Source organism: Oncorhynchus gorbuscha, linkage group LG05 (assembly GCF_021184085.1).
Source record: "Oncorhynchus gorbuscha isolate QuinsamMale2020 ecotype Even-year linkage group LG05, OgorEven_v1.0, whole genome shotgun sequence".
In the NCBI taxonomy this organism is placed as follows: domain Eukaryota; kingdom Metazoa; phylum Chordata; class Actinopteri; order Salmoniformes; family Salmonidae; genus Oncorhynchus; species Oncorhynchus gorbuscha.
In genome coordinates this window covers 45,444,958-45,589,136 of record NC_060177.1, presented here as the reverse complement: position 1 = coordinate 45,589,136, position 144,179 = coordinate 45,444,958, and the positions used below count along the sequence as shown (strand labels likewise).

Sequence of the window (144,179 nt, the reverse complement as noted above, 5' to 3'; positions counted from 1 at the left end):
TTCTTCCATTTAAGTATGTTGGAGGCTACCTTGGGGACCTTCAATGCTGCAGAAATCGTTTGGTTCACCTAACCCAGATCTATGCCTTGAGATGCACTATCAACTGTGGGACCTTATATAGACAGGTGTGTGCCTTTCCAAATCATGTCCAAATCATGCCTCCTTCTTTCCACTCCTCTCCTCTTTTGACCTCACCCTCTCACCTTCCCCCCCTACTCACAAGGCAGGCAATACGCTCGACCTCATCTTTACTAGATGCTGTTCTTCCACTAACCTCATTGCAACTCCCCTCCAAGTCTCCGACCACTGCCTTGTATCCTTTTCCCTCTCGCTCTCATCCAACACCTCCCACACTGCCCCTACTCGGATGGTATCGCGCCGTCCCAACCTTCGCTCTCTCTCCCCCGCTACTCTCTCCTCTTCCATCCTATCATCTCTTCCCTCCGCTCAAACCTTCTCCCACCTATCTCCTGATTCTGCCTCCTCAACCCTCCTCTCCTCCCTCTCTGCATCCCTTGACTCTCTATGTCCCCTATCCTCCAGGCCGGCTCGGTCCTCCCCTCCCGCTCCGTGGCTCGATGACTCATTGCGAGCTCACAGAACAGGGCTCCGGGCAGCCGAGCGGAAATGGAGGAAAACTCGCCTCCCTGCGGACCTGGCATCCTTTCACTCCCTCCTCTCTACATTTTCCTCCTCTGTCTCTGCTGCTAAAGCCACTTTCTACCACGCTAAATTCCAAGCATCTGCCTCTAACCCTAGGAAGCTCTTTGCCACCTTCTCCTCCCTCCTGAATCCTCCGCCCCCTCCCCCCCTCCTCCCTCTCTGCAGATGACTTCGTCAGCCATTTTGAAAAGAAGGTCGACGACATCCGATCCTCGTTTGCTAAGTCAAACGACACCGCTGGTTCTGCTCACACTGCCCTACCCTGTGCTCTGACCTCTTTCTCCCTCTCTCTCCAGATGAAATCTCGCGTCTTGTGACGGCCGGCCGCCCAACAACCTGCCCGCTTGACCCTATCCCCTCCTCTCTTCTCCAGACCATTTCCGGAGACCTTCTCCCTTACCTCACCTCGCTCATCAACTCATCCCTGACCGCTGGCTACGTCCCTTCCGTCTTCAAGAGAGCGAGAGTTGCACCCCTTCTGAAAAAACCTACACTCGATCCCTCCGATGTCAACAATTACAGACCAGTATCCCTTCTTTCTTTTCTCTCCAAAACTCTTGAACGTGCCGTCCTTGGCCAGCTCTCCCGCTATCTCTCTCTGAATGACCTTCTTGATCCAAATCAGTCAGGTTTCAAGACTAGTCATTCAACTGAGACTGCTCTCCTCTGTATCACGGAGGCGCTCCGCACTGCTAAAGCTAACTCTCTCTCCTCTGCTCTCATCCTTCTAGATCTATCGGCTGCCTTCGATACTGTGAACCATCAGATCCTCCTCTCCACCCTCTCCGAGTTGGGCATCTCCGGCGCGGCCCACGCTTGGATTGCGTCCTACCTGACAGGTCGCTCCTACCAGGTGGCGTGGTGAGAATCTGTCTCCTCACCACGCGCTCTCACCACTGGTGTCCCCCAGGGCTCTGTTCTTGGCCCTCTCCTATTCTCGCTATACACCAAGTCACTTGGCTCTGTCATAACCTCACATGGTCTCTCTTATCATTGCTATGCAGACGACACACAATTAATCTTCTCCTTTCCCCCTTCTGATGACCAGGTGGCGAATCGCATCTCTGCATGTCTGGCAGACATATCAGTGTGGATGACGGATCACCACCTCAAGCTGAACCTCGGCAAGACGGAGCTGCTCTTCCTCCCGGGGAAGGACTGCCCGTTCCATGATCTCGCCATCACGGTTGACAACTCCATTGTGTCCTCCTCCCAGAGCGCCAAGAACCTTGGCGTGATCCTGGACAACACCCTGTCGTTCTCAACTAACATCAAGGCGGTGGCCCGTTCCTGTAGGTTCATGCTCTACAACATCCGCAGAGTACGACCCTGCCTCACACAGGAAGCGGCGCAGGTCCTAATCCAGGCACTTGTCATCTCCCGTCTGGATTACTGCAACTCGCTGTTGGCTGGGCTCCCTGCCTGTGCCATTAAACCCCTTCAACTCATCCAGAACGCCGCAGCCCGTCTGGTGTTCAACCTTCCCAAGTTCTCTCACGTCACCCCGCTCCTCCGTTCTCTCCACTGGCTTCCAGTTGAAGCTCGCATCCGCTACAAGACCTTGGTGCTTGCCTACGGAGCTGTGAGGGGAACGGCACCTCAGTACCTCCAGGCTCTGATAAGGCCCTACACCCAAACAAGGGCACTGCGTTCATCCACCTCTGGCCTGCTCGCCTCCCTACCACTGAGGAAGTACAGCTCCCGCTCAGCCCAGTCAAAACTGTTCGCTGCCCTGGCCCCCCAATGGTGGAACAAACTCCCTCACGACGCCAGGACAGCGGAGTCAATCACCACCTTCCGGAGACACCTGAAACCCCACCTCTTTAAGGAATACCTAGGATAGGATAAGTAATCCCTCTCACCCCCCCCCCCCCCTAAGTTTTAGATGCACTATTGTTAAGTGACTGTCCCACTGGATGTCATAAGGTGAATGCACCAATTTGTAAGTCGCTCTGGATAAGAGCGTCTGCTAAATGACTTAAATGTAATGTAAATGTAATTGAATTTACCACAGGTGGACTCCAATAAAGTTGTAGAAACATCTCAGGGATGATCAATGGAAACAGGATGCATCTGAGCTCAATTTCGAGTCTCATAGCAAAGGGTCTGAATACTTATGTAAATAAGTTTTTATTTTTTATACATTTTCAAACATTTCTGAAAATCTGTTTTTGCTTTGTTATTATGGGGTTATCACCTCAGTCACTGTGAAGACAGCTGCTTGTCTCTGTTCCTCTGATTTGTTTGCGTGTCTTGAAAGTCCTGTAAATGACAACGTGTAAAAAAAAAACTCATAATAAACATTATAAATATATTTATGAACATCATATCAACTTTGCACAGCACTATAACAACTGTGTCAGTCCTATCAAAAGATGAGTACTCACATTTTGTGGCACAGTAAAGCCGATGTTTTATAATTCATTTACTGCATCCGAGGTCTGTCAAGGTTCTGGAAATTCTTCTAAAGAATAAATACGTTTGGCAGATTAGGATTGGGAGCATGTCTGTCCCAGAGAAAGCCACAATTGGCGATCTGTGTTCTGGGCTAACTGGGAGACAGAAACTAGCTAAGATTATCTACTAGATAGCTAAATCCTCAAGCCAGCTCGCCAGAAAATTAATTTGACTTAAACTAACGTTACCTCTAGAATTACAAGATAATGTATATGGCTTCGGTGTTTGGGGTCTTTGTCGATTTCCTGGGCCTTCTTTTCATACCGCCTGATATAAAGGTCCTGGTTGGCAGGGAGCTCGGCCCCAGTGATGTATTGGGCTTTCTGCACAACCCTCTGTAGCGCCATGTGATCGAGGGCAGTGCTGTTGCCATACCAAGCAGTGATGCAGCCAGTGAATATGCTCTCAATGGTACAGCTATAGAACCTTTTCAGGATTTGAGGGCCCATGGCAAACTTTTTCAATCTCCTGATGATGAAGAGGCATTGTCGCACCTTCTTCACAACTGAGCGTGTGTGTTAGGACTATTTTAAGTCTTGATTTGGACACCAAGGAACTGAAGCTGTCTACTTGCTCCACTGCCACCCCATCGATGTGGATGGAGGCATGCTCACCCTCCTGTAGTCCATGATCGAGCCTGTGGCACTCAGCCAGACCACTGACTCAAAGAGCCATCAAATAGGTCCCTCCCTGTTCTGTTTAATTCCTCGTTAATACACCCCTGCTGTGGGGTTTTCCTCAACCATGTGTGTGTCGGTCGGTCGTGCAACGGTCCAGACACGCATCACATCCGCTATTTTTCCTGTAGTCTCTTACATAGATCCGTATCTGCCTTGGAGCTGTTATCATAGTTTTGTTATCATAGTTTTGGTCTTGCTGACGTTGAGGGAGAGGTTGTTGCTCCAACATCACACTGCCAGGTCACTGACCTACTCCATGTAGGCTGACTCATTGTCGCCCGTGGTCAGGCCTACCACCATGGTGTAGTCAGCAAACTTGATAATGGTCTTGGTCGTGCATGGCCACACAGTCGTGGGTGAACAGGGAGTACAGGAGGAGACTAAGCACACACCCCTAAGGGGCCCCTGTGTTAAGGGTCAGCTTGGTGGTGGTGATGTTGCCCACCCCAGACCCCCAAAATGGGTCTAGGGTGGCTGGGAAGGTGGAGATAATGTGTGTCATAACCAGCATCTCAAAGCACTTCATGATTACAGAAATTAGTGCTACAGGATGGGAGTCATTGTAGCATGAAGCCTTAGAGTTCTTATAAACAGGAATGATTGTGGTCATCTTAAAACATGATGTGAACCACCCATACCCACATTTTATTTGGTATAGCACAAAAATAGGAGTTCCATTGCATGGATTGTGGTCTGTAGATGGAGTTTTATTGGATTTTTTAAAACTGTTGTCAATAGAAGGGGCGGAAAGTAGCCTAACAGGGTCAGAGTGTTGGGCCAGTAACCACTAGATTGCTGGATCAAACCCCCGAGAGGTTGGGTTAAATGTGGAAGACACATTCCAGTTGAATGAATTCAGTTGTACAACTGACTCGTTATCCCTCTTTCCCTTATGGTAGTCAAGCCTACACACTACAGTTATGCCAGGTTAAATGCCATTTAGGCTTAAACCAATCTCTTTCCCAATCTAACTCTATTAATGTCTTCTACCTTGTATTTGTTTCAGGCAACCGATTCCACCCAACAAGAAAAAGTTAAATCACTCGCCAGTGATAACAATGTCCAACCCCAGGCTTCCAAGCAGGACAAGAGGGCCTCTGTTCCACCCCCCAAAATGAGAAAAGTCAGACTCCTCAACGGACATAGATAACCTAACCCCCTTGCATCCAAAAGTAAGGCTCATTTAGGTTTTATTACTGCTACAAAAATTGCCCCTCTTGTGTTCAATGAACAGTAATTATTGGAATTTATTATTCACATGATATCCAGAAGTCAAAGGTGACAAAGAACACAGCTGAAGAGTTCCTAAAACAGTACCGGTCATCAGACAGCATAAAGCTCACGAACAAGTGGATGAATTGGAGCAGGAGATCTCCAAATTTACACAGGATAACTTTGAACTGAAACAGCAGAATGACACATGGAAGGAGATTGTTCTTCAATGTAATACTGAGCAATAGTCTTGATTCTTATCGGCTGATATAACGACACAAGGCGAGACACAGATGCAGATGGTTTGAGCTCTGATATTTATTATAATCCAAGGAGTGGGCAAAGGCAGGTTGGGGACAGGCAAGAGTTCATAAATCTTCTTAAGGATCGGCCCCTAATCCCCCCAATTTTCATCTAAAATTGCATACTCAAATCTAACTGCCTGTAGCTCTGGCCCTGAAGCAAGGATATGCATATTCTTGGTACCATTTATAAGGAAACACTGAAGTTCGTGGAAATGTGAAAGGAATGTAGGAGAACATAACACAATATATCTGGTAAAAGATAATACAAAGGAAAATAAATTTTCTTTTGTATTTTTTTGTACCATCATCTTTGCAATGTAAGAGAAAGGAAAAAATGTATTATTCCAGCTTTGATTTTGGCACTTGATGGCAGCAGCGAATGTGCAAAGTTTTAGCCTGATCCAATGAACCATTGCATTTCTGTTCAAAATGTTGTATCTAGATTTCCCAAATGTGCCTAATTTGTTTATTAATAACTTTATGTTAAAAATTGTGCACTCTCCTCAAACAATAGCATGATATTATTTCACTGTAAAGCTACTGTAAATTGGACAGTGCAGTTAGATTAACAAGAATAAGCTTTCTGCCAATAGCACATATGTCCTGGGAAATTCTCATGTTACTTACAACCTCATGCTAGTCGCATTGGGCTACATTAGCTCAACCGTCCCGTGGAAGGGACACCGATCCCGAAGAAGTCATAAGTCAGAGTCCAAAATGGTACAGGGCAGCAGGCAGGCTTGAGGTCAAGCAGAATGGTCAGGCAGGACAGGCAAGGGTCAGAACCAGGACAACGAGAAAAACAGAGACTGGGGAAAACTAGGCGCAAAAACCGCTGGTTGACTTGCCAAACAAGATGAACTGGCACAGACAGACAGAAAACACAGCTATAAATACACAGGGGATAATGGGGAAGATGGGCAATGTCCACATACGTTTGGTCATGTAGTGTACCTAATTACCATTTTGGGGGGGTAACTAAAACTATTTTGCTCATATCATAAATCTGGAAACACTGGGCAGTTACTTTAAACATGGCATCCATATAGTAGGCCTATTTCTCAATCTAACTGTGTTTTTGAAGGCACTATTCTACATTTGTGGAAATATTTCAGTTAAGGTTAAGGTTTTGCGGCCGGAGTCTGCACCTTTGGGGGGGGGGGGGGGTGGTACTGTCACGTTCTGACCTTTATTTCCTTTGTTTTGTCATTATTTAGTATGGTCAGGGCGTGAGTTGGTGTGGGCAGTCTGTTTGTTTCTCTATGATTTGGGGATTTCTATGTTTCGGCCTAGTATGGTTCTCAATCAGAGGAAGGTGTCATTAGTTGTCTCTGATTGAGAATCATACTTAGGTAGCCTGGGTTTCACTGTTTGTTTGTGGGTGATTGTCTATGTTAGTTGCTTGTGTCAGCACAGTTCTCATTATAGCTTCACGGTCATTATTCGTTTATTGTTTTGTATAGTTTGTATTCAGTGTTCAGTGCTTTCTTTTATTAAAAAATATCATCATGAACACATACCACACTGCATTTTGGTCCACTTCATACAACGATCATGACAAGACTATAGCACTCCTCATTTCACTAGCATAACTAATGACTAATAATAGTCAAGTTTATAATTGATACTATTTTTACTAAGTCCTACAATGTAGAATTATAGTGAAGAGATCAAAACTATGAAATACACACATGTGGCATCATGTAGTAACCAAAAAAGTGTTAAACAAATCAAAATACAGTATATTTTATATTTGAGATTCTTCAAATAGCCACCCTTTGCCTTGATGACAGCTTTGCACACTCTTGGCATTTTCTCAACCAGTTTCACCTGGAATGCTTTTCCAAATGTCTTGAAGGAGTTCCCACATACGTTGAGCACTTGATGGCTGCTTTTCCTTCGCTCTGCGGTCTGACTCATCCAAACCATCTCAATTTGGTTGAGGTCAGGGGGATTGTGGACTCCATCACTCTCCTTCTTGGTAAAATATCCCTTACACAGTCTGGAGGTGTCATTGTCCTGTTGAAAAAAAACTGACAGTCCCACGAAGCCAAAACCAGATGGGGATGGCGTATCGCTGCAGAATGTTGTGGTAGCCATGCTGGTTAAGTGTGCCTTGAATTTTAAATAAATCACAGACAGTGTCACCAGCAAAGCACCCCCACACCATAACACTTCCTCCTCCATGCTTTACGGTAGGAAATACAATAGCAGAGATCATCCGTTCACCCACACCGGTGTCCATTAGTAGTGGTTTCTTTGCAGCAATTAGACCATGAAGGCCTGATTCACACAGTCTCCTCTGAACAGTTGATGTTGAGATGTGTCTGTTACTTGAACTCTGTGAAGCATTTATTTGGGCTGCAATTTCTGAGGCTGGAAACTCTAATGAACCTATCCTCTGCAGCAGAGGTAACTCTGGGTCTTCCTTTCCTGTGGCGGTCCTCATGAGAGTCTGTTTCATCATAGCGCTTGATGGTTTTTGCGACTGCACTTGAAAAAACTTTAAAAGTTCCACAAATTTTACAGAATAACTGACCTTCATGTCTTAAAGTAATGTTGTTTGGACTGTCATTTCTTTTTGCATATTTGAACTGTTCTTGCCATAATATGGACTTGGTCTTTTACCAAATAGGGCAATCTTCTGTATACACCCCCCTTGTCACAACACAACTGATTTGATCAAACGCATTAAGAAGGAAAGAAATTCCACAAATTATATTTTAATAAGGCACACCTGTTAATTGAAATGCATTCCATGTTATTACCTCATGAAGCTGGTTGAGAGAATGCCAAGACTGAGCAAAGCTGTCATCAAGGCAGAGGGTGGTTATTTGCGGAATCTTAAATGTAAAATATATTTTGATTTGTTTAACAGTTTTTTGGTTACTACGTGATTCCATATGTGCTATTTAATAGTTTTGATGTCTTCACTATTATTCTAAAATGTAGAAAATAGTACAAATAAAGAAAAACCCTTGAACGAGTATGTGCTCATTATGGCGCACAGCTGTCACCATTGTTACACGCACCTGCGCGTCATCAGACTCACCTGGACTCCATCTCCATCTCCATCGTACCTGATAACTCTGCAGTGAGTTCGCCAGTATGATAAGGGAGTTTAAGCTAATTTTGACAATGGTTTCAACAGTGTGTTGTTATGCGCTTGACATTGTCGACGAGATTTCTTTAACAATTCCCAGCTGATTAAATGCATAGTAAGAAATTCAAGAACTTCTTTGAGGAAAAGATCATGATCATTAGAAAGCAAATTACGTACTCCTCTTTAAATATGCATATTCCTCCAAAGCTCAGTTGTCCTGAGTCTGCACAACTCTACCAGGACCTATAATCAAGGGAGACACTCAAGTGTTTTAGTACTATATCTCTTGACACAATGATGAAAATAATCATGGCCTCTAAACCTTCAAGCTGCATACTGGACCCTATTCCAAATCAAATGTATTTATATAGCCCTTCTTACATCAGCTGATATCTCAAAGTGCTGTACAGAAACCCAGCCTAAAACCCCAAACAGCAAGCAATGCAGGTGTAGAAGCACGGTAGCTAGGAAAAACTCCCTAGCAAGGCCAAACCTAGGACGAAACCGAGAGAGGAACCAGGCTATGAGGGGTGGCCAGTCCTCTTCTGGCTGTGCCAGGTGGAGATTATAACAGAACATGGCCAAGATGTTCAAATGTTCATAAATGACCAGCATGGTCAAATAATAATAATCACAGTAGCTGTCGAGGGTGCAGCAAGTCAGCACCTCAGGAGTAAATGTCAGTTGGCTTTTCATAGCCAATCATTAAGAGTATCTCTACCGCTCCTGCTGTCTCTAGAGAGTTGAAAACAGCAGGTCTGAGACAGGTAGCACATCCGGTGAACAGGTCAGGGTTCCATAGCCGCAGGCAGAACAGTTGAAACTGGAGCAGTAGCACGGCCAGGTGGACTGGGGACAGCAAGGAGTCATCATACCAGGTAGTCCTGAGGCATGGTCCTAGAGAGAGCATTCTTAAATTCACACAGGACACCGGATAAGACAGGAGAAGTACTCCAGATATAACAAACTAACGCTAGTGTCATGTTTTGTCTTAGATTGTCTTGTCATTTTGCTTTTCCCTCTGTTCATTTTCCCCCTGCTGGTCTTTTTAGGTTCGTTCCCCTTTTTCTCTCTCCCTTCCTCTCTCTCTTCTCTCTATCGTTCCGTTCCTGCTCCCAGCTGTTCCTATTCCCCTAATCAATCATTTAGTCTTCCCACACCTGTTCCCGATCCTTTTCCCTGATTAGAGTCCCTATTTCTCTCCTTGTTTTCCGTTCCTGCCCTGTCGGATCCTTGTCTATTGTTCACCGTGCTGTGTCTATGTATCGCCCTGTCGTGTCGTGTTTCCCTCAGATGCTGCGTGGTGAGCAGGTGTCTGAGTCTGCTACGTTCAAGTGCCTTCCCGAGGCAACCTGCAGTTCTTGATCAAGTCTCCAGTCTGTTCTCGTCATTACGAGTAGAATTATGCCTTTTGATTGTAAAGTTACTTTACTGGATTAAAGACTCTGTTTTCGCCAAGTCGCTTTTGGGTCCTCATTCACCTGCATAACAGCTAGCCCCCCGACACAAACTACTGCAGCATAAATACTGGAGGCTGAGACAGGAGGGGTCAGGAGACACTGTGGCCTCATCCAATGATACTATTGTTTTCACTATATATTTTACCTCTTGGGGATGTCATTCGAAAACATAATGTTAACTTTCACTGCTATGCGGAAGACACACAGCTGTACATTTCAATGAAACATGGTGAAGCCCCCAAATGGCCCTCTCCAGAAGCCTGTGTTTCAGACATAAGGAAGTGGATGGCTGCAAACGTTCTGCTTTTAAACTTGGACAAAACAGAGATGCTTGTTCTAGGTCCCAAGAAACAAAGAGATCTTCTGTTGAATCTGACAATTAATCTTGATGGTTGTACAGTCGTCTCAAATAAAACTGTGAAGGACCTCTGCGTTACTCTGGACCCTGATCTCATATCAAGACTGTTTCAAGGACAGCTTTTTTCCATCTACATAACATTGCAAAAATCAGAAACTTTCTGTCCAAAAATGATGCAGAATAATTAATCCATGCTTTTGTTACTTCTCGGTTAGACTACTGCAATGCTCTACTTTCCAGCTACCCGGATAAAGCACTAAATAAACTTCAGTTAGTGCTAACGGGCTAACGGACCCCAGGTGGTGACGGTAGGCAAGAGCATCCTGGCGGGCTGTATCACCGCCTGGTACGGCAACTGCTCCGCCCACAACCGGAAGGCTCTCCAGAGGGTAGTGAGGTCTGCACAACGCATCACCGGGGGCAAACTACCTGCCCTCCAGGACACCTACACCACCCGATGTCACAGGAAGGCCATAAAGATCATCAAGGACAACAACCACCCGAGCCACTGCCTGTTCACCCCGCTATCATCCAGAAGGCGAGGTCAGTACAGGTGCATCAAAGCTGGGACCGAGAGACTGAAAAACAGCTTCTATCTCAAGGCCATCAGACTGTTAAACAGCCACCACTAACATTGAGTGGCTGCTGCCAACAAACTGACTCAACTTCAGCCACATTAATAATGGGAATTGATGGGAAATTATGTAAAATATATCATCGGCTGACAACATGGTAACGACTGGACTGGAAACGACTACGAGTAATGAGAGCACAGCACAAGAGAACACCACAGCAACTGTCACAAGTTCTGCTGCAACAGTGGGCCATAAACAGATGCAGGTATGTGTCTGTGGTTGGAGGAAAGTTACATCACACCATGGGTTGAGGATCCACCAGGGGAAGAAGGGGTGTTTGGGTAAAGAGAGACAGAGAACTCGCATTGATTACTTTCTGCGAAAGCGATCAAATCAGTCGAATGAAGCACAGCAACTGGACGCAAACCATAGTTTGCAGTGCATCAGTACCACTGTCATGGAGGATGTAAACTCAAGCACCGAAGTAGCAACTGAGGTGGAACCAACAACAGGAGTGGAACTCACCCAGCCTCCCAGACCTGCAGTCGAGAGGAGACTACCAGGGCACAGACCGTATGTGAAGTGGCCTGGCGCCAGTGACAAGAAGTTGTGGGAAACAGTGAATACTGACCTTACCTTGACCCTCGAGAAACTTTGAGGCACAGTGGAGAAGAAGTTGGAGAGGATGGGGGACATCATCTATGAGTACGGGACAGAAAGATTTGGAGTGGAAGAGGCAAAAGGCGGGAGAAAGGTTCCAACCCCACCAGTTTCCAGAAGGCAACAAGAAATCAAGCGCCTCGTTCAAGAAAGGCGGCAGCTTAAGAAACAGTGGAAGAAGGCCTCGGAAGTGGAAAAGGAGGGCATAGAGGCACTTCAAGCTGACATCAAAACCCGGTTGGCATCCCTCCGTAGAGCAGAGAACCTACGGAAACGCAGAAGGAAAAAAGAACAAACTAGAACTCGATTCTATAAAGATCCCTTCAAGTTCCTTAAAAGTCTCTTCACAAAAGAAAAAAGTGGAGCTCTAAAAACAACAAAGAAAGACCTAGAGGAGCACCTGAGAATAACAAACGTTGACTCAAAGCGACATGAACATCTGGCCATCCCATCAGATATCCCACCCATTGAACCCCGGAACATCATATTGAGACCAGCCCTCCGACATGGAAAGAGGTGGAAGACACAGTTCGACGGGCAAGAACAGCATCAGGCCCGGGGCCAAATGGAGTCCCGTACAAAGTGTATAAGAACACACCAGACGTCCTGAGGTTCCTCTGGAGGCTTATGAGAACAGCTTGGCAGAAGAAGATAATACCCAAAGTGTGGCGTAGGGCAGGCGGGGTCCTGATCCCTAAGGAGAAGGATGCAGTGAACATCAGCCAATTCCGCCCAATCTCCTTACTGAATGTCGAGGGAAAAATCTTCTTTAGGGTCATTGCCCAGAGAATGGCCGAGTACCTACAAAGGAATACGTACGTCGATGCATCTGTACAGAAGGCAGGAATATCAGGGTTCTCTGGCTGCTTGGAACATTCCAGCATGATCTGGCATCAGATCCAAATGGCCAAGGTGGAGAAAAGGGACCTCCATGTAGTCTTCCTCGACCTCGCCAATGCATTTGGCTCTGTGCCCCATGAACTCCTGTGGTCTGCCTTCAGATTTTTCCACATACCGGACACCATCACAAACCTGGTGAAGTCGTACTTCCAGGATCTGCAGTTCTGCTTCACCACCTCAGAGTTCACCACCTCATGGCAGTGCCTGAATGTAGGTATAATGGCGGGATGTACCATTTCTCCGTTGGCATTCACAATGGCAATGGAGGTTATCATCAGATCCTCAAAATGGGTTGCTGGTGGACAGCGAGTCGACTCTGGTTTCCGCCTCCCTCCACTCAGAGCCTACATGGACGACATTACAACATTGACCACCACTGTCCCATGCACCAGGAGACTGCTCAGAAAACTTGAGGAGAACATCAGCTGGGCCCGTATGAAGATTAAACCATCCAAGTCACGCAGCATCTCGATTGTGAAGGGAGTACTCTCTGACCTGAAATTCTTCATCGGAGATGACCAAATCCCAACAGTGTCTGAGCAGCCGGTAAAAAGCCTTGGAAGGTGGTATGATGCAAGCCTGAAGGACAAAGACCAGGTGCAACAGCTGCGCAAAGACATCAGTAGTAGCCTACAGTCCATCGACAACACCCAGCTACCTGGAAAGTTAAAGGCCTGGTGTCTGCAGTTTGGTCTCCTACCCCGGGTGTTGTGGCCCTTAGCACTGTATGAGGTTCCAATCTCAACAGTGGAGAAGATGGAAAGAGGAGTCACAGGCTACTTAAAGAAGTGGCTTGGAGTTCCACGATGCCTTACCACCATAGGCCTCTATGGAGATGGTGTCCTCAAGCTGCCCCTCACCAGTCTAACAGAGGAATTCAAGTGTGCAAAAACCAGGCTCCAAATGACACTGAATGAATCTCGAGACCCAGTGGTGAGCAACAACGCGCCGACCTTGGCAACTGGGCGCAAATGGAGGCCAGGAAAAGCAGTCCAGGAGGCAACAGCAGCCCTCAGACATGCTGACATTGTGGGTCATGTTCAGCAAGGGAGAGGAGGCCTTGGGCTAACTAGCCGTGCTGCTTGGAGTAAGGCCACTGCACCAGAGCGGCGGAAGATGGTAGTGCAGGAAGTACGCCATCAGGAGGAGGCTGCAAGGTGGGCCAAGGCAGTCTCTCTTGCCAAACAGGGACAGTGGACTCGATGGGACAGTGTGGAGAAGAGGAAGATCAGCTGGAAGGATCTGTGGGCCATGGAAGCGAGGCGGTTGAGCTTTTCCATCAGAGCAACATATGACGTCCTTCCAACACCAGTTAATCTTCACCAATGGTATGGTGAAGATCCGGACTGTGCCCTCTGTTCCATGCCAGCCAACCTCAGGCACATTCTCACAGGCTGTAAAACAAGCCTCGCCCAAGGACGCTACACTTGGCGTCACAACCAAGTCCTTAAAAACCTTGCGTCCGCCCTGGAGGACAAGCGAGCTGCCACCAACTCCCTACCACCCACAGCAGCATCACACTCCTTACGGACAAACTTTGTCCGCGAAGGGGCTAAACCACCGAAGAGCGGCTCTACGCCATTAGAGCGAGACCAGCTGCGCTTGGCCCGCGACTGGAAAATGCTAGCTGACATTGGCCGGCAACTTGTGTTTCCTCCGGAGATCGCAACCACCACCCTAAGACCTGACATGGTGCTCTGGTCCCGTTCACTCAATAAGGTCTTCATCATTGAGCTCACAGTACCCTGGGAAAACTCAGTAGATGAGGCTTATGAGCGAAAACATCTGCGCTATGCTGATCTAGCTGCCGAAGCACGGCATCATGGCTGGAACACAGAAGTCCGACCAGTGGAGGTGGGCTGCAGAGGTTTTGTGGCAACATCTACAACCAGACTGCTTAGAGACCTGGGAATTAAGGGCCAGAGCCAGCGTTCGGCAATCAAAGCTGTATCAGAGGCGGCAGAAGGCAGCAGTCAGTGGCTCTGGATGAAGAGGAAAGACCCCAGCTGGGCCCCGAAGTGAGAGGGCCAGGAGGTATGCGGTCAACAATGATTGACTCAGGGAGGAGGACGCCCCTGCCATGCATAGTCCCATGGGATGTTTGCTATCAACAACAAGGCAACTCCTATGACTAATTGGGAATGGGACGCAAGCGTAGGATTGATCACCCTGTCGCTGGCCGCCTTTGAGGAGGGTGTATAGTGTGAAAGGCCGAAACACCCTAGGAACCAAAGGTACACTACTGACGATGCGCTCCCCAAATTTCACCACGCTCACTGTTCATTAACTCTTGGAAGTGCTTGCACAAAGGATAGTAACATCTCATCCTGTGTTCTTGGAATCTGAATATCTGGACTTGTCCAGTGACTGCTGAGAAAGATCAGCTGACAACAGGGGAAAGTCCTTGTGGCGGCACGGAGAGACGGCTGACAGGAGGGAATAGACCCCACTGGGACAGTCATGGGGTAGCTTCCCATTTCTGTAGTTTCCCATACTTCGCAGTATGTTGGAAACACCCGCTTTAGCTACAGAAAGTCAAAATACGAGAATACCCCTAGAGTCTGCGAGAGCGGGGGCGGAAGATGACTCATCGGCTGACAACATGGTAACGACTGGACTGGAAACGACTACGAGTAATGAGAGCACAGCACAAGAGAACACCACAGCAACTGTCACAAGTTCTGCTGCAACAGTGGGCCATAAACAGATGCAGGTATGTGTCTGTGGTTGGAGGAAAGTTACATCACACCATGGGTTGAGGATCCACCAGGGGAAGAAGGGGTGTTTGGGTAAAGAGAGACAGAGAACTCGCATTGATTACTTTCTGCGAAAGCGATCAAATCAGTCGAATGAAGCACAGCAACTGGACGCAAACCATAGTTTGCAGTGCATCAGTACCACTGTCATGGAGGACGTAAACTCAAGCACCGAAGTAGCAACTGAGGTGGAACCAACAACAGGAGTGGAACTCACCCAGCCTCCCAGACCTGCAGTCGAGAGGAGACTACCAGGGCACAGACCGTATGTGAAGTGGCCTGGCGCCAGTGACAAGAAGTTGTGGGAAACAGTGAATACTGACCTTACCTTGACCCTCGAGAAACTTCGAGGCACAGTGGAGAAGAAGTTGGAGAGGATGGGGGACATCATCTATGAGTACGGGACAGAAAGATTTGGAGTGGAAGAGGCAAAAGGCGGGAGAAAGGTTCCAACCCCACCAGTTTCCAGAAGGCAACAAGAAATCAAGCGCCTCGTTCAAGAAAGGCGGCAGCTTAAGAAACAGTGGAAGAAGGCCTCGGAAGTGGAAAAGGAGGGCATAGAGGCACTTCAAGCTGACATCAAAACCCGGTTGGCATCCCTCCGTAGAGCAGAGAACCTACGGAAACGCAGAAGGAAAAAAGAACAAACTAGAACTCGATTCTATAAAGATCCCTTCAAGTTCCTTAAAAGTCTCTTCACAAAAGAAAAAAGTGGAGCTCTAAAAACAACAAAGAAAGACCTAGAGGAGCACCTGAGAATAACAAACGTTGACTCAAAGCGACATGAACATCTGGCCATCCCATCAGATATCCCACCCATTGAACCCCGGAACATCATATTGAGACCAGCCCTCCGACATGGAAAGAGGTGGAAGACACAGTTCGACGGGCAAGAACAGCATCAGGCCCGGGGCCAAATGGAGTCCCGTACAAAGTGTATAAGAACACACCAGACGTCCTGAGGTTCCTCTGGAGGCTTATGAGAACAGCTTGGCAGAAGAAGATAATACCCAAAGTGTGGCGTAGGGCAGGCGGGGTCCTGATCCCTAAGGAGAAGGATGCAGTGAACATCAGCCAATTCCGCCCAATCTCCTTACTGAATGTCGAGGGAAAAATCTTCTTTAGGGTCATTGCCCAGAGAATGGCCGAGTACCTACAAAGGAATACGTACGTCGATGCATCTGTACAGAAGGCAGGAATATCAGGGTTCTCTGGCTGCTTGGAACATTCCAGCATGATCTGGCATCAGATCCAAATGGCCAAGGTGGAGAAAAGGGACCTCCATGTAGTCTTCCTCGACCTCGCCAATGCATTTGGCTCTGTGCCCCATGAACTCCTGTGGTCTGCCTTCAGATTTTTCCACATACCGGACACCATCACAAACCTGGTGAAGTCGTACTTCCAGGATCTGCAGTTCTGCTTCACCACCTCAGAGTTCACCACCTCATGGCAGTGCCTGAATGTAGGTATAATGGCGGGATGTACCATTTCTCCGTTGGCATTCACAATGGCAATGGAGGTTATCATCAGATCCTCAAAATGGGTTGCTGGTGGACAGCGAGTCGACTCTGGTTTCCGCCTCCCTCCACTCAGAGCCTACATGGACGACATTACAACATTGACCACCACTGTCCCATGCACCAGGAGACTGCTCAGAAAACTTGAGGAGAACATCAGCTGGGCCCGTATGAAGATTAAACCATCCAAGTCACGCAGCATCTCGATTGTGAAGGGAGTACTCTCTGACCTGAAATTCTTCATCGGAGATGACCAAATCCCAACAGTGTCTGAGCAGCCGGTAAAAAGCCTTGGAAGGTGGTATGATGCAAGCCTGAAGGACAAAGACCAGGTGCAACAGCTGCGCAAAGACATCAGTAGTAGCCTACAGTCCATCGACAACACCCAGCTACCTGGAAAGTTAAAGGCCTGGTGTCTGCAGTTTGGTCTCCTACCCCGGGTGTTGTGGCCCTTAGCACTGTATGAGGTTCCAATCTCAACAGTGGAGAAGATGGAAAGAGGAGTCACAGGCTACTTAAAGAAGTGGCTTGGAGTTCCACGATGCCTTACCACCATAGGCCTCTATGGAGATGGTGTCCTCAAGCTGCCCCTCACCAGTCTAACAGAGGAATTCAAGTGTGCAAAAACCAGGCTCCAAATGACACTGAATGAATCTCGAGACCCAGTGGTGAGCAACAACGCGCCGACCTTGGCAACTGGGCGCAAATGGAGGCCAGGAAAAGCAGTCCAGGAGGCAACAGCAGCCCTCAGACATGCTGACATTGTGGGTCATGTTCAGCAAGGGAGAGGAGGCCTTGGGCTAACTAGCCGTGCTGCTTGGAGTAAGGCCACTGCACCAGAGCGGCGGAAGATGGTAGTGCAGGAAGTACGCCATCAGGAGGAGGCTGCAAGGTGGGCCAAGGCAGTCTCTCTTGCCAAACAGGGACAGTGGACTCGATGGGACAGTGTGGAGAAGAGGAAGATCAGCTGGAAGGATCTGTGGGCCATGGAAGCGAGGCGGTTGAGCTTTTCCATCAGAGCAACATATGACGTCCTTCCAACACCAGTTAATCTTCACCAATGGTATGGTGAAGATCCGGACTGTGCCCTCTGTTCCATGCCAGCCAACCTCAGGCACATTCTCACAGGCTGTAAAACAAGCCTCGCCCAAGGACGCTACACTTGGCGTCACAACCAAGTCCTTAAAAACCTTGCGTCCGCCCTGGAGGACAAGCGAGCTGCCACCAACTCCCTACCACCCACAGCAGCATCACACTCCTTACGGACAAACTTTGTCCGCGAAGGGGCTAAACCACCGAAGAGCGGCTCTACACCATTAGAGCGAGACCAGCTGCGCTTGGCCCGCGACTGGAAAATGCTAGCTGACATTGGCCGGCAACTTGTGTTTCCTCCGGAGATCGCAACCACCACCCTAAGACCTGACATGGTGCTCTGGTCCCGTTCACTCAATAAGGTCTTCATCATTGAGCTCACAGTACCCTGGGAAAACTCAGTAGATGAGGCTTATGAGCGAAAACATCTGCGCTATGCTGATCTAGCTGCCGAAGCACGGCATCATGGCTGGAACACAGAAGTCCGACCAGTGGAGGTGGGCTGCAGAGGTTTTGTGGCAACATCTACAACCAGACTGCTTAGAGACCTGGGAATTAAGGGCCAGAGCCAGCGTTCGGCAATCAAAGCTGTATCAGAGGCGGCAGAAGGCAGCAGTCAGTGGCTCTGGATGAAGAGGAAAGACCCCAGCTGGGCCCCGAAGTGAGAGGGCCAGGAGGTATGCGGTCAACAATGATTGACTCAGGGAGGAGGACGCCCCTGCCATGCATAGTCCCATGGGATGTTTGCTATCAACAACAAGGCAACTCCTATGACTAATTGGGAATGGGACGCAAGCGTAGGATTGATCACCCTGTCGCTGGCCGCCTTTGAGGAGGGTGTATAGTGTGAAAGGCCGAAACACCCTAGGAACCAAAGGTACACTACTGACGATGCGCTCCCTAAATTTCACCACGCTCACTGTTCATTAACTCTTGGAAGTGCTTGCACAAAGGATAGTAACATCTCATCCTGTGTTCTTGGAATCTGAATATCTGGACTTGTCCAGTGACTGCTGAGAAAGATCAGCTGACAACAGGGGAAAGTCCTTGTGGCGGCACGGAGAGACGGCTGACAGGAGGGAATAGACCCCACTGGGACAGTCATGGGGTAGCTTCCCATTTCTGTAGTTTCCCATACTTCGCAGTATGTTGGAAACACCCGCTTTAGCTACAGAAAGTCAAAATACGAGAATACCCCTAGAGTCTGCGAGAGCGGGGCGGAAGATGACTCATCGGCTGACAACATGGTAACGACTGGACTGGAAACGACTACGAGTAATGAGAGCACAGCACAAGAGAACACCACAGCAACTGTCACAAGTTCTGCTGCAACAGTGGGCCATAAACAGATGCAGGTATGTGTCTGTGGTTGGAGGAAAGTTACATCACACCATGGGTTGAGGATCCACCAGGGGAAGAAGGGGTGTTTGGGTAAAGAGAGACAGAGAACTCGCATTGATTACTTTCTGCGAAAGCGATCAAATCAGTCGAATGAAGCACAGCAACTGGACGCAAACCATAGTTTGCAGTGCATCAGTACCACTGTCATGGAGGACGTAAACTCAAGCACCGAAGTAGCAACTGAGGTGGAACCAACAACAGGAGTGGAACTCACCCAGCCTCCCAGACCTGCAGTCGAGAGGAGACTACCAGGGCACAGACCGTATGTGAAGTGGCCTGGCGCCAGTGACAAGAAGTTGTGGGAAACAGTGAATACTGACCTTACCTTGACCCTCGAGAAACTTCGAGGCACAGTGGAGAAGAAGTTGGAGAGGATGGGGGACATCATCTATGAGTACGGGACAGAAAGATTTGGAGTGGAAGAGGCAAAAGGCGGGAGAAAGGTTCCAACCCCACCAGTTTCCAGAAGGCAACAAGAAATCAAGCGCCTCGTTCAAGAAAGGCGGCAGCTTAAGAAACAGTGGAAGAAGGCCTCGGAAGTGGAAAAGGAGGGCATAGAGGCACTTCAAGCTGACATCAAAACCCGGTTGGCATCCCTCCGTAGAGCAGAGAACCTACGGAAACGCAGAAGGAAAAAAGAACAAACTAGAACTCGATTCTATAAAGATCCCTTCAAGTTCCTTAAAAGTCTCTTCACAAAAGAAAAAAGTGGAGCTCTAAAAACAACAAAGAAAGACCTAGAGGAGCACCTGAGAATAACAAACGTTGACTCAAAGCGACATGAACATCTGGCCATCCCATCAGATATCCCACCCATTGAACCCCGGAACATCATATTGAGACCAGCCCTCCGACATGGAAAGAGGTGGAAGACACAGTTCGACGGGCAAGAACAGCATCAGGCCCGGGGCCAAATGGAGTCCCGTACAAAGTGTATAAGAACACACCAGACGTCCTGAGGTTCCTCTGGAGGCTTATGAGAACAGCTTGGCAGAAGAAGATAATACCCAAAGTGTGGCGTAGGGCAGGCGGGGTCCTGATCCCTAAGGAGAAGGATGCAGTGAACATCAGCCAATTCCGCCCAATCTCCTTACTGAATGTCGAGGGAAAAATCTTCTTTAGGGTCATTGCCCAGAGAATGGCCGAGTACCTACAAAGGAATACGTACGTCGATGCATCTGTACAGAAGGCAGGAATATCAGGGTTCTCTGGCTGCTTGGAACATTCCAGCATGATCTGGCATCAGATCCAAATGGCCAAGGTGGAGAAAAGGGACCTCCATGTAGTCTTCCTCGACCTCGCCAATGCATTTGGCTCTGTGCCCCATGAACTCCTGTGGTCTGCCTTCAGATTTTTCCACATACCGGACACCATCACAAACCTGGTGAAGTCGTACTTCCAGGATCTGCAGTTCTGCTTCACCACCTCAGAGTTCACCACCTCATGGCAGTGCCTGAATGTAGGTATAATGGCGGGATGTACCATTTCTCCGTTGGCATTCACAATGGCAATGGAGGTTATCATCAGATCCTCAAAATGGGTTGCTGGTGGACAGCGAGTCGACTCTGGTTTCCGCCTCCCTCCACTCAGAGCCTACATGGACGACATTACAACATTGACCACCACTGTCCCATGCACCAGGAGACTGCTCAGAAAACTTGAGGAGAACATCAGCTGGGCCCGTATGAAGATTAAACCATCCAAGTCACGCAGCATCTCGATTGTGAAGGGAGTACTCTCTGACCTGAAATTCTTCATCGGAGATGACCAAATCCCAACAGTGTCTGAGCAGCCGGTAAAAAGCCTTGGAAGGTGGTATGATGCAAGCCTGAAGGACAAAGACCAGGTGCAACAGCTGCGCAAAGACATCAGTAGTAGCCTACAGTCCATCGACAACACCCAGCTACCTGGAAAGTTAAAGGCCTGGTGTCTGCAGTTTGGTCTCCTACCCCGGGTGTTGTGGCCCTTAGCACTGTATGAGGTTCCAATCTCAACAGTGGAGAAGATGGAAAGAGGAGTCACAGGCTACTTAAAGAAGTGGCTTGGAGTTCCACGATGCCTTACCACCATAGGCCTCTATGGAGATGGTGTCCTCAAGCTGCCCCTCACCAGTCTAACAGAGGAATTCAAGTGTGCAAAAACCAGGCTCCAAATGACACTGAATGAATCTCGAGACCCAGTGGTGAGCAACAACGCGCCGACCTTGGCAACTGGGCGCAAATGGAGGCCAGGAAAAGCAGTCCAGGAGGCAACAGCAGCCCTCAGACATGCTGACATTGTGGGTCATGTTCAGCAAGGGAGAGGAGGCCTTGGGCTAACTAGCCGTGCTGCTTGGAGTAAGGCCACTGCACCAGAGCGGCGGAAGATGGTAGTGCAGGAAGTACGCCATCAGGAGGAGGCTGCAAGGTGGGCCAAGGCAGTCTCTCTTGCCAAACAGGGACAGTGGACTCGATGGGACAGTGTGGAGAAGAGGAAGATCAGCTGGAAGGATCTGTGGGCCATGGAAGCGAGGCGGTTGAGCTTTTCCATCAGAGCAACATATGACGTCCTTCCAACACCAGTTAATCTTCACCAATGGTATGGTGAAGATCCGGACTGTGCCCTCTGTTCCATGCCAGCCAACCTCAGGCACATTCTCACAGGCTGTAAAACAAGCCTCGCCCAAGGACGCTACACTTGGCGTCACAACCAAGTCCTTAAAAACCTTGCGTCCGCCCTGGAGGACAAGCGAGCTGCCACCAACTCCCTACCACCCACAGCAGCATCACACTCCTTACGGACAAACTTTGTCCGCGAAGGGGCTAAACCACCGAAGAGCGGCTCTACGCCATTAGAGCGAGACCAGCTGCGCTTGGCCCGCGACTGGAAAATGCTAGCTGACATTGGCCGGCAACTTGTGTTTCCTCCGGAGATCGCAACCACCACCCTAAGACCTGACATGGTGCTCTGGTCCCGTTCACTCAATAAGGTCTTCATCATTGAGCTCACAGTACCCTGGGAAAACTCAGTAGATGAGGCTTATGAGCGAAAACATCTGCGCTATGCTGATCTAGCTGCCGAAGCACGGCATCATGGCTGGAACACAGAAGTCCGACCAGTGGAGGTGGGCTGCAGAGGTTTTGTGGCAACATCTACAACCAGACTGCTTAGAGACCTGGGAATTAAGGGCCAGAGCCAGCGTTCGGCAATCAAAGCTGTATCAGAGGCGGCAGAAGGCAGCAGTCAGTGGCTCTGGATGAAGAGGAAAGACCCCAGCTGGGCCCCGAAGTGAGAGGGCCAGGAGGTATGCGGTCAACAATGATTGACTCAGGGAGGAGGACGCCCCTGCCATGCATAGTCCCATGGGATGTTTGCTATCAACACAACAAGGCAACTCCTATGACTAATTGGGAATGGGACGCAAGCGTAGGATTGATCACCCTGTCGCTGGCCGCCTTTGAGGAGGGTGTATAGTGTGAAAGGCCGAAACACCCTAGGAACCAAAGGTACACTACTGACGATGCGCTCCCTAAATTTCACCACGCTCACTGTTCATTAACTCTTGGAAGTGCTTGCACAAAGGATAGTAACATCTCATCCTGTGTTCTTGGAATCTGAATATCTGGACTTGTCCAGTGACTGCTGAGAAAGATCAGCTGACAACAGGGGAAAGTCCTTGTGGCGGCACGGAGAGACGGCTGACAGGAGGGAATAGACCCCACTGGGACAGTCATGGGGTAGCTTCCCATTTCTGTAGTTTCCCATACTTCGCAGTATGTTGGAAACACCCGCTTTAGCTACAGAAAGTCAAAATACGAGAATACCCCTAGAGTCTGCGAGAGCGGGGCGGAAGATGACTCATCGGCTGACAACATGGTAACGACTGGACTGGAAACGACTACGAGTAATGAGAGCACAGCACAAGAGAACACCACAGCAACTGTCACAAGTTCTGCTGCAACAGTGGGCCATAAACAGATGCAGGTATGTGTCTGTGGTTGGAGGAAAGTTACATCACACCATGGGTTGAGGATCCACCAGGGGAAGAAGGGGTGTTTGGGTAAAGAGAGACAGAGAACTCGCATTGATTACTTTCTGCGAAAGCGATCAAATCAGTCGAATGAAGCACAGCAACTGGACGCAAACCATAGTTTGCAGTGCATCAGTACCACTGTCATGGAGGACGTAAACTCAAGCACCGAAGTAGCAACTGAGGTGGAACCAACAACAGGAGTGGAACTCACCCAGCCTCCCAGACCTGCAGTCGAGAGGAGACTACCAGGGCACAGACCGTATGTGAAGTGGCCTGGCGCCAGTGACAAGAAGTTGTGGGAAACAGTGAATACTGACCTTACCTTGACCCTCGAGAAACTTCGAGGCACAGTGGAGAAGAAGTTGGAGAGGATGGGGGACATCATCTATGAGTACGGGACAGAAAGATTTGGAGTGGAAGAGGCAAAAGGCGGGAGAAAGGTTCCAACCCCACCAGTTTCCAGAAGGCAACAAGAAATCAAGCGCCTCGTTCAAGAAAGGCGGCAGCTTAAGAAACAGTGGAAGAAGGCCTCGGAAGTGGAAAAGGAGGGCATAGAGGCACTTCAAGCTGACATCAAAACCCGGTTGGCATCCCTCCGTAGAGCAGAGAACCTACGGAAACGCAGAAGGAAAAAAGAACAAACTAGAACTCGATTCTATAAAGATCCCTTCAAGTTCCTTAAAAGTCTCTTCACAAAAGAAAAAAGTGGAGCTCTAAAAACAACAAAGAAAGACCTAGAGGAGCACCTGAGAATAACAAACGTTGACTCAAAGCGACATGAACATCTGGCCATCCCATCAGATATCCCACCCATTGAACCCCGGAACATCATATTGAGACCAGCCCTCCGACATGGAAAGAGGTGGAAGACACAGTTCGACGGGCAAGAACAGCATCAGGCCCGGGGCCAAATGGAGTCCCGTACAAAGTGTATAAGAACACACCAGACGTCCTGAGGTTCCTCTGGAGGCTTATGAGAACAGCTTGGCAGAAGAAGATAATACCCAAAGTGTGGCGTAGGGCAGGCGGGGTCCTGATCCCTAAGGAGAAGGATGCAGTGAACATCAGCCAATTCCGCCCAATCTCCTTACTGAATGTCGAGGGAAAAATCTTCTTTAGGGTCATTGCCCAGAGAATGGCCGAGTACCTACAAAGGAATACGTACGTCGATGCATCTGTACAGAAGGCAGGAATATCAGGGTTCTCTGGCTGCTTGGAACATTCCAGCATGATCTGGCATCAGATCCAAATGGCCAAGGTGGAGAAAAGGGACCTCCATGTAGTCTTCCTCGACCTCGCCAATGCATTTGGCTCTGTGCCCCATGAACTCCTGTGGTCTGCCTTCAGATTTTTCCACATACCGGACACCATCACAAACCTGGTGAAGTCGTACTTCCAGGATCTGCAGTTCTGCTTCACCACCTCAGAGTTCACCACCTCATGGCAGTGCCTGAATGTAGGTATAATGGCGGGATGTACCATTTCTCCGTTGGCATTCACAATGGCAATGGAGGTTATCATCAGATCCTCAAAATGGGTTGCTGGTGGACAGCGAGTCGACTCTGGTTTCCGCCTCCCTCCACTCAGAGCCTACATGGACGACATTACAACATTGACCACCACTGTCCCATGCACCAGGAGACTGCTCAGAAAACTTGAGGAGAACATCAGCTGGGCCCGTATGAAGATTAAACCATCCAAGTCACGCAGCATCTCGATTGTGAAGGGAGTACTCTCTGACCTGAAATTCTTCATCGGAGATGACCAAATCCCAACAGTGTCTGAGCAGCCGGTAAAAAGCCTTGGAAGGTGGTATGATGCAAGCCTGAAGGACAAAGACCAGGTGCAACAGCTGCGCAAAGACATCAGTAGTAGCCTACAGTCCATCGACAACACCCAGCTACCTGGAAAGTTAAAGGCCTGGTGTCTGCAGTTTGGTCTCCTACCCGGGTGTTGTGGCCCTTAGCACTGTATGAGGTTCCAATCTCAACAGTGGAGAAGATGGAAAGAGGAGTCACAGGCTACTTAAAGAAGTGGCTTGGAGTTCCACGATGCCTTACCACCATAGGCCTCTATGGAGATGGTGTCCTCAAGCTGCCCCTCACCAGTCTAACAGAGGAATTCAAGTGTGCAAAAACCAGGCTCCAAATGACACTGAATGAATCTCGAGACCCAGTGGTGAGCAACAACGCGCCGACCTTGGCAACTGGGCGCAAATGGAGGCCAGGAAAAGCAGTCCAGGAGGCAACAGCAGCCCTCAGACATGCTGACATTGTGGGTCATGTTCAGCAAGGGAGAGGAGGCCTTGGGCTAACTAGCCGTGCTGCTTGGAGTAAGGCCACTGCACCAGAGCGGCGGAAGATGGTAGTGCAGGAAGTACGCCATCAGGAGGAGGCTGCAAGGTGGGCCAAGGCAGTCTCTCTTGCCAAACAGGGACAGTGGACTCGATGGGACAGTGTGGAGAAGAGGAAGATCAGCTGGAAGGATCTGTGGGCCATGGAAGCGAGGCGGTTGAGCTTTTCCATCAGAGCAACATATGACGTCCTTCCAACACCAGTTAATCTTCACCAATGGTATGGTGAAGATCCGGACTGTGCCCTCTGTTCCATGCCAGCCAACCTCAGGCACATTCTCACAGGCTGTAAAACAAGCCTCGCCCAAGGACGCTACACTTGGCGTCACAACCAAGTCCTTAAAAACCTTGCGTCCGCCCTGGAGGACAAGCGAGCTGCCACCAACTCCCTACCACCCACAGCAGCATCACACTCCTTACGGACAAACTTTGTCCGCGAAGGGGCTAAACCACCGAAGAGCGGCTCTACGCCATTAGAGCGAGACCAGCTGCGCGCGGCCCGCGACTGGAAAATGCTAGCTGACATTGGCCGGCAACTTGTGTTTCCTCCAGAGATCGCAACCACCACCCTAAGACCTGACATGGTGCTCTGGTCCCGTTCACTCAATAAGGTCTTCATCATTGAGCTCACAGTACCCTGGGAAAACTCAGTAGATGAGGCTTATGAGCGAAAACATCTGCGCTATGCTGATCTAGCTGCCGAAGCACGGCATCATGGCTGGAACACAGAAGTCCGACCAGTGGAGGTGGGCTGCAGAGGTTTTGTGGCAACATCTACAACCAGACTGCTTAGAGACCTGGGAATTAAGGGCCAGAGCCAGCGTTCGGCAATCAAAGCTGTATCAGAGGCGGCAGAAGGCAGCAGTCAGTGGCTCTGGATGAAGAGGAAAGACCCCAGCTGGGCCCCGAAGTGAGAGGGCCAGGAGGTATGCGGTCAACAATGATTGACTCAGGGAGGAGGACGCCCCTGCCATGCATAGTCCCATGGGATGTTTGCTATCAACAACAAGGCAACTCCTATGACTAATTGGGAATGGGACGCAAGCGTAGGATTGATCACCCTGTCGCTGGCCGCCTTTGAGGAGGGTGTATAGTGTGAAAGGCCGAAACACCCTAGGAACCAAAGGTACACTACTGACGATGCGCTCCCCAAATTTCACCACGCTCACTGTTCATTAACTCTTGGAAGTGCTTGCACAAAGGATAGTAACATCTCATCCTGTGTTCTTGGAATCTAGCCACTTTAAACAATGCTACCTAATATAATGTTTACATACCCTACATCATTCATCTCATATGTATACGTATATACTGTACTCTATATCATCTACTGGCCACTTTAACTATGCCACTTTGTTTACATACTCATCTCATATATATATACTGTACTCGATACCATCTACTGTATCTTGCCTATGCCGCTCTGTACCATCACTCATTCATATATCTTTATGTACATATTCTTTATCCCCTTACACTTGTGTCTATAAGGTAGTATTTTTGGAATTACTTGTTGGTTATTACTGCATTGTCGGAACTAGAAGCACAAGCATTTCGCTACACTCGTATTAACATCTGCTAACCATGTGTATGTGACAAATACATTTGATTTGATTTGAAATACGGCTGCTAGAAACCTGAATAGAACCAAAGAATTTGATCATATTACTCCAGTGCTATTCTCCCTACACTGGCTTCCTGTTAAGGCAAGGGCTGATTTCAAGGTTTTACTGCTAAACTACAAAGCAGTACACGGGCCTGCTCCTACCTATCCTTCCGATTTGGTCCTGCAGTACATACCTACAGATATGCTACAGTCACAAGACGCAGGCCTCCCAATTGTCCCTAGAATTTCTAAGCAAACAGCTGGAGGCAGGGCTTTCCCCTATAGAGCTCCATTTTTATGGAATGGTCTGCCTACCCATGTGAGAGACGCAGACTCGGTCTCAACCTTAATACAGTCTTTACTGAAGACTCATCTCTTCAGTAGGTCATATGATTGAGTGTAGTCTGGCCCAGGAGTGTGGAGGGGAACGGAAAGGCTCTGGAGCAACGAACCGACCTTGCTGTCTCTGCCTGGCCGGTTCCCCTCTCTCCACTGGGATTCTCTGCCTCTAAACCTATTACAGGGGCGGAGTCACTGGCTTACTGGTGCTCTTCCATGCCGTCCCTAGGAGGGGTGCGTCACTTGAGTGGCTTGAGTCGCTGGCGTGGTCTTCCTGTCTGGGTTGGCCCTCCCCCTTGGGTTGTGCCGTGGCGGAGATCTTTGTGGGCCTTCTCTCAGGATGGCCTTCTCTCAGGATGGTAAGTTGGTGGTTGAAGATATCACTCTAGTGGTGTAGGGGCTGCGTTTTGGCAAAGTGGGTGGGGTTATATCCTGCCTGTTTGGCCCTGTCCGGGGGTATCATCGGATGGGGCCATAGTGTCTCCGGACCCCTCCTGTCTCAGCCTCCAGTATTTTTGCCGCAGTCATATATGTGCTAGGGTCAGTCTGTTATATCTGGAGTATTTCTCCTGTCTTATCCGGTGTCCTGTTTGAATTTATGTATACTCTCTCTAATTCTCTCTCTCTTTCTCTCTTTCTTTCTTTCTCTCTCTCAGAGGACCTGAGCCCTGGGACTATGCCTCAGGACTACCTGGCATGATGACTCCTTGCTATCCCCAGTCCACCTGGCCGTGCTGCTGCTCCAGTTTCAACTGTTCTGCCTGCGGCTATGGAACCCTGACCTGTTCACCGGACGTGCTACCTGTCCCAGACCTGCTGTTTTCAACTCTCTAGAGACAGCAGGAGCAGTAGAGATACTCTCAATGATTGGCTATGAAAAGCCAACTGACATTTACTCCTGAGGTGCTGACTTGTTGCACCCTTGGCAACTACTGTGATTATTATTATTTGACCATGCTGGTCATTTATGAACATTTGAACATCTTGGCCATGTTCTGTTATAATCTCCACCCGGCACTGCCAGAAGAGGACTGGCCACCCCTCATAGCCTGGTTCCTCTCTCGGTTTCTTCCTACGTTTTGGCCTTTCTAGGCAGTTTTTCCTAGCCACCGTGCTTCTACACCTGCATTGCTTGCTGTTTGGGGTTTTAGGCTGGGTTTCTGTACAGCATTTTGATATATCAGCTGATGTAAGAAGGGCTATATAAATACATTTGATTTGTTAGGACTTCCAAAAGTACAATGGGGAGAGTGTCTGACTGGTAGTGTAAAGTCCCTAAATGAAAAAGGAGATGTTGTGTTGACAGGATTAAAACGCACAATAACTCCCCCTGTTTGTATCTGCAACTAAGGGAATGTGGATGTAGGAAACACCACTAAATTGCCTGTCTTACACAGGCCTAAAAACAGATACCAGTAGTTTTGATGTACTTGGATGGGCAACAATTGATAACTTGGGTAAATATGTCAAACATAGGTAAAGGCATGGAGACACCTCAGAATCTCTGGATCTGTTGGGGTAAATGGCTACATTTTCCTCCCCATGGGATGGAAAGGGTGTTATTATCTGGGGAAAACGGAACTGACAGTAGCAACATTACTTGCTGCTGAACAGTTCTTTACAAATTAGTTTCAGATTGAATGGCAGAGACAAAAGAGCAGTGTCTCAAAAATAATGAAGCCTATGGACATGTGCTGTCTCAGATAGAGATGGCAGCCCTAGTAATCTTTCCAGGTGTAGGAGTTGTAGTAAATGGTAAGGGGATTAAGAATTTGACATACTCCATGCAGGCCCTTACTAATTTGATAGTAGAGGTTTTACTCAGTTGTCACTAAATGTGCAGTATTTGAAGGCAGTAGTGACTGGAGAGAAAATGGCACATATTGGCTAAAGACAGAGGGGCCTACAGGTCCCTTGGAATAAATGATGAGGATTACATTACTGTGTCATGTTGCTTCCTGAGTCCTCTGACAACATGACAGCTATTATTAATGACCTGGCTAAATTAGGAGGTACTCTGTGAAAAGCTGACAACACCATTTTTGACCAAATTGGACACTGGTTTAATGGTGTATTTGGAAACTTGATGGATAAGTTAATGATTTCTAGGGTAAATGACTTGCAATTAAATAGACCGTGAACAGAACTACCGCAATGTTACTTTTATACTATTAATTAATGCTCTCGGTTCGAAATGTATGAAAATGAACTCTCCGTCAACATTGCAATGTTGCGCAACCACAATATTTTGTCTTACAATATTAATCGGACTAAAAGGGATCACATAATAGCTACATTAACCTTCATTTTCTCATATAATTTTATTGGGAATGTAGTTGGAGATGATTTTCACAAATTCCAATGACTAATCAGGTGTGCTCCCGCTCTCCTCGTGTCTTGATAGAAAAATGTATTTATTCTCTTCACAAACGGCAAACTCATCACGCTTAGCACATTTCCATGATTTGACATGATGTAACTATCCCCCAGAATCATAAAGGTATATATTTTTTGCCACTAACCTGTTGATAAAAGCTTATGTGAAAAGGTGATCCATCAAGTCAATTGATTAAGGCATAATTCTCATGATGACTTGAGCCCTTTGTATTGGTGTAGACTTGATGGACCAGACGGGACTCATTCCCTCCCAAACCAAAAGGAAAAATCGATATTTTCTCTGGTAGGCACAACCTACCTCTACAAACAATAACCTCAAGTCAAAACCGTTACCGTACTGCAAGTATAAACACCATGGGACCACGCAGCCGTCATACCGCTCAGGAAGGAGACGTGCTCTGTCTCCTAGAGATGAACGCACTTGCAAAAATAACCTGAAATGTAGCTCAGCAAGGAAGAAGCCACTGCTCCAAAACCACCATAAAAAAGCCAGACTACGATTTGCAACTGCACATGGGGACAAAGATTGTATTTTTCTGGTCTGATGAAACAAAAATAGAACTGTTTGGCCATAATGACCATCGTTGTGTTTGTAGAAAAAAGGTGAGGCTTGCAAGCCAAAGAACACCATCCCAACCGTGAAGCATGGCAGCATCATGTTGTGGGTGTGCTTTGCCGCTTGAGGGACTTGTGCACTTCACAAAATAGATGGCTCATGAGGTAGGAAAATTATGTGGATATATTGAAGCAGCATCTCAAGACATCAGGAAGTTACATCTTGGTCACAAATGGGTCATCCAAATGGACAATGACCCCAAGTATACTTCCAAAGTTGTGGCAAAATGGCTTAAGGACAACAAAGTCAAGGTATTGGAGTGAACATTACAAAGCCCTGACCTCAATCCTATAGAAAATGTGTGCTGAACTGAAAAAGCTTGTGTGAGCAAGAAGGCATTACTATCCTGACTCAATTACACCAGCTCGGTCAGGAGGAATGGGACAAAATTCACACAACTTATTGTGGGAAGCTTGTGGAAGACTAGCCAAAATGTTTGACCCAAGTTAGAGGCAATGCTATCAAATACTAATTGAGTGTATGTAAACTTCTGACACACTGGGAATGTGATGAAATAAATAAAAGTGGAAACAAATAATTATCTCTACTATTATTCTGACATTTTCACATTCTTAAATAAAGTGGTGATCCTAACTGACCTAAGACAGGGAATTTTCACTAGGATTAAATGTCAGGAATTGTGAAAAACTGAGTTTAAATGTATTTGGCTAAGGTGTATGTAAACTTCCGACTTCAACTGTAGATGGTATATAACTCTTTATATTAAAGCAGATTACTTAACAGTTCTCAAATCATCTCAGCCCAAATAAAGTACAATCTGAGCCATTGTAGAAAGCATTCCATGTCAAATGAATGTTGCCAGTATCCCAGTGCATTGCTGGATAATCCTCATTGCTATAACCATTACCATAATTATTTAAAAAAGACTGTTGAAAACATAAGCCTGGCCTACCCCACTCTTGGTGATTTTGGTCTTAATGTGAGCAATGGGTCTGGTCACCTCTCTTGGAAAGGGCATCAACGTCTGGTGTCATTTCTGAAGTAGAGATCCTCAGAACAGCTGACAAGTGGTTTGTTAAATTTAACCTGTGATGGGATTTGTTGTAGTTCATGACTGAGAAAGTTTGTTCGCACACATATGTGGACCCGAATAGAACCAGCATCCTCTGGGCATGCTTTTTCATGTTTGGAAACTGTGTTTCATACAGTGAGCCATAAAACTGGTATTTTGTGGCTGTGTTGTACTTCTCCTTCAAAGCAATGTCACACTGGATGTCGATGAGCACCAGTTGTGTGTCTGGTGGTGCTTTCTCGCTGTCAAGACGGGGCATGATACAACCTCCAACTCAGTCTCAATCTTGACAAAGTCTACTGTATGTCTCAGTGCAGCACTGCGATGTGGGCGCATTCAGTGCAGCAGGTGTCAAAAAATGAGCGAGCGGCACGCAAACCAAAGATCACCATGCGCAATGCCAAGAGTCGGCTGGAGTGATATTAAGCTCGCTGTCACTGGACTGATTAATCACGCTTTATCTTCTGGCAGTCCGACAGGCAAATCTGGGTTTGACGGATGCTAGGAGGATGCTACCTGCCCCAATGCATAGTGCCAAATGTAAGGTTTGGTGGAGGAGGAATAATGGTCTGAGCTTGTTTTTCGTGTTCGGGCTAGGCCCCTTAGTTCCAATGAAGGGAAATCTTAACACTACAGCATACAATAACATTCTAGAGAATTCTGTGCTTCCAACACTGTGGCAACAGTTTTGGGAAGGCCCTTTCCTGTTTCAGAATGACAATGCCCCTGTGCACAAAGCGAGGTCCATACAGAAATGGTTTGTTGAGATCGGTGTGGAAGAACTTGGCTGGCCTAAACAGAGCCCTGACCTCAACCCCATCGAATACTTTTGGGATAAATTGGAATGCCGACTGCGAGTCAGGCCTAATCACCCAACATCACTGCCGACCTCTCTAATGCTCTTGTGGCTATATACAAGCAAGTCAATGCAGCAATGATCCAACATCTAGTGGAAATCCTTCTTGGAAGAGTGGAGGCTGTTTATAGCAGCAGAGGGGGGAACTATTCCATATTAATGCCCATGATCTTGGAATGACATGTTTGACGAGCATGTAGTGTATATCCCAGCTCTACATGTAGTAGAGGGGAACAAAATGATGGTACACAGAATCATAGCTCATACAATTATATTTTGTTCTAGTCAATAACAATACATGTTACAAAGTAAATACCTGCATCAAATATACTGTATCTCATTGCATTGCATGCTAGCAGTACCAGTGCATTGGTAAAAGTCACTGGGGAAACCAAGCCGTCCCCGTGCCCCCGCCTTGCAAATGTGATATATAGGCCAAAAGGCAGAGACAATAAGAAGACATAGTGGCAGAATAAATTCAACCACACGTTTGTTAAATAACAAAACCGGATAGCAACCTCTGTCCATTGAAGTCCATAAAGCATATTGCATAGTAACAGACAGTTACATAACCTACAGCGTGGTCAAGCAAGTTCATGTTTCAGAAATTTTAGGACCTCTAAACATCTATCAATTTAGAACCACAGAGAGTTACTGCAAGTAGCAAAGAAAATAGGAGCTGCCTCCACTATTCCAGCATAAGTGAAGAAAATGGAGTCGGCAGCTTCTAGCTCCTAGGCAACTTTACACTATTTCGTTTTTTATGTGTTATTTCTTACATTATTAGTCCAGAAAAGGTTTTGTTTTATTACATGCAGCCAGGAAAAACTTTTGGATATCAGAGCGGCATTATCTCACCAGCATTACCAGCATTACAACCAGGAATATTACTTTCCAGAATTGGATTCTTCGTTCGTACCCCCCAGGGCAATTGAACTGATTTCAGAAGTTGATCCAAAACACCGCCAGCGGGGAAAAGGGTTCTCAGTTCATCGCACAGACAGGAATAAATATCTCTCCGGGAAGAAGAAAGTGGGGGTGTATGTTTCGTGATTAACTACTCATGGTGGGATTGTGATAACATACAGGAACTCAAGTCCTTTTATTCACCCGACCTAGAATACCTCACAATCAAATGCCTCCCAAGAGAATTCTCTTGGTTATAGTCACAGCCGTGTAAATTCCCCCTCAAGCCGATACCACGACGGCCCCTGAAGACCTTCACTGCCGGCCCAGACGTCATCCCTAGCCGCGTCCACAGAGCATGCGCAGACCAGCTGGCTGGAGTGTTTACGGACATATTCAATCTCTCCCTATCCCAGTCTCCTGTCCCCACGTGCTTCAAGATGTCCACCATTGTTATTGTACCCAAGAAAGCAAAAGTAACTGAACTAAATGACTATCGCTCGAAGCACTCACTTCTGTCATCATGAAGTGCTTTGATAGGCTAGTCAAGGATCATATCATCTCTACCTTACCTGACACCCTAGACCCACTTCAATTTGCTTACCGCCCCAATAGATCCATAGCTGATGCAATCGCCATGGCATTGCACACTACCCTATCCCATCTGGACAAGAGGAATACCTATGTAAGAGCGCTGTTCATTGATTATAGCTCAGCATTCAACGCCATAGTACCCTCCAAGCTCATCATTAAGCTCGGGGCCCTGGGTCTGAACCCCACCCTGTGCAACTGGGTACTGGACTTCCTGATGGGCCGTCCCCAGGTGGTGATGGTAGGAAACTACACCTAGACTTAGTCGATTCTTTAACACAGGGGCCCCACAAGGGTGCCTGCTCAGCCCCCTCCTGTACTCCCTGTTCACTCACGACTGCGTGGCCATGCATGTCTCCAACTCAATCATCAAGTTTGCAGACGACACAACAGTATTAGGCCTGATTACCAACAATGACGAGACAGCCTACAGGGAGGAGGTGAGGGCCCTGGGAGTGTGGTGCCAGGAAAATATCCTCTCACTCAACGTAAACAAAACAAAGTAGCTGATCGTGGACTTCAGGAAACAGCAGAGTGAGCACCCCCCTATCTACATCAACGGGACCGCAGTGGTAAACATGGAAAGCTTCAAGTTCCTCGGCGTACACATCACTGACAAACTGAAATGGTCCACCCACACAGTGTGGTGAAGAAGGCGCAACAGCTCCTCCAACCACAGGATGCTGAATAAATTTGCATTGGCACCTAAAACCCTCACAAATGTTTACAGATGCACAATTTAGAGCATCCTGTCGGGCTGTATCACCACCTGGTACAGCAGCTGCACCGCCCGCAACCGCAGGGCTCTCCAGAGGGTGGTGCGGGTTGCCCAACAAATCAAACTACCTGCCCTCCGTAACACCTACAACACCCGATGTCACAGGAAGGCCAAAAAGATCATCAAGGACAACAACCACCAGAGCCACTGTCTGTTCACGCCGCTATCATCCTGAAGGTGAGGTCAGTGCACGTTCGTCAAAGCTGAGACCGAGAGACAGCTTATATCTCAAGGCCATCAGACTGTTAAACAGCCATCAGTAGCACCTTGGAGGCTGCGCAGTGGTCTAAGGCACTGCATCACAGTGCAAGAGGTGTCATTACAGATCTTGGTTTGATCCTGGGCTGTATCACAATCGGCCGTTATCATGAGTCCCATAGTGTGGTGCACAATTAGCCTAGCTTTGTCTGGGTTAGGGGAGGGTTTTGCCGGGGTAGGCCGTCAACGTAAATATGAATTTGTTCTTAACTGACTCGCCTAGTTAAATAAAGTTTAATTTATTTTTATTTTCATGATTAATGAAAAAATACACTTGAAATCACTGGTCACTTTTAATAATGTAACACGAATCACTTTAAAAATGTTTACATATTTTGCATTGCTCATTTCATATGTACAGCATATACTGTATTCTATTCTACTTGTATCTTATTCTATGCCACTCCAACATTGCTCGTCCAAATATTTATATATTCTTAATTCCATTCCTTTACTTTAGATTTGTGTGTATTGTTGTGAAATTGTTAATTATTTGTTAGATATTAGTGCACTGTTGGAGCTAGAAACACAAGCATTTCACTACACCCGCATTAACATCTGCTAAACACATTTATGTGACCTATAAAATTTGATTTTTACTTGATTTCAACTTCAACATTTGAACATAATCAAATCACCTCTGCTTAGTCTAATACAGTGACATGTAAAATATACCAAAAACAATATGATGTGGCTGTCAATGGTTCTGATTTCTGTGTGCGTGTGTGTTCGTGCAAGTAGAAAAACATATTGACTCACCCAACTTGTAGAGAATCACTAATGCCATCTTCCTCTCTTTCATGTTGATGAAATGGTCAATCACTCTATCATACAGTATGCACTTTTATTTTTTTGTTGTCCTATGCTAATCGGCTTAAATGCTTGCTCGCTAGCCTAACTTACATTCATGGGCAATGTTAGATAGTTAACATTAGCCTTCTACATCTAGCAACATATTGAACTTCCCTCCTCTCAGGTCAGAGGCACAACAATGTATTAACTAATGGTTGGATCAGTACTGCTGTTAAAATCATTGGCCAGTAGGGAGAATTAAGTAAAACCTCAAGTCCAAATTCTTATCTTCATCCATGGCTAATTTAAGAAAGGGACAATTTTAGATAGCTAGCTAGCTAGCCACCAGAGGATCATAACACAATGAGATGCAACAATTCAATTTTTTCTGTCAATGACGTATGGTCTCAATGGGACTTGATAGGAGTGACACCAAATCCAAACTGGCTTCTGTTGACACTTTTCTTTTGGTCCACCAGGACCATTCACAGTAGAGCTCACTCAGTTTAGCTCCACGCTGATTGGCCCGACGCTCGCTGGCTTCCCTTGCCTTCAATGCTACGATTGGCAACAATGTCATACTTGTTTGGACCAGACAGTATGAGATAGGTGGTCTAAACTTAGAGAGGCAGAGGGGCGCTGTTTTGCTTGCTTGGATGCTTTACAGTGAGATACATTAAGCCTCTTGTGAATTGAAGGACAATTATGAAACACAGAGAGACAAAATAATTGTATTTATTTTTATTATTGGTCAATTTATTGGGGAAGCCTGGCTTCCCTTGGCATCCATGAATACATTCCACTGCATGCTAGTGCATGAAATCTCTAGTTGTATTTTTTTTTACATAGGAAAGGGAACTCACCCAACATCAAGCTTGTGAAGGGGGATTCACATGTATGATAGCTAGTGACCAAGGATGATAAACCCGGTGACCACTAGATTTACTCGTATACCCTTATTTAGATCGAATGCACTTTAATTTGTATTTGTTTCATGTGAGCTTGATTACATCCCCATCTTAAAGTGTAAGATGGCATTTGATATCACAAAGTATGCTGTATTTCCATTTCTCCTGGATTGCCATTTCTCATTTAGTTAGCCCCAACCCACCCCACCCCACCCCAGAAATGCAAATCAGTTGTCAAATCAGTTTACAGAGAAAATACATTAAATCAAATGAAACTGTATTAGTCACATGCGCCGATGACAACAGGTTCAGGCAGACCTTACAGTGAAATGCTTACTTACGAGCCCCTAACCAGCAATGCAGTAAAAAAAAGAGAATAATAATAAGAAATAAAAGTAACAAGTAATTAAAGAGCAGCAGTAAAATAACAATAGCGAGACTATATACAAGGGGGTACCGGTACAGAGTCAATGTGCGAGGGCACCGGTTAGTCGAGGTCATTTTTATTTATTTATTTTAATTTTAAGTTCACCAGTCCCTCCTGCAGCAAAGCAATCCCACACCATGATAATGCCACTCCCGTGCTTCACGACTGGAATGGTGTTCTTTGGCTTGCAAGCCTACCCCTTTTTCCTCCAAACATTACGATGGTGATTATGGCCAAACAGTTATATTTTTGTTTCATCAGACCAGAGGACATTTCTCCAAAAGTATGATCTTGTGTGCAGTTGCAAACCGTAGTCTGGCTTTTTTATGGTGGTTTTGGAGCAATGGCTTCTTCCTTGATGAGCTGCCTTTCAGGTTATGTCGATATAGGACTCGTTTTACTGTGGATATAGATACTTTTGTACCTGTTTCCTCCAGCATCTTCACAAGGTCCTTTGCTGTTGTTCTGGGATTGATTTGCACTTTTCGCAAAAAAAGTACATTCATCTCTAGGAGACAGAACACGTCTCCTTCCTGAGCAGTATGACGTCTGCGTGGTCCAATGGTGTTTATACTTGCGTACTATTGTTTGTACAGATGAATGTGATACCTTCAGGCGTTTGGAAATTGCTACCAAGGATGAACCAGACTTGTGGAGGTCTCCATTTTTTTTCTGAGGTCTTGGCGGATTTCTTTTGATTTTGAAGTTAGGTCTTGAAATACATCCACAGGTACACCAATTGATTCAAATTATGTCAATTAGCTCATCAGAAGCTTCTAAAGCCATTATATAATTTTCTGGAATTTTCCAAGCTGTAAAAGCACAGTCAACTTAGTATATGTAAACTTCTGACCCACTGCAATTGTGATAGTGAATTAATTATAAGTTAAATAATCTGTCTGTAAACAATTATTGGAAACATTGCTTGTGTCTTGCACAAAGTAGATGTCCTAACCGACTTTCCAAAACTACATTTTGTCAATAAGACATTTGTGGAGTGGTTGAAAAACGAGTTTTAATGACTCCAACCAAAGTGTATGAAAACGTATCACTTCAACTGTAGATGTAGGTAGAGTTATTAAATTGATTATGCATAGATGATAACAACAGAGAGTAGCAGCGGTGTAAAAGAGGAGAGGGGGGGCATAGACGTATGTATGTGTCTAAAATGTCCCAGATAATATACAAATCATGTTAAATAGTAGCAAGCTCTATCAAGTACTGTTGAAAGTCTATTTGATCTGTGGGTATATGACGACACCTAGTGTTCGTAAGGTTGATTTCTCCCTAACCTTATTTTTTATCTTCCCCTGGCTGTTCACTGTTTGTTGTGAGTGCTATATTACATAATGTTGCCCATGCGCAAAAGCGCCATGTTGGAGGAAATTGCTGGGAACGAGAAGCGCTGATACAAATCCGTGTTTTGTTATCCAATTTATCTGATGTTTATCTACGTTTATTTTGAAATTCAAATGATTTCCCTATGTTATTTTAAATAATCGAACAAAGAAGCACGGACGATCAGCACACTTCGAGCGCAAATGCAAGAGCAGAAATACCGCGTTTGCAGGGTATGTGGATGAGGCCGAGACGGGAGGCTAGCGTAGTTTGGGAAGCTAGTGCATGCAGCCTGCCTGCCTGCCTGCCAGCTAGCCAGCGAAATAGCTTAATTGACGGTCTTAAACAGCATTTGATTATTATCAGGCAAAATAACAGTGGATAGTTAGCTAACGTTAGCTAGTAGCAACAATAGCATCCTGTGACCGACTACCAGATAATGTTTTATTATTGTGCATTGGGTTACTTTAGTTACCGTAACTAGCTACTGTTGAAGTAGCTGACTAAACTCCACTCCGTGGCAGTTGATCAGAAGCATCCTTCACCGTGGAGTTTAGTCCGCTAATTTAGCTGTAATGTTAGACGTGATTTGACCCAAGTCGGCCACAATAGTAGTTTTGACCTATGTGATGCTAGACACAATAAGGATTAGTCACTGGAATTTGTAGTTGCCTTCAAAATACGTTCCCTCCATTTGAAGGTGATGCAAGTGGATACAAATAGTGGCATCGTTACACATTTGATCTAGATAATGTTAAACAAGTTTGAAATGTTCCCATATAAATTGAACAAAAGATAATTACATCATTTGACTTAGAAAAACGAATGTTGAAATCACACTGTGGCTATATTGGACATCAGAATTCCCTTACAAAAAAGATTGCACTTAGAGTATGAGTATACTCCGAGTATGTTGCAAATACTGCATCATAAATATAAAATAAAAAAATAATGCAGTAATTTGGATGTGTAACTGCAGTTACAGTTCAGTATAACTGCAATTACTGAGTCCAAAATACCACTGTCGGCTGCTGTTACTGCACTTTTACTGCAGTTTCAAAACTGCCATCTTTTTTGTAAGGGTTGAATTGGGGGCATACTTATATTTCACTGTACAGTACATTTTAATGACCAAAGACATGACATTTCTACCTTTTTAGATTTTGTGGCATAGAGAAAGTTGACATATCAGACAAGAGGAAGTGATATAAATAATAATCTGAGCAAATGATAATGTTTTGGGATTTTCACCCTCCAAACATCATTTCCTAAAGATCTTAGTGATGAAATGCCTATGTATGTTATGTTGTAAATGTGAACATGAATTAATGCCCCCATTTCTGATTACTCTTGTGTTTCTTGAGATGTCCTCATTGTGGTTTTACAGACGTGTTTAATACGTTTTATGTACACACCTTTTATTAGAATATTTATGAAATGCACATTGTTATATTTGGTAGCACTTTTTTTTCCTCTCGACTCGAACCTCATTCGATGCATTGGAACAGATGTGTGTGGAGCTATGTCTACATAAGGGTGCACATTTTAAACTCACAAAAGCTCTGAGGAAGGCCCTCGAGTCCGATAGTATCACTGCTCTTTAATAAGCTTTACCTATCGAGAGCGGTGTGTGGGGTTCTTCTTTTTTCTTATGCGATATTGGTCAAATACACTGAACAAAAATCTAAATGCAACATGCAAGAATTTAAAAGATGTTACTGAGTTACAGTTCAGATAAGGAAATCAGTCAATTGAAATAAATTCATTAGGCCCTGGGAATACAGATCTGTTGGTCACAAATACCCCAAATACATTTTTTTAAAGGTAGGGGTGTGGACACACTTTAAAAAAAAGTCAGTATCTGGTGTGACCACTCCTCTAATGGCAGCACGAAGTTGCTGGATATTGGCAGGAACTGGAACACGCTGTTGTACACGTCAGTTCAGACCATCCCAAACATGCTCAATGAGTTATATGTCTGGTGAGTATGCAGGCAATGGAAGAACTGGGACATTTTCAGCATCTTTGAATTGTGTACAGATCCTTGTGACATGGGGGCGTGCATTATCATCCCAAAACATGAGGTGATGGCGGCAGATGAATGGCATGACAATGGGCCTCAGGATCTCGTCACTATCTCTGTGCATTCAAATTGCAATCGATTAATATGCAATTGTATTCGTTGTCCTTAGCTTATGCCTGCCAATACCATAACCCCACCACCATGGGGCACTCTTATTCACAACGTTGGCGTCAGCAAACCGCTCGCCCACATGACTCGATACACGCTGCCTGCCATTTGCTCGGTACAGTTGAAGCCGGGATTAATCTGTCAAGAACACACTTCACCAGGGTGCCAGTGGCTATCTAAAGTGTTTGCCCACTGAACAAGTTACGACGCCAAACTGCAGTTAGGTCAAGCCCCTGGTGAGGACACTGAGCACACAGATGAGCTTCCCTGAGATGGTTTCTGACAGTTTGTGCAGAAATTCTTCAGTTGTGCAAACCCACAGTTTCATCAGCTGTCTGGGTGGCTGGTCTCAGACAATCCCGCATGTGAAGAAGCCGGACTTGGGGGTCATGAGCTGGCGAGGTTACACGTGGTCTGCGGTTGTGAGGCCTATTGGATGTACTGCCAAATTCTCTAAAAATATATTATATTATATATATTCCTGAATTCAGCATGCCAATTGCGCGCTCCCTCAATTGGAGAGATCTGTGGCATTGTGTTGTCAGAAAACTGCACATTTTAGACTGGCCTTTTATTGTCCCCAGCACAAGGTACACCTGTGTAATGACCATTCTGTTTAATCTGCTTCTTGATATGCCACACCTGTTAGGTGGCTGGATTATCTTGGCAAAGGAGAAAAGCTCACTAACAGGGATGTAACCAAATGTGTGTTCAAAATTTGAGAGAAATAAGCTTTTTGTGCATATGGAACGTTTCTGGGATCTTTTATTTCAGCTCATGTAAAGTGTTGGTTTCATGTTGCGTTAATATTTTTGTTCAGTGTATGTACAGTGCCGTAATAACCCACTCTTGTCCTCTTTTTCCCTTAATCCTAGCCCTTGAAGCGGTGGGTTTTGGGGGCACAGCAAGTGTGACTATCCATTTAATTTTGTTCTGGGATGACTTGGACAACTAGACAACCAGAGTGACAGTGGATGGAGGGGAAACAAACACCCTCTCATATCGAAATCTTTCTTATGCGTTGCTCCACACTATAAACAAGACAAAACAGCAACATTTATAGTTTGAACAAATTTATTTATTGCTTATACGGAGTAGTATACTCTAGTGGTCCTCAGGATGTCTATCACCAACATGCCTACGAGTAACGACGCTTGCCTGAGCATTGTACACAGCTTGATGTGTCATAGGCAAGGGGCAGAGAGTGAGACCTTTGCCAAGCGAGCAATAGAAAGTCTAGTGAAAAAGCTGAAGGAGAAGAAGGATGAACTGGACTCCCTTATCACAGCCATCACCACCAATGGAGCTCACCCCAGCAAGTGTGTCACCATCCAGCGGACTCTGGATGGCCGCCTGCAGGTAGGGAGTACACCACTATCTGGGGATCAAGGGTGTATTTACTAGTGCACACCGAAGCAAAACATGTAACAGAAAATGTTTTGCAACCAAAACGATCCTTTGTCATTGTTCAAGTTAGTCCCGTTTGCTTCTTTGGTTCTTAGTGAACCTAGTGAATACACCCCTGGGATAAGCGGCAAAGGTTAAAATGGCAAGATGAGATGGCATGAGTGGGGATCTTGTAAAGGTGAAAAGTATAGGGTATGAGACCTGTTAGCACTTTTGGGTGAAGAAGAATGTATTTATTTAGTTAAATCAATGGGTTTAATCTTATGTTCTCAGGTAGCAGGGCGTAAAGGGTTCCCCCACGTGATCTACACTCGGTTGTGGAGATGGCCTGATCTGCATAAAAATGAACTGAAGCATGTCAAATACTGCCAGTTTGCGTTTGACCTGAAGTGTGACAACGTCTGCGTGAACCCCTACCACTATGACCGGGTGGTGTCTCCGGGTATTGGTGAGTGCACTGATGCCTCTTGGGGTTAGTTTATTTTTTACTGTTTAACTCTTTTGAGTGATCTTTTTCATTTTATTTCACAGACCTATCAAGCTTGACTCTTACCAGCACAGGTAAGTTACCGGTACCTCCGTTTTGATAGTTGTATACTTTTTCAACAGAATTATCTTCCGTTAATGTATGTTTTGTTTGTTGTTGACTTCTATCATGACTGCTGCTCTCTATGTGCTCTTAGCTACCAGCCTGGGACTGATGGTTAAAGATGAGTACGACTTTGACGGCCAGCCCCAGCTGCCCCCCATGGACGGGGGTCACTCCCTCCAAACCATCCAGCATCCTCCCTCCAGCCGAGTTGGGCCCCCCACGGAGCCCTTCAGCACCGCTGGCCTGCTGCCCCTCGCTGATGCCCGCACCACCTCCGCCTTCCCCAGCATCTCTGTTGGATCTGGAAGTGAGGGCCTACTCCACCACCCTATCCACTTTATCTCCCCTAATTTTATGGCTCTTTGTATCCTCCTCACCCAAATCATTAGAGGTCATAAGCAAGGTTTGGGTGGTATATTTGGCTACAGCTTATCTACTTGTGGCTTGTTGACAGAAGAGGACAACACCCCTAAATTAGTCATCTCACAGTAATGTCAAACTCATTCTGCAATGTAATGGCTTAGGAAAAGGAACCTATTATGTTGCCCACCTGTGGTCACTTTCTCTTTTCCCGCTCATTGGCTATTATTTACACCCCGACTGTCCCAGACCCTCTTTGAAATGTATCGCAGCTTATTTACTAGCTGTATGAACAGTGTCGAAGTGTGGCTCTCCCTACAATTCTCATCTGGAAGAATCCACCTGTGCCCTTACAGATGCCACCTCCACCTGGACGAGAAACAGCAGCTTCATGCCCAACATGCCTCACCATCAGAATGGGCACCTGCAACACCACCCACCCATGCCTCATCCAGGGCACTACTGTGAGTCCATGCCACCATCAAGATTACTCTCTGTAGTAGTAGAACATGCATTTCAGCTCAGTTGGTAGAGCATGGCGCTTGTAACGCCAGGGTAGTGGGTTCGATCCCCGGGACCACCCATACATAGAATGTATGCACACATGACTGTAAGTCGCTTTGGATAAAAGCGTCTGCTAAAAAATGGCATATATAGAACATATAATGCCCGCAACTCAGAACTGGGTAGAAGGAGTTACGTTCCAAGATTTAACATTGCTGCTTTCATGTCACCTTCGTAGGGCCTGTGCACAACGAGCATGGCTTCCAGCCCCCCATATCCAACCATCCAGGTAAGTGAAGTACAACACCTATATTCACCCGACAAGATGTTCAGAGTGTCATAAGTGGGTCTGGAGAGGACTGAGTTTGGGGTGTTGTTGCTGCGGTCTGTTGCAGCGCCCGATTACTGGTGCTCCACCGCTTACTTTGAGATGGACGTGCAGGTGGGCGAGACCTTCAAGGTGCCCTCCACTTGTCCTGTCGTGACCGTGGATGGCTACGTGGACCCTTCGGGTGGAGACCGCTTCTGTCTGGGCCAGCTGAGCAACGTGCACCGGACAGAGGCCATTGAAAGAGCCAGGTACGGTGTCCCAGCCTACTTTACCCCCCCTTACCGTTTATCCTCTTCAGTCGGCCCTCTACTTTTTCGAACATTCTGTTAAAAATCGCGCAACATTTCAGCGCCCTGCTACTCATGCCAGGAATATAGTATATGCATATGATTAGTATGTGTGGATAGAAAACACTCAGACGTTTATAAAACTGGTTAAATCACGGCTGTGACTTTAATAGAACGTGCGTTTCATTGAAAAGTGCAGGAAAATCTGATCACTGAAAGTGGAAAAATATATCCATCCGCCGCTTCAACCCATTGTTATGGGCGAACGACATTAAATAGGGCTGAGGTTGCAGTACCTACAGCTTCCACACGATGTCAACAGTCTTGTCATTTGCCTAGGATTTGTTTCTTGGTCAAACGAACAAGAGACAGCCCATTTCTTCCGGTCTCCGACCGGATATTTTGGTTGAGAAATACACGGACAGTATTTCAAGACGGTCCCCTATAGAAAACACTTCGTCTCGTGATTAATTTGATCGCTTATTAACGTTTACTAATACCTAAAGTTGCATTACAAAAGTATTTCGAAGTGTTTTGTGAAAGTTTATCGTCGACTTTTTGAATTTTAAAAAATGACGTTACGTTATGAAACGCTATTTTTTTCCGTTTATCACACAGTCTTCATAGATCGATATCTAGGCTATATATGGACCAATTTAATCGGAAAAAAGACCCAATAGTGATTATGGGACATCTAGGAGTGCCAACAAAGAAGATGGTCAAAGGTAATGAATGTTTTATATTTTATTTGTGCGGTTTGTGTAGCGCCGACTATGCTAATTATTTTGTTTATGTCCCCTGCGGGTCTTTTGGGGTGTTACATGCTATCAGATAATAGCTTCTCATGCTTTCACCGAAAAGCATTTTAAAAATCTGACTTGTTGCCTGGATTCACAACGAGTGTAGCTTTAATTCAATACCCTGCATGTGTATTTTAATGAACGTTTGAGTTTTAACTAATACTATTAGCATTTAGCGTAGCGCATTTGCATTTCCAGAGCTCTAGATGGGACGCCTGCGTGCCAGGTAGGAGCAAGAGGTTAACTATGATGAGCTTCTAGCTCTGAATGGAGGTGAATTCATGACATTGCCAGAAGAGTATTTGGTCACCCCACTGATAATAAATGCAGTTTTTTTTTCACTTCAAGGCTCCACATCGGGAAGGGGATCCAGCTGGAGTGCAAAGGTGAAGGGGACGTGTGGGTTCGTTGCCATAGCGACCACGCAGTGTTTGTGCAGAGCTACTACCTGGACAGGGAAGCCGGCCGTGCCCCCGGCGACGCCGTGCACAAGATCTACCCCAGCGCCTACATCAAGGGAGGTCCCAACTCCTCTGTTTGCTTAGCTTTACCAATGTGTTCATTGTGTTGTTATCCACCCCCGGGTGTCCAAGCTGTGAATTGCATGTAGCTGGTAGTAAATGTACACTACATGACCAAAAGCTCGATTATCTCATTCCAAAATCATTGGTATTAATATGGAGTTGGTCCCCCTTTGCTGCTATAACAGCCTCCACTTTTCTGGGAAGGCTTTCCACTAATGTTGGAACATTGCTGCGCTTCCTTCAATTCAGTCACAAGAGCATTAGTGAGGTCAGGCACTGATGTTGGGTGATTATGCCTGGCTTGCAGTCGGCGTTCCAATTCATCCCAAAGGTGTTAGATGGGGTTGAGGTCAGGGCTCTGCAGGCCAGTCACGTTCTTCCACACCGATCTCAACAAACCATTTCTGTATGGACCTCGCTTTGTGCACGGGGGCATTGTCATGCTGAAACAGGAAAGGCCTTCCCCAAACTGTTGCCACAAAGTTGAAGCACAGAATATTCTAGAATGTTATTGTATGCTGTAGCGTTAAGATTTCCCTTCACTGGAACTAAGGGGCCTAGGTCGAACCATGAAAACCAGCCCCATACCATTATTCATCCTCCACCAAACTTTACAGTTTACTATGCATTGGGGCAGGTAGCGTTCTCCTGGCATCCACCAAACCCATATTCATCCGTCGGACTCCCAGATGGTGAAGCATAATTCATCACTCCAGAGAAAGCGTTTTCACTGCTTCTGAGTCCAATGGCAGCGAACTTTACACCACTGCATCGTGCATGGTGATCCTAGGCTTGTGTGCGACTTCTCAGCCATGGAAACCCATTTCATGAAGCTTCCGACTAACAGTTATAGTGCTGATATTGCTTCCAGAGGCAGTTTGAAACTCGGTTGAAACTTGTTGCAACCGAGGACAGACGATTTTTACACGCTATGCTCTTCAGCACTCAGCGCCCACATTCATTGAGCTTGTGTGGCCTACCACTTCTACGGCTGAGCGGTTGTGGTTCAGAGATGTTTCCACTTCACAATAACAGTACTCCCAGTTAATGGGGCAGCTCTACCATGGCAGAAATTTGACGAACTGACTTGTTGGAAAGGTGGCAATGTTTGTCTATGGAGATTGTATGGCTGTGTTCTCGATTTTATACACCTGTCAGCAACGGGTGTGGCTGAAGTAGTCTAATTCACTCATTTGAAGGGGTGTCCACATACACTATATATATGTTGGTTTTTGTTTGTTCCCCTTCCCAGGTGTTTGACCTGCATCAGTGCCACAGGCAAATGCAGCAGCAGGCAGCGACGGCGCAGGCGGCAGCTGCAGCTCAGGCTGCCTCTATTGCTGGGAACATCTCTGGGCCGGGCTCCGTGGGAGGCATCGCTCCCGCCATCAGTAAGCAGCACAACACTTCCCTCCTTTGAGCAACACGCACATACTCCCACAGACAGAACACTTGGCTGCTATTGACTCGCACACAACTTCAAACCTGTTACATCACTCACACCACTTTTCTAATAGATATATACAATGCTCACATAGCCCATTCTAAAGTAATTTACGAATTATCACATCAAAATGCAGCATCGGTCAGTCATTGATGATCCGTAGGAATCCATACCAGTTCTGTAGTTCAGATACTTCATCAGTGTGGATGTATACTGTTGAGACGGAGGGAGGAGGGGAGGATTATCAATGTAATGGAACCCAACTCGGGCTCACTCTCTCCTCACCCAGGCCTTTCGGCAGCAGCTGGCATCGGTGTGGACGACCTGAGGAGACTGTGCATCCTGCGCATGAGCTTTGTCAAGGGCTGGGGTCCCGATTACCCCCGGACGAGTATCAAGGAGACCCCCTGCTGGATTGAGATCCACCTACACCGCGCCCTCCAGCTACTGGACGAGGTGCTGCACACCATGCCCATCGCTGACCCCCAACCCTTGGACTGAACCACCAGACTGACCCCTCCCCTGTGACACTTCAGTATGAGAGAACTTGGAATAAGGCGGGGTAGGGGACAGTAGAGACGCCCTGTTTAGCTATACAAGTAAACAAGGACTTGTTTCTCTCTATAGGTCGTTCCTCTTCTTTTTGCCTTCATATTGTCAAGTAAGTCCAGGTCAGGACAGAGGCTCTGATGAAAAAAGGGGGCTACTCTTCTCAATCGCCCTGGTGCCCTTCACCAGTGATCCCATCTGGGTAACCTATGCAGTGTTTTCCATAAGCACATGGAGTATTCAGCCAAATAGAAAAAGTAGCCAGCCAGGCTCCCCTGGATTTTTTTTTTGCAGAACAAGCTCTATTTTGGTGGTCTCTGATACATTCTAATGCCTTGATTTCATACAAAATACACAGCAAAATGATTGCATACTTTGAGGTTACCTCCCAGATTGGAAAAGTATTTATAATTTAAATGACTGAATTTAAGTATTGTTAGTTGTTTAGGATATCGATCATATGATCAGGACTACTTTCTAAGTAAGAACATAAAACCTCTCAACATTTAACCTGCCTTCTCTTGAGCTTAAAGTATTTTACTGCAAGATATGAATTGCCACAATTGTTTGTTCTTCAGATTATATTTTATTAAAACAGAAAAATGAAGTAAATAGCCCATTTTGTTTTATAAATTTAAGGTTAAATGCCAAATTAAACAAATGTGTTGAGCACTTTTGTCAAATGACAAAATAGGTCTCTAAAATGAACAACACGCTCAATTAAGTTCTGGGTCCATAGGTGTTAAGAGAAGAGAGAGACAAGATAAGTTACTGAAAGAATTTCAACAAGTGTTCAACTATCTTTGTGAATTGCAGTATGTAATTTATAGTAAAACTCAGTTAACCTAATGTCAGCTTGTGACAAGATAAGCTAGTATAGTTTAGATAATCATTGTACCATCTAAACTGCTGTGAAATCTAATTTCCATGACCATAGATATTATTTCAGCTGTTCGAAAACTAATCTTAATGGGAACCATCTTCCACTTCTGAGACCTTTTTTAAATGTATCTTTTTTATAACCCCCCCCCCCCCCTCAGGGAAGATATCTTTTTTTTGTTTTTACAGGTTTTCTTCTACATTTACAGTGCTTTAAGAAAGTATTCAGACCCCTTGACTTTTCCCACATTTTGTTACATTACAGCCTTATTCTAAAATGGATAAAATAAAATAAATCAGCAATCTGCACACAATACCCCATAATGACAAAGCAAAACAGGTTTAGACATTATACCAATTGTATCAAAAAACCTAAATGCATTCACATAAGTATTCAGACTCTTTGCTATGAGACTAGAAATTGAGCTCAGATGCATCTTATTTCCATTGATCATCCTTGAAGTTTGAAAGGCACACACCTGACAGTGCATGTCAGTGCAAAAACCAAGCCATGAGGTCAAAGGAATTGTAGAGCTCAGAGAGGATTGTGTAGGGCGGCAAGCTGAGATCTACTGCTCAGATTTTCTTTTCGCATTAACCTCACACAAACAGTTTTGTAGGAATGAGGTTTGGGCAGTAAGCCTAATATATTATCACAGCATACTGGCTATATGATTGGCCGGCCAATATTGTTAATCAGACCATATTATATTTCAAAACTTGAGCTTTGTTAACAAAATAGATCAGTTGGTTTAGCACTTGTGAGGCACTGTGGAGCATGAATTGAAATAATTGGCTTTTTTATTTTACTGGACTGATGGAACCTGCATCTGATGGTCGTGGTCAAATCATAACGTCAGTGATCTTCAGGTAGAAAAGTCGGAGCTCTAGAAAGATGCCCAAGTTTCCGACTTGGAATTCGGAGTTGGATGACCGTACTGAACGATTTTTCCCAACTGCCTCTCGCTCCCTCTCCTCCGGTGAGACTGACCAGAGAGGGGGACACAGTCTTCCACCTGATGGCGAAACTCGAGTCGCATCGCATCTGCCTCATTCACAAATTCATGTTGTTCCTATGACCAGAGAAAGTAAAATTCCTTCAAATTAAAATCGACACGAGCTGCTAATAATAATAAGACGCAGGGCTATCGATGCTTGGCTACTCATTCATTGCAGCCCGAGCGAAGTACGGAGAAGTGCATTTTGTAAGTGTTGAATAAAAACAGTGACAGTGCTGAATATAAACTTAAACATGAACTCACTCATAAAAACAGCAGCTCTTTGCTGTATTCGTTGACAGTCTCTCTGTGTTCATGGTTTTAAAAGTTATTAAATCTTACGTAGGCTAGTAGCCTATTAAACTTGGCTGTAGCCAGGGTCATGGAAGCTCTGTAGCCACCGTGATTTGAGCTATCTGAATGGGCAGTGCAGTAGGTGCACTCGATTTAGTCACAGATTCGTCAGTCTGCAGAGTAGGCGGTGTGTGTCTCATGGGAACACTTTGCTTACCTGGTGCGCAGGACTTTTGAATCAAGTGCACCTATCTGTGAGCTGCTCTGACAGTGGGTGCTTAAAGATAGAGAGGGAGACATGAGTCACCAGCTTCAGTGATTTTTGCAATTCGTTCCAATCATTGGCAGCAGAGAACTGGAAGGAAAGGCGGCCAAAAGAGGAATTGGCTTTGGGGGGTGACCAGTGAAATACACCTGCTGGAGTGGGTGTTACGGGTGGGTGCTGCTATAGTGACCAGTGTGCTGAGATAAGGCGGGCTTTATAGATGACATGGAGCCAGTGGGTTTGGCGATGAATATGAAGCGAGGGCCAGCCAACGAGAGCAAACAGGTCGCAGTGGTGGGTAGTATATGGGGCTTTGGTGATCATTAAGCAAGGGGCTTTAACATCTTACGGATCCGCCCCTTTTTTCAATTTTCGCCTAAAATTACATTCCAAAATCTAACTGCCTGTAGCTCAGACCTTGAAGCAAGGATATGCATATTTTTAGTACCATTTGAAAGGAAAAACTTTGATGTTTGTGGAAATGTGAAAGGAATATAGGAGAATATAACACAATAGATCTGGGAAGAGATACAAAGAAAAAAACAACCGGTCTTTTGTATTATTTTTGTATCATCATCTTTGAAATGCTGCTTTGGCAGCAGCTAATGGGGATCCATAATAAATACAAATAGACTTCTCTCTTGCTACCGCATGGCAAGTGGTACCGGAGCGCCAAGTCTAGGGCCAAAAGGCTTCGACAGCTTTTACCCCCAAGCCATAAGACTCCTGAACAGGTAATAAAATGGCTACCCGGACTATTTGCATTGTGTCCCGTCACCCCCCCTTCCCCCAACAACCCCTCTTTTATGCTGCTGCTACTCTCTGTTTACCATCTATGCGTAGTCACTTTAACTATACCTACATTACCTTAATTAGCCCAACTAACCGGTGCCCCCCGCACATTAACTCTGTACCGGTACCACCTTGTTGGTTAGGGCTTGTAAGTAAGAATTTCACTGTAAGACATACACCTGTTGATTTTGGCGCACGTGACAAACTTTGATTTGATTTGAAACACCTATGAAGAAATTGCCTGTAATATCCAAGGGTTACCGTTAGACTGAAAAGTGGTCCTCTGTAGCTCAGTTGGTAGAACATTGCACTTGCAATGCCAGAATATTGGGTTTGATTTCCAAGACCACCCATATGTAAAATTTATGCATGCATTACTGTAAGTTGCTTTGGAAAAAAGTGTCTGCTACATGGCACATTATTATTATTATTATTATTATATGAAGTCAAGACATTTGAGAGCATCTCAACATGTCTATTATCTGCCAAGTTTCCATGCCAAATGTTCTTTGTCAAACTGATTTATTTGATTATTAGTTGAAAGGTTGCCCAATAGCCCAAATGTTTTGTTAAGTAATGGGCCATAGAGCCAAGATGTGCCACACCTATTGAAACTGAGTGCTCGTTCCCCTACAATTTGATCAATATTTATTATTAAACTTTACGATACAAATACAGAATTGATACCATTAGTGACCTCTTAAAACAATTGGTGCATGATGCCACTGCCTAGAGCCATATAAGCACTCTCATGTAGATGGGAAAGAGTAGAATGTCTTGAAATGCCTGCAGTATCTATGGTGTTATTAATTATACCCAGTGGGCAGAACTGGTTGCAACAACATCATTGACGTATTTTATGAAATCATGGTCAAGTTGAATACTAGTTGTATTAGAACTTTTTGTATCGCTGTTTAGCAACCAGAAACATGCATCTTTATATTGTTGTAAACTGGTTCTGACCAAATGAAAATATTATGGAATCCCGACAATGTCTTGATCTCATCATGAGAAAGACATCTTTACCTGCTTGTAACAGTGATCAGTTGGTTGTAAAGTGTGCCCACTGGGTATTTTGCTTCAGGTGGGATGTACAAGTGACAACGGGAAGAACTGACAAATCCACTGACTCTCAAACAGATGTGGCTCGAAAGAAAATATTTTCAATTTATTGGATTCAGAAAAAAACACTGTGCTCTTAAAGTTACATCAGAATGTGCATACTTCAGTGGTTCTTCCGGTGTAATCTCCTCTCCAACTTCAGTATATCCCGCTCTCCCGGTCTCTTTTCCACTCTGGCCAGAGTTTGTTGCACATTCTTGCAAGGCACCTCTGTTTTAGATCTATGCAAAAGGGAGAGAGAAACAAAAGACGGCAACATGTTCATACCATGTATAGCTAACTAATAACTCATTTTGAAAGAAGAAAAAAAAAATCAACTCATAGAATAGTTTGCTCTAATATATGAACACTTGTACTGTAAATCAGTTCTGGCCCCTTTTTTATTCCTCTTCAAGCATTACTGAATGTATCAGAATTAGAGGCTTAGAAATACATTCCATTTCAGTATTGGGTCAGTATTTCAGTCACATTGATGTTCGGGCCTTTCTTTTATTGAAATGGTATTAAATGTTATATTCAGAAAATACACTGCTCAAAAAAAAGGGAACACTAAAATAACACATCCTAGATCTGAATGAATGAAATATTCTTATTAAATACTTTTTTCTTTACATAGTTGAATGTGCTGACAACAAAATCACACAAATGATCAATGGAAATCAAATTTATCAACCCATGGAGGTCTGGATTTGGAGTCACACTCAAAATGAAAGTGGAAAACCACACTACAGGCTGATCCAACTTTGATGTAATGTCCTTAAAACAAGTTAAAATGAGGCTCAGTAGTGTGTGTGGCCTACACGTGCCTGTATGGCCTCCCTACAATGCCTGGGCATGCTCCTGACTCCGTCTCATGCTACCACTAAAGTGAAAGCACCGCCAGCATTCAAAAGTGACCAAAACATCAGTCAGGAAGCATAGGAACTGAGAAGTGGTCTTTGGTCACCACCTGCAGAACCACTCCTTTATTGGGGGTGTCTTGCTATAATTGCCTATAATTTCCACCTGTTGTCTATTCCATTTGCACAACAGCATGTGAAATTTATTGTCAATCAGTGTTGCTTCCTAAGTGGACAGTTTGATTTCCAACTTCAGTAATTTCCAACTTCAAGTCTCACTCCATTTTAAGCTCCTTCCCCAAACTCAGCCATCTCACGTTTGTGTGGTAGGGGATATCTGCATGACCCGACTGTCTCTTCCAACAGTGAGACAAACTGCCTGTAGTTTAAAGATTTTGCTCTTATGAAGTGTACCACTTTATTGACTGTATCCACTGTATCTGAGTTCAGCTCAGCTACTTGGTCTTGTAGCCTTTTCAAAAGGCCAATGTTCTCTCCTGACAAGTTTGGGCACCTATCAGTGTTCACACTGGATAACAGGCCCACATTAACATGGAGCGGGTCGAGAGTTTCAAGTTCCTTTTTGTCCACATCACCAACAAACTATCATGGTCCAAACACACCAAGATAGTCGTGAAAAGTGCACAACAACACCTTTTCCCCCTTAGGAGACTGAAAAGATTTGGCATGGGTCTCCAGATCCTCAAAAAGTTATATGGCTGCACCATCAAGAACATCTTGACCTGTGCGCACAGCCCAGTACATCACTGGGTCCAAGCTTACTGCTGTGATGGAAATTTTATGCATGTGCTTTTTCTTATAACTCATTTCTGTCTTCCATTCATGTGATGTTCTATAAACCAATTTCTGTGTTCACGCAAGTGACTGATTGAACGAATCCTCACTTATCAGTAGCTGCAATTTGGCAGTACGCCCAAACCTTGTTTTGAACGAAAGATCTGTTTCAAGGTCTATAGAGAGAAGAAGCCTCGTGAGGTATTGGTCTGTCACATGTTATGAACCAGTATTGGTCGGTGACATGAATGAAAAAAACCCGGTAAGGATGAATTCAATATGCTAAATCATGCAAATATATATTATCTGTGTATAGCTGTATTTAAGCAAGCAGAGCTTCTGACAGACAGAAGTTACATTTACATTACATTTAAGTCATTTAGCAGACGCTCTTATCCAGAGCGACTTACAAATTGGTGCATTCACCTTATGACATCCAGTGGAACAGCCACTTTACAATAGTGCATCTACATATTTTAAGGGGGGTGAGAAGGATTACTTTATCCTATCCTAGGTATTCCTTAAAGAGGTGGGGTTTCAGGTGTCTCCGGAAGGTGGTGATTGATTCCGCTGTCCTGGCGTCGTGAGGGAGTTTGTTCCACCATTGGGGAGCCAGAGCAGCGAACAGTTTTGACTGGGCTGAGCGGGAACTGTACTTCCTCAGTGGTAGGGAGGCGAGCAGGCCAGAGGTGGATGAACGCAGTGCCCTTATTTGGGTGTAGGGCCTGATCAGAGCCTGGAGGTACTGAGGTGCCGTTCCCCTCACAGCTCCGTAGGCAAGCACCATGGTCTTGTAGCGGATGCGAGCTTCAACTGGAAGCCAGTGGAGAGAGTGGAGGAGCGGGGTGACGTGAGAGAACTTGGGAAGGTTGAACACCAGACGGGCTGCGGCGTTCTGGATGAGTTGTAGGGGTTTAATGGCACAGTTCACATATGGTGCATTAAGTTTGTTGGAACCTCTCCAGTGAGCTGACAAATAAACAATGATTCATTTAAGATAGTCTTTGGGTGTCCCTGTGTAAGAATTTCCACAACACTGCCACCCAGGAATTATATACTAGACGGTGTCAGGGGAAGGCTCCAAAAATTGTCAGACTCCAGTCACCCAGACAGAAGTTATATAGACTGTTCTCTCTGCTACCGCACAGCAAGCGGTACTGTAGCACCAAGTCTAGGTCCAAAATGCCCCTTAACAGCTTCTACCCCCAAGCTATAAGACTGATGAAGAATTAACCAAATGGGCTATTTACATTGACCCCCCCCCCTTTTTTTTGTGTTATTTTTTGTTGTTGCTGCTACTCGCTGTTCATTATCTATGCATAGTCACTTTTGAAACATGATTGGTTCAGATTTGGTCAGGTACACTAATTATTAAAAAGTGTGACAACCAACCCCAGTCTCCCCTATGAATCTACAAATGGTATTAAAATATGTGTCTTATCCTTCCACTGTGTCCACATTATGGCTAGATCTCCCACATGACACCTTGACTTTGAAAAAAATATATTTTGGATACTGAACTACATACAGTAATTGAAGTGGATTTACACTCGATTACAGAGTTAAGGCAAAATAATTTGTTCATGTGTCCCTGATTTGTACTACATAGAAATGCATAATTATGGATACATATGTAATTATTTTCATGATGATGTATACTAAATTAGGTACACACAAAACTATGAAATAACATATGGAAATGTAGTAACCAAAAAGTGTTTAAACAATTCAAAATATATTTTATATTTTCACACTCATAAGCTAATTTATATAATTAGCTTGTAAATAATTGTCTAGTTGTAAGTTTATTTTCCTGTAATAATGAATGCAATTTTTTTCTCCCTTTATTTAACTAGGCAAGTCAGTTAAGAACAAATTCTTATTTTCAATGACAGCCTAGGAACAGTGGGTTAACTGCCTGTTCAGGAGCAGAACGACAGATTTGTAAAGCAAAGGATCTTGTGAAGATGCTGGAGGAAATCGGTACAAAAGTATCTTTATCCACAGTAAAATGAGTCCTATATCGACATAACCCGAAAGGCTGTACAGCAAGGAAGAAGCCACTGCTTCAAAACTGCCATAAAAAAATGCCAGACTGCGGTTTGAAACTGCACATGGGGACAAAGATTGTACTTTTTGGAGAAATGTCCTCTGGTCTGATGAAACAAAAATAATGACCATCGTTATGTTTGGAGATAAAAGGGGGAGGCTTGCAAGCCGAAGAACACCATCCCAACTGTGAAGCACGGGGATGGCAGCATCATGTTGTGGGGGTGGTTTGCTGCAGGAGGGACTGGTGCACTACACAAAATAGATGGCATCATGAGAATGAAAAGTTTGTGGATATATTGAAGCAACATCTCAAGACTTCAGTCAGGAAGTTAAAGCTTGCTCACAAATGGGTCTTCCAAATGAACAAAGTCAAGGTATTGGATTGACCATCAAAAAGCCCTGACCTCAATCCTATAGAAAATTTGTGGGCAGAACGGAAAAAGCGTGTGCGCGCATTGAGGCCTACAAACCTGAATCAGTTACACCAGCTCTGTCAGGAGGAATAGGCCAAAATTCACCCAACTTATTGTGGGAAGCTTGTGGAAGGCTACCGGAAACGTTTGACCCAAGTTAAACTATTTAAAGTTAGTGCTACCAAATACTAATTGAGTGTATGTAAACTTCTGACCCACTGGGAATGGGATGAAAGAAATAAAAGCTAAAATAAATTATTCTCTCAACTATTATTCTGACATTTCACATTCTTAAAATAAAGTTGTGATCTAACTGACCTAAGACAGGGAATTTTGTCAGGAATTGTGAAAAACAGAATTTAAATGTATTTGGCTAAGGTGTATGTAAACTTGTGACTTCAAATGTAACCCTGAACATCAAATCCCATTCAATCCCATTGATTTGCAACACCAGCACAGTATGAACACATTTTAGCACGGCACAGCTTAATGGATGAGCATTATCCAACAGACACAACAGCCAATGAGCAAAGCGTTCACTTTTATATCCGGAGCTCTCAACACAGACTTCAAATCCAACAAGACACACACAATTCAAACTCCACAATTCAGCCAACACCTCAAGCAGATTGAGCAATTGAAAGAGAAACCGCACTTCATTCCCCTCTCTCTACAGTGAGTAGCGCAAAGAGCAAATCAAACAGTCATAGAGCTACAATAGCGTCAGTCGCTTTGTCACTTGGAATATACAGGGGCTCCCGATAGGCCGCAGCGGTCTAAGTCACTGCATCTCAGCGCTAGAGGCGTCACCTCAGACCCTGGTTTGATTCCAGGCTGTATCACAACCGGCTGTGATTGGGAGTCCCATAAGGTGCCACACAATTGGCCCAGTGTCGTTAGGGTTTGGCCCAGGGTAGGCAGTCATTGTAAATAAGAATTTGTTCTTGACTGACTTGCCTAGTTAAATAAAGATCAAATAAAATAAAAAAAAGTAGAGTAGCAGCGCTTGTTTATCCTTGTTTGGATGAAGTCTTTACTTTTGATGTTTGATCTCGCTGAAACCATTCATCGGCGTTCCATCCAGCTGAAGTTTTTTTTACAAATAAAGGCAATTCGTAATCCAATTCCAAACTAACCTTGAGGCCACAGATATGTGATGCCTCCATCAGACATGATTCCAAAACAACCACAAAACAGGGAATCCAAAGCACCAATCGTGTAAAAAAAAAAAAAACTTTTATTTTCCAAACGAAGGTAATTTTGTATGCTATAATCCGTCAATGATGATCAAAGTGATCAAAGTCAAAGCGATCAGATTAAAACGGTAAACAAAAAGTGTAGACTAATAGCAGCTTTCTTAGTTCCAAGTATTTTTATTTTAGGGGTGGATCAGCTTAATATTGTGGAAAGATTGTTGCTTCCATCAATGTAATTGTCTGCATCATTTCCAATCCCCCATATATTTTTGGGGTAAATATATATCCATATACATACACGCATGCATACATATACATACATACCTATATAGATATATACTTTTTTAAGAATATACCTTTATTATTCCCACAAACCCTACTACCCTTCCCCCAATTGGAGTAAACTAATAAACACTTAGGCTTCTACCCTCAGTTTATACATCTAATATACATTTTACAGACAATCTATTTTACAATAGAAACAACAACAAACAATATTTAGTTTGTTTTTAGTCCTTCCTATTTCTGATGTCCATCAAGTTTGATTTCTGTTTGTAACTGTGCGATTACACAACATTTCTGAACCTATATACATTTTACAGACTCCGTATGTTTTACATTGGTTATCTTGTTATTAGTCCCACCCTTCAGCTCCATTCAACCCCTCCCATCTATCTCTCAACATCATCCATTTTGGATTTCTATTTGCCATATATTTTTCAACTGTGCTGTGATGCTTCACAAAAGTACTGAACCTTTCTATTCTCACACAGCTTCTACAGATTGTAAATTAAAAATAAACATTTTTGCTAAAATAATCATTATATTATTGATTGATTGACTATGGCTTTTCAAATCACCCAGCATTGCTATCTGCAGCGTTAGTTCAGGGCTAATGTTGCAATTCTTCAGCCATTCCTGGACCTGTGACCAAAAACGAGCCACATATGGACAATACCTAAATAAATTATCTAATGACTCTGCCTCCTCACAGCAGAATCTGCAGAGCTGGGAAGATTGTATCCCCCAAATATATAACATTCTATTGGTTGCAAGAATTTTGTACAGTAATTTAAATTGAAAAATTTGACATTTTGAATCCGGCGTAGTTTTGCGTAACAATTCATAAACCATGTAATGGGTACATCGAAAATCTCTTCCCAACTATTTTGCAATTTATATGGCACAGCTGTCAGTTTTTTGGTCAGTTAGTGCTGTCAGTTTTTTAATCACACCTTTCTTTAACCATTTAAGTTCTTTAATACAGGGCCGACATACAAGTTCCTTCCCCTTCTACTTGTCTCTTCCATTTTTGTGTAATACTGCAATTAATTAGTTGTAATTTTGGGTAGAGCAGACATTTTCATATGTCTTTGTTAGCTGCATGTGTGACATAACTCCACCAGTCCTATTTATGATATCATTCACAATAATTATACCTTTTTTTTTCTTCGAAAAATACATTTTTTTAAATCAATTAGTAGATTTCAGTTGAACCACAATATTTGTTGTATTATTTTTTCTGTCTTTTCAGGTGGATTAAACTGAAATTGCAACCAACTTTCTAAGACTTGTTTAAAAAAGAACGATATTTTGGAGATTATTTCCTTATTAAAACAACCAAAAGTGAGCAGGTGTAATCTGAATAAAGGGGAAAAGGCCATTATTGAACATAGGATGAGACATTCCTACCAATTTACTAGAGAACCAGTTTGGATATAAGTATAACTTTTGAATGACTTATGCCTTTAGTGAGAGGTCTAATGCTTTAAAATGTAATAATTTCTGCCCTCTAGTTCCAAGTCTTAGCGTAGCGGTAAAAAAAACTGTAAGGTATCACCATACCTGAGGCCTAGTTGACCCATTCTGCCAAAAACCTAAATAGGTGAAGGGAAGAGGGAAAAAGGAGCGAGACCAGGAAAGGCTCCCTAATGGTTTTAAATACCCATGGTAACCATAATAGAAAACCAAGTAACTAAAATTCATCAACCATACTTCTTAGTTCATAATGCAATATTTATACTTGTGTTCAATAATAGTTTTCTTCAAAAAAATACACGCACACGACCAAAAGTATGTGGACACTCGTCGACACACACCTTCCCCAAACTGTGGTAACAAAGTTGGAAGCACGTCTAGAATGTAGCATTAAGATGTCCTTTCATTTGAACTAAGGGGCATATCCCGAACCATAAAAACAGCCCCAGACCATTATTATTCCTCCTACACCAAACTTTACAGTTGGCACTATGCATTGGGGCATACCTGCGTTCTTCTGGCATCCGTCAAATCCAAATTCGTCCTTTGGATTTTCAGATGGTGAAGCGTGATTCATCACTCCAGAGAATGCATTTCCACTGCTCCAGAGTCCAATGCCTGCGAGCTTTACACCACTCCAGCCGACGCTTATCATTGCACATGGTGATCTAAGGCTTATGTGCGGTTGCTCAGACATGGAACCCCATTTCATGAAGCCCCAACGAAAAGTTATTGTGCTGAAGTTGCTTCCAGAGGCAGTTTGGAAATTGGTAGTGAATGTTGCCACTGGGGACAGACAATATTTACGCGCTACAACACTCTGCTGTCCCGTTTTTTGAGCTGGTATGCCCCAACACTTCGCAGCTGAGCCTTTGTTGCTCCTAGACATTTCCACTTCACAATAACAGCACTTATAGTTGACTGGGACAGCTCTAGCAGGGCAGAAATTGTTGGAAATGTGGTATCCTATGACAGTGCCACGTTGAAAGTCATTTAGCTCTTCAGTAAAGCAAGTCTACTGCCATTGTTTGTCTATGGATATTGCATGGCTGTGTGCTAGATTTTATACACCTATCAGCAACAGGTTTGGCTGAAATAGCTAAATCCACTAATTTGAAGGGGTGTCCACATACTTTTATATATACAGTGGGGCAAAAAAGTATTTAGTCAGAAACCAATTGTGCAAGTTCTCCCACTTCAAAAGATGAGAGAGGCCTGTAATTTTCATCATAGGTACACTTCAACTATGACAGACAAAATGAGCATTTGTTTTCCAGAAAATCACATTGTAGGATTTTTTGTTGTTGAATTTGACCCCTTTTTCTCCCCAATTTCGTGGTATCCAATTGTTTTTAGTAGCTACTATCTTGTCTCATCGCTACAACTCCTGTACGGGCTCAGGAGAGACGAAGGTTTGAAAGTTGTGCGTCCTCCAATACACAATGTGTCGGAGGAAACACTGTGCACCTGGCAACCTTGGTTAGCACGCACTGCGCCCGGCCCGCCACAGGAGTCGCTGGTGCACGATGAGACAAGGACATCGCTACCGGCCAAGCCCTCCCTAACCCGGATGACGCTAGGCCAATTGTGCGTCGCCCCACGGACCTCCCGGTCGCGGCTGGTTACGACAGAGCCTGGGCGTGAACCCAGAGTCTCTGATGGCACGGTTGGCGCTGCAGTACAGCGCCCTTAACCACTGCTCCACCCGGGAGGCTTTGTAGGATTTTCTATGAATTTATTTGCAAATTATGGTGGTAAATAAGTATTTGGTCAATAACAAAAGTTTCTCAATACTTTGTCATATACCCTTTGTTGGCAATGACAGAGGTCAAACGTTTTCTGTAAGTCTTCACAAGGTTTTCACACACTGTTGCTGGTATTTTGGCCCATTCCTCCATGCAGATCTCTTCTAGAGCAGTGATGTTTTGGGGCTGTTGCTGGGCAACAGACTTTCAACTCCCTCCAAAGATTTTCTATGGGGTTGAGATCTGGAGACTGGCTAGGCCACTCCAGGTCCTTGAAATGCTTCTTACGAAGCCACTCCTTCATTGCCCAGGCGGTGTGTTTGGGATCATTATCATACTGAAAGACCCAGCCACGTTTCATCTTCAATGCCCTTGCTGATGGAAGGAGGTTTTCACTCAAAATCTCACGATACATGGCCCCATTCATTCTTTCCTTTACATGGATCAGTCGTCCTGGTTCCTTTGCAGAAAAACAGCCCCAAAGCATGATGTTTCCACCCCCATGCTTCACAGTAGGTATGGTGTTCTTTGGATGCACCTCAGCATTCTTTGTCCTCCAAACACGACGAGTTGAATTTTTACCAAAAAGTTATATTTAGGTTTCATCTGACCATATGACATTCTCCCAATCTTCTTCTGGATCATCCCAATGCTCTCTAGCAAACTTCAGACGGGCCTGGACATGTACTGGATTAAGCAGGGGGACACGTCTGGCACTGCAGGATTTGAGTCCCTGGCGGCTTAGTGTGTTACTGATGGTAGGCTTTGTTACTTTGGTCCCAGCTCTCTGCAGGTCATTCACCCCGTGTGTTTCTGGGATTTTTGCTCACCGTTCTTGTGATCATTTTGACCCCACGGGGTGAGATCTTGCGTGGAGCCCCAGATCGAGGGAGATTATCAGCTGTCTTGTATGTCTTCCATTTCCTAATAATTGCTCCCACAGTTGATTTCTTCAAACTAACCTGCTTACCTGTTGCAGATTCAGTCTTCCCAGCCTGGTGCAGGTCTACAATTTTGTTTCTGGTTGTCCTTTGACAGCTCTTTGGTCTTGGCCATAGTGGAGTTTGGAGTGTGACTGTTTGAGGTTGTGGACAGGTGTCTTTTATACTGATAACTAGTTCAAACAGGTGCCATTAATACAGGTAACGAGTGGAGGACAGAGGAGCCTCTTCAAGAAGAAGTTACAGGTCTATGAGAGCCAGAACCAAATACTTATTTTCCACCATAATTTGCAATTAAATTCATTAAAAATCCTACAATGTGATTTTCTGGATGTTTTTTTTCTCATTTTGTCTCTCATAGTTGAAGTGTACCTGTGATGAAAATTACAGGCCTCTCATCTTTTTAGGTGGGAGAACTTGCACAACTGACTAAATACTTTTTTGCCCCACTATATATATATGTGTGTGTGTGTGTGTGTGTGTGTGTGTGTGTGTGTGTGTGTGTGTGTGTGTGTGTGTGTGTGTGTGTGTGTGTGTGTGTGTGTGTGTGTGTGTGTGTGTGTGTGTGTGTGTGTGTGTGTGTGTGTGTGTGTGTGTGTGTGTGTGTGTGTGTGTATATAGGGATTCTGTTCTTGTTTGCTGTGATTGATTATGTATCCTAGGCTAATGAACACTTACTTCTGGAGAAAGAGACTCTTCTGACCCGTCTACACACCTCAAATGTATGTTTCTCATACCACAGGTGACTATCAGCACAATACCTGTAGGACACCAAAGAGCAAGTCAATTATACTTGACACAGTCAATGAAACAACCATTTTCAAGTAGTTTGGGGTAGGGTTGCAAAACTCCTGGTAATTTACCAAAGTTACAATAACTTTCAGAACTGTTGGTAAATGAACAGGTCATTTTGGTAGTCTATGGAAACTTTAGATATTTAAATTAGAGAAATAAAAAATATAAAAGTTTATTCTTCATCTCTATACTGTACAGTATCTGTGTGCATGTTGTCCATGAGTTTCTAATAGATTGACCATATGTTTCATGCAGTGGAAGCTGCTGAGGGGAGGACGGCTCATAATAATGGCTGAAACGAAGTTAATGGAATGGCATAAAACACATGGAAACCATGTTTGATGTATTTGATACCATTCCACCGGTTTTGCTCCAGCCATTACCACGTCCCCCCCAATTAAGGTGTCACCAACCTCCTGTGGTTTCATGAGACAATTGCCTAATTAATGAAAGAAAACATCTAATCAACAATGACGTAATTTGCAATTAACTGCAACTCTTCCAACTATTCACTTATTTCACAACTGCCACCAGTTCAGCCCCAAAACTCTTACAGCAAAGAAATATTGACCAACTAAAACAAAAAAACTTGTCAAAAAGAGCAGAAACCCTCAGTGATTATATTTTTATGTTATGAAAATTACATAAAATCTTCGAAAGTAAGAAAATACTAGTAGTTTACTGGCAAATATATTAAGTTACCTGTTATATTCCACTTGCTTTTACACCTGCATTGTTTGCTGTTTGGGGTTTTAGGCTGGGTTTCTGTACAGGACTTTGAGATATCAGCTGATGTACGAAGGGCTATATAAATAAATTTGATTTGATTTGACTTTGCAACCCTAATTTTGGGGCACTCAAATTGAAGGGCATAACATAATGATTATCTCACCATCGGTGACAAAAGACAACAAATAATCTATATCTAACTGTGATTGTTAGAATATATTGGGTGCACCTTGTTCAATCAGCTTGTGAAAGTATATTGTAGTGTGGCTAAAGGGATCACTATACGATACCTCTTCATGTGAGTCTTGTAGCTGTAGGCGTGGCAGAGGCACTGGGAGAAGAACTTGCAGAGCTCGAGTACGCAGGGCTGTAGCTTGTGAGCACTCACAGTGGTGGTGGTGCTGCTAGTAATGGAGTTGTCACTCCGCTCTTCTATTTTGGTCAAGCCAGGCCTTCTCCATGGGCAGCCTGCCAAAAAGAGACATGGTTTCTAAAAGCAGTGAAGCAACACCTAGGAATGTAATAAAATAAAAATGCAATTTACCAACTTCTTACTTTTTTACCACAACATAAAGGAGATCAATTACTATGTCGATTTGTGAGTCAAGACATGAATGGAAATGGCAGTAGTGCAACACAGGACTTGCTGCAATTCATAATAATAAATTGAATAATAATATTAATGTAAGGGATTTCCTCCTCTTCTTCCGAAGAGGAGAGGCGAGAAGGATCGGAGGACCAATATGGGGCGTGGCAAGTGTCCATGGTTCTTTTAATAAGAAATACTACACATGAACATGACTGAAATACAAAACAATAAATGTGGAACGAATGAAACCCAAAACAGTCCCGTGTGGCACAAACACTGACACAGGAAACAAACACCCACAAACAAACAGTGAAAACCAGGCTACCTAAGTATGATTCTCAATCAGAGACAACTAATGACACCTGCCTCTGATTGAGAACCATAATAGGCCGAAACATAGAAATCCCCAAATCATAGAAAAACAAACATAGACTGCCCACCCCAACTCACGCCCTGACCATACTAAATAATGACAAAACAAAGGAAATAAAGGTCAGAACGTGACAATTAATCACAACTAAATGATTACAAGATGATTTTGATAAGGTGCTCTAGACTTTTTTTTACCCCTAGGCCTACAGTAGAAACATGAATTGCAAATCTGACTTAATTTTCCTACGATCTCTTCATAAAGGTAAATAGTTGAGATCTCTGTCCCGCTTAAACTTACTTATCCTGTTAGTCCTATAGGGGCAGTATTTCATTTTTGGATAAAAACACGTGCCCGTTTTAAGCGCAATATTTTGTCACGAAAAGATGCTCGACTATGCTTGGAATTGATAGTTTTGGAAAGAAGACACTCTGACGTTTCCAGAACTGCAAAGATTTTCACTGTGAGTGCCATAGAACTAAAGCTACAGGCAAAACCAAGATGTTTGAGCGACCAGGAAATGAACAGGATTTTTGAGGGTACGTTTTCCATGATCGCCTTATATGGCTGTGAATGCGACAGGAATGAACGGACACTTTCTAGCGTTTCCCCAAGGTGTCTGCAGCATTGTGACGTATTTGTAGGCATATCATTGGAAGATTGACCATAAGAGACTACATTTACCAGGGGTCCCGCACGGTGTCTGTGTGGAAATTGGTGCGCAAAAGTCACCTACCAGTATTTTTCCATCCGAATCAGAGAAGAATGCAGGCTTCTAGGACTGGCATTTCAATGAAGAGATATATGACAAAACACCTTGAGGATTGATTCAAACAACGTTTTCCATGTTTCAGTCGATATTATGGAGTTAATTCGGAAAAACGTTCGACGTGTAGGTGACTGAATTTTCGGTTAGTTTCGGTAGCCAAATGCATAGTAACAAAACGGAACGTTGTGTCCTACACAAGATTCTTTCAGGAAAAACTGGACATCTGCTATGTAACTGAGAGTCTCCTCATTGAAACATCTGAAGTTCTTCAAAGGTAAATTATTTTATTTGATCCCTTTGCTGGTTTTTGTGAATATGTTGCGTGCTAAATGCTAACGCTAAATGCTAAGCTAGCTATCACCACTCTTACACAAATTATTGATTTTCTCTGGTTCTAAAGCATATTTTGAAAATCTGAGACGACAGGATTGTTAAGAAAAGGATAAGCTTGAGAGCAGGCATATTTATTTCATTTCATTTGCGATTTTTAGAAATCGCTAATGTTGCGTTATGGTAATGAGCTTGAGGCTGTAGTCACGATCCCGCATGCGGGATGGGGCGGACTAAGAGGTTAAAAAGGGTTCATAAATGTGGCATAACTCTGTGACAAAATCACCTATGGCGAATGTGATATAAACATGTGCTTTATAAAGGGTGACATGTGCTGAAGGATGGCGTACGTTTTACATTTACATTTAAGTCATTTAGCAGACGCTCTTATCCAGAGCGACTTACAAATTGGTGCATTCACCTTATGACATCCAGTGGAACAGCCACTTTACAATAGTGCATCTAAATCTTTTAAGGGGGGGGGGTGAGAGGGATTACTTTATCCTATCCTAGGTATTCCTTAAAGAGGTGGGGTTTCAGATGTCTCCGGAAGGTGGTGATTGACTCCGCTGTCCTGGCGTCGTGAGGGAGTTTGTTCCACCATTGGGGGGCCAGAGCAGCGAATAGTTTTGACTGGGCTGAGCGGGAACTGTACTTCCTCAGTGGTAGGGAGGTGAGCAGGCCAGAGGTGGATGAACGCAGTGCCCTTGTTTGGGTGTAGGGCCTAATCAGAGCCTGGAGGTACTGAGGTGCCGTTCCCCTCACAGCTCCGTAGGCAAGCACCATGGTCTTGTAGCGGATGCGAGCTTCAACTGGAAGCCAGTGGAGAGAGCGGAGGAGCGGGGTGACGTGAGAGAACTTGGGAAGGTTGAACACCAGACGGGCTGCGGCGTTCTGGATGAGTTGTAGGGGTTTAATGGCACAGGCAGGGAGCCCAGCCAACAGCGAGTTGCAGTAATCCAGACGGGAGATGACAAGTGCCTGGATTAGGACCTGCGCCGCTTCCTGTGTGAGGCAGGGTCGTACTCTGCGGATGTTGTAGAGCATGAACCTACAGGAACGGGCCACCGCCTTGATGTTAGTTGAGAACGACAGGGTGTTGTCCAGGATCACGCCAAGGTTCTTAGCGCTCTGGGAGGAGGACACAATGGAGTTGTCAACCGTGATGGCGAGATCATGGAACAGGCAGTCCTTCCCCGGGAGGAAGAGCAGCTCCGTCTTGCCGAGGTTCAGCTTGAGGTGGTGATCCGTCATCCACACTGATATGTCTGCCAGACATGCAGAGATGCGATTCGCCACCTGGTCATCAGAAGGGGGAAAGGAGAAGATTAATTGTGTGTCGTCTGCATAGCAATGATAGGAGAGACCATGTGAGGTTATGACAGAGCCAAGTGACTTGGTGTATAGCGAGAATAGGAGAGGGCCTAGAACAGAGCCCTGGGGACACCAGTGGTGAGAGCGCGTGGTGAGGAGACAGATTCTCGCTACGCCACCTGGTAGGAGCGACCTGTCAGGTAGGACGCAATCCAAGCGTGGGCCGCGCCGGAGATGCCCAACTCGGAGAGGGTGGAGAGGAGGATCTGATGGTTCACAGTATCGAAGGCAGCCGATAGGTCTAGAAGGATGAGAGCAGAGGAGAGAGAGTTAGCTTTAGCAGTGCGGAGCGCCTCCGTGATACAGAGAAGAGCAGTCTCAGTTGAATGACTAGTCTTGAAACCTGACTGATTTGGATCAAGAAGGTCATTCTGAGAGAGATAGCGGGAGAGCTGGCCAAGGATGGCACGTTCAAGAGTTTTGGAGAGAAAAGAAAGAAGGGATACTGGTCTGTAGTTGTTGACGGAGGGATCGAGTGTAGGTTTTTTCAGAAGGGGTGCAACTCTCGCTCTCTTGAAGACGGAAGGGACGTAGCCAGCGGTCAGGGATGAGTTGATGAGCGAGGTGAGGTGAGGGAGAAGGTCTCCGGAAATGGTCTGGAGAAGAGAGGAGGGGATAGGGTCAAGCGGGCAGGTTGTTGGGCGGCCGGCCGTCACAAGACGTTTTAAAGTGATGTGTTGTGGAAAATTACATAATTAGCCATGCTATCCCATGTTTTACTTTTTAAAGAATTGTCTCTTGTTATATGCTATTGTTTTTTCTAACCTGATATAAACTTGTCTTTGTGGGACTTAGTCATAAGACTGGGCCTATAGCTTGGGTGTGGCCACAGCATGTAACATCCCGTGGGTTTAATATCTACAGAAAGGCACATGTATGAAAACTTGCAGAAAGGAGCACATTATAGTGTTTTGCTGTTGTGAATGTGCTAACTAATGACCTTTTACACACTATCTGCTGACTGCAATGTATACAGGAAGGGGTTGTATGTATTTTCCCTATAATTTGTTAAGCTTTCAACTCATTGCAACCAAGCAACCAACAATTTTTGGTGACGTTGATTGCTTCATTTTTGCAAATCTTATGATAAAGTGTTGTTTGAAAGACTCTGCAGTCTCTCTTGCCTTTGATTACATATTCCACGACAAATTGGTTACAGCGGTGGGATGCTAACACCATTTGCTGATTGCTCCCGGGAGACCGAGGGTAATTAAACTGTGTGCAGGGGCGCAACCCACAGGGCTCCACCCACCTCGGACCTGCCAGGAGTGTCTGTGAGTGGATACGTCATTTCTGACAGATAAGATACATTAAGGGTGAGACTGATTTTTCTTAAAAACAACCTCCAATTGGGGAAAGTGAACTTTTAGAAAGTCCTGTTCTAGGAACAGGTCACGCGTGTTATAGATACCAGGACAGAGTCCTAAAGTAATATACTATGAGTTACAATCATAATGCATGAGCTATGTTAAGAGATACCAGGACAGAGTCCTGATGAAAGTGCTCCAGGATATTATCCTGAAGAAATAAGAAAATAATCCTGCAGGTTACAAGAAAAAAAAAGAAAAATATACAAAATTAAATAAACATTGTAAAAGAAAATGTATTAGTCAGTGTACTGGTAAAGCATTTGGTTATGTTTGGAAAACCAGCTATAAATGTAAACCCTACACGGAAATGTGCAAATACAACATTTGAAATGACACAGAATAATTAAAAAATATTTTGGAGGGGAAATTACTCTTTTCCAATTATAAGAAAGACGTTCCAAATGTTAAGAAAATGTTGAACAATATTATAAAGTTATGACTTTTCAAATCAAGTTATACGCTATGTTGGCTGACAAATTTGTTGCTTACGCTATCCTTATGAACCTCATAGCATATAATTGCATCAAACTTGCTGTATATTAACTATATGTTATCCAACTACGCAACGTTTATTGACTTGATTATTCACGTCATTCTTAGCTTAGCTACACGGTATAGTCGTTGTGCATTCTCAATGGACATTTTTAGAGAGGGTTATTTGTAAATTCGCTCTGGCTATTTGTTTCTGATTTCAGAGCACTCTTGTCTGAATGTACCAGAGTGCAGAATAACTGATGAATTTACGAATGGTCAACACCTGTTGAATATGGCCGGTGTAAGTAAACGTTAGGGAAAGAACGTAATTAAATAGTTACCAGCAGCACAGTTAGTCACCAACGCTTTGAATAACACGAAAAAAAGCCTAATAAGCTCTGTTAGGGTGAGGAAATGGTCAAAGTGAGGATGTGTTCTCTTATTTGTGTCTGGAAGTAGCAAGCAAGCTAACCAACTTTAGCCAGTTGGCTTGGGTGCTTGACTGCCTTTGTGAGGTCAGAGAGCTTGGATCAACCCTTCCCCTTCGGGCAGTGTGTGCTCTAAACAGTCCAAATTGTTTTGTAAAATGTCTAACGAGTCATTTGTTAAGCTAACAAGTTAGCAAGAGGCTGCATAGTAACAGCATCAACTTCCAGGAGACATACAAAGCTCAACTGAAAGGTTACCATTTGTTTACAATACACTAAAATGAACTAATAGTATATAGTATGAAGTTGTCATGACTCTCCTGTGAAGATCTGAAGGATCAGGTTACAGTGGGTCCGCTCACTCTCTCTTTTAGAGTGGTGAAGTCGTAAATACCTGCTGAAATTAAAGTTGAGAATCACTTTGTTACCACAGAGAAAGACTTTGTGGTACGGTAACCTCAAAAGGTTGAATAATGTAACAATATTTCTGTATTCCAATCAGTTAGAATGGTCCGTGGTTATTTACACAATAATCATGTCCAACATTTACTGCGTGGTGATATAATTTAAGACGTTATAACGGAAACATTGTAACTTTAAGAGCTTTCACAATATATTTATCAGATTTACATCTAAATGTTGTGGAATTTATATGAATAAATATGAAACTATTTGTGAGAAGATGAAATGTGACTCTAGTCTTCTCAATGAGAAAATGTTTTTTTTTTACATAAAGTTTATCCAGTCAGTGGCCACGCCCTCATGGGCACAGACATTATACCCAAACGTCATGGAACGCCTGTGACATTGTGACAAAATGTACATACAGTCAAGAGAATGCAGGGACGAGGTCCCCACGTTGGAATGGCTACCACTCTATAGACCAGAAAACATATAAGCTGTTGCTCCATGTTGAAATGGTTGGCAGCTCTACTAAAGGACAAGACCAGAGAACATGGAGATCACTCCTACGTTGAAATGGCTAAGAAATCAAAAAACGAAAGAATAATTATTCAGGCTGCAGCTCTTTAAGTGCTTTAGTCTGGTAATGCAACCGGTTGAATGACCAAATAGTACGTCTGACGTATTCTTTACAACCGACACTATCCAGAGCCAGCTGACAAAACTAGAACCACGAAAGACCTTGGGACTTCTGGGGAATTCAACCAGAAACTCTCTCCAGCAGACGACTGGCGACCACAGAGAGAGAAAACAAAGCCATACACTCGGAAATATGTACATTTTAATTTATTTTAGAATGAGTGGCTGTTCATGTTCAGAGTATAGCCACCTGTATTTATCTGGGTCCACTCTGAGTTTCCCGCTCTTGAACTGTCCCCACATCTTTCCTTTGTCTACCAAGCCGTCATATTGGTTTTGTCCAATATGACCTATTGTGCGTGTGTTTATGTGATTCTGTGATTGATTAGTTAGTTCATAAATAAATAAGTAAGCCAATTTGTATATCACTGTTTCATGATTTATGATGCTATAGTTCGTGCAGATATCCAAGGGTTTGCGATATTCAGGAATGAGATTGATGAGGTAATAATGCATTAATTGTTTGACTGTAATAGATCTGAAAATAATCTGAAGAGTTGATTAGGGAAATAGAGACTATAAACATTTTCCCGTGGTGCCCCCGACTTCCTAGATGAAAGATGTTACATGTTTAGATTAATCACGTAAGGAATAATTACACAGAGAATTGATTTGAAAAAAAAGAGTCTTCAAATTTAATAACAGCAAACAATATGACAAAGTATATACTCATTAAGCATGTAGTATATAGTATATTAGTATGGGAATTAACACAGCTTGGGCATGTGAGAATATTGATAGAATGTGTACGTCTGCTTTGATGTTAGTTTAGAAACCTCTTATCAGCATGGATATTGTGGGGTTAGCAGAAAAATATCGAAGAATAGTGTGTGGGGCCATTGGTCCATCCAAAAGTGAGTGTAGGGGCATTGTTCATTTTATGACAGGAAAGTATGGGGAATTCACTTACCCTAACCAGTGAAACAATGAACACTTATGGGATTTTCTCGGTCCGGTTAATACATTTAAATAAAATAGCCCATACAGCTTGAAAGTTCGTTTTTTTGTGATGTAATGAAGAAATGTCATTATGTCGCAAGGGAAAATGTAATCTGCTTTTATTGACCTTGCCAGATCTGTTTCCAAATCAATGAATGTCGATTCAACTTTTTGACTGCTAAATCCCCTTTACAAATGTGAAATCTTTGCAAGAAACACTTGGATGAACTTTAAGTCTGTTTTCTGGTAATTGTGTTGTTATTATGTGCCAGATGTTAAGACTACAAACCCTTATAATTGTGTAAAAAAATCGATTTACTGGTCATTTCAATAGCATTGGGTCTATGTTACTGACTGAATTGTTGTGTTCAAAAATACTATTTTAACCCATCGAAATGTATATTGTATATTTTCCCTGATGTCATTTTGTGGATTTTGCGCATTACATGTTAATCTTATAATATAGGTTTAATAAGTGTGAAGCAGAAAGGGAATGTCCAGCAGTTGGTATTAAAAATATAGAGTAATGTTGTTTGGGTAGACTACAATGAAAACATTGTCTTCTAGTAAGGAGATAATAATCATGGTTTGGTTTCTTTTATTTTCTTAACCTTATTTACATTTACATTTAAGTCATTTAGCAGACGCTCTGATGGGTGACAGTGACAAAGTCATTGATAAGAAGGGTTGATGTAAACTTAATGAGTGTTAGACATTTGTGTTAGTTTTTTTCCATATGGTTTACCATACACGCACGCACACAATTGCCTGGTTATGAATATGAGTTAGTGCCAGGTATCTTAAAGGGGCACACACATGGAAGTCTTTATTTTCTGAGTTTTAATTAAATACGTGAATTCTTTTGATAAGAAATGCACTGGAGACATGGGATACCAAATATATGAAATGTTTGACTGTTTTTCATGAATTGGTCTAATATAGTAAGAAACACTTCTTTGAAGGGTTTGAATTACCTCTGTCCTGTCGTTTGATTTATATTTCATAGCCATATTTATGATTCGGACCAACAGGAAGAAGAGGGCATTGCCTTTGACTAAATGTAAACTGTTTAAGTCTATTTTCCTATGGCTGTATGGATACCATTTTTTAAATTTATTGAGTTATTATGGGTGGTGATTCTTATTCAATTTGTTTAAAAAAATCAGTAGTAGTGTTTTTTTCTCACATTACTCACATTGTGAGTCATGTAACAAAATGGGGGAGTTACCAGTCCTCTAAGGTTTTGGATTTAAGTTTAGACACCTTGAGTGATATGTAGGATTGTATCGAGTGCTTTATGAAGGACGGTATTGATGCGTTGTTTGTTTATTTTGTTTCGATTACAAATCTCATCAGATTGGGTTTGCTGGATGGATGGGGGTGTCTGCACACAGCAAAATGTATCGTTATTTAGACTAAGAATGCATTGAGATCCCGATCTTTCATAAACATGCCACTCATGACAGTTTAAGGCAGGGAAAAACGGGGGCTGTATTGATAAAAAAGTTAATACTGGTAATAAGTAGTACACGCTGTCTACATGATCCCGTTTGTAAATTTACATTCTAACTATTGGTCTGTGCTAAATTGAGGGTCTTGAATTTGAGTGATATACTGAACATTGAGCATTCAATTTGGGTCGTATAACATTGATAGTAGGGTAACGGAGGCGCTCCGCACTGCTAAAGCTAACTCTCTCTCCTCTGCTCTCATCCTTCTAGACCTATCGGCTGCCTTCGATACTGTGAACCATCAGATCCTCCTCTCCACCCTCTCCGAGTTGGGCATCTCCGGCGCGGCCCACGCTTGGATTGCGTCCTACCTGACAGGTCGCTCCTACCAGGTGGCGTGGCGAGAATCTGTCTCCTCACCACGCGCTCTCACCACTGGTGTCCCCCAGGGCTCTGTTCTAGGCCCTCTCCTATTCTCGCTATACACCAAGTCACTTGGCTCTGTCATAACCTCACATGGTCTCTCCTATCATTGCTATGCAGACGACACACAATTAATCTTCTCCTTTCCCCCTTCTGATGACCAGGTGGCGAATCGCATCTCTGCATGTCTGGCAGACATATCAGTGTGGATGACGGATCACCACCTCAAGCTGAACCTCGGCAAGACGGAGCTGCTCCCGTTCCATGATCTCGCCATCACGGTTGACAACTCCATTGTGTCCTCCTCCCAGAGCGCTAAGAACCTTGGCGTGATCCTGGACAACACCTTGTCGTTCTCAACTAACATCAAGGTGGTGGCCCGTTCCTGTAGGTTCAGGCTCTACAACATCCGCAGAGTACGACCCTGCCTCACACAGGAAGCGGCGCAGGTCCTAATCCAGGCACTTGTCATCTCCCGTCTGGATTACTGCAACTCGCTGTTGGCTGGGCTCCCTGCCTGTGCCATTAAACCCCTACAACTCACCCAGAACGCCGCAGCCCGTCTGGTGTTCAACCTTGCCAAGTTCTCTCACGTCACCCCGCTCCTCCGCTCTCTCCACTGGCTTCCAGTTGAAGCTCGCATCCGCTACAAGACCATGGTGCTTGCCTACGGAGCTGTGAGGGGAACGGCACCTCAGTAACTCCAGGCTCTGATCAGGCCCTACACCCAAACAAGGGCACTGCGTTCATCCACCTCTGGCCTGCTCGCCTCCCTACCACTGAGGAAGTACAGTTCCCGCTCAGCCCAGTCAAAACTATTCACTGCTCTGGCCCCCCAATGGTGGAACAAACTCCCTCACGACGCCAGGACAGCGGAGTCAATCACCACCTTCCGGAGACACCTGAAACCCCACCTCTTTAAGGAATACCTAGGATAGGATAAAGTAATCCCTCTCACCCCCCCCCTTAAAAGATTTAGATGCACTATTGTAAAGTGGCTGTTCCACTGGATGTCATAAGGTGAATGCACCAATTTGTAAGTCGCTCTGGATAAGAGCGTCTGCTAAATGACTTAAATGTAAATGTAAATGTAACTTTACTATAGTATTGGAACATCTGAAAGTGCTCAGTGGTGATTGGAATCTTGTATCATATGACACTGTGTGTACTATAAAGCCAGGCTGAACGTCATTTAAAGGGGAATGAGATGTCTGAATCATATTTCACCCCACTGCAAATGCAATAACATACAGTATCTAGGCTTTCATTAAAACAAATCCCACATTTTGTCACACCCTGATCTGTTTCAACTGTCTTGTGATTGTCTCTAACCCCCACTAGGTGTCTCCCATTACCTCATGTGTATTTATACCTTCGTTTTTTGTTTGTTGCCAGTTTGTCTTGTCCCGGCAAGTACTACCAGAGTGTTCCCGGGTTTCCTGTGCTCTAGTTTGAGCTTTTCCTAGTCTTCCCATTTCTGACCTATCTGCCTGTCCTGACCCTGATCCTGCCTGCTGTCCTGTACCTGCCTGACTCTGATTACTTTTTTTAAAGACTATTTTCCTGCCTTGACCTACCAATTGCCTGCCCCTTGTACTGTAATAAACTCAGAAACTAGTACTATCCGCCTCCTGTGTCTGCATTTGGGTCTTAGCCTGAGCCATGATAATACGAACTGGCCATGACTGACCCAGCAGACTCGGACCAGCTCTGCAATGTTGTCTCCTCCCAAGGAGCCACCATTTGGAACACACGAGGAGTTACTGTTACACCCTGATCCGTTTAACTTCTTAAGGTATAGGGGGCAGCCTTTTCACTTTTGGATAAATAGCGTGCCCAATTTCAACTTCCTTCTACTCATGCCAAGAATATAAGATATGCATATTATTAGTAGATTTGGATAGAAACCACTCTGAAGTTTCTAAAACTGTTTGAATCATGTCTGTGAGCATAACATAACTTATGTATCAGGCAAAACCCAGAGGACTAACTATTCAGATGTTTTTTTTAGGTCTCTGTCTGTTCATTGAGTTCATTGAGTTGTAATGCAACTTTAGGTATTACTAAACATTAATAAGCGATCAAATTGATCACGAGGCGATGTATATTCTATAGCTGTACGTCTGGAAATAATGTCCGGGTAAATCTCAACCAAAATATCCGGTCGGAGACCGGAAGAACTGCGCTGCCTTGTGTCTGTTTGACCAAGAAACAAATAGTAGGCAAATGACAAGACTGTTGACATCGTGTGGAAGCTGTAGGTATTGCAACCTCGGCCCCATTTAATGTGGTTCACGTTTAACAATTGGTTGAAGTGGCGCATGGATATATTTTCCCATTTTCAGTGATCAGATTTTCCTGCACTTTTCGATGAAACGCACGTTCTGTTATAGTCACAGCCGTGATTTAACCAGTTTTATAGACGTCTGAGTGTTTTCTATCCACACATACTAATCATATGCATATACTATATTCCTGGCATGAGTAGCAGGGTGGTGAAATGTTGCGCGATTTTTAACAGAATGTTCGAAAAAGTAGGGGGTAGGAGTAACAGGTTAACGTTTAAAAATACCTAAAGTTGTATTACAAAAGTAGTTTGAAATGTTTTGGCAAAGTTTACAGGTAACATTTGAGATATTTTGTAGTGACGTTGCACAAATTGGAACCTGTTTTTTTCTGGATCAAACGCGCCAAATAAATGGACATTTTGGATATATATTGACGGAATTAATCTAACAAAAGGACCAATTGTGATGTTTATGGGACATATTGGAGTGCCAACAAAAGAAGCTCGTCAAAGGTAAGGCATGATTTATATTTTATTTCTGCGTTTTGTGTAGTGCCTGCAGGGTTGAAATATGCTACTCTCTTTGTTTACTGTTGTGCTATCATCAGATAATAGCTTCTTATGCTTTCCCCGAAAAGCCTTTCAATCTAACATGTTCGCTGGATTCACAACGAGTGTAGCTTTAATTTAGTATCTTACATGTGTGATTTAATGACAGTTTGATTTTTATATAATTTTATTTGAATTTGCCGTGCTGCATTTTCCCTGGCTTTTGGCCAAGTGAGATGCTAGCGTCCCCTATCCTGGAGAGGTTAACGTGTCTTTTTGCTTGTCTCCACCCCCCTCCAAGTGTTGCCTGTTAGGCAGCCTACCATGACGGTAACCTCCTAGCCCCTCAGTAACCCGGCTGTTTGCAGCACCACCTCCCAGGCCACCCCAGTGGCTTCGATGGAGAGTCGGGCACCTGTCGGGTGTTTCTCGCTCAGTGTTCCCTCATCATTGAGCTGCAGCCCTCCACCTTCCCCTCGGACTGCTCTAAGATAGCAAATTGCATCACGCTGGTGTCCGGGAGGGCTCTCTCCTGGGCTACAGCCGTATTGGAACAGCAGTCGGCCGTATGCCTCAGTCTGGAGGAGTTTGTGGCAGAGGTGAAGAAAGTTTTCAATGCTCCATTGTACTTGAGAGAGGCTGCCTGAAAGTTACTTCAGCTTTGACAAGACTCCCACAGTGTGGCAGACTAAGCGATGGATTTCCACACGTTGGAGGCTGAGAGTGCCTGGAACCCGGAAGTGCTATTCATCATGTTCCTGGAATGGGCCCACTCTTCCAGGCTTGCCTGCCACCTGGGCTCCCGTCGGACCCTGACCTTTGTGCGACAACGTTTTTGGTGGCCCAACATGGTTCCTGATGTCTCTGCGTTCGTTGCCGCCTGCACTGCACTGAGAACAAGACTCCGTGGCAGGCTCTGGCTGGCCTCCATCAACCACTCACCGTTCCTCACCACCCCTGGTCCCATATCTCCTTGGACTTCGTCACGGGTCTCTCTCCATCAGATGGCAACACCACCATCCTTACGGTGGTGGATAGGTTTTCCAAAGCTGCCCATTTTATCCCACTTCCTAAGTTGCCATCAACTAAGGAGACGGCTCAGCTCATGGTGCAGCACGTCTTCTGGATCCATGGACCTCCGGTCGACATGGTCTCCGATCGCGGTCCTCAGTTCTCATCCCGGTTCTGGAAGGCGTTCTGCACCCTCATTGGGTCGTCGGCTAGCCTTGCTCCAACTGGCTATTTGCCTGACCCTTGTACTCCTGTGTCTGCATCTTTCTCTTAGCCTGAGCCGTGATACATTCATTGAATCTGGATGGGTCGACACATAAAAAAGTATGCATTCATGAAAAATATATAAAATATATTAGGGACTTTAAATAGGGACTTTAAAACATGTTTAATGAACTAAATGCTTAGATATGTTTCCTTTCTACGCATCCCTACAGACATTTCCATTTAAAACTTCTCACCTTGTAGCCGTGCTTCATGTAGGTTGCCTCTGATCTATTCAAATGCTCCCTCAATAGGAATCTCCTTTTCATCCTCAGTTGTGTAAGGATTAAATTCCCCTCTCATGAATCAAAGAGAAACCGATTCAATCTGATTATAATCAGTACATAATAGGTGCACCAGCCTCCAATTACCATATAAATATGAAGTTACTTCCAGAGAGCACGGGTACTTCCCTTTACACCCCAGTTAAACTGAGTGAAAAGACACTGAACATGTATGCAGTAACTGTAAAGTGTAGAGTTGATCTCCTTTTGTTTCAGTATGTAAGCCTCACAAGTTATTTTAGTTGTTTTACGTCACTATTCATTTCTGAGGGTGAAAAAGCCACTGTGTTGTCATTGAGTCTATCACAACCCCAAAAATAATAATAATTTAAAATAAAATCCAATGATGATACATTTTTTCCTGTTGGTCAGTGACAGATCAACTGCCATATGAAGTGTGATAAGGGTGGCTATAACTCAGTGAGCAGATGTTGCCGTCTAGTGCCTGTTTCAGTTTGGATCAGTTTGGAATTTTAGGTGACAATGAATGAGATTGCATGGACAGAGGGAACCTGATCCTAGATCATGTGAGGGAAAAATGACATATTTACCTGATTTATTTTATATTAATGGTTAACAATTAATATTTAACTAATAGTAAGACATTTCTGCCCTAATAGTGTCTGTGTTTTTATGGTCTCTTTTAGTTCCCTGCAGCTAATCTGGGCGTATGGTCACGAGAGATGGCTTGAGCTGACAAATGAGTTAAAGACTGCATTACATACTCTGCATTTGTGTAAAGGTTAGGTTACTCGGTCCAACACTCAAGCGTGTGGGGTCGACCAGCCTCATTGTTGCAATAATGAATCTATATTGAATAAAGATGATTGTTTGAAGAAATGACAAAGTCTCTCTCACTTGATTCGAATATTCCACGACAATATATGGCGACCCAGACGGGACACCAAACTCCATCTGCTGACGGCTCCTGAAGACCTGGGTTTAACCGTGCACGGGGCCTGCCTAAGATCTGAAGGAGGGTGTCAAGCGGGTGGTTACGGTGTTCCGAACAGAGACAGATAAAAAGGGTGAGACTGACATTTCTTGGAAACAATAAACAAATATTTAAAAAATGACAATGGAGTTCCGAGTGTAACGTCCGGGGTGTAGTGGGTGAGAAGTCAGGCGCAGGAAGCAGAGAGTTCAGGGTAGTGCTATACTTTTTAACTTGATATGGCTGCAATCCCGATAATGGGATAGATATGACAACTACCAGTGAAAATAGAGGGTGCCAAATTCAAACCACAGAAATCTCATAATTACAATTCCTAAAACATACATGTATGTGTCTTATATAATTTTAAATGTAATCTTGTTGTTAATCCCACCAAAGTGTCCAATTTCAAATATGCTTTTCAGCAAAAGCACTACAAACGATTATGTTAGGTCTCCACCAAACCACAATAAGCACAGCAATTTTCCAGCGAAATATAGCATTCACAAAAGCAGAAATAGAGATAAAATGTATCACTAACCTTGAATTATTTTCATCAGATGACACTCATAGGACTTCATGTTACACAATACATGCATGTTATTTTTGATAAAGCTCATATTTATATAAAAAATTGGAGTTTACATTGGCGTATTAGATTCAATAGTTACAAAAACATCAAGTGATTTTGCATAGCCACATCATTTCAACAGAAATACTCATTATAAATGTAGATAATAATACAAGTTATACACATGGAATTATAGATATACCTCTCCTTAATGAAACCGCCGTGTCAGATTTCAAAAAAAGTTTACGGAAAAAGCAACCCATGCAATAATCTGAGACGGAGCTCAGAACATTAGCCAAATTAGCCGCCATGTTGGAGTAAAATACATGATAAATGTTTCCTTATCTTTGATGAACTTCATCAGAATGCAGTCCTAGGAATCCCAGGTCCACGATAAATGCTTGATTTGTTCGAAAATGTCCGTTAGTTATGTCCAATTAGCTACTTTGGTTAGCGCGTTTGGTAAACAATTCCAAAGTCACAAAGTGCGTCCTCTATAACGTGACAAAATGTTCAAATGTGCTGTAACAGTCAGTAGAAACATGTCAAACGATGTACTGAATCAATCTTTAGAATGTTGTTGACATATATCTTGAATAACATTCCAACCGGGGAATTAGAATGACTTCAGATGACCGGTGGAACGCAGGTCCTTCCCCTGTGAATGCGCATAGTGAAAGCATGGTCAACTCGTGGCAGTGGTGACTATTTCCTGTCTCATTCGACCCCCCTTCACATTAGAGTCACCAGACAAAGTTCTATTGACTGTTGACATCTAGTGGAAGGTGTAGGAAGTGAAAACTCATCCATATCTCACTGTAATTTCAATGAGAGCTTGGTTGAAAATCTGCCACCCCCAGAAGAAATCCAAACCGGAAGTGGAATTTCTCAGGTTTTTGCCTGCAATATGAGTTCTGTTATACTCCCAGACATAATTCAAACAGTTTTAGAAACTTCAGTGGTTTCTATCCAAAACGAATAATCATATGCATATATTAGCAACTGAGACTGAGGAGCTGGCCGTTTACAATGGGCACCTTTTCATCCAAGCTACTCAATACTGCCCCTGCAGCCATAAAAAGTTAATGCACAAAAACGGTGAACATATGCCAACCCCACAAAACACAGAGCGCACACCAAAACATATGCCCCAAACACGGGGGACTTAAACAGTCCAGCAAAACCCAAGAAAATGGGAAAACAGTGACACAGAGACGTGTACACACGAACACCAAACAATCCCGCACAACCAGCAGGTGGGCCTAAAACAAACACAGGTGAAACCAATAAACAGAAAAGCGGAAAAGGGATCAGGGGCAGCTAGTAGGCCGGTGACGACGACCGCCGAGCGCCACCCGAACAGGAAGGGGAGCTACCTTCGGTAGGAGTCGTGACACTGAGGGAACTGCCATCTGACGTTAACATCCAAATCTGTGTATATCGGATAACGACTAGAACCAGTATGAACTAGTTAAGACTAATTAACGTGTGCATCCAAAACTGGTGGATGACATCCAAATCTGTGTGTACAGGATGTATAACTAGACCTTGTCGACTAGTTAAGGCCTAGAAGAGAAAGTCAAAAGCGCTATAGAAATATAGAAAATATTTCTGCATGTTAGAAAATACAATTTAAATAAATAAAAATAAAAACGTAAAAGCTGGCCTTAAGAGGGCCACAGCTGAGGTAACTAGCAGGATTGAGTTGAGTTGATAAGAGTGTTCTTAGTGAGGTAAACAGGTATGCCCTGGGTTACTATTGTTATGTGTTATTGTTAGGTGGTATTGAGTGTGGGATGTTATTTTAGAACAATAGCGGCAAGTCTATAATTTCTGAAAGTCTAAGGAACTGTTGAGGATAAGTGTGGAGCATTATTCCCATAGGGCAGCGGCCAGGAAACGAACGTTTTTGGGTTCTGCTGGGAGTGTATGGATGGAGAGTCGTTGGAAACACACATGGAGTAGTTAATTAATGTGAGTACCTAAGTTTTCCTAAGTTACATAATGATTATTTGAAGATATATGGGAAATATTTGCAATTGTATGTGTGTGTAATCGATTACTAGAGATTTGCTAAATATAATAATTTGACTGATATTCATATTCTAACTTGTGAACCCATATGTAGGTTCAGAGTGGTCTTTGTGGATCATTTGATAATGTTAAGGTTAAGCATTATATGACTGGGTAATAGTCTCAGAAAAAGATTGGCATATATTAAAACTTCAAGGAGAGAGGCGCAGAAATAAATTCATATAAGCGAACTATATCAAAGCCACAGAGGCACTAAATTCCGCTCAAATTTGGGAAAAATCTAATCATGGATAACATTCGGCAGCATTTCCCTTGCTGACAGGAGAATTACAATCTAATAGATAATTCAGGGATACAATTGTGACTTGGCACAATGACATAAAATAAAAATCATTAGCTCAATACACCAGTGTATTGATGTTAGTGTTGTATCAGGGTAATCGCACTAACTATTAAGTCATTTGAGTATGTCGTATGCTTATTGGTCTTAAGATACAAATTCTTTGTTTGAACTAATTATGACAAATTTGTTGGTTGAGTTATCCTTATTAACCGCATAGCATATCATTGTATCGAACTTGCTAGTATATTAACTATTCACATAATTCTTAGCTTTGCTAAATTGTATAGTCGTTGTGCAACAGACATTGTTAAATTAGGGACTTGGTAAATTCGCTCAGGCTATTGTTCGGATTTCAGAGCAGTTGTCTGAACGTACTAGAGCGCAGAATAACAGATGAATTTACGAATGCCCATGCCCGTTGAATATGGTCGGTGTATAATTGCCAGTATATATGGGTAAGAGCATGAATGATGTTGACAAATTGTCAAACTTTGTATCACGCCACTTAAAAAAAAAAAAAATCGCTAAAGGGTGTAGATTTGAGGGTTCTGTGTTGATACAAATGTAGTGAATTTTTTATTGCTGTAAAAAGACAAAAACTCCAAATGCCAAACATCACCACATTAGTAAACTATGTGGTAGAGCAGGGTCACAAGGCATCATATGGGAAAGTACAACCAGCGAAACAAGAGATATCATATTTGGGGGTTTTGAGAACAATGTGAATCAGGAAAGCCCTAGAGGTTTTAATCTTGTGAGACAATATTTTTCTAAAATTCTAAAATAGATTTATAGAATTGCCGAAAGGGAGGATTTGGTCATGAGTAATTAAAGTATAATTTCAAAAAATTGTTCACCTGGTATAATAACGTTAGATGGAAAGACAGAGGTAGCAGAAAGACATAATTCGATTATTTTAGATATTGTAGAGGGCTTTCTGAGTTTAAGGACACAAATGTAGACTAGTGAAGGTAACAATGGAAAGTAAGTCAATTGGAAAGTAAGAATTTCGAATTTGAATTGTTTGGATTGATTGAGAATTGGCTGATGTATTTTCGACATTTGGCGTATTACAAGTTCATCTTAAAATAATAGACATTTAATGAGTGTCCAGCTGAGGTTGGTATTAAAAATATAGAGTAAAATTGTTAGGGTAGACTACATGTAAACATTGCTTTCTAGTAAGGAGAGAATAATCATGGTTTGGTTTATTTTATTGATGTGTGTTTAAGTTGAGGGTTTAAAATGTTGAGTGATAGAACCAATGTGAATCACTGAGCAATGTCATTCCGGATTTTGGGTTGGATAATTAATTAGGTTTTTAATTATGATTTGGAAACTGAATGATTTCCGTGACCTATTCCCTATTCCTGACTACATCTCTGATGATGAGGACCCCAATTCTGAGCACAAGGACCCAGATGTGGAGCTCATGTTCTACACTGTGTGTACAAGGTGCCCAGAGAGGTACAAGGAGCCCAGGTCTCTGTCACTGGTGTAGGAAGGGTTCCAAATGGAGTGGACACTTTTATCATGCTGACCCTACCTATGTGTGTGGTGCCAACGTGATGACTGTCCTATCTGTTGTAATGAAGCTTATGTGTGATGTTAATTTTATGGGTTTTATTATGTTCCAAATTGACTGTGTTTTGATGAAGGTATTAAGCTCAGCAACCCAGAGGAAGGTTGTTTACCATGATGAAATGTCAGGCACCAGAGGGATGTATTTTGTTAGTTTAAATGTATACTTAACCATCTTGAATTTTTCTAGAAAACAAACAGTTTCTTGAGAGGGGAATGTGAGAGAAAATTATGTATTTACCTGATTTATTTGATATTAATGGTTAACAATTAATATGTAACTAATAGTAAGCCATTTTAGTTTCCTGCAGCTAATCTGAGCATATCGTGACCAGAGATGACTTGAGCTGACAAATTAGTTAACTTCTTATGGGGAGGTGGGATGGTAGCGTCCCACCTGGCCAACATCCGGTGAAATTGCAGAGCGCGAAAGTCAAACTACAGTATTATAAATATTTAACTTTCATAAAATCACAAGTGTAATAGATCAAAATAAATCTTAACTTCTTGTTAATCCAACCGCTGTGTAAGATTTTTGTGTTTTTATTTCACCTTTATTTAACCAGGTAGGCTAGTTGAGAACAAGTTCTCACTTACAACTGCGACCTGGCCAAGATAAAGCATAGCAGTGTGAACAGACAACAACACAGAGTTACACATGGAGTAAACAATAAACAAGTCAATAACACAGCAGAAAGAAAGAGTCTATATACATTGTGTGCAAAAGGCATGAGGAGGTAGGTGAATAATTACGATTTAGCAGATTAACACTGGAGTGATAAATGATCAGATGGTCATGTGCAGGTAGAGATACTGGTGTGCAAAAGAGCAGAAAAGTAAATAAATAAAAACAGTATGGGGATGAGGTAGGTAAATTGGGTGGGCTACTATGTACAGCTGCAGCGATCGGTTAGCTGCTCAGATAGCAGATGTTTAAAGTTGGTGAGGGAAATAAAAGTCTCCTACTTTTTGCAATTCGTTCCAGTCACAGGCAGCAGAGAACTGGAAGGAAAGGCGGCCGAATGAGGTGTTGGCTTTATGGATGATCAGTGAGATACACCTGCTGGAGCGGGTGCTACGGGTGGGTGTTGCCATCGTGACCAGTGAACTGAGATAAGGTGGAGCTTTACCTAGCATGGACTTGTAGATGACCTGGAGCCAGTGGGTCTGGTGATGAATATGTAGCGAGGACCAGCCGACTAGAGCATACAGGTCGCAGTGGTGGGTGGTATAAGGTGCTTTAGTAACAAAACGGATGGCACTGTGATAAACTTTATCCAGTTTGCTGAGTAGAGTATTGGAAGCTATTTTGTAGATGACATCACCGAAGTCGAGGATCGGTAGGATAGTCAGTTTGAAGTAGGATTCTTTTTTCCAGGACTGGAGGCTTTACGGCAAAAGCAAACCATGCAATTATCTGAGGACAGCGCCCCGCATACAAACACATGAAAAACATATTTCAACCAGGCAGGTGCGACACAAAAGTCAGAAATAGTGATGTAAAAAATGCCTTACCTTTGATGATCTTCTTCTGTTGGCACTCCAAAAGGTCTCAGTTACATCACAAATGGTCCTTTTGTTCGATAATGTCTTTCTTTATATCCATAAAAACTAAATTCTGCTGGCACGCTTCAGTCAATAATCCACCCAGTTTCCCTCCATCAAAATGCATACAAAATGAATCCCAAACGTTACTAATAAACTTTTCAAAACAAGTCAAACAAAGTTTATATTCAAACCTTAGGTACCCTAATATGTAAATAAATTATACAATTTAAGACGGATAATCATTGTTGTCTTTACCGGAGAAAAATACCAAAGAAAGTGCTTTCTTCCACGCGCTTGGAAACCCTACAGCCAAAATGGGAGCCACCTAGAAAAACTACCATTTCTGGCACATTTCTCTAAAAAACAGCCTGAAACTCTTTCTAAAGACTGTTGACATCTAGTGGAAGCCCAAGGAACTGCAATCTGGGAGGACCTGGCCTTATAATAAAACTAATGGCCATTAAAAATAGTGGTAGGCTGAATTCTTTTTTAAGGGGGATGGTTTGTCCTCAGGGTTTTGCCTGCCATATCAGTTCTGTTATACTCCCAGACAGTTTTAGAAATTTTAGAAACTTGAGTGTTTTCTATCCAAATATACCATGCATATCCTAGCTTCTGGGCCTGAGTAACAGGCAGTTTACTTTGGGCATGCTTTTCTTCCGGACGTCAAAATACTGCCCCCTACACAAGAGAGGTTAAAGACTGTATTACATAGACAAGCATGTGTTTTACTTGGGATAGCTTAAGAGTAGAACAATCCCTCATTGTCTCAAAATCATCCTTGCATCTGGGGAACTAAGCCAGTGTGGGGTTAAGATAACAACCCTGTGAAGATAACGACAAGATGAACCCAGAGTGGCTTATGATGCCCCAATCTGCATAGCATGGGTGGAACTAACAATGACTAAGCATTTTTAGTGTCAGTTATATATAGTACTCTGCATTTGTGTAAAGGTTAGGTTACTTGGTCCAACACTCAAGGGTGTGGGGTAGACCAGCCTCATTATTGTAATAATGAATCTATATTGATTAAAGATGATTGTTTGAAGAAATGACAAAGTCTCTCTCACTTGATTAGAATATGTCCCCCAATGTGACCTTTCATTGCACCTCTTGATCTGTCCATCACCTCCTTTGATCCAGTCCACCTGGGCCCAGGCCAATGGGCCTGTGGGGTGGGACAACTATAAAAGCATAGCTCTACCCTTATCGGTCTTTAGTGGTGATGGGCATTCCGGCTCTTTTCAGTGAGCTGGCTCATTCAGCTCAGCTCACCAAAAAGACCCGGCTCTTTAAAAAAAAATGATGTTTTGTATTTTTTCAAGTCAAACAGTTTGCGATGTTTTGACTATGATTGGTGTTAAAACAATTCTAATTAAATTATGAAATGAAATCATACTCTACCTTAACCACAATGTATTTAAAAATGCATTGGTTTGTTATGAAAAAGAATGCTATTAAACATTTGCATTTAAACTATAACTTTTTAATGTATATAAACAAAGTGCATATAAATCTAACCATTCAAAACGAATACAATCTGAACAGCATAATAGAATATTGCACCATATCAAAAATAAATAACAATTTGCAAAACTGCATCATCCCACAAATTGAAATAAATGCAAAAAAGAGGGATGCTATTACACATGTGCATTAAAGTATAACTTTTTTAATGTATAGAAACAAAGTACATATACATGTAACAATTCAAAACGAATACAATCTGAAAAACATAATAATAGAATATTGCACCATATCAAAGAAAAATAAGTAAAAACGTGCAAAACTGCAGCATTCCACTTAAAACATTAAACTGGTCCCTCTTTTCTCTCTTCTTTATTGCCATGTTATAACCAGCAGCACACAGCAATGCTTACCATATTTTGCTTTTATGAGAGATTTGCATTCAGAAATGCAAGCTGCCTCACTTTCGAGAGGCTGATGCGGTTTCTTCTCTCACTAATTATTTGTCCCGTTTTTGAGAAGACCCTCTCTGAGAGAAGCTGTGGGTAGACAGAGGCCTTGTTCTTCCACCAGCTCAGAGGATCTGCAGATCAGAGGGGCTCCTCCAAATAGGATCGGACCTCCATTATGGGATTCCTGAGGTATTCCTTCGTGCTGCATCCCCAGGTGCTCTCTCGTCAAACAGCATCCAAACAGCAGACGTTTGTGGCACTACTGCTGGTGCTTCTGCTCCATCTGCTCCCTCTTCTTCCTTTTGCTCTGGTGCCTGAGCCAGTTGACTGCTGGGGCTGTCCCTCCCTGCTGCTGAGGTTCTTCTTTAAAGAGCCCCATCAATCGTTCTGGCATCCCTGAAGGCTAACTTCTTAAACCTGGGGTCAAGTGCAGCAGTTTCTGATAGCACATGAGTATATTCCATTCGGAGGAACTTTCTGTCCATTGGTAAACATAGGGTGTCCATCAACTCTGTCACATGTCCTGTGGTTACATTTGCTTCTCTCTGGTGGATGGCTGTGATTTGCTGCAGACCCTTACACAGGAGTGTTATTTTTGAGTTTCACATAGCTGAAAAGAGAGAACAGTAACTTATTAGTTCAGGTTCATGTTTTGTCTACTGATACTACATACTCATCTACTGCTCATATACATTTATAATACTGGATTAAATAATTATGTAGTAATAACTGCTGACTGTACCTCTGTCCACTGATCTCCACAGTGACCTGCTCAAAGGGTTCCAGGATTCTGAACACCTCCTCCACCACCTCCCATTCCTCTTAGGTCAGAGCATCAACAGGTGCATTGACAATGGCCAGGGTAGAGATGATGTCATCCTTTGACTCAAGAATCCGCTTCAACATATAACATGTTGAATTCCACTTTGTAGTGCAGTCTTGTTTAAGCCTTAGCTTAGGCATCCCCATCTGGCATTGTGTAGACTTCAGTTTTTCAGCACCTACTGTACTCCTGTGGAAGTATTCCACAGCTGCATTCACTTTGTCCACAGTGGGCTTCATCACCTTAAGAGTATCTCTTACAATCACGTTTATTGTGTGGGCAAGACGGATGATGGGTCCCTTAAAACATTTTCATGGCTTTGGTTATGTTAGCTGCATTGTCGCTAAAACAACAGACCACTTTTCCATCTACTTGCCATTCTCTGGCCACTCTCAAATGTTCCTCTGCCAAGTTCTCTGAGGTGTGTCTGTCGCAGTCCAGAAGACAGCTAAACATTGACAATATCTTCAATGAAGTTACATGTAACCAACATGTAATAAGTGGTTACCCTTGATGTCCAGCAGTCAGTGATAAGGCAAACTGCAGTAGCTTTTTGGGCTCTTTCCCGCACTGAAGCCTGTGTGCTCTCGTACTGTTGATTTCGAAAGGGTTTTCCGGCTTGGAATTGTGTACATTGGGTTTAGACTATTGCTATAATTTCAAAAACCTCAGTCCTCCATGATCGAGAATGGCTGGAAATTGGTGGCAATCATTTTAGCAATGCAATATCAATTTGGCCTTATTTTGCTACAGACATAGACTTTGGCATAAACTGGTCCATAGAAGACTGTGTTGCTGTGGGTCGCAGAATAGGCCTACTTGACTGAGTGGATACATCTCCACGTGTGGAGGTGCTGGCTCCACCACTATCACTAGCAGGCCCGCTAGATTCTCGAAGCTCCGCTACAGCAAGCTTCACAGTTGGGTGTACAGTTCGCATATGCCGGTGTAGGTTGTGCATAGAACCGGCGTTATATGAGATTTTGTTTTGGCAAATTCCACACTGTGCTCTAACATTGTCTACATTATTAAAATGCATCCAAATGCTACTGTGCTTCCGACTCATTTTCCAGCTGTTGTTTTCACAAATGTCCTTCCTCTCTCTCGGCACTCCCTCACGCATCTGTGCCTCATTGGTTGACACTGCTTGTCTGACTGACAGGAACAACAGGTGAGGCTGTTAGTCTGAGCAGACAGTCAGAACGAATGTGTGTGCGCTTAAGCATTTAGGACAATATTATTTAAGAATTTTTTTTGCGGGGACAAAGATTGTCCTTTTTGGAGAAATGTCCTCTGTTCTGATGAAACAAAAATAGAACTGTTTGGTCACAACGACCATCGTTCGTTTGGAGGAAAAAGGGGGAGGCTTGCAAGCCAAAGAACACCATCCCAACCGTGAAGCACGGGGGAGGTAGCATCATGTTGTGGGGGTGCTTTGCTGCAGGAGGGACTGGTGCACTTCACAAAATAGATGGCATCATGAGGCAGGAAAATGATGTGGATATATTGAAGCAACATCTCAAGACATCAGTCAGGAAGTTAAAGCTTGGTCCCAAATGGACAATGACCCCAAGCATACTTCCAAAGTTGTGGAAAATGGCGAAAGGACAACAAAGTCAAAGTATTGGAGTGGCCATCACAACGCCCTGATCCCATCCTATAGGAAATTTGTGGGTAGAACTGAAAAAGAGTGTGCGAGCAAGGATGCCTACAAACCTGACTCAATTACACCAGCTCTGCCAAAATTTACCCAACTTATTGTGGGAAGCTTGTGGAAGGCTACCCTGAAACGTTTGACCCAAGTTAAACAATTTGAAGTTAATGCTATCAAATAATAATTTAGTGTATGTAAACTTCTGACCCACTGGGAATGTGATGAAATAAATAAAAGCTGAAATAAATCATTCTCTCTTCTATTATTCTGACATTTCACATTCTTAAAATAAAGTGGTGATCCTAACTGACCTATGACAGGGAATTCTTGCTGTGATTAAATGTTGGGAATTGCGAAAAAGTTTAAGGTGTATATTTGTATATTTGGCTCTTCTGATATGCAAGCTGGCTCCCGACGTTCACCTACAAGAGCCGGCTCTTAGAGCTGATTTGTTCGCGAACAAACCATCACTAAAGGAGATGTGGATACCTTTAATGAAGAATATTACACTGTAGCTGAAGAGTGCATACTAGACTACAAACTCTGGACACTTTTCCTAACATGGTGTGGTTCTAGTGTGTCAATACAAAGTAAGTGGCCTGTTCTAGCTTACCATTGTCATGCTTGAAGTGTGCATGTGTGTGTAATTAGCCAATATATTCGCTATTATACTGTCTTACAGTGTTGTCACAATGTTTTCATTGTGTTACAAATGCTTGCACTTTAAAAACGGAAACCGCTACCACAGGCCCTCTTGTGTGCTGTGCATATTGTTAGTGTGGTTCTGTTAGTTTCCCATTACTTTTCATGCTTTTAGAGTGTGAGTCATTCCATGTGGTACCCCCATAACATAGGATACTATGTGACCTAAGATGGCGGTTGTGTTTGTAGTCCCAAACAGCTAAAAGGCAACAAATATTCGGCACGGTTTCCAGCATTACTTATGGTTTCCGGTTTATGTCCTTTTTAACATGCTAGTGTCATTAGCATGCTAGAGTCGTTAGCATGGTTAGTAAGCTAACTCCCCATGGTAAATAGAGTGTTTAGTTTGCCTAACTAAACTGTTAGCATTGTAGTGCCGTTAACATAATTACTCCACATTGTGTGTATTGGTTGTTTATTTACTGTAGCCTTTGTGCGCCTCTGCTATTAGCCTAATGCTATGCCGTTTACAGTACTTTATGTGCTATTTACTGTTATTTATCTACTGGTTACTGCTAATATTGCACTGTTAATTCCAATGCTAATGTAGTCATCTGTATCCACTGACTATTAGCCATTTACCATTGCTTCGATGCTCGATTGCACTGCTCCTGCTGGCAACTTATGTACATCTATTAGCATAGTAAGTGGCCTAGGGGATCTGGGCAGCTCATCTCTAGTTTAAACCGCCACTTCTCAGAGTTCACTGACCATTAAATGGTGATCCTTCAGTACCTAGTACAATGGCTGAAGATGGAAGCAGAGTCACCTGGGTGCAGCCAGGGCCAATACCCAACAGGAGAAGCCTGCGGCCTTTCAGCAAAAAGGCTCCAATGACACCATGTACTATGGGGAACAAAGTCTCCTCCACAGGAACTAACACCTGCACAGCCCACAGCAGGGGCCAAGGCCAAGTCAAAGGCTTACTGCCCACTGTACGAAAACAGGGAAGAGGTGGAAGAGATTCACCTCAATGGCTGTCGAGCAAAATCTCAAGTGGCTGTAGGACAAAGGATACTGTTGCTTGTGACATATAGTGTGTATTGTTTGTTTATTTGCTATAGCCTTTCTGTGCTTCTTCTATTAGCCTGTTAGCCTAATGCTATGCAATTTACGGGACTTTGTATGCCAGTTATATGCCATTTACTGTTATTTATCTACTGGTTACTGCTAATATTGCACTGCTAATTCCATTGCTAATGTAGCCATTTTTAGCCACTAATTATGCTATGTTTAACTTATTAGCTGTTTACCATCAATGCAATGTTCTATGCCCTGCTCCTGCTAGCAGCTTATGTACCTATATTCAACTCTACTGATGGTCTTCTCACAAATAAAATTGCGTTATATAGTGAGAGTGCCCACTCCAGTATTGGCACATGCGTTCTAGCATGTTGGCTGTAGTGCACGTATAGCCTACATGATGAGATTATTATGGACAAAAGAGCAATTTTTTTGATCAAATGGCAGGCAAGCATCAATGATCATGTCATCAGATTAAGACCTTTAATATTTTTTGGAAAGAAGGATCAAGCTCATCACCTTGCACCAACCTGTGATGATCATCATCATTTATTTCATCTATAGTCTAATATCTACAACCCTACTCAAATACCTAGGTGTCTGGTTAGACTGTAAACTCTCCTTCCAGACTCACATTAAGCATCTCCAATCCAAAATTAAATCTAGAATCATCTTCCTATTTCACAACAAAGCCTCCTTCACTCATGCTGCCAAACATACCCTCGTAAAACTGACCATCCTACTGATCCTTGACTTTGGCGATGTAATTTACAAAATAGCCTCCAGCACTCTACTCAGCAAACTGGATGCAGTCTATCACAGTGCCATCCGTTTTGTCACCAAAGCCCAATATTCTACCCACCACTGCGACCTGTATGCTCTCGTTGGCTGGCCCACGCTACATAGTCATCGCCAAACCCACTGGCTCCAGGTCATCTATAAGTCTTTGCTAGGTAAAGCCCTGCCTTATCTCAGCTCACTGGTCACCATAGCAACACCCACCCGTAGCACGCACTCCAGCAGGTGTATTTCACTGGTCACCCCCAAAGCCAACACCTCGTTTTTCCGCCTTTCCTTCCAGTTCTCTGCTGCCAATGACTGGAACGAATTGCAAAAATCACTGAAGCTGGAGTCTTATATCTCCCTCTAACTTTAAGCATCTGCTGTCAGAGCAGCTTACCGATCATTGTACCTGTACACAGCCAATCTGTAAATAGCACACTCAACTACGTACCTCATCCCATATTGTTATTTATCCTTTTGCATCCCAGTATCTCTACTTGCACATCATCATCTGCACATCTATCACTCCAGTGTTAATGCTAAATTGTTATTATTTCGCTTCTATGGCCTATTTATTGCCTTACCTCCCTAATCTTCGACATTTGCACACAATTTACATTGATTTTTCTATTGTTTATTGACTTTATGTTTGTTTATGTGTAACTCTGTGTTGTTGTTTTTGTCGCACTGCTTTGCTTATCTTGGCCAGGTCGCAGTTGTAAATGAGAACTTGTTCTCAACTGGCCTACCAGGTTAAATAAAGGTGAAATAAATAAATAATAATAAACTGCATGCTTTCCCGACTAGTCGTAGTGGGAGGACCACACCACATGTCATCTCGTGACTCCACGTTTACATCGATATGATGCTTATTATATAAATATTGACACATAAAAGGGTTTCCACCGACATTCTCGACAAATTATTTTTACAGACACAAAAAGATCCCACCTTTAGCGTATTTTGTATTATCGACATTTTTTACGTTTTCCCGAAAAATGTTATGTTCCTATCTGGCCTGTCATGACATTTTTATCCGACTTGTACCTTGCTCGCATAAAAAGATTGGATGGATACCTGATTTCTGTCAAGCCAAAAAATGTTGGCATGACAATTCCATAAGGAGTTTGCAGCAAAGCAGAAACAGAATGGAACCCAGACTAAGTATTCATCCCTTGCATTAGTATACTTGATGACTTACCTGGTTTCTCTGTGATGGGTGCTTTGGTGATCACTCTGGTTGCGGTCGTGGTTACATTGGTAATGGTCCATGGGGCTGTGGTTGTAGTTAGTTGTGTTGTGGTTGTAGTTTGTTGGGCTGTGGGCAGTTGTTGTGTGGTTGTAATAGCTTGGCCTGTGGCTGGTGGGTCTGTGGTTGGTTGTGCTTTGGTTGCGGTTATCAGGATTGCGGTTATGGTCGATGGGGTTGTGGTCATTCGGAATCTGATTGTGGGTGTGGTTGGCCACAGCAAGGCTGTGGTTGGTTGGTCTGTGGTTGTGGTCAGTTGGGTTGTGGTTGTCGTCACTTGGACTGTGGTCAGTTGTGGTGTGGTTGTAGTCGGTTGAGCTGTTGTGGTCAGTTGGTCTGTGGTTGTGGATGATGGGACTTTGGTCGGTTGCACTGAGGTTGGAATTGGTTGAGCTGCAGTTGGCGTGGCTGTGGTCATGATTCGTAGGGCTGTAGTTGTGGTTGGTTGGGCTGTGGTTGTGGTGGGTAGGACTGTAGTTGTAGGCAGTAGGGCTGGGATTGGTAAAGCTGTAGTTGGTTGGGCTGTGGTTGGTAGGGCTGTAGATGTGGTTGGTCGGTCTGTGGTTGATTGGGTTGTGGTTAGTAGGGCTGTAGATCTACTTTGTTGGGCTGTGGTTGTGGACGGTGGGGCTATGGTTATGGTTGGTTGGGCTGTGATTGTGATCGGAAGGGCTGTAGTTGGGGTCATTAGGACTGTAGTTCTGCTTGTAGTGGTAGGAACTGATATTGAGGTCGGTCGACCTGTAGTTCTGGTTCTGGTCTTTGTAGTCGGTGAGGGTGTGGTTGTGGTGGGTTGAGCTCTTGTTGAGGTCAAGAAGGATGTGGTTCTGGTTCTACTGGTTGTGGTCGGTGGAGCTGTAGAGGTCATTTCTGAGGCTGTGGAAGATACTAGTCAAACATGGACAGATTTAAGGTCATTCATTGCTGCTGTACATTGCTTTTACAGAGCTTGTTACTGAAAATGTTACTCATCAGGAGGAGGCCAATAATACATACAGTTGAAGTCAGACGTTTACATACACTTAGGTTGGAGTCATTAAAACTCATTTTACAACCACTCCCCAAATTACTTGTAAACAAACTATAGTTTTGCAAGTTGGTTAGGACATCTACTTTATGCATGACACAAGTCATTTTTCCAACAATTGTTTACTGACAGATTATTTAACTTATAATTCACTGTATCATAATTCCAGTGGGTCAGAAGTTTACATATACTAAGTTGACTGTGCCTTTAAACAGCTTGGAAAATTCCAAAAAATTAGGTCATGGCATTAGAAGCTTCTGATAGGCTAATTGACATAATTTGAGTCAATTGGAGATGTACCTGTGGATGTATTTTAAGACCTACCTTCAAACTCAGTGCTTCTTTTCTTGACATCATGGGAAAATCAAAAGAAATCAGCCAAGACCTCCACAATGTAAAAATGTAGACCTCCACAAGTCTGGTTCATCCTTGGGAGCAATTTACAAATGCCTGAAAATACCACGTTCATCTGCACAAACAATAGTACAAGTATAAACACCATGGGACCACGCAGCCATCAAAACGCGTCTCCTTCCTTAGTGACTTAGACGTGTTATGTCTCCTAGAGATGAACGTACTTTGGAGCAAAAAGTGCAAATCAATCTCAGAACAACAGCAAAGGACCTTGTGAAGATGCTTGAGGAAACAAGTACATAAGTATCTACAGCCACAGTAAAACGTGTCCTATATCGACATAACATGAAAGCAATCTCAGCAAGGAAGAAGCCACTGCTCCAAAACCTCCATAACAAAGCTAGAATACAGTTTGCAATTGCACATGGGGACAAAGATTTGTAATTTTTGGAGAAATGTCCTCTGGTCTGATGAAACAAAAATAGAAAGGTTTGGCCATAAATGACCATTGTTATGTTTGGAGGAAAAAGGGGGAGGCTTGCAAGCCAAAGAACACCATCGCAAATGTGAAGCACGGGGGTGGCAGCCTCATGTTGTGGGGGAGCTTTGCTGCAAAAGGGACTGGTGCACTTCACAAAATAGATGGCATCATGAGGAAGGAAAATTATGTGTATATATTGAAGCAACATCTCATGACTTCAGCCAGGAAGTTAAAGCTTGGTCGCAAATGGGTCTTCCAAATGAACAATGACCCCAAGCATACTTCCAAAGTTGTGGCAAAATGGTGTAAGGACAACAAAGTCAAGGTATTGGAGTGGCCATCACGACACCCTGACCTCAATCCCATGGAATATTTGTGGGCAGAACTGAAAAAGAGTGTGTGAGCAAGGAGGCAAACAAGCCTGACTCAGTTACACTAGCTCTGTCAGGAGGAATGGGCCAACATTCACCCAACTTATTGTGGGAAGCTTGTGGAAGGCTACCCGAAACGTTTGACCTAAGTTAAACCATTTAAAGACAATGCTACCAAATAATAATTGAGTGTATGTAAACTTCTGACCCACTGGGAATGTAATGAAATAAATAAAATCTGAAATTAATCGTTATCTCTAATATTATTCTGACATTTCACATTCTTAAAATAAAGTGGTGATCCTAATTGACCACATTCCCTTTGAATTTTTACTAGGATTAAATGTCAGGAATTGTGAAAAACTGAGTACCGGTAAACGTATTTGGCTTAGGTGTATGTACACTTCTGACTTATGTCTCTGACAACTGTATGTTTTTAGTTCAGTAGCTGCAAGATCACGTTAAAGTTCTGTTTACGATTGTCAGCAATTTGCATGATTTACTATAATTGATTATAAAAAATGCATTCTGTATTCACTATGAATACAGAATTAACTTTGAGCACTAAGAGAATGTTTATTGTCAATGATCTGCATTCAAATGGAACAAACAGTGACCATTACCAGTACTATCATGACACAAGGCATTGGTAAATAAAAAGTTAATGGCATGTACAACTTACCATGTGCAGTGGAGTGGACTCTACTGGTTAGGGACGGATCAAAATTGACAGAATGGTTACCTGGAGGAAAATGGGGGAGGGTCATGTTTTTTCAATTTCAGTCAAGGGGAGGGTTTAGTATTTTTTAAATCTAATACAGGGGACTGTCATGGAATTTGTAATTGATAAAATGTCAATATTTCTCAGTGTTTTAGAAGGAGTTGCTTATCAGGCTATACACCGAGCATACAAAACTTTAGAAACACATGCTTTTTACATGACATAGACTGTTCAGGTGAATCAAGGTGAAAGGTATGATGCCTTTTTGATGTCACTTGTTAAATCTAAAATCAGTGCAGATGAAGGGGAGGAGACAGGTTAAAGGATTTTTAAGCCTTGAGGCAATTGAGGCATGGATTGTGTACTGTATGTGTGCCATTCAGAGGGTGAATGGGCAGGACAAAAGATTTAAGTGCCTTTGAACGGGGTATGTTAGTAGGTGCCAGGTGCACCAGTTTGAGTGTGTCAAGAACTTCAATGCTGTTGGGTTTTTCATGCTCATAAGTTTCCAGTGTGTATCAAGAATGGTCCACCACCCAAAGGACATCCAGCCAACTTGACAACTGTGAGAAGTATTTTTTGACACCTTGTAGTGTCCATGCCCTGACGAATTGAGGCTGTTCTGAGGAGAAATGGGGGTGCAACTCAATATTAGGAAACTCCTAATGTTTTGTACATTCAGTGCATATCGATGTGTGCCCGATGCCACCCTTCCTCTCTGATTCTTCGCTGTACGCACAATATGAATTGTGGATGTAGGCTATTTAATGTGGTCTCAATCAAAAAATTCATAAACTATAGGCTACAAAGTGCATGCTCAGAGAAGCTTCTGGGATGGTGTAAATAAAACTAGGCTGCATTACATACTGCAATGGATATTCCAAACCTGAGCACTGGCTGTACTGTGTAGGTCTAGAGAGTCAAAGTATTCTTCTGAAAATGATTTTTGATTAGGCTTTGTTAAAGAAAATGCATATTAGGTTACGCGTGGACTAGCCTATAGACCATAGACTATATATTCAGTTTGAGAAGGAGAGCGCGAAGATGAGAATGAGGACGGGAGTTCAACTTTGATAGCTTGCTACTATTATAATTGATTTGATTAAAAACTATATGTTTCTTGCCCACAAAATACTACTGACCTCAAAATACTACTGACCTCAAAATTAGCCAGATTCGAGTAACTGACATTGTGGTGCTGAAACTTTAAGCAGCAGCCGTGGCACAATCAATTGGACATGGACAGTTCATGCTCATGGTGTTAAAAGTAGGCAAATTCGCCTCCTGAGTGGTGCAGTGGTCTAAGGCACTGCATTATAGTTGCTAGCTGTGCCACTAGAGATCCTGGTTCGAGTCCAGGCTCTTTTGCAGCCGGCAGCGACCGGGAGACCCATGGGGTGGTGCACAATTGGCCCAGCATGGTCCGGTTTAGGGGAAGGTTTGGCCGGCAGGGATGTCCTTGTCCCATTGCGCTCTAGCGACTCCTGTGGTGGGCCATGCGCATGCATGCTGACACGGTCGCCAGGTGTACGGTGTTTCTTCCGACACATTGATGTGACTGGCTTCTGGGTTAAGTGGGCATTGAGTAAAGAAGCAGGACGGCTTGATTGGGTCGTGTTTCGGAGGACGCATGACTCTCGCCTTCACCTCTCCCGAGTCCACAAGGGAGTTGCAGCGATGAGACAAGTCCGTAACTACCAATTGGATACCACTAAATTTGGGAGAAAAAGGCGTGTAATTCATTTAAGTCGTCTTCATTTTAATTAGACTTTACTAACAACAAGTAGGCTTTATGTTGGAGCCTATTTAATAAATAACTGGTAGGTGTCACACCCTGATCTGTTTCACCTGTCTTGTGCTTGTCTCCACCCCCTTCCAGGTGTCGCCCATTTTCCCCATTATGCTCTGTGCTTTTATACCTGTGTTTTCTGGTTGTCCATTGCTAGTCTATCCTATCTCGTCAAGCCTACCAGCGTGATATTCCGTACTCGTCAGTCTGTTTTCTAGTTCTTCCGGTTTTGACCATTCTGCCTGCCCTGACCATTCTGCCTGCCCTGACCATTCTGCCTGCTCTGAGCCTGCTTGCTGTTCAGGACCTTTTGACACTGCCCTGGATTACTGACCTTTTCCTGCCCTTGACCTGTTGGTTGCCTGACCCCTGTTTTGTTAAGAAACTTCTGTGATTCGAACTGTCTGCATCTGGGTCTTATCCTGAGGTCTGATAGTAGGCCTACCTGTTTGACAGATGAAATTAAGCTATAGGCTGTAATATCCATAGATTTGTCATTCAATTCCTCCACCCACTATGCATTCATTAAATAGCCAACCTCCATGTCAGTGAAGGACTGTTAAGTTAAAACCAAGACTCAAGTTGATGGGATATGAGAGGGTATCTTAGGCCTACCTTTTCAATTTTGGGGCGACCTGACCAAATTCACTCAAAAATGTGAGTTACAGATATGTTATTCTTATTGAAAGCAAGTTAAGAGGTAGATATGTTCTATGTGAGCTATTTCTATGCTTACCTAAGTGTGTTTGTGACTTTTACTCTCGGTTTTGTACACCAGCTTCAAACACATGACAATACAATATTTTTTTGTTATGGAAAATACATTTCACAGCGGTTTAGATGGTACAATGATTTGCTACATTATACTTGCTTGTTTTGTCACATAAATTAGGCAAACTTTTTGAATTTCAGATGCGTAGTGCATCTTTACAGAAAATGGCAAAAAGCATGTTAGCTTAAGATTTTGAAGAAAATAAAATGGATCCAATTATATAAAGTGATCTATAACAGTGCTTTGGTCCGCAATGCTTTATGCTAGAAACAAGCTGTAACAAGCGTCAGAAACCAGCTGTAATAAGCGTCAGTATAGAGACAAAGTAGAATCGCAATTCAACGGCTCAGACACAAGAGGTATGTGGCAGGGTCTACAGTCAATCACGGATTACAAAAAGAAAACCAGCCCAGTCACGGAACAGGATGCCTTGCTCCCAGGCAGACTAAATAACTTTTTTGCCTGCTTTGAGGACAATACAGTGCCACTGACACGGCCCGCAACCAAAACATGTGGACTCTCCTTCACTGCAGCCGAGGTGAGTAAAACATTTTAACGTGTTAACCCTCGCAAGGCTGCAGGCCCAGACGGCATCCCCAGCCGCGCCCTCAGAGCATGCGCAGACCAGCTGGCTGGTGTGTTTACGGACATATTCAATCGATCCCTATCCCAGTCTGCTGTTCCCACATGCTTCAAGAGGGCCACCATTGTTCCTGTTCCCAAAAAAGCGAAGGTAACTGAGCTAAACGACTACCGCCCCGTAGCACTCACTGAAGTGCTTTGAGAGACTAGTCAAGGACCATATCACCTCCACCCTACCTGACACCCTAGACCCACTTCAATTTGCTTACCACCCAAATAGGTCCACAGACGATGCAATCTCAACCACACTGCACACTGACTTAACCCATCTGGACAAGAGGAATACCTATGTGAGAATGCTGTTCATCGACTACAGCTCAGCATTTAACACCATAGAACCCTCCAAACTCGTCATCAAGCTCGAGACCCTGGGTCTCGACCCCGCCCTGTGCAACTGGGTACTGGACTTCCTGATGGGCCGCCCCCAGGTGGTGAGGGTAGGTAACATCTCCACCCCGCTGATCCTCAACACTGGGGCCCCACAAGGGTGCACTCTGAGCCCTCTCCTGTACTCCCTGTTCACCCACGACTGCGTGGCCACACACGCCTCCAACTCAATCATCAAGTTTGCGGACGACACAACAGTGGTAGGCTTGATTACCAACAACGACGAGACGGCCTACAGGGAGGAGGTGAGGGCCCTCGGAGTGTGGTGTGAGGAAAATAACCTCACACTCAATGTCAACAAAACTAAGGAGATGATTGTGGACTTCAGGAAACAGCAGAGGGAACACCCCCCCTATCCACATCGATGGAGAGGAGAGGGTAGTGGAGAGGGTATTAAGTTTTATGTTCCTCGTCGTACACATCACAGACAAACTGAATTGGTCCACCCACACAGACAGCATCGTGAAGAAGGCGCAGCAGCGCCTCTTCAACCTCAGGAGGCTGAAGAAATTCGGCTTGTCACCAAAAGCACTCACAAACTTCTACAGATGCACAATCGAGAGCATCCTGGCGGGCTGTATCACCGCCTGGTACGGCAACTGCTCCGCCCACAACCGAAAGGCTCTCCAGAGGGTAGTGAGGTCTGCACAACGCATCACCGGGGGCAAACTACCTGCCCTACAGGACACCTACACCACCCGATGTCACAGGAAGGCCATAAAGATCATCAAGGACAACAACCACCTGAGCCACTGCCTGTTCACCCCGCTATCATCCAGAAGGCGAGGTCAGTACAGGTGCATCAAAGCTGGGACCGAGAGACTGAAAAACAGCTTCTATCTCAAGGCCATCAGACTGTTAAACAGCCACCACTAACATTGAGTGGCTGCTGCCAACACACTGACTCAACTCCAGCCACTTTAATAATGGGAATTGATAGGAATTTATGTAAAATATATCACTAGCCACTTTAAACAATGCTACTTAATATAATGTTTACATACCCTACATTATTTATCTCATATGTATACGTATATACTGTACTCTATATCATCTACTGCATCTTTATGTAATACATGTATCACTAGCCACTTTAAACTATGCCACTTTGTTTACATACTCATCTCATATGTATATACTGTACTCAATACCATCTACTGCATCTTACCTATGCCGCTCTGTACCATCACTCTGTACCATCACATCATATATCTTTATGTACATATTCTTTATCCCTTTACACTTGTGTGTATAAGGTAGTAGTTTTGGAATTGTTAGCTAGATTACTCGTTGGTTATTACTGCATTGTCGGAACTAGAAGCACAAGCATTTCGCTACACTCGCATTAACATCTGCTAACCATGTGTATGTGACAAATAAAATTTGATTTGATTTTAAAATACCCGGGAAAGATATGACTCCGATGCATATGGGGATAACAGTGTTTTGTTTCTTTGACATAACCTTTGAAAGTACCATGCTCAGATTCCTAATGATGTCTCAGATTGTATTGTTTGCAAACAGGGACAGTTTTGTTGCAAACAAGAGACACTGATTTGGCATTGGAGAAATATGATAAGATGAACACATAGGCCTATCTCACTGTAATTTTGGTAATTTGTGTGGTTTTGAAAATATATCTGCTAATTTATAAAATTATGTAGAATTGAATGACGTTTTTATAAAAGGCCATTTTTTTCTCGGACCTACAAATACGATGATTGATTTATGCAATGCTTTAAGCATAAAATACATCTTTCAATGCTACTTTTGTCCACGGTGGTCTGTGAACCCACAACCTTCTGGCCCCTCAGCCCTGTGTTCTATCAAAATTCCTGCGTTGCTATGTAATGATTAAAGGACGAAGAACAGTTTCTAAAACTGCATATCTAACATGCTGACCACACCACTTGTTGCACCCACAATGCTTGTGCGTGTCGACGATAGTCTGCGTAGCCAGGCGCTAAAGTAAAACTTGGTTTTATTTGTGACCCTTGACGTGCTGCAAGTCCTGCCTCTCCCGTTTCCTCATTGGTTTTTAGGAGCATATATCCACGTGCCATTTTTAGGAGTATTTACCCACGTGGGTGATTGAGGTTCACACTCCAGTCCAGTTGGTAGTAGTAAATGCACCTTGAAGTTGGTTACCAACTGCCATATAAAGTCCAAAGAAGACGAAGCCTGAAGGAGGAGAGATTGCTAGAAACAAACTCAGTTTTCCCTTTTATCTGTGGATTAGTTGTCAGAGTAGAGAACCTTGTGCATTTCAGGTAAAATAACAACCCAATGTTTATATCCTAGGACAAATTATCTACCAACAGCAAGCTAGCTAGCTAAATTGCCATAAATGTTTAATGCATTTCAACCTGTCCCCAAATTAATATAGTTGGCTCAGAGTTCGTTTTGATATTTCAACCTGTGTGTCCTGATCACGTCTGGTGTGGGTGGATAAAATCAACATGCGCACGATGAGCGGTCAGGTCAGCATGTAATGCTCTGGTCCATCAAAGAAGTGAGGTTAAACGGTAGACTATTCTCTGTGCTATCCACTTTGTTTTAATTATTATTTTGGGTTTAGGTCACTTGTTTTTTTTCAAGCATTCAACCATTTATATTTCAGAGAGGTCCGATTTTCTCCATGTAACTCTTGTTGTAAATAACGTCCACTCCCTTGGTATCACACTAAGGCCAGATGGAGAGATCTGTCTGGCATTGGGCAGCATTTATATTAATTTTTTATAAGAAATGGTAGTTTCTTAGAAATTGAAATAAGCTGACTCACCGATGGGTATCTTGTGAGTTGAGATATGACTACCTCCTTGAGAGAGAGATTTTCTCTCTTTAGGAACTGTCATCTTGAACTTAATTGTTGCTTTGGCGTTTAACTGCCTCGCACATTTACACAATAGAATAATTTAGCATAACTTCAAATTGGCAGCTGTGATGTCAGTGTAGTTTTGCTGCTCCACTTTATGGAGAATGTAGTCTTGTGTTGTGAGATATGTCACCCCACATAGAGATAACATGCAGTTCATTAAGTGTGTGTGTGCACTCTTGTATGTGTGCGTGCGTGTCTGTTTCTGTGTGCTTGCTTGTGTGTGTTTGTGCACATGTGGGTGCATGCCTGTGTTTGTATTAAGAGGGAAAAATACCTTTATGTGCGCTTTCTGTAATGGTCTGATTGAACAGAGGCATGATGGAGTCAACTTCCCAGAGTTGAGACAGGTATTTATCTGAAATAGTTAGACAAATATGTATACTCATGTATAAATGTCATCAATGAGCAAAAGCTATTCAAAATTATACAAAATATATAGCCAATATGAATCATCCAAACTTTAGATTTTACACACATACTTTAAATATGGAACATTTACAATACATTTCCATGTCAGTTTGGAAATCTGAATATTACAATAACTGGTTTAGAAAAGCCCCCACAACAATGACAGAAGACAATCACCATTTACCACAGAACGTCTAACCAATATGCTAAAAATGATCAACTTTACCTGATTTACCTGCCATTACACAGATGTATATGCAGTCAGAAATATTATTTTGGCTCACTGAAAGAAAGAAACAGGATGACATTCAAACTTTAGTCATGATCCCAATGATGACTTACAGTCATATACTGTACAGTATATTAAGGTGGCGCATGCAAGAGTCAAACCTACAGCCTGAACCACACATTCACAGTAGTCAACTCAAACTGTGTGTATTGGTTCTCTTTCAAATACTCCTTTAGATGTATAACAACGGGATTCACTGAAGGCAGATCACTAATAGGAAGTACCGATCACACAACGTCTTTCGGAGACAGACAGGTCAAGTGGCAAATAAAGTAAGCCCCTCCCTCTTTACAAGCCACTCATCCCGTCCTCTGGTCATCCTTGCTCTCTTCTTTGTGAAGATCACTATGCTCCTGAAGCTCTCTGATCCCTGTTTTAACTGTTCACATGCAAACCTTTTACGTTAATGATGCCAAATGTAGGACCTCAGCTCCTGTCGATAGTGTTGAGTACTGACTGAAAGGAACGTAGTATTCGTTTTCAACTTTTCAATCAGCGGTGGTAGCTAGCATCACATTGCTAGCTATCGAGACCTGGTTAGCCCACGCTGCTAAACATAAGCTAACTTGGCTAGCTCGCTGGACGGCAAGGTAACTACACTAGCATTCTACCTGCACAGATGGTACTATTGCTAGCTCCCTTCTCTCGTTTATTTGAACCTATGTTCACTCATTTGTGTTACCTAGACTGACCATTTTCCCAGTACAAGGGGGGCTGCTCTCACCCTCTTGGAGTTTTGGCTCTCTGCGGCCAAACATGGCATCAAGTGGCCGGCTCCCTTGGGGGGATAAGGATCCCATTAGGGACTTGTACGATGGTTAAAGACTCCTGTCCCGTATGGCTCCAGTTAATCAACTGCTTCCCAAACTTTCAGCTTGTCTCAGGGAGGTGAAGGGCTCATGGCAAAAGCCACTTACCAGCAAGAACCTTGTAAGGGGCTCCCCTAGCCTGGACATGCACAATATGGATGCATCCAGGTTTTGCAATGCGCCCCCATGGTGGCGCCATCACTGGCTGACCACCTCAACCCCCCTCAACCCCACGTACGTGTTACTAACACCGCCAGAGCCTCCCTCCCTGGAAAGATGGAAAGCTTTTCTGCCTCCATTTTTCAGAATACTCAGCCCAGTAAATCAGAGCACTCAATGCGACCTCTTAATTGATTGGTGTGGAAACGGCTGGATTCAGACACCATAAATCCAGATACTTGGGATTAGATTTGTATGATTACATACCTAAATCTCTGCACCTCCCATAATGCCATCCAAGGCTGTGGTCATACTATGAGCCTGGTGGTGGTGGGAGAGAGTTCACTTTGTTTAAACTTGTATAGGTTGACAGACAAAGAAAAAGTGGACCTCCTGGATGCCCATGTCACACCCAAGGAGTTGTTTGGGTCCACTGTTACCGCCATGTTGCAAAAGTGTGACATGCATATGAAAGAAGGCAAAGCCTTTAACTCCTTCCTGCCCCACAGTCACAGGCCCCGTGACAGCCTGTTGTTTCCTGCAACTATCTGATCCAGCCCCACAGCTGGGAGGGTGAATCAAGCTGGCTTTTGTTGGACCAAAATCCCTGAACACGCATCAAGCTGCCAATATCCTCCAGGTTAGACCCTCAAACCAAAGAAAAGAGCAAGAGGGTTCGGCAACCTAGGGTGCAGTCCTGGCCGTAGAGGAGGAGTGCTTGCAAAGCCTACATCTCACTACTACTCTCCCTCTCTCGGGTTTAACATAAGCAAACCCTCTCTGTGTCACGGGGTAGTAGAGAGGCACATTTGAGGGGAAAAAAAGATTCCCTGTGCAGCAGCTCACTTTTGTGTACTTGCTTACACAGGAAAATGGAGTAGCTGCACTTTACCCCCAAGTGCCCTCCTCCTCTAGACTCCCCCCATGGCACCTTTTCAGGTTCCAGCCAAGGGTGGAAGTCAACATGTCCGCTTTCCCTCCAGTCTCATCGGACAAACAGAGCAGGATGGCAGATTGCCAGTTGCCATTTATCATGGTCCTCTTCCTATGCCGTGCAGCATTTGCTTCAAAACTGTCTATCGCGCTAACACAGTAGAACACCACCAGACGGTGCAATCACTCTATTCGAGCATGGCAGGGAAATAAACGTGAAAATACTTCCCATTGCTCTCATGGAGTGCATCCCCGCAGCCTCCTGTTCTTGGTTTCCCAGGGGAACAGGCTTTCTTGGCTCACTATGAAACTTCCTTAGCCCACTTGTTGTTTTTTTTCTTCCAGCAGGCCAATGGCAACTCAGCTTAATTGTCAGAGAACCCTCTCCATCGAGCTAGAGAACAGTCAGTATTCATACTTTCCTGTTCAAAGTTTTAAAAAAGGGGGGTGGGGAATCAAATCAAATGTTCTTTGTCACATGCACTAGGTGTAGACCTTACAGTGAAATGCTTACTTACAAGCATACTTGAAATGCTTACTTACAAGCCCTTAACCAACAATGCAGTTTTAAGAAAATAAAAAAAGTAAGATATAAGAATGACACACAATTAAAGAGCAGCAGTAAATAACAATAGCGGGGCTATATACAGGGGGTACCGGTACAGAGTCAATGTCAATGTGTCGAGGTAATTGAGGTAATTATGCATATGTAGGTAGAGTTATTAAAGTGGCTATGTATAGATAATAAGAGTGTAGCAGCAGATGGAGGGAGGGGGCAATGCAAATAGTCTGGGTAGCCATTTGATGAGCTTTTCAGGAGTGTTATGGCTTGGGGGTGTAAACTGTTTAGAAGGCTCTGGGACCTAGACTTGGCACTCTGGTACCACTTGCCATGCGGTAGCAGAGAGAACAGTCTATGACTGGCGTGGCTGGAGGCTTTGACAATTTTAGGGGCCTTCCTCTGACTCCACCTGGTGCAGAGGTCCTGGATGGCATGAAGCTTGGTCCTGGTGATGTACTTGGCCGTACGCACTACCCTCTGTAGTACCTTACGGTCGTAGGCCAAGCAGTTGCCATACCAGGCAGTAATGCAACCCATCAGGATGCTCTCCATGGTGCAGCTGTAAAACCATTGAGGATCTGAGAACCATGCCAAATATTTTCAGTTTCCTGAGGGGAAATTGGTTTTGTCGTTCCCTCTTCACGACTGTCTTGGTGTGCTTGGACAATGTCAGTTTGTTGGTGATGTGGACGCAAAGGAACTTGAAGCTCTCAACTTTCTCCCCTAGTGCCCAGTTGATGAGAATGGGGGTGTTCTCGGTCATCCTTTTCCTGTAGTCCACAATCATCTCCTTTGTCTTGATCACGTTGAGGGAGAGGTTGTTGTCCTTGCACCACACGGTCAGGTCTCTGACCTCCTCCCTATAGGCTGTCTCATCGTTGTTGGTGATCAGGCCTACCACTGTTGTGTCATCAGCAAGCTTAATGATGGTGTTGGAGTCATGCCTGGCTGTGCAGTCATGAGTGGACTGGGAGTACAGGAGGGGTCTGAGCATGCACCCCTGAGGGGACCCCGTGTTGAGGATCAGAGTGGCATAATTCAGAACATGGGCCATTCTTACAGTATTACAACATTTATGCAGCAGCATACAAGACATTTTTGGACTCACCTTGTTGTGCTCACTTGAACAGGAAGGTGGTGCAACGGGCCTTGTGGGCACATTTTGTCATCAAAATTTGTTGTCAAAGTCTGGCATTCTCTGGATTTATGGTGCTTTCAAGACAACTGGGAACTCTGAAAATAACAAGGTTGAATCTTTGTCTTGTTATCACTGATGTCTGAGATTTCCCAGTTCCGAGTTTCCAGTTGTTTTAAAAGCGGCAGAAGTCATGCTGGATTAACATGGCCAAAGTATTCAAACTGTTCTGGGCCATTGTTTTGAATGTTTATCCTGTTAAGCTTGGAAAAGAGACCCTGAAAACCAGACTTGGACCACAAAGCCACTTCACTGAATAGCAGGCTAGTGATTGCTTTGCAATTCTTGTAGTTAGCCACTGATTCCTTCCAAACAACTCATTGTTGATTTCCAACTTGTTATGTAATGTTTATATCCAATGGCCAATGAGCACCGATAGGTTTTATCTACAATTTCTCTTCATATTACAAGGATTGAAAAGGATTTGCCAGTAGAATGTCGATGTGATTCATGATGATGACTGCTTGTCCAGCTTGCTAGCTAAGATTTTGAAAGGATGATGATGACATGATCAATCGAATCAAAGCTATGATTTTACTTCATTTTATCTCTGGCCAATGATCATGAGCCTTCTTGGATGGGCACGTCTAATGTAACTCTATTGCAGCACCCAAGGGGCTTGAATTTTCGAGCACTCCCCATAGATTTAGCTGTGACATAGTGTGTCCATGAGTGAAAGAACACTGAGCCAATCAAGGCGCAACTAGAGAACATGACCAACCCGTACGCTTGTATTTTCCGCTGGCTGCCCCACCACCACAGAAAGCAATGAGCTAGAAAGCTGCATTTTGGAGCTGACAAAAAAGAGAACATGTTTCTATGCAGCTTTATTAACAAAAAAATGTAATTGTTTGCAAACTGATATGTGACACGTATTAATGCCAAAATAACATTCAAAACATGCAACAACAAAAAATAAGCAGGTGAAGCTTGCCTAGAAGGAGTGTAGGGGGAAATGTATACATCGTCAAATGTATTTCTTAGTTAGGTTGGCTGTATCACAACTGGCCGTGATTGGTTGCAATTTCAGTTTAATCCACCAGAAAAGAGAGAATGAATAATCCAACAAATATTGTGGTTGAACTCAAATAGATAAGAAAACAAAATCCTTAATAAATTCAAATAGAAAACAACAAGAATTACCAGAGGGTGGGACGACTGGCTCTTGTAAAGAGGAAGTGGGTCACTTCATTTGCCATTCTACCTGTCTGTCTCAGGCAGACCTTGCGTGATTGGTCCTTCCTGTTAGTAATCCACTTCCAGCTCCCCAGTGGCACAGCAGTCTAAGGCATTGGATCTCAGTGCAAGAGGCATCACTACAGACCCTGGTTCAATTCCAGGCTGTATCACAACTGTATAACGAACAATTGGGTCATCCGGAGTAGGCCGTCATTGTAAATGATAATTTGTTCTGGCTTGCCTAGTTAAATTAAGGTTTAATAAAAAATACCATTGTTATACATCTCACTCATTATTAGAGAACTGGGGTTACGAAAGTAACCTTGAGTTTTTATATAGCAATTTTTTTTGATCCAAAGACAGTAAAATCTTCTCTCAATCCTTACCTGATAATATGGAGCTAGATTTGAATAGCTCTTGTAGATAGCTTGTGGAATTTCCCATAACATCCAACAATATGGCAGTGAAGTCTGATGGGAGACAAAAAGAAAACACAAAGATAATCTTGACATGTTTTATTTGTTTGTTTATCTACTGGTATTATTGCCTCAACAATGATGGTATTAAAGCAAAGCAAAGAACATCTTTAGAAGCTGTTCATACTTAATATTGTCATTCCACTGGAACCTCTAGTGCCAAAACTTTAAAAGCTACCAACACTAAAACAACTTTAAAACATGCAAGCTGACTGTTTTCAGGTTGCAAAAAAAGAAATATATACTACTAAACAACCACACTTGCATACAGTGAATTCCAAATGCATTTCAATGGCCATAGACTTGAATGGTAAAAGTTTGGACTGTAACTACGCTGTCATTGTATATAAGAATTTGTTATTACCTGACTTACCTAGTTAAATAAAGCTTAAATTAAATTTGAAAAAGTCTCCAACATTTTCAAAATAATGGCACATTTTGAAAATCTGTCTATGTTCCTAAACCCCTCTGACTTGTTGTTGGATTGTCTGTCAAAGTGTGCACCTCTCTAACTCAGGGAGAATGAGGTAGAGTTAGAGCTACATCACAGGGTTATACAGCCCCCCACTCACTGCAGCACTAGATAGAAGTTTGTGCAAAATAAAGACTTTATATAGAAGTCAAATTGATTGAGATGTATTTTCTGTGATTCGCGGGTTCACACTTTGTATTTTTTCTGAGATATCTGCCAAGCAAGGAGGAAACATAGAACAATACATGCTAGAGGGGGCTCCTCATAAACACAACACACCAGCAGTTTTCAAAATATCATACATCACACTTTAGCACATCACCAACACAACACGCCTTTTACTACTAGACCTCAGTAGTAGCTTATTTAATTTCTCTCTTTCAATGCTCTGGAAACCAAACAGAAAATGCTGTGCTCTAAAAGATGGCATCGTAGCCACACAAATAAATAGAAGGCAATTGTCGATCTGATCAGAAACACTGTGCTCAGAACCTTTATCACCTAAATGATGTCGCTGGTGTATTTTGTTTGAATGTTGGAATATATTGCGCAATAGGATATACGTTTTTTACAAGGCACGAGTCCATCCAGATTTGAGTCCCGTGTGCGAAACAACACACATAACGAGCTCGAGAAATGTATACTAAAGCAAAGGTTCACCCACATTTTAGATACGAAAATATCCTCCTCCCTTTCTTACAACCAGATAGATATCCAATTTTTTTGTGTATGGATATCCAAATAAAATAATATAATTCCAATCTCTTTTTGTCTTAAAAACTTTCACATAGCCTATTCCATGATATGGGGTAATCCAATGAGCAACACTGCATCTGTTGATTTCAGTGATCACCATTCATCACGCATCCATATATAATCAATACACGACTTTCAAGGAGTCGGGTATTTGATGCAAACAGTGTCTTCGAACAGTATTCAGACCAGTTGACTTTTCCCCAATTGTTTTAGGTTACAAACTTATTCTAAAATTGGTTAAATTGTTTTTTCCCCTCATCAATCTATACACAATACCCCATAATGACAAAGCAAAAACAGGGTTTTAGAAATGTTTGAGAATGTATTTAAAAAAAACTGATATCACATTTACATAAGTATTCAGACTCTTTACTCAGTATTTTGTTGAAGCACCTTTGGCAGTAATTGCAGACTTGAGTCTGGGTATGATGGGACAAGCTTGGCACACCTTTATTTGGGAAGTTTATCCCATTCTTCTCTGCAGATCCTCTCAAGCTCTGTCAGGTTGGATGGGGAGCGTTGCTGCACAGCTATTTTCAGGTCTCTCCAGAGATGTTCGATCAGGTTTTTTTCCGGGCTCTGGCTGGGCCACTCAAGGATATTCAGAGACTTGTCCCGAAGCCACTCCTGCGTTGTCTTGGTTGTGTACTTAGGGTCATTGTCCTGTAGGAAGGTGAACCTTTGACCCAGTCTAAGGTGCTGAGCACTCTGCAGCATGTTATCATCAAGGATCTCTCTATAGTTTGCTTCATTCATCTTTGCCCCGATCCTGACTGGTCTCCCAGTCCCTGCTGCTGAAAAACACCCCCACAGCACGATGCTGCCACCACCATGCTTCACCATAGGGATGGTGCCAGATTTCCTCCAGGCGTGTCACGGTTGGCATTCAGGCCTAAGAGTTGAATCTTGGTTTTGTCATGACTCTCTCTCTCTCCTTGGTGAGGATCAAAGGCACCAGATCAGCTCAGCACAGGGCTGACAGATAGCCAGACCTGACAGATAGCCAGAGTTTGGCCGGTTTTATGACTTAACACCGGTCATAAACTCTGTCTCTCTTGCCCTGCAGTATTAAACAAAGGAATGTGCTGTGTGTAGAGAGAGTCTCTTGCCTAAGAACTCTAAGATTGGATAAAATAACATTAGTTTTGAAATCCAAACATTTGGAATGGTTGGTGGGGATCCAAACAGTAATCATGCCATATCATTGATTATTTTGTGATGTCATTAAGGATGGTATAACAAGATAACTAGGATGTGTACACTTTCAGAGTTAGTTATCAGGATGGCATCTAAATGTTGTATAAAATAAATGATTAAGTATAAGAATACTTTTGTGAATATAGAAATGTGATTTGAACCTAAATGAGATAATGGCTGTTCATATAAACCTAGGCCCAGTCAGTAACCATGCCCACGTGAGCACAGACATTGTGTCAACATGGCGGAATGCCCTCCAATGCCAGAGTGCTTAAAAGGACTCGCTGAGAATTTAAATGCAAACCAGAGAACGTGAGGACGTGGTCCACACGTTGAAGACCAGAAAATGGTAAGACCCTCTGAAACTCTCGACAAGTGTAGAAGGTGAAGACTAGACCAAAACATGCACCGTCTGCAGCTCTGTATGTAAAGTAGTCTAGAACAATTGACCAAAGATGGGAGGGAAGAACAGATCCCTCTCACCACCATGTGGTACACCTCTGATGTATTCATTCTAATGAACACTCCAAAACAAAGAAGCATACAACTAAGGACATTGTGACCTCTGGTGGACAACCAGAGACTCACATCGAACTACTCGCCATAGACGGATCGAGTGGTTTCAACAGAGTGACGACAGAGTGAGACATCGACGTGTAAATATGTTCATTTCTAATCTGAATGAGCAATTGTTAGGGTGCTAAATATTCTGACTATGGTGAGCGTAGTTTCCAAATGAATGTACAAGAAGTTGACTCTTGACTCTCCCTCTCCTTACATATCCCTCCCCTTTCCATTGTGTAAGAAGCTGTCATATTGGGTTAGTCCACTAGGGACTGTTTTCATTACATTATGTTAGTAATTGTCACGCCTTGGTCATTGTATTTTGTGTTTTCATTATATTATTTGGTCAGGCCAGGGTGTCACATGGGTTTATGTTGTTGTATTTTGTATTGGGGTTTTGTATTATTGGGATTGCGGTTGAGTAGGGGTGTTGTATAGGCTTGGCTGCCTGAGGCGGTTCTCAATCAGAGTCAGGTGATTCTCGTTGTCTCTGATTGGGAACCGTATTTAGGTAGCCTGGGTTTCACTGTGTATTTCGTGGGTGATTGTTCCTGTCTCTGTGTAGTTTCATCCGTTTGTTGTTTTGCTTTAGTATAAGTTATTTTCATGTATCGCTCTTCATTCATTAAAGTCATGAGTAACCACCACGCTGCATTTCGGTCTCTCTTTCTACAAACGAAAAACGCCGTTTCAGAAATCAATAACCTTTACCGTGTTTGTGTGTGTTTGTTTATGTTTTTCTGTGTGATTATTTAGTTAGTTAGTAAATAAATAATTAATAAATAATTAAGCCAATTTGTGTATCGCTGATTCATCACTTAAATTAGGGTTCCTGCAGATTTACGATGTCAACGACGTTCAGAATGTGATTGAGGTAATAATTAATAATGGACTGTTACTAATGTAAGAGATATTATAAATATCTTTAGAGTTTAAGTCGGGCGATAGTAACTCGTTAAATAACTATTCCCGTAGTGCCCCAAATTCCTAATGAGTTAATTGTTACACGACTCATTTAATCAAGTAATAATTAAACGTAGTAGGTAATTATTCGATAAATAGCAGTCATCACATTAATGATAGTCACGTCACGACATATTGGTGCCCCGTGCGAGGAATCTAAGATGGAATGAGGCCTTCATGTTGAATTCAGCCGATATGAAATTGAGGTCATACACCCAGATTACGTTATACACCATTAGAGCTGTAGGCAGGAATCGTTGTTGTTGGGTAGAGGTTGTCTCCGGTGTTGTTTCTCCGACATAGTCTGTGTCATACTGTATGAGCCAGCCAATGTAGGTATTCGGAGGAATAGACTAGCTGGGCCAAACGTAGTACTATTTCTGTCTCTCGCTTTTCAGAAGCGGGGAGACTCGGTCATTATTAATTTCTTGAGCGAGGACATATGGGCCAGCTTGAATTTGAGTAGATATGATGTCCGAAGCAACTAATTATGTCTTGCGTTTCAGTAGTATTGGTAGAAAACGGTATATTTCTATCTTACATCGCGAAAAATAACTCCAAAAGGGTTTGAAAGTGAGACGTCACGAGTAAACCCATTCCCTTGTCGAAGGGGGACCCCTTTGCTTGGAAGAGATTCTGGTACAAGTGGGGCTAGGTTGCACTATATTTTTCCTTTGTTTAAGGTGAAATCCCACGCCATGCGGGAATCCCGTTTGACCTCAGCTTTCTGGGATCAGTGACCTTTGGGCGACAGAAGTTCCACCTCCTCGTCACTCCCATTTTCAATTAGTGACCCCTGGTACAAGTAAAAAAATAAATTATAATTCCATTGAGGCCCAAAGTTTTCTCACATTTGTAACAAGTGATTACATGTGGCTTCAGCCCTCAGGGATAAGTGACCCTGGTGGTGAAGGTATACTCACATTTGAACTACTGGTTACACTTATGATATCCAGACAATCTCAACTGATTTGATATTGTTGTCGCATTCAATTCAACAAGGTAGTTCAATTGCCTTCCGACCCTTTTCAGGTGGATCATTTGGATGAGATCCAAATTGATTTGTTTCCACCAATGTGACAGTTGAACCTTTTCCACATTAACCTAGTTACAGCAATGCTTCAAGTTATGTAAAGTTTAATACTGTCACAAACGTTGTTGTAAGAATCGGACCAAGGCGCAGCGTGCGTAGAGTTCCACATGTTTAATTAATGAAACTCACCAAAACAATACAGAACAAACTAAACGTGAAGTCAAATGCAGTGCTCACAGGCAACTACACACAAACAATATCCCACAACAAACAGGTGGGAAAAGGCTGCCTAAATATGATCCCCAATCAGAAACAACGATAGACAGCTGCCTCTGATTGGGAACAATACCAGGCCAATATAGAAATAACAAAACTAGAATGCCCACCCTAGTCACACCCCAACCTAACCAAAAATAGAGAATAAAGGATCTCTAAGGTCAGGGCGTGACAAATACCCAGATAGCCTATACAGGTATGATTGATCATTAACATTGATTAAAACCTCTTGAAACGAGCAATCCCGTATCCGGGATCGTAATTATAGCCTCAAACTCAAACTCATTACCATAACGCAACGTTAACTATTCATGAAAATCGCAAATTAAATTAAATAAATATATTGGCTCTCAAGCTTAGCCTTTTGTTAACAACACTGTCATCTCAGAATTTCAAAATATGCTTTTCAACCATAGCAAAACAAGCATTTGTGTAAGAGTATTGATAGCTAGCATAGCATTAAGCATAGCATTTAGCAGGCAACATTTTCACAAAAACAAGAAAAGCATTCAAATAAAATAATTTACCTTTGAAGAACTTCGGATGTTTTCAATGAGGAGACTCAGTTAGATAGCAAATGTTCAGTTTTTCCAAAAATATTATTTGTGTAGGAGAAATCACTCCGTTTTGTTCATTACGTTTGGCTAAGAAAAACCCCCGAAAATTCAGTCATCAAAACGCCGAACTTTTTTTCCAAATTAACTCCATAATATCGACAGAAACATGGCAAACGTTGTTTAGAATCAATCCTCAAGGTGTTTTTCACATATCCATTTGATGATATATCATTCGTGGAAGTTTGGTTTCTCCTCTGAATCACATGGAAAAATACATGCAGCTGGAGATTACGCACCAATTTCGACGGAGGACACCAGGCGGACACCTGGTAAATGTAGTCTCTTATGGTCAATCTTCCAATGATATGCCTACAAATACGTCACAATGCTGCAGACACCTTGGGGAAACGACAGAAAGTGTAGGCTTGTTCCTGGCGCATTCACAGCCATATAAGGAGACATTGGAACACAGCGCCTCAAAAATCTGGCTCACTTCCTGTTTGAAGTTTCATCTTGGTTTCGCCTGTAGCATTAGTTCTGTCACACTCACAGACAATATCTTTACAGTTTTGGAAACGTCAGAGTGTTTTCTTTCCATCCAAAAATGAAATACTGCCCCCAGAGTTTCAAGAGGTTATTAATCTCTCTGCAAGCGTCCCACCTCGACAACAGCCAGTGAAATTGTAGGGTGTCAAATTCAAAACAACAGAAATCTCATAATTAAAATTCCTCAAACATACAAGTATTTTACACCATTTTAAATATGCATTTTTTGTAAATCCAGCCACAGTGTCCGATTTCAAACAGGCTTTAAGGCGAAAGCTCACCAAACGATTATGTTAGGTCAGCACCTAGTCACAGACAACCATACAGCCATTTTCCAGCCAAGGCTAGGGCTCACAAAAGTCAGAAATAAAGATTAAATTAATCACTAACCTTTGATGATCTTCATCAGATGGCAATCACAGGTCTCCATGTTAGACAACAAATGTTCATTTTGTTCGATAAAGTTCATCTTTATGTCAAATACCTCCATTTTGTTGGTACGTTTAGTTCAGAAATCCAAAGGCACAATGAGCGCTCTCAACACCAAGACGAAGTTTTAAAAAGTACAATAAAAGATAGTAGAAACATGTCAAATGATGTTTAAAATCAATCCTCAGTTTGTTTTTGTCATAAATAATAAATAATATTTCAACTGGACAAAAGCTTCCTCAATGGAAAAGGTAAACAAGAAATGCGCACTCCCGATCGCGTGCTTGGTCCATGTCTGGAAATGTCCCACTGTCCTCTCATTGAAAACGGTGTATCTCCTTCATTTTTCAGAGTAAAAGCCTGAAAAGCCTGGGTTCTAAATCTTTGTATGGTGGATAGGCTTTCAATGGAAAAACAGCCTTTCAAGATAATAGTACTTTCTGGTTGGATTTTCCTCGGGTTTTCGCCTGCCATATCAGATCTGTTATTCTCTCAGACATTATTTTAACAGTTTTGGAAACTTTAGAGTGTTTTCTATCCAAATCTAATATATTATCATATGCATATCCTAGCTTATGGGCCTGAGTAGCAGGCAGTTTAATTTGGGCACACTGTTCATCCGGAGGTGAAAATACCACCCCCTGCCCAAGACAGGTTAATCAATTAAATTAGCTTTTGCAAATTCATTCACATCAAGTACCACAGTACTTATCCAGTATTGATGTTTCATCGTTTTTGCAGCTCCACATCAACTCAAAACCCACATTTTGAAAAAGGAATATATATATACAGCATATTTAATCATGTGCAAGCTACTGTATCAGAGTGGGTTGAAAACATTCTGCTAGTCGAGGAACTGCGTTTGAAAACTGAACAATTAAGGTAATTGCAAATACTTATGATGTTGAACGAGCACAAACTCTTCAACTAAATATTTTTTATACAGAAACAACTTGATTTAGCCAAAACTAAATACAATGAAGTCCAAGCAAAACTAGATACATCTTTTGAGTTATCTACAAACAGGAGCGCGCAACTTGATAACATGCATGCAGTTTTGATGAATATTACTCAAAGCAATAATGTTCTAGGGACCCATGCAGCAGAATACCACCCTTAGGTACCATCTGGAGGAATTTGAGAACAGTCACCTGCTACAGAGTGACTACCCAACCAAGCAACCGGAGCTCGGTACACAAAGGAGTGAAGAAGGTTTCAGACTTTGCCTCTCTCGGGTGTCCCTCAGTCTTCTCCTCTTGGCCATTTGGCACAGAGTAATATGACACCTCCTCGCCAACAAAGCTAAACCTTGGCTTCTCCTCTTGGCCTTTCGGACCCAATTTCCCCACAGGATGAAGCCAACCCTTTTCGCCTGACAAACTCGTCAAAACCTTCCGCCCCTTTGATCCCATTCCAGGTAAGCCAACAAAACTGAGACGTTCCTAGCAGACATAGAGGACGCCTTGGATGGCTACCCAAATGCTACGGGTTCTGACAGGCTTTATCTGTTGACGCGAATGAATAGACACATGACGAGGTTCATTCGTCTACAACAGCAACACGTGCAAAACGACTACGCTAAACTTGCCACAGCTTTGAAAATAGAATGTGAGTCGCAGAACCACTGAAAACACGACAGCTCACTGGTTAACACTGTCAAACAAGCTCAGAATGAACACCCACAAGCTCACTATCATAGGCTTTGTTCAGCTTACTTTGGCCAACTCACTGAAACAGCAATACAAGAACTGATACCATTCAAAATAATGCTTCTGTCGAACATGTAACCCAACTTCATTACCTTCTTGGTCCCTACAGCCCATGTTGGCTTGCCAATCTTACATCTCAGAGGGCCTGCAAGCACAGCTTTTGAAGCATCAAAAGTATGCGAAGCTAAGAGCCCTGACATCTCGGTTTTGATGTTTTACCAGGAGCACTCACTCCAATTAGAGGGGGCATTATCAGGTATTAGAGTGTTAGCAACAATGGTTTCTACCACGAAACCACGAGACCAATACCCACTGTGGTCGAAATAACTGTAAAGTATGTCACTATCGAAACAACTACCGTTACAATCGACCTAATCGCTTGACACAGAGCGTCAGAGCACAAGGCTAACAAAGGGTTCAAGGACGATCATAACATAGCCATATGTTCTCGAGACGTTCTACTAAAGCAAGTAAAATGTGAAAAAGATAAGTCAGTAGGGAAAAAGGTCAGTAGGACTAGACATGGAATTGCAAGACAACAGGTCCGCCGGAATTAACACCCATAGCAAGGACGTCAACTTCTTGGTGACAGAGGGCAGTAATTTTCACGTCCGGATGAAATGCATGCCCAAATTCAACTGCCTGCTACTCATCCCCAGAGGATAAGATATGCATATTATTAGTAGATTTGGATAGACAACACTCTGAAGTTTCTAAAACTGTTTGAATCATGTCTGTGAGTATAACACAACTTATTTAGCAGGCGAAACCCTGAGGACAAACCATCACCATCACTCTCTTTTCATTGGGATTTCATTGGGAATCCAGATTTCTAAGGGACCTTCTTGCAGTTCCTATCGCTTCCACTGGATGTCAACAGTCTTTAGAAATTGGTTGAGGTTATTCCTTTGTGTAATGAAGAAGTACGGCCATCTTGAACGAGGGTCACTTGAAGTGTACTGTTAGATAGAGGCGCATGACCAGAAAGCATGCTACAGTTTGTTTTCTTCCTGTATTGAACACAGATCATCTCGTCTTCAATTTTCTCGATTATTTACATTAAAAAATACCTAAAGTTGTATTACAAAAGTAGTTTGAAATGTTTTGACAAAGTTTACAGGTAACTTTTGAGATATTTTGTAGTCACATTGCACAAGTTGGAACCAGTGTTTTTCTGGATCTAAATGGACATTTTGGATATATATCGACGGAATTAATCGAACAAAAGGACCACATGTGATGTTTATGGGACATATTGGAGTGCCAATAAAAGAAGCTCATCAAAGGTAAGGCATTAATTATACTTTTATTTCTGCGTTTTACACCTGCAGGGTTGAAATTTCTCTCTTTGTTTACGGAGGTACTATCCTCAGATAGTAGCATCGTTTGCTTTCGGCGAAAAGCCTTTTCGAAATCTGACATGTTGGCTGAATTCACAACAAGTGTACCTTTCATTAAATCACACATGCAAGATAGTAAATTAAAGTTAGATTTTTATAGTAATTTAGTTGAATTTGGCGCTCTGAATGTCCCCTGGCTTTTGGGCAGGTGGGACGTCCCACATATCCCAGAGAGGTTAACTATCAAATAACTCCTGCTTTCACTCAAGACCCTATCCAGGGCCCGCTCGATCAAGAAACAAATTCACGAGATTTGTCTATAGACTGATAAAAAGGTTGCGAAGAAAAATATCAAAAACTTTGTAAGAGCCAATTCCACTCAAAACCCGATAAGTCGATCTGTTTTCACCATGAACAGAAATGACACATCACGTTGTTGCGAACATCTACTCCACTTTGTCGGGAATATGACCACTAAACACAACTCAGAGGCCATACCTGGAAACAGTCCTGGAGGACTGCTTAACCTGTCATGCACTAATTGATTCGAGCTCAACAATATCACTCATCTCTCAAATGTTGTTTAATGATCTCAAAAGGGCTTTGAAGCCGGCTAAACTTTAGTTAACCTCTTAAGTCGACCCTCTACTTTTTCGAACATTCTGTTAAAAATCGCGCAACATTTCAGAGCCCTGCTACTCAGGCCAGGAATATAGTATATGCATATGATTAGTATGTGTGGATAGAAAACACTCAGACATTTATAAAACTGGTTAAATCACGGCTGTGACTATAACAGAATGTGCGTTTCATCGAAAAGTGCAGGAAAATCTGATCACTGAAAATGGAAATAAATATCCTTGCGCTACTTCCAGGAATTGTTCAAAGTGAACCGAATTACATGAGGCCGAGGTTGCAGTGCCTACAGCTTCCACACGATGTCTAGAGTCTTGTCATTTGATTTGGCTTTGATTCTTGGTCAAACCGAATCAAGGGAACCGATTCCCTCCCTCGGATGTTTTGGTCGAGCTCTCTCCAGACATTTTTTCGAGACGGACAGCTATAGAATTTACATCGCCTCCTGATGAATTTTATCGCTTATTAACGTGTACTAATACCTAAAGTTGCATTACAAAAGTATTTCAAAGTGTTTTGTGAAAGTTTATCGTCGACTTTTTGAATTTTTAAAAATGACGTTACGTTATGAAACGCTATTTTTTCCGTTTATCACACAGTCTTCATAGATCAATATCTAGGCTATATATGGACCGATTTAATCGAAAAAAAGACCCAATAGTGATTATGGGACATCTAGGAGTGCCAACAAAGAATATGGTCAAAGGTAATGAATGTTTTATATTTTATTTGTGCGGTTTGTGTAGCGACGACTATGCTAATTATTTTGTTTACGTCCCCTGTGGGTCTTTTGGGGTGTTACATGCTATCAGATAATAGCTTCTCATGCTTTCGCCGAAAAGCATTTTAAAAATCTGACTTGTTGCCTGGATTCACAACGAGTGTACCTTTAATTCAATACCCTGCATGTGTATTTTAATGAACGTTTGAGTTTTAACTAATACTATTAGCATTTAGCGTAGCGCATTTGAATTTACAGAGCTCTAGCCTGCGTGCCAGGTAGGAGCAAGAGGTTAAAAACAGAACGATGCGACACCACACTTCGAGGTTTAACTCAGACTACATCGCCTCTCACATTGAGACTCATGCTGCAATTACACTTCCAGGACGTATCGCTTGTTCACCCTGTGCATGTTACCAGCCTCGAATCTGAACACCTGTTACTCGGAGCAGACTTGATGGATCGTTTACTCCCACTGATTGATTGGAAAACCAACCAAGTATGGTCACTGTGTCTCCAATGACCATACTGTCTTCTCCTAACGCTAGCTAAAACGCAGTCATCCACGAGGGGTATCTGTCGAAAGCACCCCTTGGGAAAAAGACGTTTCAAAACCTCTTGGTGCAGAATCTGACCCAAGGATATATTACAATATCTCGGCACATTCAATCAGCATAACTGATTGACCATTCTTTTCATGATTTTGAGGCAGCAGTCTCTGTGAATGAGCAACTTTCCTACTCCTGGGAGTCGTGCAATACTGTAGCTGAGATGAACTTTTCTTGTCTTTTAAACACTTCTGCAAGCACTGTGGCCGTCTCAACAATAATAGCACCGACGGGCAGAGTGTACTCTGCTTCCGATAACACATTTTCAGCTTTGTGGGGGACTGGTACCCTTTACAATGACACTAACGGGCGTCAGTTCCGCAACTGACCTGTTGACTCCCACTGGTGAAATGCTGTGCGATATCGCAGACAGATATCCTTCACTCAGTTCGCAGGTACTGGAGAGGTTGCCACACGTGGACGCTGTGGTGACTGACAGGCCTCGACAACCACTGAGCATTTTGAAGCACAAACACCATGAGATTTAGTTGAAAGGTTGCAGCCAATCTAATAACGCAGCTCCTGACAACTCATACTAATGGTCGAGCATAGCCTCCACTTCCTGGTTCACGGCCTTCCTTCGGGCCTCCGGAATCCTATATCGCCTCTTTCGTACCGTTTCCCCGGCTTCTCGGAGAACACCGCCATGTTCCGATTGACGAGCTCCCAGAGCTCTTTCTTCTGGACCGGGTCTAAGTCCTCATTGCTTGAGACCACCACTGGTACCGTTGACGTCCTGGGTCCTGACCATAACACGGCCAAGGCTGTCCTCTCGTGCCACAGCCATATGGCTGTCATCTGCTCCCTCATCATTTTTACATTTACATTTAAGTCATTTAGCAGACGCTCTTATCCAGAGCGACTTACAAATTGGTGCATTCACCTTATGACATCATCTCGACGTGCCCTACCACGCTGCGAAATGGGGTCAGTTGGGCTTGCCACACCTCCTTGGCGAGGTCCAGTAGGCCGCGTGGCCTCCTCCCGTAGAGGAGTTCGAAAAGGGGAAAACCCAGTGGAGGACTGGGGTACTCGGATTGAGAACATTAGGTGGGGTAGTAGCTGTTTCCAGTTCTTCCTGTCCTGCACGATGACCTTCCGCAGCATTTGTTTGAGCATTTTATTGAATCGCTCGACGAGCCCATCCATCTGCGGGTGAAAGATGGAGGTCCGGATCTGCTTGAGCTGCAGTGGAGCAGAAAACTCTTTCATTACGTGGGACATAAACTCAGCACCTTGGTCTGTCAGGATCTCGTTCGGGATGTCCACCCGGCTAAAAAAGGTGGAAAATTCCCCGGGCGATTCCCTTGGATACCGCCGCTCGTAGGGGAATGGCCTCGGGATACCGGGTGGCATAATCTACTATCACCAGGATGCACCAGTGTCCTCGAGCTGTTTTTACCAGGGGTCCCACTATATCAATGGCGATGCGTTCAAAGGGCACCCCGATGATTGGTAGGGAGACCAGTGGGTTTCGGAAGAGTGCTTTCGGGGCAGTGAGTTGACAGTAGTCTTCCAGGGCCCTCCTTATCCCGGCCAGTGGAACCGGGCGGATTTCCGTTCTTCTCCATTCCCAGGTGTGCCCACAACAGGTGGGTGTGGGCCAGCTGAAGAACGGTTCCCACATACCATCGGGGCAGCAACAATACCTCTCGATGTTCCCCCTGTTGGCGCGACACCTGTTACAAAAGGTTATTCTTGATTTGGAAATGGGGGTATCGGCAGTCACTCACCCCCAGAAGTAGCTGTCCGCTATCACTTGGGCTGCGGCGGCTTTCAAGTTCGGATCCTCCCACTGGGCCGTCCCAAATTGTCCCCTCAGTTGGCCTCCAGCGGGTGTCTGGACTGGCCCCTCGAAAGAGAGGAGGGGGAGGCTGGGCTCCTCTTCCAGTGGTTCTCCAGGGGGGTCGGGTTCTGGCGCCCCCTCTGACTCTGGACCCGTAGATACAGGTTGGTTGACTGGTTGCTTCTGGGCTGCACAGATGATGGGTAGTCCCCGCTCTCTTCTTTCAGCCGGCTCGTAACATTTTCTTCAACTCGTGCCACCATAGGGCCGCAGACAATTCCATCCCACTAGGAGAGGTACCGGCAACTCTGGTACTGCACCCATCTGGCAGCTCCCTTGTGGCGCATGATGTTGGTCCATACGGTTGGATACCGCTTTGTGTCACCTTGAACACAGGAAATTGACATCTCCCTACCCCTTTCGGTCTCCTGGTTCAGCAGACTCGTGGTTACGAGCGTAACCATACTTCCGGAGTCTATTATCGCTTCCGTGTTATGTCTGTCAACCTTCAAAGGGACCATGGGTGCAGTTTATTCGTGTTGCACCCAACAGGAGGTGACATAGTTCACGGCGTGACCCACCTCGCCTCCGAGGCTAGCTGATGGCATTGACTCCTCTCGAGCCGGGCAATTCCAGGCAATGTGCCCCCGGGCGCCTCACTCGGTTCGGGGTACACAGCGGTGGGGCTGTCCTTCCGTCCCCTCGAACGGGTCACCGACTCATCCTGATTCCCACTCAGCAGGGCCCGATGCGTCTCCACTGCTTCCAGGATGCCCTCCAAGGTCTAGGGCAGAGGTGGGCAAACTTTTTGACTCGCGGGCCACAATGGGTTCTAAAATTTGACAGAGGGGCCGGGCCAGGAGCATTTGGAGGGAGTGTTTGGGCCGGATATACTAAAGCATTAAATGTAGTGTGTGCAAACCTCATAGCACAGTAAGAACACTACAACCCAATTTATTAACTGTCTTTCAAATGTGAAAAATAGCCCTTATCAGTTAATAAATTTGTCTCAAGGAATATGCAAGATATGGCATTTACATACTATTTCGCAGATACTGGGAGGGGGAAATGTAAATAGATTAAAATAACATACGCACTGTGATTTATCAAGATTGTGTCTGTTTTTAATAAGTTTCAATCGAAGGTGCAAAGTTAAAGAAATCAACATTTATTGAAAAATGGAATCACTTTCAACATTCAAAACATATTATTACACAACGAAATACTCAAGCTCAATAATATCTACTTGTGTTAAACTCCGCAAAATCATGGATGGATTGTCCTCACCGCGCGCTCTACAAACTCGCCACGGACGCCCTCGCCTTCACGCGCAAACAGTACACGTGTATTGTTGCCAAGCACACAGACATAGGCTGTATTAAATATCCTACCTGCAGCTGAAAATTTAAATTTAAATTAAGAGCGATATGCGGCGTGTTAATTAAGCTACTGTACCGCTGCTGTGCGTAAATGCGCATTGCTCTTAATTAAAAGACGCACTTCCAAACTTTCCATATGCATTTTTTTATAACACAGCAGAAAAACTCACCATTTCAGTGGGAACAGTGTTGTTGGTCTCCCTTTTTTGCCAGTGCATCAAAGTCTGGAGTTAGTTTTGTTGTGGCAATTCTCAGGACAGATCTGAGGTGTTGGTCAGTTAACTTGGATCTGTGATGGGCTTTGTTGATTTTCATGACGCTAAACGTCTGCTCACACACGTAGGTCGAGCCAAACAACACCAGCATCTTCTGCGCCGTCCTCCGGAGGTTTGGAAACGCGGTCTCGTTAAGTGAAGCGTAAAAGTCATTCAGTTTAAGAGACTTGAACTTCTCCTTTGAGACGGAGTCAGACTGAAGATCGATCAGTTCCAATTGCAGCTCCTGCGGTGCTGATTCGGGGTCTTGTGACAGGGGACAGGACACCAGTTGAAGTGACTTGTCAATTTTTTCAAAATCACAGAACCGACGGCAAAATTCTCTGTGCAGATCGTCCAGTGATTTGCAGTATTTCTTCACATTTCGGGCGGCCTCGTTCTGCACGGCTAGTGTGGGGAAATGTGCGAAAGATTTGTTTGACATTTGCCTGGAGAATAAAACCAGCTTGGATTTGAAGGCTCTCACATTTGTGTACATGTCGTGCGCAAACTGATCTTTCCCCTGTAGCTTCACGTTCAGCTCAATCATGTGTGAAAATATGTCCACAGCAAACGCAAAGTCACAAAGCCAGTTTGTGTCGCTCAGCTCGGGGAATTCTTCGGATTTCCTCATTAAATTAAAAAATGAGCGAATCTCGTCTTTGAGCTCCCAGACTCGTTGAAACACTTTCCCCAAACTTAACCAGCGGACGCGAGAGTGGTAAAGTAGGTCCTGGTGATCCGCATTAGTTTCTTCCAGGAACGTAATGAACTGACGATGATTAAGTCCCCTTGCTCGTATGAAGTTAACAAGTTTTACAACTGGATCCACGACGTGATTAAGCTGCAATACAGACTTACACAGAGACTCCTGATGAATGATGCAGTGAAGTAAAATAACATCCTGGTCAGGGTTTTCTTCTTTCACTTTATCCTGGATTCTTTTCAGCAGCCCGATGTTTTTTCCAGTTAAATTTGGCGATCCATCCGTGGTGACATTGGCAAGTTTACTCCAAGGTAGCTTCATTCTCTCGATGACAGCAGACACCTGTTCATATAAGTCCTCTCCTCGTGTTTTCCCTTTCAGTGATTCCATGCTCAAAAGCTCCTCCGTTATCTCAAAACTGTCGTTAATCCCTCGGATAAAAATTAGGAGCTGAGCAGTGTCTTTTATGTCGTTACTTTCATCCAGTGCTAGTGAATACAACTTAAAGGACTCTTAAAGGCCTTTTTGTTTAACTCGCTGACTATATCTTCGTCAATCAGTTCCACGCGGCGAGTCACTGTCCTGCGTGCTAAACTGATTTTTACAAACTTGGCTTTGCTCTCCGGACACAAGAGACCTGCTGTCTCTACCATGCACTCTTTCAAAAACTCGCCTTCGGAGAAAGGCTTGCTAGCCTTTGCTAATTTGAATGCCAGCAAATAACTTGGTACTTGACTCTTGAATTGCAGTTTGTCGGTGAAAAAAGTTCTGTTGACTCTGTAAATTAGCTGCCAACCTCTGAGCAGTAGCCGCCCGTTCTTGTGTTGACTGCATGCTTCGTGGCAAAGTGACGGCTGATATTGTACTCTTTGAAAACCGCAACAGCTTCTTGGCATATCAGACATACAGCCGTTGATCGGACTTCAGTGAAGAAGTATTTTGTTGTCCACTCCTTATTAAACACTCGGCATTCGCTGTCCACTTTCCTTCTCTTTGGTCCGCTCATTTTCACAGAAGGGCTTAATGGTGATGTGAAACGAAGTGAAAATTAAAGTGAAATAAAGAGAAATACGCGCCACTCCAACAACGGTCAATGTGTTTTGAGTGCGCCATCTATTGGGGAAACGTGGGCATTGCAGGGAAAGGGGGAAAAAGGAGGTTTTTACTATAATTTGGACAAGTTCGGCGGGCCGGATTAAAAAGCCTAACGGGCCGTATGTGGCCCGCGGGCCGTAGTTTGCCCATGTCTGGTCTAGGGCATGCATAGACTCTCTGCCGTCTTCATGTCGTGGGGTAGTGCCCATAAGAAGCGATCCAGGACCACTTTGTCGAGGATGGAGAGGGTGGATACGTTGGTTAGGAGCCATGCCCTGGTGACGCGCAGTAGGTTGCTCATCTGGGCTCGGGGGGGATGCGTCGGGTACGAACCTCCAGTCGTGGAACAGTTGAGCCCGATGGGCCGTAAGCCTGAGTATCACCCGTTTGAGTCCGTCGTAGTTAGCCGCATGTTCGTCGTTCAGGTCCCAATAATTTTGGGCATTACAAAAGAGGAACGGGGCCAGCAGACTTGCCCACTTCAGTGCTGTCCGTTCAAACGTACAGAGATATGTTTCGATGTCATTGTCCTCCGTTAGCTTGATTAAAAACTGGTTCGGATGTGATTCGGGAAACGCTCCTCCTTGCAGCTTCCTGATTTCCTCAACGAGGCGGACGTTTTGTAGTTACTGTTCCTCCAGTGTTCGTTCCTGAACCGCCTGTTGTGCTTGTTGGGCCCGGACGAACTGAGCTATCAACTCGTCCATGCTGGTGCTGTGTAAACGTCTCACCCTGATCTGACCACGTTATCAGACTTATCAGACGCATTCTCCACCAATTGTGGCAGACCAGGGGGTTTGGTCAAGTCGTTTACACAGATCAGACACCGACAAAGTAGGATTAGCTCGGTTTCAAGGGTGTTTATTTAAATAATAAATCAAAAAGAAAAGGATAGGTCTCCCCCATGAGACCCTCTCTGGGATACCGTCTTCTGGGCTCCGGGTCTTGCTGTATCCCGTCGGGGACAAAAACTGAACTCCCTCCTGTTACCTCTGCAACCGTCCCCAACTATACGGGAGTCCTTTCTTCCCCCACTCTCCCTTCTGGCAGCTTTATGGGACTCACACAGCTGGTGAGCAATCAGCCCTTGATTCCTCACCAACTACCAATCAGCCCCAATTAGTCCTGGCCGGAGAGCCCGTCAATACCTGGCAAGTCCAGCAGATGGAGCTATCTGTGATGTATAATCCGTCTGTCACCAGGCCTCGACGAGTCTCCCCCTGGTGGCTGACCTGCTATACGCCACCCAGGATACTTGATTTTCTTTCCCTTGGCATGTGAGCCCGTGTAAGCATAAACCCACATGTACAACGGAACATTTAACAAGTATTTATCCTAGGATCACTTAAAGTTTAAAATGTACTCTGAGGCCTTTGACTCTACAGCTACCGTACTCACCAGTTTCTCCCCAGAGGTCCATAGGTCATCCCTGTAGACTGTCCGAAGCTGGTACCTTACAGCTGTAGACTTATCATATAGTCATCAAATTAGGATAGTGTCCTACGCAACACACCACTATGTAGGAACGCCCTAGATATGACATGAGACACAATGCCATGATAGAGTCACTTAGCCAAGACCTTGGACGCATATACTGTAGAATACAGTCCAATTAGATGATTAAGGTGTGGTAACTATATCTTTTGTTTATCTTTTGTTTACGCACAACAGTGTCTAGGGTTTACCGAGAATGGTGTGAAAAACAAAAAACAGTCCTGTGGACGAAAACAGCTTATTGATGAGAGTCACAAACAGGGTCACAAACAGATAGCAGTAGTGTGCAGAACAGCATCTTGGAATGCACAACTCGTTGGTCCTTGTCACAGATGGGCTATCAACTAAAATCAAGAAGAAGTGGCTCCAGTGGGCACGCGATCATCAACACTGGACATTTGAGGAGTGGAAAAACTATCTCTGGTCCGACGAATCCCGATTCCTGTGTCATGATGGCATAGTCAGGATTTGGCGTAAGCAGCATGAGTCTATGGCCCCATCCTGCCTTGTGTCAACAGTACAGGCTGGTGGGGGTGGCGTATTGGTGCGGGGAATGTTTTTCTGGCGCACGTTAGGTCCCTTGATACTAATTGAGCAACATTTTCATGCCCCTAAAAATGAATTAGGGGTTAAGGCAGGTTTTATACATGGCAATATAAGACATTTCATAACGAAAGAAACAGATCCTGTGTCTCACCTGTTAAGTCGTTTGTCTCGTTTGTTACACAATAGCAATACCTTCTTGGAAACATGTTGTCCGCGATACTTCTGAAATTAGAAACTACAAAACAAACTAATAAGAAATGAAAAAGGAACCCTTCGAGAAACAGTTCAGTGTCCATTAAATTTGATTTTACTGATTAAATACTGTACCAACATGCTATCTTTAGCAGACAGTACTTACAGATGTAGGATCTTAATTTTATCACCCTGTTGCAGGAGAACATTTGAGGTTTAAAAAGGCTTCTGAAGTTTCTAATTTCCACTTTGAAATTTCAGACTCGATTTCCCCTTATAAAAAATGTATCAACCCCAACAAAAATTTCCATTAATTATAATTGAAAACAGAAAGAAAAATGCTGCACACTGCTGCTTTATGCTCCCAGGTGATATTTATTTACAACGTTTGGACTGTTAGATCTTCCTCAGGGATCCATATCCCAGGTGGGGGTGGAAGGTCCTATATATATAGGGGCAGTACTCAGTGATATCACCTCCTGAAACAGGAGGTAAAAAATGTATAACATAGTTTCACAATATTAACATTCAATGTATCAAAATATATGATCATACACAGGGAATATGATCCAGAAAGATTCCCTTTGAAGGGGGGTAAAATGCAAGTAATTTACCCACCCCCGCACAATACAAAGATTCAAGATCAAGGGCCTGATTACTTGCATGTCCACCAATGTTATTTGCATGTTGAAATATCCTTGACGTCTGTCTTACATAGGGAAAATACATAGAAGCTTTAAGACACTAATCAGTGAGCACCGCAGCAATATACAGACAAAAATCCAGTTGCTGCTCATTTTGTACAAGCTGGACATCCTATTAGTTCTCTAATAGACATTGGAATAGAAATGGTCAAGATTTTTTTATTTAACAATTGGACGACACTGGGCCAAATGTGCACCACAATGGCGGATGTGATACAGCCAGATGTGATGCAGCCTGGATTTGAACCAGGGACTGTAGTCCCTCAGTGCCTTAGACCGCTGCACCACCCGGGAGCCCAAAGATGCCCCGCTTGGGAGGGGACATTGAGAGGACACTTCTTCAAAGGGAATCTTTGTGGATCCACAGGCTCAACACACTGTCTCCTTTTGACCTTAATAACAAGGAGTTTGACTTGAAACCGTTTTTATAGTTTCAAAATGTCTAAATTGTGTATTTTTTAAATCCTAATTGAATATTGTATGTGTATGTATATTACTGTAAATATTGATCACATTTCCTGTGTATGATCATATATTTTGATACATTGATTGTTAATATTGTGAAACTACGTTATAAATGTTTTACCTCCTGTTTCAGGAAGTGATGTCACTGAGTACTGCCCCTATATATAGGACCTTCCACCCCCACCTGGGATATGGATGCCTGATGAAAACCTAAGTGTCGAAATGTTATTGTAAATAATTATCACCTGGGAGCATGAGCAGCAGTGTGCGGCATTTTCCTTTCTGTTTTTCATGAGCTTTCCTACAACTCCAGCACCTGTGGAAAGTACCTGGATGTGCATATGTACTTCATATTTTGTACATTAATTATAATCCAGATAATAATTCACATTTTCCTGCTGTAGCAAACTGGCTAAAATTAAGATCCTACACCTATATACGTGTTAGTAATAAGTTTGTGCTTCAGGATTATTTTTCCCCCTTTAAATATGTTTTATATCATCAGCTTAATCCGAGGCGATGGGGTTCAAATACTTAAAAAATCGATTCAAATACTTTATCTCTGTCTGGTTGAACTTGCCTGGCTTAAAAACATATAGAAAAGTGGAAAAAACTACAAACGCTTTCACTTAATATTTATTATTTGAAACCCAGGTCTGCATTCTACTACAGCTATCATTTAGCATTACTTACTATATTTGATTAAATTAAAGATGAATATTGTGTTATTCAATAGACTATGGTTGACATGATGTGCTAAGTGAATTAGGCAAACATGATACTGATCGACAGTATGTCGAATCATGACAAGGTCTTAATGAAATTGACAGTGATGATACAGAGCAGTGTTTTCCAAACTATGGGTCAGAACCCACTAGCAGGTTGTGGCAAGGTGTCTAGATGGGTCACGGGATGACATATCTTATATAATTTACAAATAATTTGACTATTATACAGTCAATTCCATACAAATTGGCCAGAAGCTCGTACGCAAATCTTCGTAAGGTTAGTTAGGGGAATTTTTTTTTTTTTTTTTTTACAATCGCTTACACACTGAAAGTGGTACTTGAGGCACACTCAGTGAACTCATTAATTCATGTACCTAATCTTCAGACCAAGTCTGCAAAACTGTAAGCACATTATCTGCTTTACACTCAGTTTGCAATTGTAAAACACACTTTTTGCAAAACACAGTTCTCTACATTGGACACATTTTAATGTTTAGAAAACACTGCCATTCAAAATGCCACACTCATTTACTGTTTACCTACACCCAGTGTGAAAACACTTATAGCTAATTTCTTCGCTTAGAAATCAGAGCTTGAACACCACTAGTAAAAGGACCAATAAGAAGAAGAGACTTTCTTGGGCGAAGAAACACGAGCAATGGACATACATTTTTCCCCCTTTGCATTTCTGTTTGTAGTGTAAATATATACTGAATATGCATACATACTGTATATATTTCTGCACATACATGTACGCGTGAGTGTTATGACAAACTGCCATGGACTCCACTGAACATCCAAAAGACACAATATAGTAGTGTATTATATTTGTCACATCTGTGTGTAGTTGGCGTGTATAAGAGCTAATCATTTGATGGTTTGTTGTGTAGTGTTTCGATGCAAAAACACCATTTTGAGAAGAGTTAAAATAGTTTTGAATTACGTGTTTGGTTTTGCAAGAGATGTGTGACGTTTTGCATGTTGTGTGTGTGTTTTGGGGTTTTGTGTGTAGAGTCTAGAGAAAATGAGCCATAGTTTCAGAAATCATGTGTAAGCAATTGTCAAAAACTGTAATCAATGTTTAACTCATATAATTTTTTTTATGTATGATTTTTCACAGTGCAATCCTTACGGTGAGTCACAAATCAAAAAGTTTGGTAACGCCTGCTGTAGAGTACAACAGTAATTTCATTTTTCAGGCAATTACTATTAAGAACTACAAGAGTGAACTTTGACCATAAGAGCTGGCCAGTAAGAAGAGCTATGTACAGTCAGTGTAACAAATCAGATTAGAATCCATCACCTTAGCACGCGGGCGCACACACACAGCTGTTCTACCTATCTAAGGGCAAGCCATTCACAACATGCCTGGCAAGGAGATTGCAGCAACCAACATGCACTTGCAATATAAAACCCAGAGCTACAGGTGGGGGAGATGGATAATGGTTACTGGTTGTTGAAGTCATAAATTATGTGGTTGTTTACTGTTATAGACCAGTAGAGTGAGCTTGTGAAGAGCCAGGGAGCTGTGTGAGGTCACACTCAACAAAGAGAAGAGCTGACTTGAGCCTAGAGTGGGAGAGACAAATAGATAAAGATTAAAGGGGAAGTTCCGTATTTTGCAACTTTATGTTAGATGCTTCATCACCCTGAAAGTAGTCTTTAAGGGCAGCTGAACTAAAAAACTTCTCTGATTGAAAATGGCCTATGTTGCATCAATATTAGTCAGAAACATTGATTATATTGTAAAAAAAAAAACATTTCTATTGGGGACAAAATAATCTGAAACACAACCAAAACAAACTACAAATGCATCCAACAAAGCTTGATGTAGCCATGCTAGAAATATGGGACCAAAAACTTTTGAATACTTTATTTATAGTAATCTTTAGGCGTATCAATAATTTGGACCCCTCCCTACCTTTTTGAGAAAAAAAGTGTTTGAATGATTTATTTTGATAAAGTCATTATTGCTCATCTTTATCAAGGGTGTCAATAATTTCGGACCCCACTATAACAAACATAACACACCCACAAGACACACATTTCATTTTTCTTAATGAGCAGCAGAAAAGCCCGGGAAAAATCAGTGAGTTCAGCTGCCCTTAAAAAACATTGCATGGTTTCCCTTATCACTTCCATTGATTGTTAGCTAGCTGTGGCTAAAGTTAGTTGAAGTTTATCATATATGCATAGTCACTATAACTATGCACTCATGTACATACTACCTCAATTGGGCCGACCAACCACTGCTCCCACACATTGGCTAACCGGGCTATCTGCATTATGTCCCACCACCCGCCAACCCCTGTTTTATGCTACTGCTACTCTCTGTTCATCATATATGCATAGTCACTTTAACCATATCTACATGTACATACTACCTCAATCAGCCCGACTATATAGCCTGTCTTTTTATTTGTTTGTTTTTATTTCTTTACCTACCTATTGTTCACCTAATGCCTTTTTTTGCACTATTGGTTAGAGCCTGTAAATAAGCATTTCACCATAAGGTCTGTTGTATTCGGCGCAAGTGACAAATACACTTTGATTTGATTTGAAGTTGCTGTTTAAAGAAAAACAAAACATTGATTACAGTTTCTCTTGGCCCATAGACTACTTTCAGGGTGAGGAATGTTGTAACTTCTTGTAAAAGAAACACTAATGAAACGCTGCTCTTTATAAACTAATCTTGGGTTTATTTAAGTTAACCGGAGCTGTAAAAATCTTTGAGGTGAAATCTTCCAGACTCCTACTGAGGTGTGTAGGCTGCGTGTTCACAGTTGAAATTACATCATGATGAGACAACTGCTTTAAAAAATGAATTGCATTTTGGTGACTTACCTAATTGTGTTGAATGAATTAACGTATTGACCAAGGGAGTGAGATCGATGGAAGTTGGATCAATATACTCTGCCGGGATTTCTGGGAAGGAAGGAAGAACAACATTGTTAATGTGAGTAGATACAGTTTACTTATGAAACTCCAATATGGCAATGCCCAAAATGTATCACAGATGAAACTTTATTGCATGTTCATTGGTTTTCTGAAGCAAAACAAGACCAAATGTCTTTAAAGTAAACCACTTTATACGTTTGTAATAGTAGTGAAAAATCAACCCATATGTGAATCCTAAAAAAAAGTCTGACCAATAATTTTAACTTTACTGTTTTAAAATTGTTCCAGAGATCAACTATTTCGGTGATGCTTTTTTTGAATTGTACATCATTATGGTGTCATATTATTGTCATAATGTCACTGACTTTCCTAGTTAAATAAAGGTTCAATAAAAACATTTAAGAAAATAAATGTGGGTGTGTAACAAATGTCATGTCATAACAACTACCATAGCTGTTTCTGATGCATAGCAAATAAGCCATGTCACTTGACATTCAGTGATACAAGATGTCATGACATCTTATGGCATTTGTTTTGTCATGTTTATAACAATATTAAGATGAACAGTTCAAATAATTTATATTTTATTTAGTATACACATCAGAACATAATGGAGGTTTGTTTTGGAAGTGCACGGTACCTGTCGATGCTAGAAGATCCCTCTTATATATTTCCTCCTGGTTGCCATGTTTTTGAGCTGCATGTACATGATATGCAAAGTAAAATCTGATCATTACATCACCGAGCTGTCTGTTTAAACAAATAGCACACACTTCGGACACCTATGCATACACCACAAGACATGCCACTAGAGGTCTCTTCACAGTCCCCAAGTCCAGAACAGGCTATGGAAGATGCACAGTACTACGTAGAGCCATGGTACATATCAACATTATAGTTTTAACCATGTTTTGAGGCTATACACTGTTTGTTTGTTTACATTTACTTTGTTTACAACATTGGAGTAAAACAAGCTTATATTTTGGGTTCTGATGGGGTATGACAGTTGAGATAAGCTCATGAGGCATTTCTAAGTTATATTCTTTAAGAATCAATATGAACATATCATTAATTTATAAGTCAAAAATGTATGTAGTTACTGCAGATTGCCCCCTTTCATTTTCTCGCAATAAAAGTATCATGTCAAAGTGAAATATAATCTTGAAATAATATTATCATCTTAATTTTCCATTCATAATTTACATGATTGACAATGACAACAGCAATGTTACAATATCTAACATGACAAAATGACCTTACTGCTAAGAATATTGTAAACATGTTCAGTGGCAAGAATAACAAAACAACAAGGCCATCTAGATGGAATTCAAGGTATAGGATTAGAGTTCAGTTATACTTCTCTTCTATCACCTACCTATATGAAAGAAGACTAGGAGGAGCAGAATAGCTACACATGTCCTGAGACACAGCTTTGAGTGATTCCTTGATGCCCAAAAGCCTGCCATCATATGTGAACTCCCCACTACAAAAACACAAAACAAGACATGCTAGAGCTGCTTACAGGGCATCTCAACCTAAAGTTAAATGGCTTACCTCATCAAGGGTATATTGTTATGCAAAACCAAAAATGTTCCATGTATCATTGTAAAGTGACTGTTCCACTGGATGTCATAAGGTGAATGCACCAATTTGTAAGTCGCTCTGGATAAGAGCGTCTGCTAAATGACTTAAATGTAAATGTAATGTATCACGACATTATGATGTCACGGGCAGATTTTTTCCCCCTCCTCCCCATTTGCAGTCAGTGATATTCAACTCTCATAAGAACGAGATAAAGCTCCATTTTGGGAAACAAAACAGATTATATAGCGATACAAAAAAGTAGTCAATGGTTATTTTTTACAACTGCTACAGATACTAAATAAACTAATCTCATCCCCAGGCTCAATTCAACAGAGAGAGAGACAGCTGGTAGACATTATACATAAACCCCCAAAATATTTTTTCTCGCTACAATAGTGTCAGTGACATTGGCTTAAGTGATGTAATGTGTTAGAGGTTAATTTCCCAAAGACGTTGTAGTTATGTGGTATGTTATTTCTCTGTCCATAATCCTGAGGCACAGTTATAAATTTTGGTATTTGTCAGACAGTTTTTTGTGGGTAAACAAACTAATGTGTCAAATGAAGGCCTTTGCTGCTTTATAAGTGACATCAGTCATGGTTCTTATTATAAACCACTGAAGAGAATGCTCAGTGTCCTTGTACATCTTTGTAATCACTGATTTTCAAGGCGGTAACAGCAATGACACAAAACTGAGGGACACACGTTATACTAGTAAAACATTTGTATTTTAATAGCCTTCTTAGTCTTTATTGAGACATACAATATATTAAATACTTCTAATATTCAAAATAATAGATAGATGTCTCTAAATCCCCAAAACATGTCACTACAACTCTACATATCACCAGCGGGACAAGACAATTTGCTTAAACTAAGCACTTTAAATAATGCATAAACATAATGTTTTGTAGTTTAACAGACTTGCATTATGTTTTATCATTGATAAAAAGCTCAATATAAACAAAAACATGTATGATGTGTAACTATTTGTCATTTAAAAAAAAAATCTCCATGGTTGCAAAGACAAGGGACGCAAATGCCACCGCAATTCAAGAACGACCCACACCCCATGTCCCAGCCAGGGGCATAAAGAAAAATATAAGATGAAAACAACCTTGATTTTCATGATCCATGGTTAAACAAGTTTATTTTTCAGCTGGAGTTGATTTTTCCTAGTATCATAATTTTTAAACACGTCCCATCATTTCTAGTCTCTCTTAACAACATAAAGATCTTACCTCTGAATCCTGAGCCTGAATTCAGCCACACAAGTCACCCAACAACATCCAACTCCAATGGACATGTAAGTACCTGTAATAAACTGCTGGCATGTCATATGAGACCCGGTGGTGGCGGTGGGAAGAGGAGTTTGAATAGGAGTCTTTAATGATGGTGGAACGGTGGGCACTCCGGTTACGGTAGCACTCACCGGTAATTAACAGATGGTCGAAATAAACCTTGGGTGCTATGGGACACGGGTGAGGGCCTGGGAAAGACTTCTCATGGGAGAATCCCAGGTAGCTTACTGCCTTGTAAAAGTTTCTGTCATGCAGTACTCAAACTATTTACAGCAAAAAGCAGTGCAAATTGATAACACCTCAGTTAAACCTGATGTTGAACCTTTGCTTAACAAGTCACATACACAGAACAAAAATACAAACACAACATAACAACATGAGCTGAAATAAAAATCCCAGACATTTTCCACAAAAACCTTTTGTGCACAAATTTACTACATCCCTGTTTGTGAGCATTTTTCCTTTGCCAATATAATTAATCCACCTGACAGATGTGGTATATCAAAACTAAATTGCCATTACATTGCCTTCCCAGATAGCCAAAAATATCCCCCTGCTTGCTATTTTCCGCTAGTGCTATGCCCAAGGCTATACATCTGTACCACCAATGGGCAGGTGGTTTGCAGTTCAAGACATGATTTGCATCTCTGGCAGGTAGCCCCCATTCAGAGAATTGCTATTAGCCCTCAGCAGACCGATTTTGCATTTCTGGCGGACAGCTATAATAAGCCCTAGGCAAGCCATTTAGCCATTATTTAGAATTTCTCTAATCTCAAATTGGCCTGCCAGCTTCCAGCTAGCCAGCCAGAGGCTGTAAACTTTTCTTTTTTAAATAAATACTTTACATTTGTTGTGATTTTAATTCAATGTCATTTTTTGGGCCAATTTAAAAACACAATACAACCACAGGTGGACCAAATCCGTTTACAATCACTGCTGATGACACAAAAATAGTTTCATTTCCAGTTTTAGTGGATCAGTGCTATATTGCTTATGCCCAAAAAAAGCCTACATTTTTACCATTCATTTAATAGAAGCTACTATATATATTTCAGGTTCCTTCTAGCAATAAATGACACTCACTAAACCACCTCACCCACTTGAAGAAAAGTGTTGATCACAATGGCCATTAGGTGGCAGCACCTCTTAAATCCCCTAGAAGAAGCGGAAAAGTCTCAACAGGTTCTTCGTAGCTACCTTCCTCCATTGTCGTCACTAATTACTACAGCCACAAAGTCATAAAACCTGCCATTTCAAAAAATGTTCTACTTAAAATGTGAGTCTAAACCAGGGACGTCGCTAGGCCTATTTTAATAAATCAATATCAGTCAATCTTTTTTTTCAGTTAATATTTTTTTCGGCAACCATTCCATCGCATCTTGAACTTCTTACCGGCCTGGCACTAGGACCGGGGGAGGCTGCTGTGGCTGTAGAGGCAGAGGCAGAGGCGGCTGCACGTGCAGTGTTGCCAACTTAGCGACTTTGACGCTATATTTAGCGATTATTCAGACCACTCTAGCGACATATTTTCAAAAAAGCGACTAGCGACAAATCTAGCGACTTCTTCTGGTGTTATTGGAGACTTTTGGAGACTCTGACATGAGAGCACGTATTGTTCTTACTCTTCTCAATAAGAAGAGCTCTGTCCCAAAGCACTCACAGGTGGCTCCGCGCAGCAGTCCCTCCCAGCTGCAATCAGAGCATGAGATGCTCATCCGTCCTCGTCCAGACTGCAAATGAATCACGCATGCGGGAAGCCACCGCTGGCTGATCCCACCCTGGCTTACATAAAAAAAAACAATTAACCTGAATTAGGGCCAGACTAGTTACCATAATTTTCTCACATTGCCATTGACAGTTTTTTCTATTGTCTCTTTTTGGTCCATTTAGATTGTTAATGTAGATTGTATGCAAAACATTCTTTTTTAAATGCTATGGTTAAAAATGTTAATATTTTACTGTAACTTGTTGTAGGCTCCTAAGTGGACCATAAGGTTAAAAACCAAACCAAATTAAGAAAAAAAAAAAAAAAAAAAAGAGTCTCTTTTGGGTCACTTTTGCCAGTCCCAAGCCCGGATAAGGGAAAAAAAAGAATCAACAGAAGAAAGTCCATTTCTAGTTCTAAACATATTTAGGGTGTTTTTTATTCACTTTCTGTCTCTCCCACGACGTTATTCCTCTCTCCTACAGCGTCCATCACAATTACATGTAAATGGACACTTATGCAAATGAGGTGACTTTTAGGACAGCCAATTTCCTTACTGAGGAGTTGGCAACACTGTGCATGCACTAGTGACTATTAGACTTACTAGGATGGAAGCAAATATAAGTGATTATAACGTCATAATGAGTCATGCAAAAACATGTACAGTTGACGGGAATATGTTAGTTAATGTAAGACAAACGATTATGCATTTTTTTTAATCATTAAGTTAATTGACAAATCACAATTTAGCAAGCTAGCTGACTAGCTAACATTAGCCAGCTATGTTAGCTTTTTGGGTGTTGTGACATGAGAATGAAATTGTAATTCTGTTTTTTAATGTTTTTTTTATGAAACAACCTGCAAACCAGGCTGTCATCTTGTGAAACAGTGGATGTAAAGCATTTACTGCAAATTGAATGTACAATTTTGTAAGCTTGCCTCGCTTATAATTACTATGCAATGCAGATAGATGAAATAACGGAGCTAGCTATGTTCTTGCTTATTGTGCAGCTAGCTATCTAGCCGATCTGTGTATGGACCCAAACGTTTGGTATACATGTTAGTTCAGAACCTAGCTATGAACCTCAGCTATCATTGCCAGTTGTATCAACTTCAAAACAGTCAATGACATTAATGAAGCCTATGGATTGAGTAGAATATAATATAACTTTGCGCCAAGGATGCAAGTCGTAAATACATGTAGTTATTACCCGCATGAAATCCCCACATTGTGGCCTGAACATTTAATATATTCACTGATCATGTACTCTACCTTGGCAAATAAAGGTGCAGTTCAGATATGAATGTCTTTGAGATTATTTTTCACTCCTGGCATTGGATATGACTGTCAAATTCCAGACTTTGAATGATGTGTCTGCATGTATGTATTACAATTATGCACTTCAACAGTGTTTACCAATCTTGGTCCTGGGACATCAATGGTTACACATTGTAAATAATAGACTAGAAACAGGATTTAACTAGTTAATAGAACTAATAGGAGCTGGCAGGGTTAAATGTGCACTAAAATAAGGCCTGTTTTTCGCAATTACTCCAAAACGATGGCAAGCAGCTGGGAAATATGGTCATATTATGAAACTGGGCTCCACGGCGGATGCAATGAACTAGTTTTTTTTATCAGAAAAGTATTGTTGTTAAAGATTTAATGTGTCCAGCTTACTATCTACACAGATTTCAGTGTATCAGAGCGCAGATTAATTAATTTACAGGCGCTCAACACCTGTTAAATATGGCAGAAAAAAAGTGTAATTAAATTATTTCCAACAGCACATTTACAGTCACCAACGTTCTGGTTAACACTAAAACTGCCTTACTGGCTCTGCGAGGGTGAGTAAAATGGTCAGAGTGGTCTCATTTGTAGCATCCGCTACAAGACCATGGTGCTTGCCTACGGAGCTGTGAGGGGAACGGCACCTCAGTACCTCCAGGCTCTGATCAGGCCCTACACCCAAACAAGGGCACTGCGTTCATCCACCTCTGGCCTGCTCGCCTCCCTACCACTGAGGAAGTACAGCTCCCGCTCAGCCCAGTCAAAACTGTTCGCTGCCCTGGCCCCCCCAATGGTGGAACAAACTCCCTCACGACGCCAGGACAGCGGAGTCAATCACCACCTTCCGGAGACACCTGAAACCCCACCTCTTTAAGGAATACCTAGGATAGGTTAAGTAATCCCTCTCACCCCACCCCCCCCCTAAGTTTTAGATGCACTATTGTTAAGTGACTGTCCCACTGGATGTCATAAGGTGAATGCACCAATTTGTAAGTCGCTCTGGATAAGAGCGTCTGCTAAATGACTTAAATGTAAATGTAAATGATTTGTGTCTGGAAGTAGCTAGCAAAATAGCCAATGTTAGCTTGGGTGCTTGACTGCCGTTGGCCAGAACGCTCAAATCAACCCTACTCCTCCGCCCGAACGTCCAGTGTGCGTTCCCAGAGCGGAATTGTTTAAATTGAATTTACAAATTGAATTTACAAACGGACAATCTAACAATGCTCTGAATTTATGAGCGTCACGTTGTACAGCGGCATATTTTCTGTTCCATCCTAACATCAACCCAGAGAGTTTTTCATTTTTTTATGGAAAAGAAACACCATAATATTAATCAAATTAATTAAGAAAGTAACGTTACCAGTCAAAAGTTTGGACACACCTACTCATTCCCGGATTTTTCTTTATTTGTACTATTTTCTACATTGTAGAATAATATTGAAGACATCATAACAATGAAATAACACCGGTGTGCCGCGTGCCCTGCATTCTGTAGTACAGACATGGTCTGCTCTCGCTTGTGTAAGGAATTAGGCACTTCCCCATGTTTCCCCATGTCTTATAGCAAAGGGTCTGAATATTTATGTTAAGTTATTTCTGTTTTTCATTTTGAATACATTTTCAAAAATGTCTAAAAACCTGCTTTCGCTTTGTCTTTATGGGGTAGTGAGTCAATTGATGACGAAATGTGGAAAAGAGGTCTGAATACTTTCCGAATGCACTGTACATTGCACATCAACCCCTTTTGACATCATCCTCCTCACAGACACCCACTAGAGTCATAGCGACAATGTAAATGGTGTATTTCAAACATGCATCTCCTGTGTGCCAGAAGAGAGCCTTAGCCCTCTCAGCCAAATCACATGCATTGCCTCAGGGAGAAACTCAGGTCTCAGGTAAGGTTACTCATAACACAACCATGGTCACCGATCGATCCACCCTCATTACACATTAAGTTTCAGAATGTTTACATATTTACACTGTGATTCAACAATGGTTTTGATAGATTGCCTTGAATTACATTGCTTAAGAGTGATCAAGATTACTTCCCAAGCAAAGTACATTTTTGGTCTCTTCAGCTGTAGAAGGTTGTAGCTCAAAAAACAACAACAATAATATCCCCAAATGCATCGGAGTCATGTCTTTCCAGGGTATTTTACAGGTTGTTTCTAGCATAAAGCATCACGGACCGAAGCGTTATGGATAGGTTTTTAACTTAACAGCCCTTCAGTGTGGTAAGCTATTAAAGAGTGCATAGTGGGTGGAGGAATTGACCATGTATACCAGTCTATAGCCTAATTTTGTCTGTCAAACAGGTAGGCCTACCTCTTATTTCTTAAATAGAAAGAAACAGGCTCCAAAACAAAGCCCTCTTGTTGTTAGTAATGTGTAATTAAAATGAAGATGTTGAATTATGCCTACTCTAATTTGCCTACTTCCAGCACGGTCAGCTGTCCATTTCTGATTGATTGTGCCAAGGCTGCTGCTTCAAGTTTCAATGAATCTGGCTCATTGTCAACGGTCAACTCTGATAAATAGGACTACATCATGGGCAAGGAACACATTGTTTTTAATAAAATCAATAATAGTAGTAGCAAGCTATCAAAGTTGACCTCTTGGTCCTCCTCATCTTCAAGCTCTCCTTCTCAAACAGAACATAGGCTATAGGTTAGTCCTCGTGCAAGGTGGGCTAATACAAAAATCAGAGGCAGCCTTTGACTCTCCTCCTGAACTGCAGCCATAGGCCTACACAGCACAACTACTGGTTAGGCAGCACACAAAAACGTTTTTGATCAGTAAGAGCAGAGAAGGCTGGGGCTCACGGTTGAAATTTGCATTGCAGTGTGTAATGCAGCCTAGTTTTATTTACACCATTTCAGCAGCTATCTTAGAAATATAACATTGCTCTGTGCTTCTTGCGACCATGCACTTCGTAGCCTATAACCTATACGCTGCGGATCATTTGATTGAGACCACACAAAATAGCCTAAAGGAGAAACTTGATGTTGCGCACCCAGCGGATAATCAGAGATGAGGGGCACAAATCGATATATAGCCTAATAGGCAACTACAGTGCTTTCAGGAAGTATTCATACCCCTTGAAAAGGTGAAAAATCTGTCAATGTCCCCTTGAGCAAGGCACTTGACTTAACCTTACTTGCTCGACGGTTGCTGTTAACAATGGCTGATCCTGGATGTGACCTCAGGGGGAGCTGGGATATGCAAAATACACATTTCCAATTCAAACAAGCTTATACAGTACCTTCAAAAAGTACTCATACCCCTTGACATATTCCACATTTTGTTCTGTTACACCCTGAATTCAAAATGGATTACATTTTTTTTCATCTCACACACAATACTCCATAATGTCAAACTGAAAACATGTTTTTAGACATTTTTACAAATGTATTGAAAATAAAATACAGAAAGATCTCACAACCTTGAATCAAAGTTAGAATCACATGTGAAAGTGATTACAGCTGTGAGTCTCTAAGAGCCTTGCACACCTGGATTGTACAATATTTGCACATTATTATTTTTTAAACTCTTCAAGCTGTCATTGCTAGACAGCCATTTTCATGTCTTGCCGTATATTTTCAAGCCAATTTAAGGCCACTCAGGAACATTCAATGTCATCTCGGTAAGCAACTTAAGTGTATATTTGGCCTTGTGCTTTAGGTTATTGTCCTGCTAAATGTTAAATTTGTCTCCCATTGTCTGTTGGAAAGCAGATTGAGCCAGGTTTTCCTCTACGATTTTGCCTGTGCTTAGCTCTATTATGTTTGATTTTTATCCTAAAAAAACTCCTTAGTCCTTGCCTGTCATGTTTTGTCTTTGATTATCATGCCTTGTCCCTGTTCTTCTCCTTCTATTCGTTTCCCTCTGCTGGTCTTATTAGGTTCTTTCCCTCTTTCTATCCCTCTCTCTCCCCCTCCCTCTCTCACTCTCCCGCTCTCTCTTCTCTCTATCGTTCCGTTCCTGCTCCCAGCTGTTCCTATTCCCCTAATCAATCATTTAGTCTTCCCACACCTGTTCCCGATCCTTTTCCCTGATTAGAGTCCCTATTTCTCTCCTTGTTATTCGTTTCTGCCCTGTCGGTTCCTTGTCTAGAATTCACCGTGCTGTGTTTGTGTATCGCCCTGTCGTGTCGTGTTTTCCTCAGATGCTGCGTGGTGAGCAGGTGTCTGAGTCTGTTTGGTTCAAGTGCCTTCCCGAGGCAACCTGCTGTTCACCTGCTGTTCAAGATCGAGTCTCCAGTTTGTCCTCGTCATTTCGAGTGAAAGTTGTGTTTTTTGATTGTATTTACTTTACTGGATTAAAGACTCTGTTTTCGCCAAGTCGCTTTTGGGTCCTCTTTCACCTGCATGACAGAAGGAACCGACCAAGGAATGGACCCAGCGACTTCAGACGCTCGTTACACTGCCGTCAAGATCCAAGGAGCCATGCTCGGCAGACACGAGCAGGAATTGTCTGCTGCTCGCCATGCCGTGGAGAACCTGGCCGCTCAGGTTTCCGACCTCTCTGGACAGTTCCAGAGTCTTCGTCTCGTGCCACCTGTTACTTCCTGGCCTGCCGAGCCTCCAGAACCTAGGGTTAATAACCCACCTTGCTACTCCGGGCAGCCCACTGAGTGCCGCTCCTTTCTCACGCAGTGTGAGATTGTGTTCTCTCTCCAACCCAACACATACTCTAGAGAGAGAGCTCGGGTTGCTTACGTCATTTCACTCCTTACTGGCCGGGCTCGAGAATGGGGCACAGCTATCTGGGAGGCAAGGGCTGATTGCTTTAACAAGTACCAGAACTTTAAAGAGGAGATGATTCGGGTTTTTGACCGTTCAGTTTTTGGTAGGGAGGCTTCTAGGGCCCTGGCTTCCCTATGCCAAGGTGAACGGTCCATAACGGATTATTCTATTGAGTTTCGCACTCTTGCTGCCTCTAGTGAGTGGAACGAGCCGGCGCTGCTCGCTCGTTTTCTGGAGGGACTCCACGCAGTGGTTAAGGATGAGATTCTCTCCCGGGAGGTTCCTTCAGATGTGGACTCTTTGATTGCTCTCGCCATCCGCATAGAACGACGTGTAGATCTTCGTCACCGGGCTCGTGGAAGAGAGCTCGCATCAACGGTGTTTCCCTGCTCCGCATCGCAACCATCTCCCTCCTCTGGCTCAGAGACTGAGCCCATGCAGCTGGGAGGGATTCGCATCTCGACTAAGGAGAGGGAACGGAGGATCACCAACCGCCTGTGCCTCTATTGCGGAGTTGCTGGACATTTTGTTAATTCATGTCCAGTAAAAGCCAGAGCTCATCTGTAAGCGGAGGGCTACAGGTGAGCGCAACTACTCAAGTCTCTCCATCAAAATCCTGTACTACATTGTCGGTCCATCTACGCTGGACCGGTTCGGGTGCTACATGTAGTGCCTTGATAGACTCTGGGGCTGAGGGTTGTTTCATGGACGAAGCATGGGTTCGGAAACATGACATTCCTTTCAGAGAGTTAGAGAAGCCTACGCCCATGTTCGCCTTAGATGGTAGTCATCTTCCCAGTATTAGATTTGAGACACTACCTTTAACCCTCACAGTATCTGGTAACCACAGTGAGACTATTTCTTTTTTGATTTTTCGTTCACCGTTTACACCTGTTGTTTTGGGTCATCCCTGGCTAGTATGTCATAATCCTTCTATTAATTGGTCTAGTAATTCTATCCTATCCTGGAACGTTTCTTGTCATGTGAAGTGTTTAATGTCTGCCATCCCTCCCGTTTCTTCTGTCCCTACTTCTCAGGAGGAACCTGGCGATTTGACAGGAGTGCCGGAGGAATATCATGATCTGCGCACGGTCTTCAGTCGGTCCCGAGCCAACTCCCTTCCTCCTCACCGGTCGTATGATTGTAGTATTGATCTCCTTCCGGGGACCACTCCTCCTCGGGGTAGACTATACTCTCTGTCGGCTCCCGAACGTAAGGCTCTCGAGGATTATTTGTCTGTGTCTCTTGACGCCGGTACCATAGTGCCTTCTTCCTCTCCGGCCGGGGCGGGGTTCTTTTTGTTAAGAAGAAGGACGGTACTCTGCGCCCCTGCGTGGATTATCGAGGGCTGAATGACATAACGGTTAAGAATCGTTATCCGCTTCCCCTTATGTCATCAGCCTTCGAGATTCTGCAGGGAGCCAGGTGCTTTACTAAGTTGGACCTTCGTAACGCTTACCATCTCGTGCGCATCAGAGAGGGGGACGAGTGGAAAACGGCGTTTAACACTCCGTTAGGGCATTTTGAGTACCGGGTTCTGCCGTTTGGTCTCGCCAATGCGCCAGCTGTTTTTCAGGCATTAGTTAATGATGTTCTGAGAGACATGCTGAACATCTTTGTTTTTGTCTATCTTGACGATATCCTGATTTTTCTCCGTCACTCGAGATTCATGTTCAGCACGTTCGACGTGTTCTACAGCGCCTTTTAGAGAATTGTCTCTACGTAAAGGCTGAGAAGTGCTCTTTTCATGTCTCCTCCGTTACTTTTCTCGGTTCCGTTATTTCCGCTGAAGGCATTCAGATGGATTCCGCTAAGGTCCAAGCTGTCAGTGATTGGCCCGTTCCAAGGTCACGTGTCGAGTTGCAGCGCTTTTTAGGTTTCGCTAATTTCTATCGGCGTTTCATTCGTAATTTCGGTCAAGTTGCTGCCCCTCTCACAG

The 144,179-nt window shown here is 43.2% G+C and overlaps 2 protein-coding genes across 8 annotated transcripts; one reads left to right on the top strand and one right to left on the bottom strand.

Annotated features, from left to right (window-relative positions):
- The first annotated feature begins 38,362 nt into the window (after positions 1 to 38,362).
- LOC124035966 (mothers against decapentaplegic homolog 4-like) lies at positions 38,363 to 48,531 on the top strand. Its single transcript, XM_046349963.1, has 11 exons — positions 38,363 to 38,582; positions 41,416 to 41,899; positions 42,221 to 42,395; positions 42,479 to 42,508; positions 42,631 to 42,846; positions 43,235 to 43,363; positions 43,642 to 43,692; positions 43,799 to 43,982; positions 45,170 to 45,338; positions 46,598 to 46,736; positions 47,079 to 48,531. The coding sequence occupies exons 2-11, from the start codon at positions 41,660 to 41,662 to the stop codon at positions 47,288 to 47,290; spliced, it is 1,545 nt and encodes a 514-aa protein (XP_046205919.1). The 5' UTR covers positions 38,363 to 38,582; positions 41,416 to 41,659; the 3' UTR covers positions 47,291 to 48,531.
- A 3,178-nt stretch (positions 48,532 to 51,709) lies between these two features.
- On the bottom strand, positions 51,710 to 134,603 carry LOC124035964 (HERV-H LTR-associating protein 1). Of its 7 annotated transcripts, none has more exons than XM_046349958.1 (14): positions 134,440 to 134,602; positions 132,990 to 133,097; positions 132,255 to 132,311; positions 131,561 to 131,641; positions 130,202 to 130,285; positions 126,779 to 126,862; positions 107,471 to 107,554; positions 102,185 to 102,241; positions 101,825 to 101,905; positions 95,044 to 95,103; positions 92,081 to 93,004; positions 63,242 to 63,419; positions 62,106 to 62,188; positions 51,710 to 51,909 (listed from the first exon to the last, which is right to left on the bottom strand). In XM_046349958.1, exons 2-14 carry the CDS (start codon positions 133,081 to 133,083, stop codon positions 51,827 to 51,829), a joined length of 1,950 nt encoding a protein of 649 aa, XP_046205914.1. In that variant the 5' UTR covers positions 133,084 to 133,097; positions 134,440 to 134,602; the 3' UTR covers positions 51,710 to 51,826. The 7 variants fall into 7 exon arrangements, 6 of the variants coding, with proteins under 6 accessions (XP_046205914.1, XP_046205913.1, XP_046205915.1 ...); XM_046349957.1 differs by having other exon boundaries at positions 92,081 to 93,016; positions 134,440 to 134,600; XM_046349959.1 differs by lacking the exon at positions 126,779 to 126,862 and having other exon boundaries at positions 92,081 to 93,016; positions 134,440 to 134,601.
- Positions 134,604 to 144,179: the final 9,576 nt, after the last annotated feature.

Excerpts from the sequence above, each read along its gene's own strand:
- LOC124035966 (XM_046349963.1), top strand. The coding sequence starts at position 41,660 with ATGTCTATCACCAACATGCCTACGAGTAACGACGCTTGCCTGAGCATT. Across the intron at positions 43,364-43,641 it reads GCCTCATCCAGGGCACTACT|GGCCTGTGCACAACGAGCAT; the intron begins GTGAGTCCATGC and ends TCACCTTCGTAG. Across the intron at positions 46,737-47,078 it reads AGGCATCGCTCCCGCCATCA|GCCTTTCGGCAGCAGCTGGC; the intron begins GTAAGCAGCACA and ends CTCCTCACCCAG.
- LOC124035964 (XM_046349957.1), bottom strand. The coding sequence starts at position 133,083 with ATGATGGCAGGCTTTTGGGCATCAAGGAATCACTCAAAGCTGTGTCTC. Across the intron at positions 107,555-126,778 it reads CGAGACAAACGACTTAACAG|ACTTCACTGCCATATTGTTG; the intron begins GTGAGACACAGG and ends GTCTCCCATCAG. Across the intron at positions 51,910-62,105 it reads AAGAGTCTCTTTCTCCAGAA|ATCTAAAACAGAGGTGCCTT; the intron begins GTAAGTGTTCAT and ends CCTTTTGCATAG.